The sequence below is a fragment of the Hydra viridissima genome, unplaced genomic scaffold (genome assembly GCF_058129835.1).
Source record: "Hydra viridissima isolate aposymbiotic clone 2 unplaced genomic scaffold, HvirCarnegie_v1 scaffold_6, whole genome shotgun sequence".
Classification (NCBI taxonomy): domain Eukaryota; kingdom Metazoa; phylum Cnidaria; class Hydrozoa; order Anthoathecata; family Hydridae; genus Hydra; species Hydra viridissima.
The window spans coordinates 8859252-9003430 of NW_028324305.1; the positions used below are offsets into that span (position 1 = coordinate 8859252).

Consider the following 144179-nt stretch of genomic DNA (forward strand, 5'->3'; position numbering starts at 1 on the left):
AATAGATTGTCAAAAGATTAATTTTTATACTGCACCCTCCTACTCTTCCTAAATTGTGATTTTATATTTTTGCAGACTTTTGGTAAGGTTACTGTATTTTTCAAATTATTTAGAGTTTAACCTTGTCAAAGTTCACATTTCTCTCAGATAACTAACTTGCTTTGCTTAATTAAAATATAATAGTCAATATGTATATTTCGTTCACATGTTGTTTCATGTAATTTTAGGTGACACCTCTCATGAAAGCCAGTCAAGCTACAGTTGCACACTTCGCCAGTTTTACAAATATTTTATTCAGCACTATCATCATCTTGTCAGATGGTATGATAGTCCAGAGGAGATGGCTGAAACAAAGAGAAAGTACTTTCAATCATTCGGAGTTAAAGGTCTCCTTGGAGTAATAGATGGTACAATGATACAAATCAAAGGATTTACTATGGCTGATGAGCCAGCATATATTTGCAGGTAAACTCATCATTTTAATTTAATACCTGATCATTTTGATTTGATACCTGATCATTTTGATTATATTACTTTAGGTCATTAGTCAAAAAGTTTAAAGTATACACTGCTTGGCCTACTTACACAGGCATAGTTAACATGAGAAACTTAAAAAGCTTTTGTTTCACAGATTTATTCTGTCTCTGTATGTTTGCATGTAATGCATGCAAGGTTCAAAAAAAATATTTCTGCTCTATTATTCTTTATAAAAAAACAAACTATATTTCCTTTTTTTTTAGGTGCTAATGCTTTTTATGCTGTATTTTATTTCACATTATTATGTTATTATAAAGGGCTTCATATTGTTAATAATATGTAAAAAATATATTTGATTTATGAAGAGACATTTCTTCAATTTCACAAAGTGCAACATGTTTATTACAAAAGTTGAAGTTTTTTTTAATATTTTAAATACCACATCATAGTTCTTTAAAGTTTGAAAACATCAAGTTAGTTAACATAAGTGCTAAACTTAAAACAATATTATAATATAAGGTCATATAGTTTAAGGTGAACAGCTGTTCTAACATGGTGTCAATGTTTCCCAAAAAGGTTTTAGCTGCTCTCAGGATTTTTAAAAATTTTAACATTTTGAAGATTTTTAGCTTCTTTTTTTTAAAAAAGAAATCCTGTTTTAACTTGTCAGGTTGTCATTGATGCTGATGGAAAGTTTAGAGATGTTGTTGCAAAGTATCCTGGATTGTGCCATGATGCCTTTATTTTTTCTAATTCTGCATTAAAACAGACATTAGAATATGATCCAAATGCAGGTTTCTCAAACCAACCAAATTCGACTTGGTATTTTAAGAAGAGCACAAACCAAAAACTAAATATTTGCAATTATAAAGAAGTGATTGGAGTCTGAGAACAAGAATACATCATAAAGTTTGCCCAGGGCAATGAGTCAATAAAATAGTATTAACATCAAGAATGACATGTTATTCTTTGTTTGTAAATGAATAACTATGTAATGATAATGTTATGTATATATATATATATATATATATATATATATATATATATATATATATATATATATATATATATATATATATATATATATATATATATATATGTATATATGTATATATGTATATATATGTATATATATATATATATGAGCTTTTTCACTGCAAGAGGTGTTATTTTGTGTTACATATATTTTTAAATTGTATACAGTTCAGCCAGTTGTGTCCATTATCCTTGACATGTAATAAATAAATCATAGTCTTTCAAATAAGCTTGATATGTAATTCAGCTGATAAAAATAATAAATTTGTACTTGTCAAGTAAATCTCTGAAAGGTCAAAAAAGCATTACATGTATATGGTTGGTTAAGTTGTATGTTAAGCAGTAGCTTTATAAGAGTAAAGATTGCGTTTAAATTTTTAGTAAACTCCATTTGAAAATATTCTTCTAAAATTAAACGTTCAACTGAATAAATTTATATATTATTAGCTTTTTATATAGTATTAGCTTTTTTAACTTTGTTATTGTTTTTACTTTTACTATTTAGTATTGTCTTTACTTTATGCTGCTTTCCATCTTAACAAAGCAGTAAAATCAACCGATGCGGATATTGAAGAGGTGATAAAACAATGGTTAAGATATGCATGCGATCGTGATAGCGGAAGGAGGGCGGGAAACAGGAAAAAACTAAAGAAAAAAATCCATAATGAACAAGAAAGCGATGAATTTTATAAGAGTAGTGATATATAATTTGTTTTCTTTTGAATAATATAATTTTTACCATGTTAAACGGTGTTCTTTCTGTATACGTATTGCCTTTAAGCGAAAGGGTTTATCTAAAGAATCTATTTAGAATGCGGCGCCAAGTATTTGGCATTTCTATATAGAGACGCAACGTCGAATCAAAATAAAATACGACGTTGATTCAACATAAAATACAAATTTGAATCAACATAAATACAACATTGAATCAACATAAATACAACGTTGAATAAACATAAAATACAACTTGAATAAACATACAAAACAACGTTGGATCAACATAAAATACAACGTTGAATCAACATAAAGTTCAACGTTGAACAAACATAAAATACAACGTGGAATCAACATAAAATACAACGTTGAACAAACATAAAATACAACGTTGAATCAACATAAAATACAACGGTGAATCAACATAAATACAACGTTTAATAAACATAAAATACAACGTTGAAACAACATAAAATATAACGTTGGATCAGCATAAAATACAACGTTGAATAGGCATTATATACAGCACTGCGCCAACGTAAAATCCTACACTGTACCGACTTAAAATAAATGTTGTTCCAACGTTGGATTTTTGTTGTTGGCGACGTCGCATTTGTAACCATAATGATATAAAAACAACGTTGGCAACCGACGTTGGGCCAACGCTCCGCGCGACATTGTTCTAATGTTTTAACAACGTATAAGTGCTAGCTGGGGAAGTACTAGTTTTTGGAATTCTAAAAAAAATCACCTCTTCAACTTTAATAAAATATTGAATATAAATTTAAAATATATTAAAATATATAAACTTTTTGGGCAAAAAAATAAAATATTACAGTATAATTTTCTTTTTTAATTTTAAAACTTATTTTGAAGTTTGTCATTTTAATTACTTTAAAAGGTTTAATTGTAAAAGATTGAAATTGTATTTTATAAGTTTTATTTAAATTTTTCAGTTGAATTGTCAATAAATGTTTTATATATAAAAGATTTAAACAATTATCAACTAAAGTATAAGTAAACCAAAATGTATTATGGTATCTATTTATTCATGTTAGATTTTAGATTCGTTGTTTGTTTATTTAAGTATTTTTTTATAAATAGAAAAAGTTTGATGATTGTCAAACATTTAATTTTTCACCTATTACTTCAATTTCAAGTTTAATTTTAAGTTGAAGACGCTATTAGTTTAATGCAACAGTTACTATTGTTACTATACTAATAGTTTCGATTCTATAATTCTGTAAAATAGACGTTAGCTCAACTTAGCACAGGATATATTTTGCTAAAATAGGTAGTTTCAAACTAAACAGGTCATATTGAGTATAGATTGCCATGGAACGGGTCGTTGAATTTTATTATAACTTTTAGCCTTATCATGTACATCTTGACATTATCAGCAATCAATAATTCCCCATTTTAGGGCACGCTTAGTTCTAGTATGTTTGAAGAAGACTTTGTTATCATTACCATTATATACAAAAAACAGTAATATTAATATCATACCTCCAGTATCCATTGGAAATTTCTGCTTCAAAAGCTTGCCTGAATCTTTTCTTACTAATTTTGTTTTGGAAGAAGGTAGAGGATTATCTGAAGATGAAGCATTAATTGAACAATTAGTGGTGCTGTGTTGAAATGAACTAGTATGACAAGGAGCATCTATATGAACAGGGGATTCAGATTGATATGAAGTTCTAGATGAATGACGAGTTGTATCCTCTGGATCCCTTGATAAACTATGAAATGCACTTCCATGGGAGCGATAATAAAGACCTCCAGATAAATCTTGAGATGGGCCGCACGGTGATCTGGCCAAATAACTAGATGTACATTTCAATGGATGATGAGATGCACTAGATAAATAAGACAGAGTTTCATAAGAACCTGGAGATTCTGAATGATGATGATGAACAGGTGAATACTGTATTGGTAAAGGAGTTTGCGGAGGTGGATGTGAAATAATACTTGAACTTTCCTTTTTAGCTTTCTCTATCACTTCCATTATTGAAAATGTTGGTTTGCTTGGAACACTTTTACCTAAAAACAGAATAATGAAAAAAATTAAAATAATAAGCAAAGTTATTTACGATTTAAATTATGGTCAAGCATATGTATATGAAATTGTAATGTAAATTATGGTATGGTTATTTTATAAAAGAAAACAACAATATGACAATATGAAAACAGACAATAATGAATTTTTTGACAAAAATGATAAAAAAAAGTCGCCACAACTGAAATATACCTTTAGAAAAGTCAAATTCTTCAAATTTCTTTTTTTTTACTTCGCTTTCTGAAGAACTTGTATGCATAAGAAATTCATGGCAAACACTCTCCTCACCTATAACAAACCACAAAAATAGAAAATGATATATTTGTGAACTTACACATTTAATCCAATGTTCAGATTGAAAAATATTATTTCATTACTGACCTTCAATAACAACTTCTTTTAAATCATACTTTTTCCAGGTATCTTTATTTGGGTTAATTGATTTTTTATTTGTAACATTAACCCCGTTTGGCCACCATAACAACATTAGTTCTTCATCAATCCATCTCTTTGGCACAACTGTCTTTTGTTCTGCAAAAGCACCATTTACATTTTCCAAAAATACACACATCACATATTTGTCAATTGCCTTTTTTAAATTGCGTTTTTGAGTCATTTTTACTAAAATGAATAAAACAAAATATCATTATAGCTGATTCCCTTAATGACATTACACATCACGTATTCCAATAAATGACAAGTACACAAAAAAAGTTTTTACAAATTAAGTTTAAATAAAAATTATTCATTTATGAAAGATGTTCATGACTTTAATATTATTAAAAATTTAAATGTTATGCTTTTCATAAAATATTCATCTTTAAAGATACATACAAAAAGCAAAAAAAAAAGTTATACACAAATATAAAAATATTATTAATACTTATACATTTATATACTTATGAAGTATACAATGTATATGTATAAATGTTAAACAGAATATTTAGATATATAAATATAAAAAAAAATGTATTTAATTTAACAAACAATAAAAAATGAAAATGATGAAGCACATTTTTAAAGCAATAACAAGACACATTTTTATTTTAATGAATTGGATCTATAGCTTCCAAAAGTTACCTAAATCAATTACTTTCAAAATGTCAAAAATTAAAAACTAAAACATAGATTTAAAACTTATGTCAAAACAACATTATGTAATAAAGGCATTATGACAAAACCTTCTTTGTGTGGGAGACAAAGTGCTTTTCTTAAAAAAGAACACTTTTCAACATTTTTTCTTCTAGAAATATTGTCAAAGCTTTTAATATAGACAATTTGAAAAAGCTTGGAGTCACATGGATCGACAAAAAGGCTTTGAAAATGTTGTTTCTTTATAATGTCGCACTCATACATATCATCTACATTGACCTCCTTTATTTTTGCAAAATTACCAGACTGCAGTAGATACCAAGAATCTTTATCACTGTTTGAAATTTTTGTTATAATATGCTTTTGGGTTGTCCCACTCATCGCTAAACTTTCTAACTCTCGTGTACGCTTAAAAATCTGCGATAAAGGACTTTGAGCCTTTTTTACAAATTTTTTCACAACTTGTAAGTAGTTTTCAAACGGAAAGCTGGAAATATTATCCAAAGACGTAGAGAATTTTTTGCTATCTTCCCAAAGCTGTGTTAGACAGTGAACATTATAAACGGTAAATGTAGGACCAAACATATCAACGCAAGTGGAAACAAAATGCTGTAAAAGATCTTTTGCATAACCAGAAAAGTTGTTGCGGATTTCAAAACTATCATCAAGAAATATTCGCATTGCAAGAGAAAAAGAGAGAAAATGCTTATAGCTTTCAGAGGGCAGTATATCTTTCAACGCTAAACAACCAGTGTACAACAGAAATTGTCGATACTCTGTTGCTTTCCATTTTCTTAAATCTCCTAAGCCACGAGGTTGTCTTACAAAATCAGAAGGCATTTTCCCACTGTATTCTTCGAGCTTTGTGGATATTTGCCTCAGCTGTGCTGGACATAATTTCTGGTTTCGCGGACCTTCCTTGTATGCTAACAAAATTTGTTTAGTAACACCTAGACAGGCAAGATGCATGTAGTCTAAGGGAAACTCTGTAACACAGTTAATTCCTTTGTCAGCTAGTATTGATCTTTCAATTTGATGAGTGCCAATATACATACCATTTTTGAATGAATCATCATCTCTTGAAATACAATCAACATCATAAAAGAGCATTCTAAAATGTTCGTAAGTCCCTTTAACTTCACAGCGCTCGCAACCATGGTAACTGCTATGAGATTTAATACCCTTTAAGAACTGCCTTGCAGGGGCATCACACACAAACACTGAAATTTTTATATCCAGCACTTTTCCATTGTACTGAAAACCATTTGCCAATAATAACTCATACTCATGCAAAAAATCATATAAAAAATCATCACGATTATTTGGCTTGTGATCACCAACAAATAATGCTACAATAAAAGGTGTCACTTTATCAAACATACATAATATAGGCCAAACCTGTGTATTTGATGACTTGAATATGGGAAGTCCATCTACATTGACAACTAGAGTTTAGTGCTGTATCCAAAGAAGTGTTGTGTGGTGATCTAGCACTGCCCATTGCCAGATATACAATTTTGCTCTTGAGAAGGCTGCATTGCAATTTAATAGTGTTTTACATAACAAGTTCCTTATCTAAAATGCTAGGGATTATTGTCAAACTAGATTATAATTATAAATGTTGAGTAAATATACTTTTTAGACAAATAATTATCGTTACCCTCTGTTCACTTTATTGGTTGAAGACTGTGATGGTGTTGGGCAGCCAATAGCATTTGCCATAATGGCAAGTGAAGATCAAATTCATATTGAACAGTTTCTTGATTATTTTTCAGAATGCAATGATCTATCAAAAACACAATGTGTTGTAGTAGATAAAGATCTTGCAGAAATTAATGCCATAAGAAAATGTTGGAATACTGTTAAAATTCTTATATGCTACTTCCATGTCCTACGTGCCATAGACCGTCATTTAAACCTATTGTGCCTAGATCAGAAACAAAATGATTTTTGTTGTCTTGTAAGTACATAATTTAGATTTTGTTATTTATTTCTAACATTTATAATATGCCTGTTTTGTGTACTTTACAAAATATACTTTTTTATTACTAATTTAGTATACACAACAGATGCTGAATGCCACTACTGAATTAGAGTTTGATTTAGCCATTGATAATTTAAAACAAATACCATGTTTTTACAAATATATTGAGGAAAATTGGATTCCATATAAAGAATCAATAACAGCTTTTGGTCGCAAATCTGTCCGTCACCTTAGCAATCGTACAAATAATCGAATAGAGAGGTTTGGTTTTCTTAAACTTGTATTTTTTAGAAATGTTATTTTTCTTCGAGTGTGCAATGTTTTTTATAATTGTCATGAGCATCATAAAATACATATTATTGACATCTGCCTTTGTGATATTTTAGCTTCCATGCTACTTTGAAGAAATTTATTCCTTCGTCACGAATTGATATTGATTTATTAGTGAAAAATTTACTAGGCATGTCATCTGTCCGATCCATGGAATCTGCTCATCGTGATTTTGAAAATACATTCAAGAATGTAACACTCAACAAATCTTCTCCTTTAGTAGAAAAGTATTTTAAGATCTGCACTCGTTATTCTGCTAATTTATTGCAGAATGAGATCGAGATGGCCTGTTGTCATGGGTATACTGTTAACAAAGTAATTACACTGTTTTACTCGTCATTTATTCGCATAAGTAATGCGTACATTATAATGATATTTTTTATAGCTTGTTTTTTAATTAATTGCATTTCTTTTAATGTTATAGAATGAAAGTACATCGGGGTTCGTGGTAACCAGCCCTTCTACGCATAATGCATATTTTATAGATGTTGATTTCAACTGTTCATGCAGTTTTCAAAAAGGAATGGGTCTTCCTTGTCGTCATTTGTTTGTTGTATGGGTTGCATGTGAAATAGACTTGTTCAGACCAAAAGCAATTGCATCAAGGTAGGCTTTGTATGTTTTGACCATCTTAGTAACTTTGATTTTCAGTGAAGATATTCCATTTAATATTATCAACAGTTATTATTTAAGTATTAACAATGCAGGTGGCTATTGTCTACTAATGCACCAAACTTGGCCAATGTTTCTCAAAACACTACCATCTCTATTCCAAGCATTTCTTCATGTTTGTCACGTTCCTCAAGGTTCAATTCTGTAATGGTGATAATGAGAGAAATTGCTTCATACATAGCTGATCAGCCACAGAAAACATTTCCATCATATTACAAAAGTATTGAGCGTCTGCAAAATTTAATTTTTAATAATTCTCCAGAAGAAGCTTTTAATGCTTTAACAAACATTGAGTCTATTAATTTTGAATTAAGCAACAATTCAGTGGTTAAAGATTTTTCCAAATATGATAATGTTTCTGCTGAGCAACCAACTCTTAATTGCACCGCATCTGTTGACACTACCATTATTGAGTCAAGTAATGTTGCATCAAATGGTGTTGCATCATCTGTTTCAATAACTGATGTTGCAACAACTGATGTTGCAACAACTGATGTTGCAACAACTGATGTTGCAACAACTGATGTTGCAACAACTGATGTTGCATCAACTGTTAAAACAACTGAGCCTGCAACAAATGGTGTTTCATTAACTCAATCTGAGGAGCATGAATTATTTTTTGCCCCAATACCAAAGGTTCGTGGAAGACCAGCAGCAACCAGACAGCGTGCATTTAAAATATTTGGTACTAGAACAACTAAGCCATCATCTTTATTGCTTAAAACCAAAGAATGCCTAAAAAATAGTACGGTGGAAAGTGCAGCCCAAGTACAACAAAATGAGAGTTGCAAGGAATGTGGTTTTGTTGATCCCCCCAAAAAAAGAACCAAAACAATACCTTGGATTCAATGTGATCATTGTAATAGTTGGTACCATTCTTCCTGTTCTGGTCTTCACAAGAAATTTAAGTTAAGTGAACAATTTATGTGCAAACAATGTGCTTAATAGATTGAATACTTCTCAGCATATTGTTGTTACATAAACTGTTGTTATAAAAATGAAATTTTTCTGTTTATATATTAATATATATTTATATATTTAGCATATATCTATAGAGAGAGACTTAGTACATATATTTATATAGTATTTGTAAAATATTTTATATAAAGTATAGGATTAATATAGATATCAGTGGTTAAAATACTAACTTGTTTCCTTTGTTTTGCTTTACATAGCACATAATACTAATATTTTAAAGCAATAGAGTTGCTAGTCTTTGACCAGCTATTAATCTGATGCTAACAACTCGCTGTCATTGCCACATCAGTAATACAAGTTTTTGTAATTTTATGTTTTAAATTATTTATCAGCTGTGATGCATTTAACTGTAAAAGAACAAGTTCTAAAGAGATAATTTGTACATTGTTTTTAAAGTTTCTTTAAGCTGAACCAGTATTTTAATCTAAATGTAATGTATATAATTTTGTCACTGCAAAAATTAATAAAAAGTTATTTTAATATTTAAAAAGTTTTTTATTTAATATTTTAATGTATGTTTTATAAATTTAGATATTGGTGGAAAGATCATGTGGTGCTAATAGAGCATTGTTTAATGAGTTATCATACAGTATACATGTCAGGGAGCTAAAAGCTAATCGACATTAATTGTCTATTAATTTTTTGTTCCTTGACATGTCATTTTGGAATTCGGAATGGAAGTTGTGATCATTAACTACTCCAAAACGATTACAGTTGTGTTTAAATCTGATTCGGTTTGACTATTCAAGGCAACAAAATCATGCTAAATTTTGGTGATTATTGGGTAACTATGAACTCTTTACAAATTTGCTAATTTTTCTTATTTGATTACTTCTCCATAATAAATTTAATGTACTATTGTTACTTAATTTTAATTACTTCTTTCAATTGATAAATACATTTGAGGAGCCCATCTGCATAACGCGAAACTATGAATAAAAATATTTTAAAGTTCCATTTCCACATTATTTCAATTGGAGTTAATTCTATTTCCACATTATATATATTGAAATCTATTGGACCTATTAAAAGACTCTTAGTCCTAAAAAAAAGATAGAGAAAATATCAATTTCAGTTGGTGCGCAACTATATGAAAGTCAGTTTTACTTTAGTTTCTCAAAGTCAATTTACTCGGATTTGAGGCGTTTTGCAAATGGGCTCCATATCTAGCATTACCATATTTTTTTTACCTAATCTATTATTACCATATGCGTTAGCATATTAACAAGTTCATTTTACAATACTTGAGCCGATTGGAAGCCTCCGTATTTGCTAGTTCGAGATTAAACCTGAAGTGAGCTAAATCTACCTTTCTTACTCACCAAGAATAAAAACCAAAAAGGTTGATTTTTCTCACTCAACTGGTAGTTCAAAGTCAAGCCTATTTTTTGCGGGTAACACTCGGTTAGTATTCATGTAAACCAACCCTTTTTTTTTTTTTTTTTATTGCCGACTCATTTTATAGATGCAATGCAGATAGAGCAAGTTTGATTCTTTTACTTGCCTAAGTCAATAACTTGTTGAAAAGTGAGACTACTGACAAAGATTTAAATATTGTTTTTAGTTAAAACCATATTAATTTTAGTTATGATTAAAATATTGTTTTTAGTTGAATTTAAATTTCCAGGACAGGATTAAGAGCTTGTAAATTACAGAAGCTATAAAAGTTATATAATTATTCATTACATATATATATATATATATATATATATATATATATATATATATATATATATATATATATATATATATATATATATATATATATATATATATATATACACATTTTTTGTAGAACTGAATTGTGCGTCTTTATTGTGTATTTTCTTTAATTTAAACTGCTGTGCACCTCAACAAAGCCATAAAATCGACTAATACTGACATTTAAGACGTTATAAAACAATGGTTAAGGTATCCATGCGATCGTGATGGCGGTAGGAAGGGGGGAAGCATAAATAAACAAAGGAAAATAATCCATGATGAACATCAAAGCGATGAATTTTATGAGAGGAGTGATATTTAATTTGTATTCTTCTTTTGAATAATGTAATCTATACCATATTAAATTCTGGGTTCTTTTTGTATTCTTGTTAGAAAAGTTGCCATTGTTCGAAGGTCTTTAAGTTCGACAAATGTTTTATAAGTATCTATTTAAGAATTAAGAATCTATTTAAAAGACAAAATTTGGCCCTTTTTATTTTATGTTGATAAAACGTTGTGTTAATATAAAATATAACGTTGAATCAACGTAAAATATAACATTGCACCAACGTGAAATATTACACTTCGCCAACAAAAATACAATGTTGCACCAACGTTGGTTTGTTGTTGTTGGCGACGTCGCTTTTGTAACCAAAATGATATAAAAACAACGTTGGCAACCGACGTTTTGCCAACGTAAACTCGCAACATTGTTTTAACGTTTTATTTACGTATATGTGCTAGCTGGGGACATCATCTACAATATGTTCTTATTATCACATATCCCAGGTCTACATGACTGGACGGCTCACGTTGGTCACCTATATGCAAGCTAGATATCGCATATATTTATTAAATATATTTTTAAAATTTCAAAGTTTAATTTAACAAAGAATTAAAATCAACTTTTGTTATCTTACATTTCATGAAGTCAAAAAATTTTATAAATAGATTAAATTTAATTATAATTTTTATTTCCGTCATTTTTATACTTGGATTTTACTGACACTCAATATTTTAAGTTCAGTATAACGGTGCTGTTAGCAAAATAAATAATTTACTGGTGGTATTTACCGCTAGTAAAATATCAACTTTATTTGGCGGTAATTTTTTACTTAGATTTTACCGCCACTTTAGCAAAACATCAACTTTAGGTGGCGGTATTTTACGTCATAAATTTTACCGCCACTGTAGCAAATTTTGAAGTTTAGTGCGGCGGTATTTACCGCCACTTTAGCAACACGCTTTAATGATATCGAGCTAAGTATTTATAATTTATCTGAGAACTAGTAGATTCAGAAATAGTTGTAACATAATAATTTAAGAATAAAAAATTGTTCAATATCATAATAAAACATTCTATAACATAAAAAAAACCTGTTCTATAATTTATAGAACAGGTTTTGACAACGATAAAAAATCAAATCCAACCTTTATAATCGATATTTTACTACCTTTTATTTAATCTTTTATCAGTAATTCAAAGTTTTTACTACTTGTACGCTGTTTAGTTAAAAACATTTTTTCAAAATTCTTCGATTGTCTTTTCAAAGACAATTCAAACCTTTAAACTTGGGTAATTACCTTCGAACTAAACTTATAAGTTTAGTAATTATATTTTAACAAATATACTTCCTATCTTCTCTTAGGCCATCTTTAAGAAGAAAAAAAAGCAAAATGTTACGGTAGTTTTTTTTATAGTTAGCAGAACTACGTTAATATTTCTTTGTTTTTTTAACGTTGCGTCAACGTTAGCTCAACGTTAGAATATTACGTTAAAAAGATTATGTTTACACAACGTTAGATTAACGTAAAGTAACGTAAAACGTAATTTTAACATAAATACAACGTAAATACTACGTTGTGTGCCGGCTGGTTTATAAGTTTAGTTCAAAGGTAACCTTTATAATTATATTTAAACAAATATATTTCCTATCTTCTCTTACGCCATCTTTAAGAATTAGAAAAAGCAAAAAGTTACGGTAGATTTTTTTATAGTTAGCAGAATGGCAATTCCATTTTTAACTTACGTTACACGCTCAACAACTTTATCAAATATTTGCATATTTAAACTTTAAATTAAATTTTTAGCTGATTTTTATGAAAGCTGTCAGTCTAAAGAATAAAACAAGCTAAAAAGTTTTGAGTCTGGCTAAAAGAGGGCGAATTTATTACCGAAAATGCCACTTAACTTACGTTACGCAGAAAACAAGGTAAAAAAAGTGTTGCAACTTTTAGGTCGAATATTTGCGAACCATTAATCCGGATCGTGTTAGAAATTTTTACAAGATGTTGAGAATTCAATACTAATTACAATGATAAAAAAAAAAATTATCAGAGGTGACCGGCAAAGAAAGATATACTTGTTTTCTTGATACTAGGTTTTTAACTTACGTTACCTTGCAATTATTTTCGTGGAATTTTTATATCTATTATTTCGTGATAGATTTTTTAGAGTTACGTAACAAAAGAATGGCAGTTGTATCAAAACTCATTCATTCAAAGTAATTAACAAAAGTAATTTTTTAAATTTTTTGTTTTTTTCAAACCCCTTGGGAGTTGCGATGAAAAACGTTTTTTTTGTGTTAAAAAACTTTACGAAAAAAGCGCTAAAACTTTTGTAAATAGTAGTTTTAACTTACGTTACACAAATTCAAAATGAAAATTTGCCTTAACTAAGCATCGTTATTCAAAAATCTTAATGTATAAATATAAGATTTAATATTCTTTCACATATAATATTACAAAATTTAAGTTTTCAAATTAAATTTTAGAAAAAACAAAACTTGATCATGTTTTTGTTAACTTACGTTACATGAAAATTGCAAAAGTTATTTTATTATTTTTTTGAAATATATTTATTTTTTAAAGAAAAAAATCTGACCAACAAGAAATTGAACATCTTAGCTCCAATATCACTTTAAAATATTTCGGAATATACAAAAAAAATCATGGGTAAAATAACATTTTACAGTGGTACTTTTTTAACATGCATCAATGAGAAAAACCGTAAAATGAGTTAAATACATTTATTTCAGAACTAAAGTTATATTCTAAATAAACTTTCATATGTCTACATCAATATTCATTTGTTAAAAACTGACAAAAAAGAGTTTAAAATTTGACTACTTTTTCAGTTTCCGCCGTGGAATTGCCCAGAACTACGTTAACATTTCTTTTTTTTTTTTTACGTTGTCTTTTCTTTAGCTCAACGTTAGAATGTTTACGTTAATATTTCTTTGTTTTTTTTAACGTTGTGTCAACGTTAGCTCAACGTTAGAATATTACGTTAAAAAGATTACGTTTACACTCCCAGTGGGCATCGACGTCATTCTCACGTCGGTTCGATGTTAGTTTTAGGTTAGCGACGTCGCCAACGTAAAGTCAACATCGCACCAACGTGAGAATGACGTCGAAAATTAACATCGAGTTGCAATGTTAAATCAACGTCAAAACGACGTAAAACATCGCGATTACATCACGATTACATCGCGATGACATCGCAATGACATCGCGATAACATCGCATATTAACCTCGATCCAACTTTCCATTTCCAACGTTAATGCGATGTCGCACTCGACGTCGCCTAAATGTTAAACCAACATCGCCGTGCCCACTGGGCTAGAGTTGTTAACCGGAATATTTCGTACAATTCCGGAAAAATAAAATTCATGCGGAAGGATATTGAGAATCAGGAATTTTTTTTTTTCGTACCGAATTTTACGAAACAAAAAAAACCGTCGATGTTCATTTCGCAAATGGCACTAACGAAATGTCGCTTTTCGCAAGTTGAATTGCGAAATAAAACTATTTTGCTACATACGACAGTAGCGCTTGCGGAAGTCGCACTTGCGGAACGAGCTCTTTCGTTAAACGACGTTTTGAAGTCTCTAATAAATTTGTGTTGGCTAAACGAATATAATTGTAAAAAATAAAATTTTTATATACTAAAATGTTTATAATAAAATTTTATTTTCAGTATTGCAACATATGAACATTTTAAGATTTTATTTTTTTAAATAATGATAAAAAACCAAATTTCTTTCGAAACGAAACTCTTTCGCACCGCAACTTACGAAACGGTTCTTAACAGAAAAACACTTACGAAACGCGGCTAATTATAAATATTTTATTACCTTTTATAAATCAAATACGTATAATTAACTAGGTAACTAAAACACTAATTGTTATAATATATTTAATATATTTAATTATAGAATATAACGGGGCCTAACGCTACTAAAATTTAAAAATTTTAGCTGCGTTAGGCCCCCTTATATTCTGTTTCAGCACCCCCACCCCGTCCTAACTTTCTTAATCTTTCTAGGTCACTGTATGTTTATATATGTGTGTGTATATATATATATATATATATATATATATATATATATATATATATATATATATATATATATATATATATATATATACTTAAATAATAAATAATAATATTTTTGTGTATGAATTATGAAATAATAATAAAAATAATATGAAAACAGTTTAATGAATTCTTTCGAGTCTATTCCGTAAGCGCACATTCCGAAACGCTCCTTCCGTAAGGAACTGTTTCGCAAGTATTCTTTCGAAATGATTTGTTTCGCAAGTTTCTTTTCGTAAAGAGTTATTACGGAATAATTTTTATCTATTTTTTTCGTATAACGAATTACGGAAGGTGAATTTGCGCAAGAACAAATTCCGCAATAGCAACTTGAAATATGGAAGATAAAAATGCGAAATTTTCGTAAGTTTTTGTTTACGGCGAACAACGCTAGTTTACACAACGTTAGATTAACGTTAAGTAACGTAAAACGTCATTTTAACATAAATGCAACGTAAATACAACGTTGTGTGCCGGCTGGGATAGGGTTTAAATCAAGCGACCAAGCACACTGAGAAACAACTTCGTAGCCTTTCTCATTGAACCAGTTTTGAATTGAATGCGCAGTATAAGGTATGGCGTCATCGTGCTGAAATATCCAAGTTTTGCTTCTTTCATAAAACAATCTTGTCGACTGTTTTAAATCACTTCTCTATCTGCAGCTATATTGATTGATTCATCCGGTATATATTGATAAGACATGGATCTTTGTGAGAAATACATCCCTACATTCTAGTCGAACCTTCGCCTCCTTGTAACCTTGGTATAACATAGTGAGATGAATACTTCTCATGTTTGTATCTCTTAACATAACCTTTGCTTTGCAATTTAGTACCTCAAAATGAACGTCATCTTTAAAAATTACTGAAGACTATTCTTCAGCAGACCAGTTGATTCTTTCTCGGCACCATTCCAATTGTTTAAGGCGGTCTTTTACATTCAAGTGGTTTTTTAATGGCGAAATATGATCTTATGCCTTTGTTAACCTTGGAGGATCTTTAACAGCCTCAATTTCTTTAAATTTTTTTTTATGAATTTCGCAGCTCTCTGAAAAACCGACTTATTTTGCTATTCCATATTTAGATTGGTTTTTGTTTATTTAAACCAACAATTTGCCATTTAACGCTTTCAGGGATACCTTTTTTTTCATTTGGTCAAAATTTTACCAGATCAGATTTGGCATTAATTATTTCAAAAACTAATTCTTCATAAAAGTTTTTTTTGGCAACCCCATCATTTCTAGGCATGTAATACGCGTGTAAGGTATTATAGAATTGATAAATACAAATATTATCATTTTCAGAGGAAACAGAAATCAGATAGATTAAATAAGTCGAAAATAACACAATTCGTATAAAACCCAATGGCCATTTATTCCCAGGAAAAAAATCGGTAATTAATTGATTAATTATCAATATAAAAGAGGGAAATGTCGTACATGCACAAAAAAGGTGCCAATAAATAAAGGAATTCTTACTCTAGTTTATTAAAAAAGACTTTTAAAAAATTTTTTGCTTAAAAAATTTTATCATCAAAAAACTAGACCAAAATCATAAAAAATTTGCCCTCGTATAAACTTTCTGGACACACTGTATTATTTGTCTAATTTTAAAAATAATCTAGATAATCTCTTTAGATAATCATTTTGCTTTTAAAATAATGGTGGCAATTAAAATGTTCAATAAAATATTATTTTAAGGTCAGTGATAAAAACCATATGTAAACGAAAATTTTTTATTCCCATCATTTCTAGGCAGGTAATACGCGTGTACTTGTACGTGTACTAATAGTAAAGCAAATATAACATAAATTTCAAAAGTTAATACGAAATTATTTCAAGAATAACAACAAGTATAAAAATTTAGCAATAAAGAAATTAAAGATTTTACAACGAAAAGATAAATAAACGAAATCAGAAATTATTATGAAACCGCAGTAGACATCAAAAGTATAAAATAACAATTAGGGGTCTGCTGCAACTAGGAACTAACTCCAAAATTGGCCATCTTGAGATATTGAAATCCATGTTACAGTAATATTAAAGCAGCTCTTTTATTTGGTGCAACAATGAAAAGAAAAAAAAAAACGAACAAAAAAAAACAAAAAAACACTAAACATGGATAACTGTTAGATAAATGGATAATTATTAAATAAATGGATAGTTACTAAATAAATAGATAATTTTTAAAAAAGTTTTATTTAAAACCCAATTTCGAAAAAGTTTTTTTCTAATTTACCGAAATTCAAGCAAACGGAGTTAGTTCCTTGTTGGTGCAAACGCTTCAATTATAGAAAATAAAGTGTAGAATACCTTAGTAACAAAGTCAACAAAAAAACTACAAACAACAATTATAGCTAAAGAAAACAAGTTATTGAATACAGTGTAGTGTAATACTATTTTTACTATTCCATTGGAATTCAGGTACACCATCGAGCTTCTTTTTTACCGTCAAGGTCTTAACTTTACCACCAAGTTCAATGTGCAGAGTGTCTTGAACATCTACACGAATATTCGAGCCAACAACCCTTAAAAAAAAAAAAGTAAGATTAAAATGAGACACTTTAATCAGAAACAAGGATGTCCTTGATATACTTACTGTCGGTATTGTTCAAATATTATTCCTACAAGTTCACCAGACCGACACTCTTTTTTATTATTGTATAAGCAGATCACTAAATCGTTTCCTGTAACGCGCATTATGACTAAATTATCAGCTGTTGTGGTTACACCAATTCCGCTTATCTAAATATAAAAGACTTTAGCTTTGCATGTTCTGAAAAAAAATAATAATAATAATCCACAATTACATCAAATAGATATGGTAAATCTTTCTGTTCATCACAAGTATTTCAAAAAAGAACCACTTTTGACTAGAATAATCAAGGTCAGCATAACCAGATATTAATACGAAAAAAACTTTAAGATGTACATTACTTTTGCATAGGGAATAAGTTTCATTTCCTTGTATTTGTTAGTCACTTTCATCACACCTACATCAGTAACTACGATTACTCTGTCCTCCATTTTGTTATGCTTATTTATCTAAAAGTAAATACCTATTTATATACTTTTTGGTTAAAATGAGAACCACTGTTCACTATGCAAATGGAGGGTATAATTAAGTTTGAAAAAATGACCATTTGTTAACGGTCATTTTTTTCAAACCTGTTCCATGTTTTAGCTCATGCATAGTAGGTATCAAAAATATTTTTAAAATGTTTGAAGCCTTCCGAGAAAAACTCAACTTTAACTTTGCTATTTTCTACTAACATTACATGTTCTAAGATAGTTTGATAAACAATAATGTGTACAACTGAAATTAATTTTACTATGTTGAGTTGGTTTTTAAATAAATAATCAAAATTTTGCCACGCCAACATAGGAGGGGGCAAAATTATTTAGAAAGGGGGAGGATTATTTAGAGAGGGGGAGGGGGCAAAAATATTTAGAAAAAACAATATAATAGAAATGAAGCATAAATTTTGCTAAAAATAATATAATTCAACAGCAGATAACACAGGCACAGTTCTATAATTTTCTAAAAAAGCAGACTGTAATATCTTATAATAACTTGCAAGAGATCTCCAAAGTTCTAATAAAAGATTGAATCTGCATATTTTGCCAAGTACTTTTGAAATCTGCATATACAAGCTTTGTGGGTTGGTTGGAAAACTTGCCTAGACCCTTTTCTCTAGACTGCAAAACTTTGGCACATTGTCAAATATTGCATACATTTTTGTACAATTGCAATGCAAAGAGCAAGATAAACCAGCCTTTAATTTTGTGAACAGTGGTCATGTAGTTGGAGGAAAGAGCTTTGGGATATTCCATGAGAAAGTGGGACAGGCATGTAACCCACCATCTCAGATTTTCTTCATACTTTGTCAAAATGATCACCAACATCACATAGATAACCTTGTAAAATTTCAACACTGTAATCAAATTGGTCTTTGAGATATCGTTATTTCAAAATCACCTATATCGGAGGATTTTTTCATTTGGCGGCCATCTTGGTTTTCGTGTTGTTTTTGTTTTGCATGTTATTGTAAAGCCATACATGTGATCGAACTGAAATTTTGCACCTTAATAGTTATGAAGATGAGGAATCAGAATATAATGTTTATTTTATACAAAAGCAATGGGAACAAAGTCAAATTGATGATTTTTTTTCTTTAATAATTTATTTCTAAAGTTGTAATAGACCAAGAAAAGAGGTTTTTTAACCAACGAACCAACCAGCCCGTTTCTTTTTGTCATTTTTTTTTTTCTGTTATCAAAATGCATGTTCTAAAGAATGCTTGTTTAAAAAACTGAGATGTGGTTTTTTGTGGATTTGTTATAAAAATATAGGAAAATTATGTGAAAAAATTATTGAAAGTACTGTGGGTATGTGTTGGTTATTCCTTTTTCTTAATTAATCAAATCAGAAGACTTTTACAAAAGAAAAGTTGGTAAAACTTATTTCACTTATTCCTATTAAAATATATATTTACCTATTTTTATTTAAATCATCAAATGTTTGCTTCCTTTTAGATACTACTGACATACTTAGTCAGTTAGTTTTTTACTAAATCAAATTAAATAATGAACATTTAAACTGAAAGGCTTAGGATTAGTCAGATCATTAGTCATCTGTCTAGCTTTTTTTTTTTCCCTAGTTAATTGCTGAATTAAAAAATAAGCTTTTCAATAAAAATTACAAAACATTTTCAATATATAAAAATGTTAATGATAACGACACTGTGTATCAGTCAGTGTTATTTTGTGTTTATTTATAGTTTACTCAAAAAAAATGGTATCTAAAATGAGCAAGCACTTTTGTACAGTTGGTATTTTATCAAATGATCAATGCCATAAAATGGTATACACTAAATCAACTGGATTGACAGATATTTCAAGTTATTCAGAGAGAGAGATAGATATTATTATGACGATCTGGGTTATCAATATTAAATGTTAATGTTAAAGTCTGTTTTCATCATGAACAACTTTTACTTAACAGATTTGCTAATTCCCAAAAGAAATGTTTTGACCCGTTTAACCGTCTGGTCAATAACCGGGTACCCGGGTATCCATTCCAGTTTCCAAAGTAGAATTTGTTAACGTCTCTTTAAAACATTTTTATGACTGCTCGGATCCCCAAAGTTGAAGTAGTTTGACACCACTTTTTCGTCAAAACTTTTTGGAATCAATCATTCAATAGCAGTTATTAACTATAAAACTTGATACCTCCTCCGTTCAATAACCGGGTACCCCGGTACTCACTTAAGTTATTATAAATGAAAGCCGGGTTTATGCACAATAATAAGACTGTTTATTAAAGTATTTTTTTTATTTAAACACATTGCCATAAAAAATAACAAAGAAGTTAATACTTTCACACACTCCTCACATGTCGTGGTTGAAACACAATGCTCATCACAAATAGGGAACTCACATATCGAACATGACTTTCGAGTTTTGCGACGTTTTTTAAATTCGCTGGTGAGACAAACATGGCATACCCCAGTAATCTTTTTCCTTCTGGTTGAATCGAGTTGTGCCTGGGGTTTAGAAGATTTAGATGCTGTTGGTTGCACATACGGATTTATTGCTCGACCAAAAAAACTTTCAACTGCCACTTTCGTAGTAAACTGCCTCATGATTTGTGGATTATGCGAACGTTTTTTAACAAACGGAGTACACAGCTCTCTGCCCAGTTGCCGATAAAACAATCGTCGCTCATATGATTTTTTTGGAAGCACTTTATTATTCTTATAATAAAGGATATATGCTGCAAGGCAGGTAACATCGAGAATATTGTAGAAAAATGCTAGAGGCCATTTTTGAGTTAATCTTTTAGTAGTGTATCTACCAAGCATTTTATCCATTGTGCCAACACCAGCTTTTGACCAGTTGTAAAATTCAATAATTTCTGGTTTTTTCTTTGCATCATCACCGATCTTTGCTACCTGATGCATTGTTGATAACATAATCACTGCTTTGTTTTGGGCACATAACTACACATGGTTACTTTTTCATGAAAGCCAAACACGGTGGATAGATCTTCTCGTGTTTTCAATGCAGCCATTGCTGGTGGAATACATGTCTTATTTTTCTTTAAAGTGCCAACAATTGTTAGATCCCAGGATAGTAAAGATTTTGCCAATGACAGAGTAGTGAAGTAATTATCCATTGTAATGTTTCTACCGGATCCTTTGTATTGTACTACCAAGTCTTTTACAACTCTCTCATCAACATTTTTCTCACTTGATTACGAGTTTTCTGCATCACATATCCACCATTTTTTAGTTCCATACTTGGCTGGCTTTGATGGAATATATTGAGTGAACTTAGTTCGACCCCGATATGGGTAAAGGTGCTCTGTTGGGTTATAATGTTTTGCTAAATTACTATTAAGCATTGTCCAAATGTCTCGTATTGGAGCAGCTTTATCAACCTCCATGCGTTGAGTACGAGTATTGGCATCATCAAATCTAATAAAACGAATGATGTTCTAAAAGCGATTGATGCCCATTGCTGCACAATACAATGAATATGAGTACGACTGCCTCATATCCTTTGTATTGTCAGTATTTGAGTTGTTGGCGCCAGAGGTTATCAAAATAGCCAGGAATGCATAAAATTCCTGAAGTTCATGATTTTGCCACACTAGTTGTTTTTTCATTGGATTTTCTTCATTATATGTTGTATATGTTGAGTTTGCTTTTTTATTCGTATGACGTATAATGATATCAGCCATTTCTGGAGTGAGAAATATTTTGAATGTGTCTAGTATTGACAGCATGTTCATATTTCTTTTAGGCCCACACCCCTGTCGCACAATATTATGCCTTGCAACTTGATGTTCACTTTTTGGTATCTCACTTAGTACCATCTTTTGCTGTCCACTTAGTACCATCTTTTGCTGTCATAGTTGGCCCACTAACTGGCGTTTCTAATTCACTTTCTTCATCTTCGTCATCATCATCTTCTATTTCACTTTCTTCATCTTCGCCGAGTGCATTCTCATCAACTTCTTATAAAAATATACACAATATATAAAACATTATATTTCAAAATCATTGTTGCATAATAGAAAATAGAATTGTAAATTACCAGTATCATCAAATTCCGAAGCTGCCACTTCACTCTCTGGTAAAAAATCATCATCGTCACTATCCAACACGTGGCCATTGCCAGATTCTTCACCATCAAATATTTCAAAAACATTTTCATTGAAAAAAGTTTTCAGTTTATTATTTTATTTTTTGATTAAAAGTACAAAACAATTTATTCAAAAAAAAAAACAAAGAAATTACTCATTACCGTTGAAAACCTAATTTATCCATCGTATTTCCATAACTCCATCCATCATCCATTGCATTATCCATTACTCAATACAATTATTTACTTAAAGTATTATTACTTTCTAATAAAGAAAAAAAAACCTCTCTTTTTCACAATAATAAATTTTAAACATAGTTTTGTTCTTTTCACTACACAGCAGGTGGGTACTCGGGTATCCGGTTATTGAACGAATGGTGAAAGTTTGGTTATTGACCATATGGTTAAAAGGCATAAAACAAATATAAAAGGTAAAATCATTTGTGTTTAACTAATTATGAAACTACTTTTTACAAAGAGTACATACACTATGCTTTTAAATAGTTTAACAATTTTTTAATTTCCTTTTCTCAGTTCCTAAATCATACTTTTTACTTTTGCAGATCATTTTTACTCTTAATAATTATAGGTGATTTGAGAGAAATCAATATTCATCAATATTCAACTGGCAAAAGATATGTGTTCAATTGGTGTGGTAACAACACCTGGTTTTAAAATGTGTCCCTCCTGTCAAAAAGAAGTGGTACAAAAAATAGATGATTGGTCTGCATTACAGAACCACAATGGTGAAGATGATTCTCTGGAACAAACTTTTTTTAACGAAGAGATTGAAATTTCACAAAAAAAAGAACTTATAAACAGCAGTTTTGATATTTTAGAAGTATCACTAGTAAAACTACATGGGATCCCACAACATGCAAAGATTTCCCTAGGCAAAAGAAAATCAATGCAAGCTAATGAAGTCATGTCAAAAAAGCTATCAGTTATTCTTAATGTTAATACAGCAGACTTGAGAAGTGAAGTTACTGAAGTACCCAATGTTGAATATCAGAAGAAAGCCAATGATCTAGATAAGTTAATATTTTCAATGCAAGAAAAACTGCAAAGAGAAGAGAAAAGATTCAGGTTTTGACTTTGATCCCTGATTCATGGCCTTTAAATAAAGCAGCTGAAGTATTTAATACATCAAAGTCAACCATAACTAAAGCAAGAAAACTTAAAGATGAAAAGGGGAAATTAGCACTTCCAGAAAAAACTAATACTGTTAGAATTAACCCAGATGTCATAGGTGAAGTGGAAAACCTTTACTGCAATGATCAGTTCAGTTGGCAATTGCCAGGTAAAAAGGATTTTATAAGTATATCCAAAAATAAAACACACATCAAAACGATTTCTTCTTTGCAATATTAAAGAATTATATGCAGAATTTAAACTACAAAACCCCTTAGTCCAAAATAGGATTTTCCAAATTTGCTCAGTTGAAGCCAAAATGGTGTATCTATGCTGGGCAAAAAGGTACCCATGCTGTATGCGTCTGTACGATACACCAGAACCTAAAGCTTATGCTTAGTGCAGTTAAACTGGAGAAAAGTTACCATGAGTTTATTGAGAAAATTGTTTGTAGTAGAGAGTCAAGGGAATGCATGGTTCATTGATGCAATAGTTGCCCTGGAATTCAGAGTGTTATCAATTATGTAACCTCAAAGTTATTACAAAATGAAAGACAACTTGAAGAGAATGATGAAGTTTATGAAGATAAAAAAATTGAGTTTAAACAGTGGACTACAACAGATAGAGCAGAGCTTTTAAGTTACACATCTACAGTAGGTGAATTCATAGAAGGTCTTTGTGAGAAGCTTGATATTATAACATCCCACTCTTATATTGCACAAGGTAAATATTTTAGTAAATTAAAGTCATCGATACCCCCAAATGAAATTATTGTTTTGGTTGACTTTGCAGAAAATTTTAAATTTGTCATACAAGACGAAATCCAGAGTTGCCACTGGAACCAACAACAATGCACACTACACCCTGTAGTTATTTATACAAAACATGATAAGGGTGCTACTGAAAGTCAACCAACATCTTTATGTATTATATCTGATGACTTAGCACATGATGTTAGATTTGTTTATTGTGTTATAAAAAGAACTGTCACATTTGTACAAGAAATGTTCACCAATACAAAAAAAACCCACTATTTTTCTGATGGTTATGTTGGCCAGTACAAAAATGGCAAGCATTTCTTAAATTTATGTTATCATGCTAAAGATTTTGGGATGCAATATGAATGGAATTTCTTTGCGACATTACATGGAAAGTCACCATGTGATGGCATTGGTGGGAAAGTTAAAAGACTTGTTTCCAATGCAAGTTTTCAACTTCCAACTGGGTTACAAATTCAGAATGCTGAAAAAATGTTCAATTTTTCTAAAGACAACATATCTGGCATCCACTTTACTTTTTTAAAGGCTGAAGATATTTGCTCAGTTCGTAAATCTTTAACTCCCCAAATCAGTATCCAAAGACTTTACCTGGTACAAGAAGTTTCCATCAATTTATTCCACAGGATACAACAAATATAAGTGTCAAAAGAGTCTCTGAGCAGGAGGAATTCAATTTAACATTCAATCTTACAGGCTCAATACAATATCTTCAAGAAATTAGAGCAGGAAAATATTATATCTGCAAATACGATATGCTTCAGTGGGTCTGCTTGGTATAAGAAGTTGATAAAAACAATGAACATGCCCTTGTAAAATTCATGCATCCACGTTTACCCAACCTTTCTTCAATTGGCCCAGCAGAGATGATTTTTGTTGGGTTCCTAAACCTCATATCCTAATTATGCTAAAAACACTGTCATTTTCAACAACAGGTTACAAATAACAGATAGACACAGACGATTTGCCTAAGGTCCATTCTTTAAAATAACTCAGCCAGAGTAGTAGTACACTTTTGATAATGGATAAGATTCAAGAATTTCTAAAGAAGTATTTATCTAACATCCAAACGTATTTTATCACTCAAATCTGTTTGATTTTTTATAAAAAAAAAAAAAAGAAAAAGAAATAACCCACCCCTTTTTTTTTTTCAACAAAAGACTCATTAAAGTATGTATTTAAAATAAAAGTAAAAAAAATTGATAAAATTATAATGCTACCTTGGTTCCCAGGCTACCCTTCTTGGTCAGTCAAATTTTCCCAGATAGACTATAGGTGAAATACAATTCTTACTTTTACTTTGTTCCCATTGCTTTTGTATAAAATAAGCATTATATTCTGATTCCTCATCTTCAAAACCATTAAGGTGCAAAATTTCAGTTTGATCACATGTATGGGTTTACAATACATGTGATTTTATACATATGGTTTTACAATACATGTTGAAAACAAAAACAACACGAAAACCAAGATGGCTGCCAAATGAAAAAAATCCTCCGATATAGGTGATTTTGAAATAACGATATCTCAAAAACCAATTTGATTACAGTGCTGAAATTTTACAAGGTAATCTATGTGATGTTGGTGATCATTTTGACAAAGTATGAAGAAAATCTGAGATGGTAGGTTACATGACTAGAATAATTGTCCCACTTTCTCATGGAATACCCCCTTTACAAAAACAAATGTTGCTAACATGATTGAATGCATTCAAAGCGTTTGTAAGCTTTTACAATTCACGAGACAACAAAGGTAGTTTATTTAGCAACATCTTGCATTAATTACCTTTCATACTTCCTTCTCTGAAGCCAACTCTAATGATGTTATTTTTACCAGCAATCTTGTAACATTCGGTTAAACTTGTCAAATAGTCTGTTTACAGATCTAAGCACCAAGTGTAACTCTGAAGGAGGTATTAATTGTAGGATGGGAAAGCTGATATCTCCAGACAAGATAAGATCTTAGACACAGATCATAAAATTGGAAGTTTTTGAATGTTGAGGACCAGAGTTTTTGTAAACAGTAGCTAACTCCCTGATTTTTTTTACAAAGTAACTTTAAAAGTGACTTTAGATCCCAATAAGAATATACTAGTTTTAGGTCTGTTGCTATGGCAACCTGAGTAGAATTAATACCAAAGTCAGCAAAGTGCGAATATTTTCATGAAGTTTTGTGTGCTGGAGACTGTTTAAAACTTCTGGAATCTTGTTCTGCTTCAATAATATTCAAACGCACTTTTATAGATCTTCCCCTTTCATCCACTCAACTCATGCAGTTTGGGGTGGTTCCTTTACACTTACATCCACACTGGACCAAATGTACAACTAGGCAAGGTTTCCAGAGTTCATTCTCTTAGTGACAGGGCTATTTTCAGATTTGATTTTATTTTTGAGCAGACATGTGGGAAGTTTTTACCACTTATCAATAGTCAATAAATGCATACCATTTTATTTATGACTGCTGTCTGCTGATTAGGAAGGTTTTGTAGTGATCTACCCAATGGTTTGTCTGTAGACAGGAAATGTTGTAGTCTGAGCTGAGATAGCTAAGCAATTCCAATTTTGCATATCTCATAGGTACAGACAGGGTTAGGTCTAGTCAGGGTTAGGTCTAGTAAGTGTTACAGGTCTTGAATAAGGGCTTTATAACTGTATTTTAGGAAGCAGAGATGTAGGCTAATGGTCTGTAAATTGTTGAACACATTATCTGTGATAAAATGTATTTGACTGTCAGTCAGTTGTCTTGCACCTTTCTTAAAATACAATAGAAAAACTTTTTGCCAATTTTTTTCATGACTTTTGGCAATGAAAGGCGTTTTCAGAGTAACAAACCTGACAGATTATCAAAACTGGCAGCTGTCTTGTTATTATTATGTGTGAGTGTGTAATGCACTTAATTGCTGTTGCTAGACTAAGTGGTAGAGCCAAGGCTCACTGACCAAGAAAAGCAAAGTATGCCAGAAATTATGATGACTAATAAAAATTTAGTTTTATTTATAAGCCATTTTTTATGTTCCTTCTCTTCCAAATTATTTATTACCAAATTTAACTATTTATATAAAATCTGCCTACCTTCTAACAGTTTAAGGGTGATAACCCTCCAAGTGACCACTAAATTTTTTGGATGGCTAATTAATGTGTCCTGAGATTGATTTGTGAAAGCAAAGAGTAAAAATGAGTACATTTCATTCTCTTTTTTCTCTGCCTGTAAAATCTTATCCCCCTTATCATACAAATCTATGATATAATTTACAAAGATAAATTATAATAATTTCTGTAGGGGATACCAATACCACAACTGAAATCTTTTAATAATCATGCTAAATCTAATGATTTGCTAATGATTTCTTAATTTCCAAGGAAAGTATTATTATTAATGGCACAATTAACTGCTGATTAAAAAAGTTGATTAATTACTTTAAAAGTGACTTATTGCATTTCAGTGGTTAAAATCTCTAAGTTTGGTTTCAAGACAGGTATCAACCTATCTTGAAACCAAATTTCTGATTTGATATTTTAAAATTTATCATAACAATCCCTTGTTTGTAATTTTTCATTGGAAATAAAAAAGTTTGCAATAACATTTTTGCTATTTTTCTTGGGCAGGTGTTAATTTCTGTGTGTAGAAATTAATTGTACTAAATTGTTTTGATGATAGTATGGCTTAAAATCTAAAATTCAATTCTTGCACTCAGCCAAAAACATAAGACATTACATTTTAATGCAAGCATGATAACTGTGCTTTGAATACTTTGATGCAGGTTTATTAGCCAAGCACAAAAAGAATAATGATATTTTGCCAGTTTTAAAATAATTTTACTTCTATATTTTATATTTGTTTTTACTCATTTACATTGATCATGAAAACTGGTGAAAAATGGCAAATGTGCTATGACTAGAAGAAGATAAAAGACTAGGAGATTATTTTTTATTTACAAATTATAGTGATTTTTAATCAATTTTTTAGTTAGCTGTATTTACATATACAGTCCATCCTATAGAGGCTGTCTTGCATCTTCCTACAACAACACTAACTCCATGGTCATCCTTGGTTACATCTGCTTTTTTCTTCATCAAAGAATTTTCAAATCTCCCATTTGTTTCTTGGCAAGGCGGTGGCTACCGCTCCAAAATGTCTTTTAGCCAAAATATCCTTGCTGTCAAGAAATGCCAAGTCAGCCGAGCTAAACACCAGCTATTGGGTACACTATTAAATAACTTTTTAAAAAAGTACACAAATAGTTATCACACATGCGCAGTCAGCGTGGCATGGCTAAGCGCTGAAGTAATGTTGTGTATTTAAAATTATTATAGAAAAACTGAGAATAAGATGTTTACATAATTATCTTTCTTTCTTCTAAAACTGGCATGCATGCAAATAATTATTTTTTGTCCAGTTAATTAAGCAGGACTACATTTAGACACCTCTTTAGTTTAAATAACAAAAGCAACAAGAAACAAAATTTTTTGAAAAAATCTGACCTTTCGCATAAAAGATGAGAAAATCACTTTTCCATGATGCCACCCAGCAGCCATCTTTTTGTAATATTCAAAGTTTCTATTTTCAACATCCTAACACAAAAATAACTTTTCAATAAATGCAAAGAGTTTTCATATATTGGGTTGTCCGATAAGTTCTTACCCTTTTTTTAAATCAAAAAATTTGCGATCGAAATGAAATTTTTTAGTATAATGTTTTGTGTTATTCGAAAGAGAATTTTTCGCTCTACAAGAAAGTCTATTTGGTTTTTTTGTTTTGATTCATTTTTGTTAATTTTCAGAGTATTTAAATAGAGTGTCAAGTCGACAAAAACGAGCATTTTCGACACCACCTTCTTTTTGCGTTTAACCGAGGTACCAAAGCCACGGAAGTTGCTAGAGAGATTTGTGCCGTATACGGAAAGGGTGCCATAGCTGAAAGAACTGCTCGATATTGGTTTGCGAAGTTCAAAAGTGGCAATTTCGACCTCAAGGATGCATCTCGTTCCGGGCGACCAAGTGGGTTTCATGAAGAGCATTTGAATCAACTTCTGCACGAAGACGCGCGTCAAACAACCAGAGAATTGGCAGAGCGTATAGGATCCAATAAATCAACAGTAGCAGAACATCTCCACTCAATGGGAAAGATTCAAATACTCGGAGCTTGAGTGCCGCACGTATTGAGCGAAAACAATAAAAATCAACGATCCACCATTGCTGCCATGGACTCATGGACATAAGCAAAGATTTCTTTATCGCATTGTCACTGATGACGAAAAATGGTGTCTCTACATCAACATGAAGCAGCGCAAAGAATGGTTAAGGCCGAAACAACAAGCAACCCCGCGAGCGAAGCAAGCTCTTCATCCATGGAAGACAATGTTGTGTGTATGGTGGGACTTGGAAGGCATTATTTACTGGGAATTGCTTGATCGCAACCAAACAGTCAATGCGGAACTTTATGTTCTACAGATGCAACGATTAAACAACGCCATCCAGCAAAAACGACTTGATAGGCAATATGGCGTTCTTCTGCAACACGACAATGCCCGTCCCCACAATGCCATCATGAGCAAGGAGGCGATTCAAACGCTTGGTTGGGAAGTGCTGCCACTTCCTCCATACTCTCCAGACTTAGCGCCATCAGATTTCCACCTCTTCCAATCTCTTTCAAACGCTTTGCGAGGCATTTCGTTCAATAATGACGTCGATTTACGGGCGTGGTTAGAAGATTTTTTCGAATCGAGGCCGGGCGATTTCTACCGAAGGGGAATCGAAAAACTCGTTGAACGTTGGAAGCAAGTCGTAACAAACAACGGAGAATACATTACTGATTAAATTGTTGTTATTTTATGTTAAAAAATAAAGTTATATCAAATTTAGATAAACGGCAAGAACTTATCGGACAACCCAATACATTCATTAATTACAAAGGTCAACAACAAAATTGACCCATGACCTTTTATAGTTGTTTTGAAAAGATTTTCTGTTGCTAATTTCAAAAATCAAATCCATTTTTAACCATCACATTCTTTTTTTGTACTAAAATCTCCTACATTGCATATAATAAGTTATTTAGTGGAATTGTGTCTTAAAAATATCAGAAATTTAAACACACAAATTAGTTTTTGAAATAATTTTTTTATACTTTATAGTTGAAGTTAAAAAAGTGGTATACAGAAAAAAAAATTTCAGCAAAAAGTTATGATATGGTTAGGTGTGTGTTTGAAAGGAATAATGCCATTGGTAATTCTGGAGATAAGAATGGTCAAGCACAAAGTTAATAGCAAAAAGGTTTTCCCAGTAGCTTGAAAATACAGCAATCAAGTATTTGGTACAATTGAACTTTTTAGCAACATGGTCCAATGACTCACACCCATCACATTTCCCAAAAGTAGTGTAGTTTTCCAATTGTAATCGACAAAAACCTTAGACAGCCAAACTCTCCAGACTTTGTCCTGTTTGACTATTTGAAAGGAATTTATTCACCAAATAAACTGATAAAAAGTATAATAAAAGAAAATGTTGATTTACTAAGTGAAGCTTGCAGTGAAACAAGTTAGATTTTTTTAAAGTGTTTAAAATTTGTGTGTAATAAAAAAAAATAGATTGTTTTGTATGTCTAAAAACAATGGAAACTATTTGGATAAATGTGAATGAAGTTTCTTTTAGAAAAAAAAAAAAAATTTTTTTTAAAAAAAGACAGACGTCATTAGAATTGAGTGATATACATAAAAAATATAAAGTCCCATTCTTTTTGTGACATCCATTAAGTGATAAATAAGGAGTAAGATTTCACCAGAACATCAAAGTAATGGAGGACTTTAGCTGATTTTTCTTGGTGCTTGAAAAAAGACTAACAAATTTCATCATCAAAAAATTTAAAAAAAAAAAAAGAAATTTTTTTCCTATAGAAATTAAGTTAGATTTATTTGAAATATCCAGAAAAAAATCTGGAGATAGTGGACAAAAGTTATAGTGATTTTTAGATTCAGCATGTCAGAAGTGATATATTAAAGTTACATCATGACATCGGGGAAAACATTTTTTTTTTGGCTTATATAATTTGCCTTAAACAAAAAAATTAAAAAGGAAGTAATGAGTGCTTAAATTTCTCAATCAAATGTGATCTCTGTGAATATTTTTTATTTACTATTATTAGAAATTTTTTTCAGCTGTATTAACAATCAGTTAAATGGATATATTTTTACTAGTTTATTGAACTGAAATGTGGTGCAAGTTTTGTAAAAGATTAGGGATACCTCTTTTAAGTAATCCCCATTCCATTTCCGAAGTAGGCCAAATTCACGTTTACGTTTTGCAAGGGCCTCAATTGCAGAACTTTTTATACGAACCTCACCCCACTGTTCATGTGGTACAGATCTTAGCATCATACCACCTCTCCACCTGTAAAATTTTAATTATTATTACAGCTTACTTTACTCATATTTGATGTTAAAATAAACAACTAAAAATTTCTACTAAAAAACATATATTTCATAATATTAATCATAATCATGAAATGGTGACTTGCGCTATTCAATGTAAACTTAATCAATATAAAATAAACATACCTTTTAAAAAAGGAAAACAATAAAGGATCCAGCTTCGCAAGAACTAAAGGATATTTTCCAACATGAGGCCATTGAATGTCTCTTCCAAAATGTACTTCATACTTTACATTGCTACCAAACCAATAAAATAAAAAAAATATCATTACTATTTCTGAAAATAGTAAAAGCAAAAAGATCCAAGGAATGCAATACTAAAGTAAAACTAACGCGAATTTTGTTTTCAGTTCACCAACATATGCAGCAAGCCTGTGTCGTCTCCAGTTTCTCATAATCATTAGGGCAGCACGTAGCCTCTTAACATGTAAACGTGCTTTATAACCTCTCCAAGACTAGATGAAATGTAAAAAAAGTCTGTTTTAAGCTTTGAAAATAATTTTTAAATTCATAGAAAAAAAAAAAAAAAAAAAAAGAATAAATATTTGAAACCATTTTTGAAATGTAAAGAAAGCAAACCTTTTGCATTACAAGAACAACTTTTGGCAACTGTTTGAATCGCTCTTCCTCTAATGAAAACAAAGTTTGTGGACTCCTGATAAAAATTTTTGTTTTTCCATATTTTACATCATTTTCGTAATGATACCTTTCCACTATTTTTACACAACCATCCTTAGGATCTTTTGTCCACCTTGGCCATGTTTCCTCACAAACAACTTTGTACCTGATTTAGAAAACAAGTACTCTAGAAACCAATATAAATTGAAATAATATATCCTTTAAATAATAGTCTGACTTTAAATAAGTACCTTTGAAAAAAACGATCATATTGTTGACGATTTGCAAATCCAGCACGCCTAACACGAATATTTTCCAATAAACCAAGATAACGAACCTGTAAAAATTCATTAAAAGTCTAATTCAAATATTTGAGCAGATATATAAAATATAAAAAAAAATTTATAAAAAAACAATAGAAAAAAGAAAATCTTGACTGTTTCGTCAACAATCTTCAAACTAAATGATATCTATCATTTATCTATACACTTATCAATCTGTTATTTTGTCTTAAGAATACTCCTTCAAACTTAGTACATTTAGCAAATGACAATTCATAACTAATGTTAGTAGCAAATGACTTTAAAGTAATCAGTCATATTACAGAAAGTTTTCATCCTATGTAAAAACTCTTATTGTTGTAAATAATCATGCTGAACAATCTGCAGGTAAAATGCAATAGTTTGTTAATTGTTATACTGAGAAAAATGACTTTTGACAGTTGACAATGATCAATTTGTAATAAAGAAACCTACATAAAAATACAGCTTTTATATTTCCAAATTAAATGATGGTTATGAGAAAGCAATGCAGGAAGTATTACTTAGAAAAATAAACAATACAAACAATTTTTCTGTTTTATGTAATTAAGCAGTTGACTGCAGATTAATTTTTATCAAATGAATATTTATAATATCTGAAAATGTAACCAATATCATCTTTATTCATTCCTTTATTGAGGAAAATATAAATGTATTAGGATCAAGCATTTTTTCTTAACTGCAATATACTGCTTCTTGCAGCATTTTTTGTAAAAATAATGCAAGAAACACTGTATTAAATATACATAAAAAAGTAACTGATTTGTGTCCAGTAGAGTTTCTTTAAATTATCAAATCAGAGATTTTTATTAACTTAATGCCACTAAGTAACTTTAGGTAAAACTGTTGTTGAAAGAGTAATATTATGGTTGATAGGGAGTGATCACAAATGACATCAACAAGATAATTTTTTTTGCTTTCTTTTCCCATGTTATCTGCAACTGTAAGTTTATATAAACCTCATTCTTACAAAAACGTATAATTATTGTTTCTACAATTTTTATTTGTTTTAAGAAAATTGAGGATTAATAAAAATTATGGGGATTCTTTTATGCAAATACAGTACATCAAGAATATGGTACATGTCAGATCGATTCTCTTTAAAAAAAACTGTTTTTTTACAAAAAAAACTCAAGAGTTAGGATTTTCAGTAAAATATTAAAGACTGAACTGTACATAGGTGAGAGCTCCTTTGAAATCTAACCTATTACATATAAAAATATTTCAAATAGTTTTTGTAGAATAGAAGTATTTCAAATGGTTATTGCAAGATATTTTATATAAATAGTACTCATTATGAAAAGTGATTATTTTTTTTGAAATTTTATTTTCAAAATCTTTCTCTAAATTAAGCTTTTTTTTTTTTTAAGAATAAAACTAAAGATAAAATGGTTATACACTGTTTAATAAATTTAGTCACAACCAGCTGCAATCACAGCTTCAATCCTGGGCCAGTACTCTGAGTATACTGCATTGACATATGAATCTGAAAGCCTGTTGCTTTGTATGCTTCCTATGCTCTAACCACAAAACTCATTGTGCTGAAAATGTGTTCTTTGTGCAAACCTGTCTCGTTGTGCCAGGTTTGTACAAAGAACACTTTTTGAGGCTCAGGGAAGGTAACAATAATCCAAAGAAGGACATGAGCTTTCAAAACTTAGTTCAGATACTCTTTAGCATTCATCCTTAACCCTCTCTTTAGAAAGACTTAAAGAGTCCAAAAACTATACCCTGTGCAGGATGCTTAGACATTTGGATTGATATAATAACTTGAGGGACTTCCTTGGCACTTATGGTGATAAAACAGTCAGTTTGGCTGTTGCTGCCTGGATCAACTTCTTTAATTATCTGTGGAAATGGCAACATATGAGGCAATTAAATTATTTTTTCCTAATTTTTTGCAAGTTTTTCATGGTAAATAAAAAAAAAAAAATTCTGAACAATTGGTTTTTTTAGTATGAAATTTATTTTAAAATAACTGTCATTTTTTGAGACTCAATCTGCATTTATATTAATTATATAAAACATTTCTATCCTGCAATAACCATTTGAACTATTTCTATTATTTCTAATACTTTTATCCTAAAATAAAAGATTTAAAATAATTTTGGTTTTAATTAATAATTTAACATAGTTTTGTTGGATTATTAAAATATTCTACAGCTTCTTAAACTTTAGTTAAAAACTATTTTAGTCAAAAGAATACCTGATGTGATATGAGTTCATCATCGAATTTTAAAGGAGACTTCATAGAGTTTGGTTTTATGCAACGTACATAATAAGGCTCCTTAAAAAAAAAATTAATATGAGATATTTACCCTCATTTCTTTTACAAGACAACTGTATTGTAAAATATGATTTTATTGAATATGATCCTCAAATGATATAAACATGAAGAATCTTATTAGCCACAACATGTTTAGGTAACTAACCTTTTTAAGAAGATTATCAACCAATGCTATCATTGAGTTTTTAAATAAGGTTCCTGTAGTTTGTGGACGTTTGGTTACCTAAAAAAAGAAAGATAATAAAGTGGAATGAAACAGATTTTTTCTTTTTTTTCATTTAAAAAGTCACTGTCTCATAATTGTCAAAAACTATTTGTATAGGTTGAGAAAAAGAGTTTTTTTACCCTCAAAAATGTTTCTGCAATTCTTGTTATATTTTAATGTACTATAGAGCAATTCCACAACCGTCACAGCGTGACAACCGTCTTTTTTTTTTGTCTTTAGCCTTCAATATTTTATTATTAAATAGATACAAAAAGAACTTTTTTTGCTATTTTGTTAGCTCATAATAGGTGCTACAAAAAACAAGAAAAAAAATTAGGGTGGATATATTAGCCTCTTATTCATGCGAGAAAATATAAAACAACACAGCGTGACTAAAATTTTCTCATTGTTTTTTAGTTTTTAGATCAACATCATGATTCAGCTAATATAGATGAACTGAATTATTAACTTGGCATTAAACAAAAAGTTTAGACATTACTCTTACAAGTTTTATAGCTAAATAACATTTATTTAATTAAATTTCAAACAGGTGCACCTTTAACTAACTAGTGGTAAACGTTACAGCGTGATCAGACACATTTGGGTAATTATAAACCAGGTAATTGGGCTGTTTTTAATCAACTTAAAACTAAGTAGAGAAGTATTAGACAAATATATAATTACATCTTCATAAAAATACTATATCAGTGTCAAGTCGCGTCCATATTATATTGCTGTCATATATGCAATGTTTTATAGTTTTTTGATGATTTCGTCTGAAGACGTAAGTTGTTTCACTAAATACTTGGCACTTGAATAGGGCCGCATTTCTATTTTACCATTATTGTTTTGAATTAGGTGCGCTGCAAATATTCCTGGTTTTGCTGGTGCTTTTGTAAATAACTCATCAATTTTAAATTTTTTTATTTTATTTATAATATCTTCCATAGAAACAAAATAGACATTGAAATTAGTCTCGTTTTTAACAGCTTCATGAAAAGTTATGGCATCAGTTATCATACATTTTCTCTGGATTAATTTTTGCATTGCTATTCTTTTAACAGTCCTACCAATAGCATCTACTGGTCCTTTCCCATGAGAAGCAGCAAAAAAGTTCCAGAATAATTCTAAACCATGCTGTTCTTCCAACCAGGGTATTGTTGATGCAATAAAACGATTTTTAAATTGATTACTTGGCCCAACTGTCCAAACCTGTAGTATTTTAACACTTGATTCAATATGCTTAGATAATAAACTATGAACAAATACAAGAATAGATTCTTTTGAATGGCTTAAATCATCTGAAACTATGACAGCTGATGAGCATGAATTTTGGTACCAAAATACAGCAGTAAAAACAGCAACTTGCTTCTTGTGCCAATGTGCTGACTGCACTTCATCTTGCCACAAAGTTAAAAAATTTTCAGCAAAATCCAATTGAAGAACGGCTGTGTCTGGATTACTTTGAAGTTGGATCTTATGATCACGATATGTCTTTGATTAATTCTGTTTAACAAAATAATGCCAAAGAAATGAAGGTAAAGATTTTGAAAAGGTGCTGTAAAGATCATCAACTCTTCCCTTTTTTTCAATTTTTTTAATATATTCCTTTCCATTACCTTCTGCAACTTTTTCCATTGGTACCATGTAATACTATTATTCTTGTCAATTTCATTCAAAACAAATAGATTATGAAACCTTGCAGCATCTTTACATGTTGTACACATATTATTATAACAAATGTCTTTTTCACTATCACATACAATGCCTAAAGGAAATTTATGTGAATACAATGGAAAATTTGAATCAAACTTGTGGAAGGCTTCAAGGATAAGAATTATATTTTGATACTGTTGACAACAACAGACGTTTCTTGACATTGAACTAGACAAAAGCACATGTGGTGGGCGTAAACTAGCAAACTTTGATTTTCCGACTGATTCTTCAGGATAATCACTTTTAAAAACAGCATAAGCTTCATTAACATTCAACATACAAATGACGTTTTTGCACAGTTTCTTTCTTGTTCTTTAATCTCACCACAATAGTGTCTCTTTTACCAGGTGCTTGATGGGATATATCATCACGCTGGTAAAAATCAAGAACCAATTTTACAGTTAAAGCATCTAATGCATTTTTACTAAGTATTTTTTCTGGTTTTGGGATTTCATTCATTTTTGTTAAAAGTTTTTGTACAAATTTAGCCCTCTTTCTGGATGATTTTGGTAGTGCTGACTCGGCTCTCTTAACAGCTTTTCCATGAGTGTTTGCAGATACGTAAGGGGGTGATGTAACAGCTACAGATTTTGATTCTGCTATTTTTTGTCTGCCTTTCTTTTTCTTTTGCTGCCTTTCTTTTTCTCGTTCAGCCTCCAAATTAGCAAGTCTTCTTTCTTTTCTTTTTTTTGATTCTTTTTCTTTAACTACTTTTTTGCCAAACTTTTCTAACTGCCTTTCATGATATTTCTTTTGACGCTCAGCATGAGTAAGAGGCATGTTAAACCCTTGAAAGATTAAAAAAAAGGCAACACATTAGTTATGGAGATGCATGTATTACATCTAAGGCTCAATGGAGTTACAGTTATCCCTTAGAGAGGCTCTATGTATCTCAAAAGAGAGCCTCAAGGATAGCTGAGCATTCATCCTCCAAATGTTGCCTATGCAAAATATACCTACAATATGTAGTGTTTGTAGATAATGTAAAAGAAAGTAGGCTGCTCAATAATCTGGGTCCTTAAAGTTGATAAAAACTTAATTGTGGTTTCAGTTTAGCAGTTTTAAATTTTGTTTTAAATGTTGTTAAAAAATTGTCATGCTGTGACGTCATGGCGTGACGTAAAAAGATTTTAAAAATAACTTGAGCTAATTATTTTTTTAAACATGTTAGTATTTTTTTAGATGTACTAGATTGAGTTCTCATTGTGCTGGATTTTTGAAACCCTAAGTTTTACTGGTAGTGTTAGAAATAAAACGATTGGTACCCTAATTGTCACAGCGTGACAATAGTGGGAATAGCATTTGATTAAAACAAATGGTATTCTGAATTCGTCTGGCAATAAGTATGTTTTTATCATAAGCAGGAATGATTAGTGCAGCTAAAAACCTGATTGTAATGAGCAAGACAGTTTTTGAAGTTTTTATAGGTTCAATTGAACTTTGGTGATTAAAAATGAATTAAATTATTGCAAAAACACCTACTTTTACCTTCTGTTTCAGCCCATGTTATTTTTTATAATAGCGGCATACTATAATAAGCTATATATTTTCTGAAAGAGGAGAAGTAGAGCTTTCTACTGATATATAGTATTATCTATATTGGGTTGGTTTAATTTTATCAATTTTTTGTGAGACGGTCGTGGAATTGCTCTATAGTGCCTTACTGTATTGTGCATGGATTAAAACCAAAGATTTAGTGCTGCATCATACTCTTAATTTAGCTATTTTTAAAATTTGACTTAAATGCTAAAATATACTCAAATCTTTTGTGTTTTATTGATGCAATACCAAAAATCAAGTAACTTTAAATTAACAGCTACATCCTAAAAAAACTTGTGCATAATGTTAGATTACTTATGATTTACAGAGTGAAACATCCTTACATTATAGCAAAGCTTCCAGAGGTACTTATTATTTTTTGTTTTAGGGGTTTTTAAAAGGGATTTGAACACTCATAAAAAATTCCTTCCTTTATGGAAAAACTCAAACAAACATGCATAAATTGAACATTAACAACAGCTAACATTCCATAAATTGCCATTTTACTGATAGCCTTTTAACTTTTACAATTTTTCAAAGTAGATAAATAAATGAGAGAAAAAATAGACAGGAGGATAAATAAATAAAAGGAGACTTAAAAACTAATGCTTGTGACTGATGAGTTTTTAAATAATTTTAAACCAATATTTAAACTATAAACTGTCGATTTAAAAAATCTGGAGAAACAGTAACTAATCATTTAAGATCTTTTTAAAGGTTCATCTTAGCATCAGGTTGCAGCTCCATTAGGACTTTCAAAATAGGATCTATAATGTGATTAGACATTATGAGGAGATAGGTAGCATATTAATCATGGTTTGTTATAATAGTTTCCCTCCCTAGATCATCATTAACATTGGTATTATCAGAATTTCAGAGGATTCTCAGATGATATATTACTCAGCTCCTTTGATAACTAATAAAGTACTCCTCAATCACAATTGGTTCTACTTCTGCTTTTTTATGTTTAATGAAAAATCTTACAGTGAGATCTTTGTATCTTTTCAGAAAAGATCAATGCACCTCAAGTCAAAAGCACCCACAGAAAGCCAAATTCAAGAGATTTTAAAGCATGACTTAAATATATCTTCTGTAGCTATAAATATTGGCTGACCACCTTACATACTAGAATTTACAATTTTGAGTTTATTTCTTAATATTGATCTGGGTATATTTTAAAAAACACCAGCTTATCTTTGGTTCAATGCCCCACTATTTAGGGTTTGTAAAGCCTTTTGTAACTTTTCTAATGAATATGTAGCACATTTTCTGCTTCCATGCGTTGGTTTGTCATTTCTAGGAATATTGAACAAAAACCAGAAGAAACATAAAAAAATTCATTAGTAAAATAAGTGTTCATACTGATTTTTACTATTTTACCAAAACAACATTTTTTACATTGTATTATTTTTCATTTAAGTATAGTTATTAAATTAACAGCCTGTAATTATTTCATTCAACCAAACCTACAATAACTTCATAAAAACTTATAGTACCTTTTCATGTAACTTTACTAATTTTGATATGCATATATCAAAATTACTAAAACAAGATCATCTGGAACAGAATAATCTCCCAGGGATATACCAAACCTGTGGCAGGACAAATAATATTTACCTCAAACTCACATTATGAAGACCAGATTAGCGGAGTGTGCAAAAGCAATCATGGAAAGAAAAATTGACATATAATTTCCCTCTATATACAACTAATGGCTTTTAACCAGAAATGTTTCTAAATATAACTTGAGCGGTTTTATCATATGAGTGTATTTGAGGGTTTTTTTAAAGATGATTGGGTGAAATTGCACACAAAAAAATGAGAAGACAGTAAACAATGTATCAAAGACTAGAAAGTTTGATTTACAGTTTGATTACAAAACCTGACTTACAGTTTGGAACACAGCAATAGTATGATATCCTCAAATAACAACTTAACAAATAACAATAAAGTCTTTTATAAACTTAACAAATAGATGCATTCTACATTCCTATGACGTGATGATTAGAAACGATGTAATGTTTTTGAGCAATTGTAAAACCTAAAACTAGAATATAGTAGTTTTTATTATTTTTTATAACATGAGTGATCTTGCCTGTTCTGCATCAAAAAAAGTTTAAAAAGTAGATTTTGTAGGCATTGGAGCTTATTGTTGCACGCAATCGTGCAATCATTCAAGCCTCCCACACTTCATTTTTGATATATAAAAAAAGGGCATTTTTTGTTTCTCTCTCTCTTTTACAAAGAATAAAGACAGTTCTTAGCACGCATTCTTACAAGGAAAATATAAACTTCATTATATCATATTTAAATAATACGACATGAAGCCTACAGAGAAATCTTAAAAAAAGTACGGATGGCAAAGAGTAAAAAGGATAAAAGTGTAAGACTAATAGATTGACAAGGATAAGTTACGTTTATTTTTATGCTTTTTTTTCTAAGTGCAATTTGGGATTTTGAAATAGTTTGTGAGCAGCATTCTACTTGATTAATTTTTTAATTATATCTAACTTCACTTTAATTAAAAGCTGGTTTTGAGTTATTTTACAGTAATTTATTTTATTGCAACAAAAAAAAAAAAGTTTACTTTACATTTCTTTCCGTAAAACCAATAAGGCAACATTCTTTCGTAATTAAGTAACCATTATAAGTCATTTGATTTTCCATCACATGATTTGCCATAAAACAGTTTTTTTTTTAAACGGCCATTTCAACCTGCATTTGCTACAAACTGCATCAACTCAAGTCTTGGACAATGATGGCAATTTACATGATTGCAGAATACTTTTTGACAATTGCTCTCAGTTAAGTTATATATTACCTGAGTTACATTCAAAGTTAAAAGTCAAAACACTAGGTACAAAGAAAATAAGTATAAAAACATTTGGTAACAATAATACAACAGAAATTTTAGAAAAAGTCAAGTTACAAATTAAATGTCTACTCAGCTGAGCAATACAAATAGTTTGCTATGTAAAAGACATGTTCTCCTCTTAACGGACAATATATAAATCTTGCTAGTGAAAAGTATACACACTTACATAGTCTTAAATTAGCAGACAGTAATTTGAGAAATGGTAGTATGAAAGTAGATTTTCTGATTGGAGCTGGCTTTTATTGGTCATTTGTCAAAAATACAATCATTAGAGGCTACCACAATGATCGAATTGCTTTAAAATCTAAACTAGGTTTTTTACTAAGTGGTCCCATTTTTGTTAAAAAGGTATTTGAAAATAGTGAGTCAGGTAGCTGTGTTAACACTGCACATGTCACGTTAGCAGAATCATCCCTTTCTCCAGAGTCTTGAAAGAATCCATGGTGTCAGTTTGAGGGATTGGGGATTTGATGATTCCAACTTTTAGGTTATTGATAGGTTTTGCTTCACAATTAAATACAATGATACCCAAAAGCAGTAGTGTTAGGCTACCATTAAAGTAGTCACCATCCAATTTTTGACAATAATGACTTATGTATAAAAAGATTTAATAACTTACAGAAGAAACTAAGTAAAGATGAGGCACTCCTCCAATCATACAATTACATTTTAAAAGATCAATTTTTACAAGGTGTTGTTGAGTCAGTAATCGAAAACGTTAAAGATCTAGGCCAAGTATACTACTTACCCCACCGACCTGTTTTGATAGAGGATAAAATTAAAAGCAAGATAAGAATTGTTTTTGATGCAAGTAGTTCAGCCAAGAGCCCATAATTAAATGAATGTCTGTACGCAGGACCATCATTGACATCATCCCTTTATGGCATTTTATTACATTTTCAGGCCCAAAAGATTGTCTGCAGAGCAGATATAGATAGCATTATCTCCTCTAGATCGTGATTATGTCTGGTTTTTATGGTTCAAAGATCTCAACAACCTTAATAGGGACAACATTTGTATGAAGGAAACTAGTTCATACAGACTTTGTAGGGTACTATTCGGAGTTACATTATCTTCATATCTCCTATCAGTAACACTAATCACACATGCTGAATGATACATAGACAATGATCCAAATTTTGTTCACAAACTAATGAACTCATTACATGTAGATGATCTCATTACAGGAACTGATTGTTTAAACACAGCACTTGAATTTTATCAAAAAGCCAAATGTTATCAAATGTCGCCAAATGTCATACTGAAGTTAGATATGTTATAAAATTCTCAAATTAAGAAATAATTTTTAATTACTAATTGCATTGAGCAGTGTCTTTGGGATTATAGAAATAATCCCAATAATCCAATGTCTAACTTATTTCATTGAAAATCTTAAAATTCACATTAGGATTGTAGAATACAGCAATAAGCTCTTCTGATTACAAAGTCAAATTTTTAAAATTTTTTGATGTAGTTCAGGCAAAATTACTCATGTTAATAGAAATATTGAAAACTACTAACATTTTAATGTTTACGTTTTATGATTGCTTGAAAACATCAAATGATTTTTAAATAGTACATTATAGGAATGTGGGATGCATCAATTAATTCGAACAGAAAAGTTTAAAAATGATTTAAATATAAGAGATCTTATAAATTTATTGTGTATAACTTTATAAAGTAGTATGCCATATTAAATAAACCATGACTTTTAAGAATAGCCTTAAAAACAACACTAAACTTGGAATCAAAAGAAAATTCAGAAGTTTACTTTGTAGTATTTTAGAGTTTTATGAAGTCAGTTCACTGTGGAAATACTTTTGCGCCTCATGTCAAGGCCTGCAATTTTAAAAATTATGCTCCAATTTTTCTAACAGGATTATTGTGTATACTACTTCTAATCTAAAGCTTAAAAAAAGTCAACATAATCAAAACTTTACTGAATCAGAATTTGAAGTTGATAACTTCAAATTCTAAAATAGAACTTATCTAATTGCATTGCAAATTTTAATGAAAAACTTAAATGTCAAAAAAAATTTTTCACCAAACAATTCAAACCATTATTAACAAAAAAAACTTAAAAAACATCGGTAAAATGTATTTTAGGTTCAATCACTACAAAATGCAGGTACCATGGTAATTTATATAATGCACTTACCTGTGTAACATTCTGTTTACCTTCAGGCCACATCTCTTTGAGAATGTTATGCTTACTATAGAAAATATTAGGGTTAATAAAAATTGAGTATTACAAAAATGTAAATTTAACACTTTATGTTTGAAAATTCATACCTGATTGTCTTATTTCAAACTATCTATCAACTTGTTCTATCAAAAATTGAATTTTGGAAATCAAACTTTTTAAGCATTGTTTGCTTAATGTATAATGTAGATAATATACCCATAGATAATATAGATGTAAATAATAACATGGATATAGATAATATGCATGTAGATAACATGCTTATAGATAATATGAATATATATAATATACTTTCACCTATTATACAGCAATCTTTTAAAATCTTGATACAAATCATCTTTGTTTTTATCCAAAAAATTTTCGACTGAATATCTAAATAAAAAATATAACAAGGCATCAGGTTTATCAATGTGCTTTATCTTACCACAATTTTGATAAAGTAGATACCAATTACATATTTTTTAGCAACTAAATAATCTATGGAATAAGAAATCAAAAATGATTCAATGTAGAATTGAATACTTTCATCTTTAGTTTTTGTTCAGTTAAACATTTTGTTTGATCAACCGAAAGAAAACTTTTGTTAACATCTGAAAGATTTTAGTATACTTCATTTAGACAAATTTTCACATTTTACACAGTTTTATCTATTTACTATCATATATAGAATCTATCAATATTATATATTTTGTTATAAGTGAAGCAAATGTATATTATATAGAAGGAGAAACTCAAATTAATTTCAAAATCAATGCTAAAACCATGCAGGAGACTGTTAAATAAAGTAAAATTAAAAAGTTTAAAGCACGAAAAACCAATACTATCAAGAAACTTTATCTAATTAAAAAAAAAAAAAAAAGGATTACTTTGATAGAAAAAAAATAAAAATTTTGGTGTTGAAGATTTGTGCAAGACAACAATTAGTACTTCCTATTATTACAAAAAGTACCCCAAAATTATCCAGAAAACATTAGTAAAAAAATAACTAAATTCAAACCTTTTAGTATAAAAAAAAGTCATCAAGATAATTACAATCTGGTAAACATCAAAAACAGTACAAATTTTTTAATTTACAGCAGTCTTACCTTGCACAAATAGAAGTATAAAACTAAACACATTTATTGTGTGCAGAATTTATAAACATTACATTTCTTGTATGCAATGATGGATGAGGGAAGTAAATACCAAGCTATAGATTAGATAATTTAGGAACTGTTACTAGACTTTCTTTCCAAAAAAAAAAGTCTGTAATTTGTAAGTATGAAATATTTTTAGTACTTGTTTGACTGATTTTGAAAAAAACAATGCTAAAAGATTGCAACATTTTTAATAGCATTATTAAGCTATTAGAAGCATGATTTTTAACAATAACTTTTCATTGGTTAGAAGCTGTCATAAACATTTATTAAACCACGCGATGACGTCAAGTATTTTTACAGTAATTAATATATGGTATGAAGTTGGTAATTATTATCTTATTTTTAGTTACGAATAATTGTCAAATGTCAAATTAAGTATAAATAACACTGTTTTCTTAATAAGAATATATATAAACAAGTTACAAAAAAGGCGTTGAGTCGATCTTCCTTAGTCAGTTAAAAACAAAGAAATATTCACAACACAAAGTGGCAACTCTGCCAGGACACTGGAATCTACGGAACACTCTTCAAGCTATCAACTGACGTAAGGAATCAAAGATTACAATAGAATTTAAAATGCTTCCGAAGCAGCGCGAAGATCCAATCACTACACTATCAAGGAAATTGGAACTAACATTAACGAAAGTTGAGCGACTTGGTCTGGAAGTACCCATATCATTGAACAATAACGATATACACACACTAGATAGATTAGAACCAACCATCAAAGCAAAACTGTCGGAGACTTTTAACTTAATCCAAAACATAGAAGAATTAAAAAGAGATGAAGAAAACGCCAACAATCAAGAAATCGACAACTGGTACGAACAACAGAACAACTTAATTAAACAGCAAAGCGAACTTTTGACCTCGCTGGAGGAATACCGCATAGAAAGAGAAATTACGAAAAAGAAGAAAATGCACGAAGAAATTGCTCGTGTAAAAGAAGAACTAAATGAACAAAAACAAGAAACAACTCAAAGCATGCACAGTGCACACACAAATGATTGTAAAGCTAAACTTCCCAGACTACAAATTTCAAAATTTGATGGGACTATTCTGGATTGGGTGCGGTTCTGGGAAAAATTTAGCACAAAAACTGACAACAGAAGCTATCCTCCAGTAACTAAATTATCGTACTTACGTGAACTACTATCAAACACGCCAAAAGAGGAAATTGCTGGACTCCCTTTTAATGTAAATGGTTATGAAAAAGCAAAAATGATTCTAAATCAAAAATATGGAATCACTTTTGAAATTATACGCCAGCATGGTCGTGATATCATGGATCTTCCCTACATAAAAAATACCGATGTAGATCAAATACATCATTTTTACAGAAAATTAAATGTAAGCATAAACTCGTTGAAAACTTTAAACAAATTGGAAACAGCAGAAATACTGGTAGGTGAAACTCTCGACAAACTGGGTCCTGTTAAAGCTGATATTACTCGAACAGATCCAAAATGGCAGGAATGGGGCTTTGAACAGCTAATTGAAGCTCTTTGTGAATATACCTTATGAAACCCAGAATCATCTATTGGACGAACAAGAAATAATATCAGAAAAGAAAATTCAAAATCCCACAATAATTGGGAGCACAAAAATCAAATGGAAAAACACTTCCAACATAAGGAAACTAAAAACATTGGCTGTGTCTACTGCAGTTCGCAAAATCATCGTAGTCACGAATGTACAAAACTTCATTTAACACAGCAAAGGAAGCAATATCTTAAAGAAAACCATCGCTGCTTCAACTGCACGTCAACAAACCACATAGTATCCAACTGTCGTAGAAAACGTTCTTGCTACCATTGTCAAGGAAGGCATCATTCATCTATATGCACTGGGGTTAATAAAGACGAATCAAAAAAGGGTATCCTTATGGCTGGATACGAAGGGCAAACTATTCATCCCACAGTCGTTGTGAACGTTGGCAAATATAAAGTGAGAGCACTCTTGGATACGGGAGCTGGTAGTTCTTATGCTTCATCTACGCTAATCAAGTACCTAAAGTTAGAGCCAAATAATTGGGAATCGAAAAATATTGAAACAATGACTGGATCAGTACATCAAAACCTTCCGCTGTTCTACACAACTCTATATTCAATAAACGGACGCAACAGCCTTGATATTAAACTCTACAAGCTAGAAAGGAAAGTGCTTACAGTGCTACAAAATCCAAGGATATCCGTCCTAAAAAAGAAATTCAAACACTTAGAGGGATTGCATTTTCATAATGAAGATGACTACGATGATCATAAAATTCATCTTATAATTGGTGCTGGTGATATTGCAAGAATAAAGTTGAAAGGTTTCAGGACTGGAAATGATGGAGAAGCTATTGCAGAAGAAACCATATTTGGATGGACGGTTATGGGACCAGGACAAAGCACCTTGGACTGTTTATATTTTACAAAGTCAACCAACGACTGTTATAAAGAACTATATAGCTTGGATGTTCTTGGTCTAGAAGATCAAAGCGAAGGAAATCAAAATGAAGTATATGAAGAATTTGAAGAACAGCTACAACAAGACTCGATTGGTTCTTATCACACTGGATTACATTGGAAAGTAGAACATTCAAAACTAGCATCTTATTCAGATGGTAGTATTTCAAGGTTGCATAGTGTACTTAGAAAACTGGAAAAGAAACCAAATGATCTCATAAAATATAACGCTATTATTCAAGAACAACTCAAGGATGGGATAATTGAGTATGCACCAAACAAACCAACTGGCAAGAGAATATTCTACATGCCTCATCAAGCATTGATAAAAGAGGACTCCAAAACAACCAAGCTAAGGATTGTTTTTGACGCATCAGCTAAAGAGTACGGATCACCCTCACTTAACGACTGTTTACATATTGGTCCTCCATTACAACCCTTACTACTAAATGTTATTTTACAAAACAGATTGCAACCTGTTTGTCTTACTGGAGACATTAAACAAGCGTTCCTACAAATAAGAGTTGATACTAAAGATCGTGATGCTTTCTGTTTCTATTGGATATCGGGCTTGAAAAGTAAAGAAGTAATAACTCTAAGATTTACTCGAATCCTGTTTGGCTGTGCATCTAGTCCCTTTATTCTTGGGGGAGTAATCAAGCAACATTTAATGACGTATGAAAAACATTATCCGCATAAAAAGAATGAAACTCAGATAATCAACAGGGGCATATATGTTGATGATATAATCACTGGGGGAGTTGAACTAGAATGTGTCGAAAAATTGAAACAAACAGCAATTCATCTGTTCGAAATGGGAGGATTCCAGCTTCACAAATGGCACTCGAATTTTCCTGCATTAGAAACCAATGATTCAAAAGAGAACAATCATGAAGTTACCATTAATGAACAAAATAAACGTTATTCAAAAATTCTTGGTTTGTTGTGGGACAAAAATGATGACACTTTATTAGTGGATTGCAGACCAACTCGCCAAACAAACATCACAACCAAAAGAGGAATTTTAGAAAGTTTGGCTAGAGTTTTTGATCCACTTGGTGTGATTTCCCCAATAACACTAGCAGCAAAACTTATATATCAACAAATTTGTGAATTAAAATTTGCTTGGGATAAAAAACTTTCACCTGAATTATCAAAGGAATGGATGCTTTGGAAATATACGTTACCAGACCTTACACCAATACCAAGAAGTATAACTGTTTTGAATCATATAATAACAAAGATTGAAATCCATGGATTTGGTGATGCAAGCAAAGATGGCTGCTGCAGTGCAATATACGTAGTAGTACATCAAGGAAACAAAGTAACTTAAGGATTGTTTATAGCCAAATCACGCATATCAAAACGAGGTCTATTCCCAGACTTGAATTGATTTCTGGACACATGGTAGCTAATGCTCTTACAAACGTTAAATTGGCACTTTAAGGATACCCAGTTATGGAAATATACGGCTGGCTTGATAGTTCAGTAGCACTGCATTGGATCCTTAATGACAATCGTAAACGGAAGCAGGTTTGGATTTCGCTGGCCCAATCGAATATAAAGTAAGCAAAGAGTGTTACAAAAAGTCATACATTGTACTTTATACTTGTGCAACTTCAAGAGCAATCCATTTGGATCTACTAAAAACAATGGAAAATGAAGAATTCCGTCGAAGTATAAAAGAAATGATTGCAAGAAGAGGCACACCTGCACTCATAATAAGCAAAAATGCCAAAACATTTGTAAGTACTGCAAGGTGGATCCGACGATTGCAGAAAGACCCGCTGATAAACGATTACTTAGGTGAAATGAACATAAAATGGAAGTTTAATTTAGCAAGAAGCCCATGGTGGGGAGGTTTCTTCGAAAGAAAGGTGGGTTTGGTAAAAAGATCATTACACAAAGCAACTGGAAGGATTCGTCTGACTTTCGAACGACTTAAAGAAGTTTTGATTGATATTGAAAATACTTTGAATAACCGACCATTAGGATATATCGAGAACGATATTCAACTTCCGATATTAACACCAAACATGATTTTACATGGGAAAGGTATTACGATCCCTTGCGAAAATGCAGAAGATGACGATGATGAAGATTTTAACAACAAATTGACTACACGAGCAATGCGGTATATCACGAAATGCAAGAACTTAGCGTGGAAAAGGTGGACAAACGAGTACTTAAGATCATTAGGAGAAAATTATCAGCGCAAAGGGTATAATCAAAAGGACATAGCAGTGGGAGAGATTTTCTTGCTTAAAGGAGAAGAAAAGAATAGCGGTGAGTGGAAAATTGGTATGGTAACGAAACTTGTACGCGGCGAAGATAATATAATCCGCGGTGCTAAATTAAGAACGGGAAATAATCAAGTAGTGGAAAGACCGATTCAGATGCTTTATCCGATGGAAATTTGCCAAGATCCTACTGATATCGAGGAATTCCTAAACGATTCTAAACCTTGCGAAAACATATCAGCAGGGCAAACAAAAACTTTCACGAATGAGGAAATCAAAGGCTAAGGAACTTATTAAAATAACAGCCCTTGATGAACATTTTGATGAGAATTTGTAGATATTCTCTACAAATTGGGGGAGTGTGTCTTAAACATTTATTAAACCACGCGATGACGTCAAGTATTTTTACAGTAATTAATATATGGTTTGAAGTTGGTAATTATTATCTTATTTTTAGTTACGAATAATTGTCAACTATGTCAGATTTAGTATAAATAACACTGTTTTCTTAATAAGAATATATATAAACAAGTTACAAAAAAGGCGTTGAGTCGATCTTCCTTAGTGAGTTAAAAACAAAGAAATATTCACAACAGAAGCATGAGATGAAACATTTGAAGAAATATAAAATGGTTTTAAAAAGTATTTAATCCTCAATGCACTTCATGCCATGAAGTATGATACCATTTTGAAAGATGAAAAAACTTCTGTTTCCAATGATAGCATTTAAACTTTTTCATTTGACAACCAACTATCTCATGGAAGTAGACTTTTTTGTAAAAGAAAGTAGTGCAGAGGAAGATTATTTTTATGGTATAAAACTAATATATCATTAAAGTAGTTAATTAAATTTTTCTTTTTTCCTTTTTTTAGTTTTCTTCTTTAAAATATTTTTTAAAAACTTCAGCAAACCAAGACATTTCTTAAAGAGTCTTAAAGAGCAGACAAAAAATAGTACTTTTTACACTGGAATTTTTTTTTTTTAATAAAAGACTGACACATACATTGGAAGATAATTTTATTTTTTTTTATTTTAGCTTTATGGTACTAAATATGCAATTAAATTAGTCTATCATGGTAGTAAATGTTGCAATTCTGACACTAATTCCTCAGTACAAAAACAAAAAATTTAAGTTATCAAAATTCTTTATATAAACCAAAATAATCAAAGACTAAAGTTAAAAACCTTTTTGATAAAAATAAAACTTACTTAACATCTCCAGCATAATGTTGAATCTGAAAATCTCTATTGTGCACCAAGGTTTTATCAGCTGTATCAGTCTACAAACAACAAAACTGCACAACTGCTAAATATATATATTTCAAAAAATTCACATAGAAAAATATACATAGAGAAAAAAAAAGATAATCCTATCTGCATTGGACTCTAAAAATTACAATTTAGACCAGAAAGTAAGCAGATGGAGCAGATCTATTTCCACAACTCATTTCTTTTTTCAAAAGAAGTTTCAGTTTAAAATACTGTGGATTTTGAGGTCTAAAAACACAGGTAGGTATTTTATTGTCTTTAAAAATTATTCTGCTTGCTAGCTTTTTATCAATAGTAATTTTTTACACCAAAATGTTTTTTTTGGGGATATAAAACCATACAGATACACCTAAATTAATTTGAATAAATTTAAAAAAGTGTAATTTAAAAAGAACAAACCGAAAATGGCCATTTTTTCTGATAATTATTTTGTTAATTTTCTATTCTTTTATAAGATTTACTCTTTCACTTTTGAATTACTTCACATTTTTTATTGTTGAAGTAATTTTCATTTAACCATCCAAATAATAAGCATGGGATGAACAGTTAAGATTATCAATCTAACTCTATTTTCTCTCTAAATAAACAAATATACCTGTCTGCTTTTGTAATGATTATGAACACCCAATTTTTGATCCATGGCATGCAAAAACATCTAAAAGAAATAATAAATGTTTAACACATAATTCATGAACTTTTCAAAAATTAAATAAAAAAATCTATAGCAAGGATCCAAGTTTCTTTTTATATATAGGAGAAGTTCATGTACCTAGCGCCACCCCACTTTATTTGAAAACTATTAAGGTCTAAGTTATGCTTCTCAGTCAAGTGATTGGTTATACAAATTGGTTATACTCAGTCAAATGATTGGTTATCTATTTTTTCAATACTATTTTGAGTCTCAGAGAGAATTGCCACTGGAAGTTATAACCGGATTACATTTTTTGATGGTCTGTAGTTAAGTTTTGCTGTTGCTATCTTACATTGTTTTACAATCCTAAAGGAAATGCTTTTCTATAGGTTCTTGTATATAATATTGTTTGTCATTTAAGTACTAAATGTGATATTTAAAAATTTTCCTCTCAATGGGGTTTTTTTAATAGATGAAGTTTTGTATGAGGCTATCAACTCTTGTATCTAGGGCCATATAGCTTGCTTGTATAGCACTCTATATAACAGATAAATTTCTAGAAAACAATCTACGAATAAATAAATAATTAATAAAATTTATGTGTCTATTTTTGCTGTCTATTGATTACAGAGTTAAACTTAATTTTCAGAGAGCGGCCCTAGGTACAATAGCTGGTGGCATTAGGTACAATAAAAAAAAAGCTCATTGCACCTAAGGCCACAAATTTTCAAACCTTTCTACATGACAGATTTTTATATTTTTAGTCATTATACTTACATCAATAGAAAGTAATTAGTATGGAGATGTGATCATATCAGTTTTACCATTTTAAGATAAGTCTTAGGCTTTAAATCTGGGCATTGAAAAAACCCGACCCTAGATACACTAACCTCCCCTATTTTGCTGAAATAATTCAACTTTTAATTTCCAAATTAAGTCAAAACACCAACTCAAGCCAATAAAAAAACATGAGTAAACAAAAATGCTGTTTTGAAGATCAGTTGGCATTATTTTTACAGCAATTAAAAAGTAAAAAAAAAAATTAATTCATCTAAAAAAACATAATTGTATATTGTAAAGAAGCATAATTTTAGAATTAAAGAAAAAATAAAGAGAAAAATACAGTCAATTTTTTGCTTTTAACCTGATCTGTTACTTTTCCCACATTTAAACATGCTTCATCAAGAATGGCAAAAATCCCCCTATGAGGTTGATCTATCAAATCACATATGGTTTTGTTGTTGAAGTACTCTACCTAAAAGAGCATAAATATATTATTAAGAAACTCTAAAATAGTTTTTTTTAGATACAAATTAAAATGTTACTTTCCTTTTTGAGCAGGTCTATGTAAAGAACTTAAAACAAAAATGCAAATCTCATAAAGGTAAAAAGATGCTTGGTTTCCTTTTACCTATTAAAAACAAATAATTGTATAGACACTAAGAATCTGATCTGTTACACTATGAAAAATTTTAGTAGATTAATTGAACAACTCATAGTTTTTTATGCCCCAAAGACTGTCCAGAATGATAATGACCCATGGGTTTTTTTTTAATATTTCAAGAACCAATTAATTAAATTTGTTTTAAAGCAAACTTATCTCCCTTTTAAATAATATATAGGTATTTTTAAAAAAGTTCACTGTAAACAAAGAAAATGTATTAGTAGAAAATGAAAAGTAGAAGTGAGAAAATTCATTTCAGACAAGTGGTTTAAAAACCATGTTCCAATTAGTTTACTAGCAAAAAAAAGTGTAAATTTCAAAGGAAGACTTATATCATAAAAATGTAGAGTGAAGGTAAACTAAAAAACAGGTCCATCACGTTTATAACTTGATCAAGCTTATAATCAATATTTTATACATCAAGTTTATAACTTGATCAATATCGAATTAGAGGGATTGATGCAAATCCAGAGTACTCTAATTGGGATATTGAAAAAAAAACTGGTGTTCTAAAGTCAACAATTCAAGAAGCCAAAAAGAGATATGACTGCAAGTCATACAAGAAGCAAAAATTCCTTGGAAGATTTCAACAGCAACTCAGCAAAGGCAAAAAATGTGGTTAAAAACTGCTTTAAGAAAAGCTCAAGGAAATCAAAAGCGCATTATAGCAGATAATGAAACCTAATACAACTTAACTTAAATATTGTGAAAACTGTTATCCAAAAGCTTATGTAAGATGTCATTACTAAATTGAGAAAATAACGGGTGGTTACTAAAAATCCGGACTAACTGAAAACCATATTTGATCACAGTGACCGAGTTTCGATGAGGCAAGCTGGTCGAAAATATGGATGCAGTCATTCACATATCATTAAAACTCTTGCCAAGTACACTAACATCAAAAGTTATAAAAACAGGGTATACCTCATCGACAAGAGAACCAGAATGAGCAAATCAAAACCGGCATTGATCATCTTTATCGTGATTTTAAAGGAAAATCAGTCATCTTTGACGACGAGTCTTACTTTATGCTGTCACACTCAACAATTATTGGAAACAGCACCTACTACTCTAGCAACAGAGACAAGACTTCACCAAGTGTTAAATATTGCAAAAAGCGCAAGTTCAAACCCAAGGTGCTTGTCTGGCTGGCCACTTCTGACAAAGGTATTTCAAAGTCATTTTTTTGTCCCCAGCGGCCTTGCAGTCAATAAAGCCATCTATGAAATTAATTGTATAAAGAGAAGATTAGTGCTGTTCATCAACGCTCATCATGCCGAAACCGTGACCAACTGCTATGAGACTCATAACATCAATTTTATCAAAAAAGTTGAAAATTCGCCAGCCGTACCGGAGTGTCGTCCAATAGAAGACTTTTGGGCTGTTTTGAAAGGCAAAGTGTATGAGTAACTGGCAAGCAAAAGACGTGAAGCAACTACAAACCAGAATAAAGATTTGCCTGAAAAAAAATGACCTTAACCTTGCATTTTCACTTTTTGGGTCAACTCGTGTTAGAGTTGGCCGAATCCGAAGAAACAGACTGGTTGAAGACAAACTTAATTAAAATAAATAACTAAAAACTCTTTTTAATGATAGTTTCATTTAATCTCTACCATAAAAACTATGGGAGTAATTGCCCATGAAAGTTTGTCCGGATTTTTAGTAACCACCCGTTATTGCGATCAACTCAAAGACAATCTTTTCTAAAAGTTTTACTGTATTTAAAGATAAATTTGCTTTAAAGCAATAAAAAAAAATGATCAAAATCAATTGAGCATTTTTTGAAATATTCGAAAAATTCCATGGGTCATTATTATTTCAAACAGCCTTTACATAAATATGAGAGCATAATATCATGTTAATTTTTTGATGAAAGCGTATTATAACTTTAACTTGTTTTAATTTAATGTGGGCTAAAATACACATTTTCTTTAGAACTATTATTAGGGCTGTCCAGAAATTATTACACAACCCAGAACATAGCCTAGTGAAGTTTTTCCCATTATACTATCAATGCTTTATTGAAAAACATTTTTTACAGATTTATTTAAAATCTTCTAGGGGTTGCTCAAAGCTCTTGAACATTTTAAGTAAATTTTAACAGAAAATGTACAAAAACGCTATGTTATTTTTAGTATAACTGTCGAAAAATGTTGAAATTGATCAATTTAAGTTATTGATTAATTAAGTTATGGATGCCAATTGATAAGTTGATGATTATTTAAGTTATTGTGAGTATTTTTTTTTAAATTTTACACAATTTTGACCCAATTTTGACCCAAATTTGACCCAAATCAAACAAATTGTATGTCATTTTCTAAAACACATAGGAAATAATGTTTTTGTTATAATAGTTATTTATTTTACCTGCATGCTATGATTGGGTACATACAATTTTGCATTTTTGTTTAGAAAAAATAGAAAATGTTGACTAGGAGTGGAAAAGAATTAAAAGTGACAAACCCAATTATACCGTCTTCGCCATTACCTTCGAGTGTTCCTGCAACTCCGTCATCTTCAAAACCTACCACTAGAACTAGTACAAATTTTTGGTTGATTGGTCAGCCATGTTCATCAATTACAGGAGCAAAGTTACCTACACGCAGACAGGTGATGAAGTATGTTTTATATCTGAGACATGATCCTGATAGCGTTGGTAACAGTGTTAAGAATGAAGAAATTTCTTACATCGTTGCAGACAGTGTTGCAGATTTTTGGCACATGGCTCGCATCAAAACCAAAGTAAGACAAAACTGTATGTTTGATGTTCTAGGATTATGGAATGAATGGACCAGTTTAAAAAAAAATAGAAGTCATGCCACCGACCCTGGTAACAAACGAGAAAACTTCATCTCAGAGCTTGATATGCTTTTCGACATTGGTGTTCCAGATGCAATTGATGACATAAGAAAATCTAGACTTCTATCTCAGAAACACAAAGATGATGACATTGCGTTTTATCTTGATCAGAAACATGAAAGAAATTCTAATAGAATGGCCAGGATAAAATTTTTGAAGCAAAGGCTTTACAGTTTCTGACCAGAATTGAACAGCAGCAACAACGACAAGAAAAAGAAACAGAAAGACTAGAGAAAAGAGCAGCTGCAGAGCTAGAAGGAAATGAATTTTTTGAAGAGTCCGAGGATGATGCACAAGTTGGTTGTATGGAAATTGATCCGGATTTTGAGCCAGATCACATTATTGAAAAAATAGAGTTTCAAGAATTTGTTACACTTCAAGTTCCCAGAAAAATTATGGAATTTGACAAGTTAACGACAGCAGCCGATCAGTTAAAGTTGTCCAACAATCAAACTACAATGATAGTTTCAGCTATAATAAAAGCAGCGGGTGGCAATCTAGACAACTTCAATGTATCCCGTTCAACTACGCGTCGAAAGCAAATGTCAAACAGACAGCACATTGCAGAAAACATAATGGAGAAAACAAAGGAAAAACCACCTCAATTTGGTGCCATGCACTGGGATGGAAAGTTACTGCAGGACTCTCTTGGTGATAAGTTTGAACGTCTAGCAATTCTTCTGTCAGGTTCACCAGAATTTTCATCGGGAAAATTGCTTGTGTGCCACAACTAGGAGATTCTAAAGGACAAACTCAAGCTGATGCCTCATATGATCTCTTAGAAGCATGGGGATTAAAAGAATCAGTTGTCGCTTTGGTATTTGATACTACAGCAAGCAACAGTGGGGTCCATAAGGGTGCAGCTAAACTTATCGAAGAACTTGTTGATAAAAAGCTATTTTATCTTGCTTGTCGTCACCATATCCTTGAACTTGTAGCTAGTGCTGTTTGGAAATCACTGTTTGGTGAAATCAGAGGACCAGAAAACAAAATGTTTGCTACCTTCAAAGAGGCATGGTCAGGTCTCGATAAGCAATCACCTATCCAGTTGATGAAAATTGAAAATCCATGGTTGTTGGAAGTTAAAGAACGAGTCATTGAAAATTTAAAAATGCTGCTCAATAGCAAGGAATCATCTGTGTTTCCTCGGGATGACTACCAAGAGTGCGCAGAAAATAATCTTATTGTTCTGGGTGAAACACCACCTCGTGGTACCCATTTCCTCAAACCTGGAGCCATACATCAGGCTCGTTGGATGGCTTGCAACATATATGCTGGGAAGATGTTCATGTTTTCAAAAGCAATTAAATACGACAAGGAAACTGTGATTAAACTGGAACGTATAAACAGATTCTTGGCTCTTTTTTACACCTCAGCATGGATGCAAGCCAGTATTGGAGCCGATGTTCCCGTAAACGATCTAGAACTCATTCATGACATGATGGATTTCCGCAATGCAGACAGAGAAATTGCAGATGTTGTGGCAGCCAAACTAAACAACCATCGATGGTACCTCACTGAAGAAGTTGTTCCTTTTGCTTTATTTAGTCATCATCCTAAAATGAGTGACCATGTTAAGCAAGAAATAGCAAACAAATTGTGGACAATAGCAGTGCCTGAAAACTTCCGAATGGGTAAACCAATCTTCAGACAAATCAAACGCAACACAACATTGAAGAGTCTGTTAGGACCGGAGTCACATCTGTTGTTCCAGAATCTCAACATCAGAAGAGATTGGCTTGCTAAACCAGTGAATCAATGGGCAGCAGATGAAGACTTCCAAGTTGCTGAAAAGTTTGTTCGAACAGTAAAAGTTGTCAACGATGCTGCCGAACGAGGCGTCAAACTAATCTCAGATTTTGCAACAATAATAACAACAGATAAACAACAGAGAGCATGGCTATTGCAAGGTGTGGAACAACATCGGAAGCTGTTTCCAAGTTTTGACAAAAAAACACTAAACATTTGAAACTAATAACTTGAACTTACTAACTTGAAGTGACAATTTCGACATTTTTCCTCATTTTGGACCTTAAAAACTATGAAAATATTGAATTATTTTCCAGAAATATATGTAGAACGTAAACAAACATGCACAAGTTGTGCATCATATTACTATTATATAAAAAATAACAATTTCCATAATTACTTTAATAAATTTAATTGAGTAAGACAAAGTAAGAACAAAAGTAAGATAGCGTTTTAATACATTTTCTGTTATATTTTAGTTAAAATGTTCAAGAGCTTTGAGCAACCCCTAGAAGACTTAAAATAAATCTGTAAAAAATGTTTTTCAATAAAGAATTGATAGTATAATGGGAAAAACTTCACTAGGCTATGTTCTGGGTTGTGTAATAATTTCTGGACAGCCCTAAACTATTATGCTAAAAAAGAAAGCTATTTATGAGTTTCTATTTTTTTAATTAAATTATTTTTGTTTAATTAGTTAGGCAGATAATATAGCAATATAATCATTCTTTGACACTGAGAAGAATGCTTTTTAATTGAAAATAATGGCAAATAATAGTGAGTGCTTAAAGTTTTTTCCTTTTTTAATCTTTTTATTATAAGTTTAATATTTCTTAATGTTTTAGCAACTAATTTTATCAAACTTTATTTTTTCATATGTTCAACTGAGAAGGACACTTTTGTAAAATTCATATAAGAAAGAGTTGCCTAAACTTAAGGAATTTTTAAATATTTAAAAATCAAACATTCTTTTACTGATATAAACTCTTACTGTTTGCTTGTTTCTGAAGACTTATGTATTACATAACTTTTACTGTTTGCTTGTTTCTGAAGACTTATGCATTATATATTTCTCGTGTGCATGTTTAAGATTTTCTTTTTTTTAAAATGTGCTTCAAACAACTGTTTAAAATCCTGCAACTGTTATGATTTTAGAAACCTCATACATCATACCTAAAGAATTAAATCACTTTACCTTTTTATATATATTTAATATTATAATAACAGAACCTACAGCTATGCTTTTAAATTAAGCATCAGAGAATATTTTTTTATAAATGAAAATTTCAAATGCAATATCTCAAGTTAGAAAAAATATTTTGTTTTTCTAAAAAAATATTAAGCAAATTAGACATCTTAATTAAAACAGTATTTTTAATTCAATACATAACTTAATTAAAGAATGCAAACAAAAGTACTCATTTTTAACCAAAAATAAAACACCATTTAAGTTAAGCATCAAATAAAATTGTTAATAACAAAAAAACAACTAATTGCAAGTCATAAAATGTTCACTTTAGAGTAAGGAATCAAAGCAGCAACTGTTTGAGTTGGGTCTAACTACTAGAGACATAGGTGAAGCTATTGGTGTTAACCTGAAAGATACATCAAAATTCTTGGTGATCATCTTTTGTCATCTTTAAATATTCTTGGTAATACAATTAAAGAACTGGTTTTTTATAGAGCAATAATTGTCCAAGATTAGTTAAAAAAAGAGAAAACAAACACAATGACTTGGTTTGCAAAAAGTCCAGATCTAAACTGCATTGATAAATTTGTGGTCAGCATTAATTCAACAGAGATGACTTAATTAAAACTGTAGCTCGTCATCTCATCAATCTACTTTATATTATTGTTCATAACTTTGTTGATGGCATGCCAAACTGTATGGGCATGTATTAGAAGAAAAAGAACTTTTACAAGTTACTAAATTATTATTATTATTTTTTTTTGCTTTATTTCAATACTTATGTTTGCAAGCATTTCTCTTCTATTTTCTGAATTATTTTTAAGTTTTAAAAGCTATATTTATCTTCTCTGAATTATTTGAATTTAAAATGAAAAATGAAAAAAAAGTTTTTCTGAAGTTTGACTTAATAGTATAGCTGTATAGATACAAAGATTTAGAGATAAAGGATATAAGATTAAGGATGTTTCATTCAGACTTAATAGATGTAATGCCCTCCAAGCACCTAAAAATAATGTCTGACCATTATCATACAGTTTTGATTGACAAGATGCTCAAAAATTGAATCATATCTTGTCAAAACACTAACAAAGAAGAATAGTAATTGACTCTGCAAAAACAGAAAGATTCCAATACAAATAGATAACAAGCAGAAACAAATATAATTTTTTTGTATATTTTCAATGATTTTGCCCTACATTCACATAAAATTTTACAAAATACTTTTTTTTTTCTTCATGTTATGAAAGTTAAATTATATTGTTAAAAAAGATTGAGATTTTAATATAACAAATGAAAAAAATTCTATTTTGGTAAAAAATTAAGAAATCATACATATCATCAAATTTTTTTTTTTTTTTTTTTTTTTACACTCTACATAAAATTTTAGTGATCATATTTTATTTTGATTGTTCAAATTTTAAAAAAATTATTTAATTGAAAAAAATCATTTTCTACATAAGTTATCTAAATTACAAATTTTACAAATTTTTAACTGACTAATGTTAAACTTTAATTTATAAAAAATGCTGTTATATCAACACATACCTGTACCCATTCAATTTGTTCACGCTTGTATTCTTCTTGCTCTTGCTTGAGAACTAGTTCAATAAACAATTGTTGTAATTTTTCATTGCAATAATTTATACACAATTGCTCAAAACTATTTTCATCAAATATTTCAAAGCCATAAATGTCAAGCACGCCAATAACTTTATTTCCCTCTCTATTGCTTTTTTTTTTGCCATGTTGAGGATCTATAACACTGTTAATTTTCGTCACAATCCATGAGAATAGCCTTTCATATACAGCCTAAAAGAGAATATATGAAAATTTTAATATTCTTATCTATACAATACTTTTCAATATGTTTTAATTTTTATAATTCTACTAAATATAATACAGAGCACCAAACCAAATATCAATTTTACTAAATTGATAAACTTTTAGAAACATTTCATAACATTTTTCTGAAAATTCAAAAATAACTTTGTAATTTCTGATAATTTATAATTAAGATTTACTTAAACCAATATAAAAAAATTTAAAACTTAGACTTAAAAATGAAAAAAAAAGTTTTAATTAGGTTCTAATTAGAAACAGCAATAATTAGAAGTTAGTGACATAATGTTAAATGTAATGTAATGTAAAAAAACAACAAGAAAAAAAAAGTATAATCATGTTATGAAGAATTCATTTTTAAAGCCAAAAAATCAAACTGAAGAATTGGTAAACCAAGACATGATAGCTTTAGTTTTAGGAAATTAAACTCAGTATTCAGTTTATTCACGATCTATTTTTTAACCTCTATATTGAAAAAAAAAAAAAAAAAAAAAAAAAAAAGACTCAAGATAATTTATGAAGATTTTAGCGATTTTCATTATTTAATTGATGGAGAATAAATCAATGGATGTTTACAGGTTTTAGAAGCAGATTTAAAAGTATCATTTAAATCAAGACATTAGCAAAAGCAACATCATCATGCTCTTTTGATAGCAAGCAATTAAATTGAAATCTCAAATGATTATCAGGTTGTAAATGTCATTTTTTTTTTAAGCTACCTCATAGTTTACACAAACAATTAATTATTGTGTGGTAAAAATATAAAGCAGAAGGCTGGGGAAGGATAGTAACCCTAATGGTTATCCAGGTATATATCAATTACCTAATAAATGCTTAATTAAAAATTTCAATCACCTAATAAACTTGCAGTTTAGATTAATAGACAATTCACAGCCAGACTTTTTTCTTGGATTTTCTTTAAAAAAGAAAAAAAAGATTTTCATTCAAAATACTTAAACAAGATATTGAATCCTAACTGGCAATACCTTGTAAACTACAATAAAAAATGACTTAAGTGTGCTGCTAAAAGTTATCCATTGATATTCCTCTTTAGAAAGTACTAAAAATAACTCATATCCTTTGTGAATCACATATGTGTAGAATGCCAGGTTATTTACATTTTTCCAGTTTGGAGAAATATAATTCATAAACTCTACATTTGATTACACAATTTAGTTAATGTAAGTTTTAAAATATATTTTTCAGAAACTTGTCAATAAGTTACTTGGTAATTCCTCCAAAAACATAACTTGGTTATAAGCTCCAAACTTTAACCAATCTGTAACATGATTATCATAAGTTTTCTTCAAAAACAGTATTTTTTGAAAGCATCAGTAATAACATGTTAATGCATTTTATTCATATTAGAATTCATAAGTTTTCTCTATAGTTTACATTCAATGTTTAAATTTTTACTCCTATTTGCATACTAACTACTACTTAATAGTATTACACTTTCATTTTCTTGCACAATATATAAATTTTCTTAATGCTTTAATCTGCATGTAAAGTTACTTACATACACATTATTTACATTTACAATTTGAAATGCATTAACTATTCCATTTTTATAGTTTGAAAAACAACAAACCTTAGCTAGAGCATCTTTAGCATAACATGCTTGAGATTTACTATGTCCTTTTTCAATCACTTCATTGCGAGCAGAAACCACACGATAACAGAGTGCTTTATTGCAATCATCACTGTCTACCATAAGCAATTTTGAGAAAATAGACAAAGTATCTTTGTCAGTAATATATGCTTGATCATTCTCTTCTCCAAATACAATGTTTCCCTATAATCAATTTTTTTTTTAATCATGGTTTTTTACCAGTGCAGTAACAAATTATAAATTTATAACAGCACAAAGAATCAGTTAATAACTTAACACAAGACAGATTTGTTAACAATTGTCATCTTGAGTTAATTGATTGCTAAGTACATTTATAAATATCTTAAATATACTAAATATAAAAACCTGGCACCATAATAATCATTGAATGATCAATGATGCTATTTACTATTAAATTTCCTGTTGATAATAAATTGCTTTAAGAAGATTGTATATTATAGGCTACAGAAATCTACAGATATTTACTAGGGAAATAATGGCACCAATTAGACTCCATATTGCATCTACATCATGTTGATCAAACTTTGAGGCCTTAAAAGCAGCATTAACAGCATCAAAACTTTTCTTGTCATCAATTGATGCAACCTAAACAAAAACAAAACAGAAAATTAAACATCAAAACCAGTTTTAAATAACTACAGCTGCTGTCTGAAAAAGTTTTCAAACTTTAAAATTGCCTTTTGCTTAATTTAAGTTGTTTTTTGGTTATATTTAAAAATTCTTCATTTTTTAAATAAAAACACAAAACTGCTCAAATTTTAAAAACTTCCCACATTAATTTGCTCCTAGAACTGCTTACTAGCAGCTCTAGGACAAAATTTATGGAGGATCAAACTAGCTATAAGGATCTTAATAAATTTAAAACTTGATTTTTTTTTGGCACTTAGGTATCATTATTTTAAATTATAGAAACAATTTTTTAGTGAAAGTATTCTTAAAAAACATATCACCTATAACCAAGACCACAACAAATACATTCACTAAAGTTAAAAATGATTTTTCAACTATACTAAACTCACACAATGTAGAATTACCAGTGGCTTATTGCATAAATGCATTAAACTATTAATTTAAAAAAAACTAACTAGAAGTATACTATAAGCTGTTGTTACATGATGATTTGCAAAGCCCCTAATTACTTGTAGATTAAAAAATGTTTCCCTTTTTTTTTTAATAAAAATCATTAAAAAGCTAACAAAATAATACTTTATAATCTAAATACTTATAATAGTATGTATAGTTTAAAGTGTTAAGTATAAAGTATTATAGTATAAAGTACTATTATAATCTACATACTTAAAAAAGGCTTATGGCATAAGGGAAAGGTGCCTATGATGGCAAACTTAACTTTAGCACTTCACTGAGTCATTACGTGAGAATTTAGGAATTTTTGTCATGGGTGTATTCCCTCTATCATAGAGAACCACAGATTAACTTTTTACAGCAAATCTATGGTTCTTTAGGACGAGATAGTGAATAAAGTTTATCACAAACAAATATGCTGTATCAGATTCAAAATCATTTTAATTGTTACTATTATTATACTGCTTTATTCTCCTAGCTGCAGTATTTCTCTTCAACTATCATCTTTCTTTTTGCTTTTCTAACAAACTTTTTCTTATCCTTACTATTTTTTTCTTTTGCCTTGTCTTTTATTTAATGGATATCTCTTGTGGTATTTAGAAGTCCAGCTTTTCTATGTTTTTTCAGTTTTAGGAGTAACTAAAGGCACGGAAGATAACTTTTTCATATTAGAACTTAGTCCTTGTAAAACAAAAGATCTAATGTTTCCTTAGCTTGCTCACTTTTTTTGTTGCTAATAACGGTGCAGATAACCAATCTTCAAAAATATTTGGATTAAATGGTTGCATTCCAATTTTTGCAAAAGCATACATAGGATTTTCTGATGTAGTACTTTTTTAAATATACATTGTTTAAAAGACGTGTTAATTGAATATTTGTTACAACTCTACCTGGATTCTATTCTATCAAGCCCAAATCTCTTAATCATAATTTTTAATGAATCAAAAAATCCAATTTCAAGTAGTTGGACATGGTGTGTACAGTGTGGAAGAAAAACAAAATAGTCATTTTCTTTTGTATATTTTGAAACTGCCAAGCTTTTATGACTGTTGGCCATCTAACAGAAGAGATTTTTGTTATTTTTTGATACACTAAAGTAGTGCACAAAATGCTTAAGCTGTTTTAAGAAAACCTCACTATTCATCCACCTTTTTTCTTGCTGAATTGCTTTACTGCCTATTGGAACATAATTCATCATTTTTTAATCTTTTTCAAGGAAAAATAAAGATTCGTTGCACAAATGTTCTGAATGCATTCTTAGAACATACTACAGAAGTGCCAATCACATTTAGCACTACTTAGAGTCCTTATTTGTTTTTGTCTTTTAATAGCCAATATATCTCGTGGTCTTTTTACACAGCACTTAAGTCTGAATCATCAACATTTCTTATGTTTCCAGGAGAAAACTTATACAGTTTCATTATTGCATTTTTTTAAAATAACAGCTGATGTTGTTTTTATCAAAAGCTTGTGCACAAGCAAGTGATGCATTTTTTAGTGTTCTCGATGAGATTCTAGGATTGCATTCTAAATATCTGGTCAATCATTATTTGCCAGACATTTTAAAATCTCAAATAAAACTATATTTGATATTATTTATGTTATTTCAAACACTTAGATCTTTAGTTATTAAATCAAAAAAACCTTGTCTCCATATCCATTAAGTACATACTTAATTGATCTTCTAAGGCATGACTTACAATTATTCTATGACTTCACAAATATCTATTTGAAGCAACATTATCTTTTTAAAATATTTGTTTTGGCAGCTAATAGCCTTTTTTTTTTCCCTAATGTTTGTTAAGGCATTTTCATTTACTGTTTCTTCTCATTGGAGTCTTTTTATTTTATTTACAGCCATAATAATTTAATAAATAGAATTCCCTATAAAAAAACTTTAAGCACATATATAGCTAAATACAGTTAATATTCACAGGGCTGTGTAATAGCACTACTTTTCCAGCCTCTTTGAAACTAAGATGTAATAATACATACGACTGTGTAATCTTGTACACTAATTAAGTCCTATGATGGCATACCTATGCCAACAAGGACAACTAATTAATATACCATGATAGGAAAAAGTCACCATATTGGTTAAAACAACCTGTACCTACCTTGTTCTAAAAATAACATTAAAATAAGTATTCTAACAAATGTACAAAACTTTCAAATGAAATGCATGAAAATTTCATTTCTGTATATAGGAAAAAGTCAGATATGAAAATTTCATTCATTTCATTTGAAAGTTTTGTACATTTGTTAGAATACTTATTTTAATGTTATTTTTAGAATAAGGTTGGTACAGGTTGTTTTAACCAATATGGTGACTTTTTCCTATGTACAAATAAAATGAAATTTATAATAAAACTGTAATTCTAAATTTATATAAGGGCATTAAAACTACAACACCACATGCCAAAATTTACATTTGTTTACAAAATCATTATTTGTGTAAAAGGGAAGGTTTTAACCAGAAGTAATGAAATACCAATATACAAATGCAGATCAAACCACTTGTGCACCAAAACCAATATATTTGGAAATATGACCAGTATGCCATCATAAGTGCCATGCCATCATAGGGGTTTTCCCCCTATTCATTTATAAAAGTAATCCATTTTTTTAATTTTTGGTTAAATGCAATTTTCTTCGGTAAAATTTTCAAAAAGCAAAAAAAAAGTCAAAAGATAAACAGAAAATAAGTAAACAAAAAACAGGAAATGGAAAAAACTTTCTCTTTAAAGTTCCTAGAGACGATTCAAAATGAAATTTTATTTGTTACAGCTATTTATGCTTATAAATATTAGCATTTACATGCAACAAACCACAAGTACTTGTATAGTAAAAAGAGACAACACTTTTTTTTTAAAAAATATTTTGGGTTTTTAATAGTAGCAAGTAGTAGTGAGTTTTTAGTAGAAGCAGATTATGCAAGCTTATAAAAAAACTCAAATACTACACACACCATTTCTCAGATAGCAGTTATTGACTCTCACAGGTGTTACTTCATAACTCAGATTTAAAAACAGACTTCAATGTGATCTGTGTTGTTAATGGTAACACTACAAATGTGGAAACAATAAACAATTATTTCTAAAAAGTAATAAATAGATATGCATAACCTGTTTATAACCTTAACAGAAAAAATAAAAAATATAGACTTAAGATAAGGAACAAATTAAACTAGGATAACCCTTTTTATAAGTAATAATAATTCAGTTGGATCTATTTAAATGATTGCCAACAAATTTCACTTGTTTTCATTGTGTACAACAAAGCAATTCCCAATTTTCATCATTTGTTTGATTGATAATTATTTTAATATAGGAAATATTACAAGGCATTTTAGGAAGAAAAAAAAAATATATATATATTTCAAAGCTCTTTTGAGAAATAATAAAAAAAGGTTTTAACAATCTAGCAAATAAAATGACATTAAAAATAAAAACTAGTTTGATTTAAAAACTTTTTATGTTTACAATTAAGAAATTGTTATTACCCAATAAAAAGCAGGATTTTTTGGTTATATGTATTAAGTGTTAATATATAATACTAATAAGAACTTAGTTAGGCTGCCACTCAATTACGTAGTTAGTTGTTCAAATAAAAATTAGAAAAACAAAAAATATCACTTACATCTGAGCATCTTCCTTGTCTTAGATAAAAGTAATCTTCAGCTTTGTTTACCAATTTAGCCTCTTTTAAAACAGCTTCTGATGATCCGCTTAAGAACTAAGTATAAAAAACTATTACTTAAAAAAATAATTTTAAATAAAATGACTTTTTTCTTAAATACAGTTAATACAAACAAATTTTTACATTAAGTAAGAATAAATAAAAAAAACACCTGATAAAAAGAATGAAAGTTTCTTTCTCCAACTTGCTGATGAACAACTCTAGCCTAAATTTAAAAAAAAAAGAATAGCTTTTTTGCCATATATATATATATATATATATATATATATATATATATATATATATATATATATATATATATATATATATATATATATATATATATATATATATATATATATATATATATTATATGGCAATTCCATTTTTTCCATTAAAAAATTGTTATAGATGAGGAAAATTCTGTGACTAAAACTAAGAATAATTGTATAATTAATTTTTAATTAAAAATAAAAATTGATTTGGGCAAGTAATTTTTAGTGCTTTTTTCTATCAAAAAAAGAAAATTACAAGTTGAATCAATTTATGTTTACAGCTTGTTGTACTGAATTTTTAAACAATAAACTTCCACTTAAATAAAGCAAACAAACCAACATAATGGTAGTACCTTTATATATATATATATATATATATATATATATATATATATATATATATATATATATATATATATATATATATATATATATATATATATATATATATATATATACAACATTCAATTTATAATACATTACCAACAAAAGAAACTCAAAATTGTTGTAATAAACTATTTTTCAACAGATAACAATAAATCAATACTTACTTAGTAAGTGTTTTTTTATTGAGTTACTTATTGATTTTGTTAATAATTGCCATATTTATTGATAATTATGTTAAAGTTATTTTTTGCCTATAAATATTTTTAAAGGCATAAAATGCATAAATTTAACAGAAATAGAAAAAAATATATAATTTTATTCAGTTGATATTTTCTACTACGCAACTAAATATATTTTTCAAATAGATAATGTTTAAAATAGGAAAAGTTGCAAGATTACTTAAAAGTAGAACTCGTCACACAAGTTCTTGGTTTGCAGGATAATTTTCCTGATGACCAGATAATCTTCCTGTTAGTGACCTTCCCACATTTAAATAAGATGTACAGTTCAGCTACAAGCTCAATAGACAACTCATTGCCAAAAATATAACTGATCAATTTGTTTCACAAAAAAGCATCAAACTTGTTGAGTGAACCTTAAACTCCCCTTGATCCATGAGAGAAGTATAAGGAAAAAACTTGAGACACTCTCAAAAAGAGTTTTGTGTGCTGGAAACAAAAAATCAAAAGGGAACAAATCCAGTATTGCTTATTTGTAAAAGAATTTTGATTCATTGTTTGATTTATTTGCATGTAAATGTCAACTGCCTGTGGCTAAATGTAATGACAGGTATCATAAAAACTTATTCCTCAAGTTTTGAATACTTAAAAAATTATTTGTCATCTTAACATTCTTATATGTAAATATTATTTAAAAATCTAAATATAATATTTTTGTAGATTGGTTAGATGTTAAGTTAAAGAGTGCAAGAAAAAACATACTTTATGCATTTGTGATGAAGAAAGAAAGGTATTTAACAACATGAGTTTTAGATTATATTAAAATTTATTTGATGATTACCAAAAATGGAACTTTTTTAAAAAAGTTCAGGTACCAGTGAATGAAAGGGAGTACTTAAAAGACCAAAGAACTAAAAAAGGTGGAAAAGGGTCATTTCAGATTGGTAAAATGGATCGAAAAGAAAAATTAAACATAAAGAGAAACCAAATGGAACAGTTAAAAAACAAAAATTTTGTGGTGAAAGACAAATTAAATTTAGTGTCAGTATGAATATAAGTATTTAGTTTCATTATTGTTTTTTTATTTTGTGTTTCTTTTTAGTAATTTCAAATATTTAAAAAAATTATCTTCTTACTTTCAGGTTTTATAGTATTTTGTACTAGTACTTAATGTAGGTATACAATCCATATTAGGTTAGCAGAATTAATGGTGTAACTTTTTTAATTTAATTATTTTTAAATCTATTTCATTTTTGTTTAGTCTGATATCTGTCATCCAATGACAATGTTTGTGATGATGTTGATAGTGAATATCTTGAAACCAGCTATGATCCAGAGTTTTATGGAGAAATGCCTATTTCATACAATTATAAACCTTTGCCTAACTTTGCAAAATCAGCAAAATCATTATGAAATTTGTAACAATTCTGCTGCTCATTTAGCTACAGGATTACCCATTGACTATGGCATAGTAACAGTTACTGATAGAGTTAATATTATTACAGAAAAAAAAAATTCTTAATGAGAAATTTCGAATGGGAGTACAACTTGACATCGAACATAAGGAAGAGATTTTTTGATTTAAAAGTTATTGGAGTTATATAATAAAAAAGATAAAAAAGATAAAGAAACGCTTGTTCACAAAATTGTTTGCAATTTGAAAGGTGAACCAATGATAATACCAGGAATTGAAAAAAAAGAACATTTTACATTTACTATAGAAAATGGAAAGAAGGCATTTGACACATAAAATTATTATGAATGGAACTGGAGTTACTAAAGCAAATTTAACTAAGAAAGTTCTAGAAGAATTTAACAGCATGGAAACTTGTGAAGCTTTGGTTCTTGACAATAAAAGTTCAAATACTGGTGTAGACAATAGCCTAATTGTTCAGCTAGAAAAAGCTTAAATAGAAAATTATATTTAGTAAGATGCCAACTCCACCAAAATGAATTACCATTTAGACAAAAAATTACTTTATTTGATAGAAAAACAAATGATCTGAAAAAATTTAAGGTGTAATTTGTTCATCTGTTTCAGAAGATTCCATACATGAACTCTATAATAAGTTTTTCTACAATAAAATCAGAAATTCAATCATTTGTAGATGAAACTGTTATTTCTGATTTAAGTAATGATCAAAGAAAACAATATGAATATACTGTTGGTATAAATACAGGCCTAGTCTCCAAAAAATATGCAATGACAAAACCTGGACCTGTGAAACATGCAAGATGGCTGACACTTGCTTTACATATTACGTATAAATATACTTGCGTGGAAAATCCATCTTCAGAGTTGATTATGATAACAAAGTATATAGTTCAAGTATATTCTCTAATTTGGTTTGCTTTAAAAAGGTCAGGTCATTATATTATATATCAAATAAGAATTTTTGTTGAAACTTATATATCATTATAAAAGATTCAGCAAAAATTTTTTTCAAATTGATTGAGTTGACTAAACTAAAAGATGAAAAGATACAAGAAGTTGTTTTTAGAAATTTAGCTGGTAATTCATTTTGCTGTTTACAGAAAAACTTTCTCTGTTGCATGATTATGGATGATGAGAAAAAAGCTATAGATCAAATACTCAAAATTAGGAAGCTAAATGGGGAAAGTAAAAAAATTATTCCTAAGATTAAACCCAAAACAACAATGAAAATTAATTTTGGTTGTAAAAGTTGGACTGATCAAGTATCTCAAATTGAAGTGGAATCTCCTACAACAATTTATTTTTCATCTGTTGACTTGATGAAGGCAAAAGAATCTGGAGAGGTTTTGCAGCTTACATATCTTCCTAACAACTCTCAATTAGTTGAACATGCTGTAATGTCTGTTACTAAAGTCTCAAAACTAGTTTATGGTCTCAAAAAAAGGCACCACTTTATTCTTACTAAAGATCAGAGTGGAAAAGAAAATCACAGAAACATTAACAAAACCAACTTATTCCAAAAAAAAGAGAAAAAAATATTTTATTCCTAAAAAAAGAGAAAAAAAAGTTATAGTTATTTATGTAAAATGTTTTTGGGTTGCCAAAAAGATATTGAAGAAGGGGCTGATTTGTAAAGAGCATTGTTTTCTTGCGGAGAATTTTTTATTTTTTGTTTTTCTTAATAAAATAAAGAAAGTGAAATTTTTTAGTATACCATCTTTCTTTGTTTGGGGTGCTTTAAACAATATTTGGGAATGGTGCCACGAATCTTAACGCAGCCCTTCCTTCTAAAAAATACCTCAAAATAACAATTATTTTGTATAATGATGATTATTAATTTTGTAAAATTGACATTTTGATTTCATTAGATCAATATCTTATGTACCCTAATATTGATGAATTAAACATACTAATGAGAGGTGGCATATTCAGCGCCCCAACCCTATTGTTTTAAGGGTGACAGCTTAGAGCATATTAAATCCTATAAATTACATTTATGAGCCAGTTTTTAAAATAAGCTATATTTAACTAAAACTTCTGTATCTGGACAATAATCCTCAATTTTGACAGTTTTTTGCTGTTTTTAAATATTGACACCCAAATCAGTTTAAAGTTTTTTTGAATTAATTTCTTTGAAATTGTGATTGGTTTTGTATATAGCATATTCCACACCCATATAAATTTTTGTTTTCAAAAAATTTTACTCCATGGAATTGCCCTAATACACACACACACACACACACACACACACACACACACACACACACACACACACACACACACACACACACACACACACACACACACACACACACACACACACACACACACACACACACACACACACACACACACACACACACACACACACACACACACACACACACACACACACACACACACACACACACACACACACACACACACACACACACATATATATATATATAAAAGGTTCACTCAAGAGTGCTCAATAGCTGGTGAGAGCAAATATATTGAAATTACAGTGAAGGCTGACAATTATATCAAAAATATAACAAAGGATTGGTACTTAAAGTTTCATAATGGCAATCTTACATACCAGCAATCTTCATCTTTTTTCACACTTTCAATCCACTGTTTAGTAGTTTTATAACAAAAGTCAGTAAATCATTTCTTAATTTAACAGATACAGTAGTGTGCAAAAGTTTAGAAACACCTACTTTTTTTCAGTTTTTAACGCATAACTTTTCACAAACTTTCTCAAATAACCTGAAATTCTTACCGAATGAGATCTTTTAACAAGATAATTTGGGTCATTATCTTGTTGAAAGATCCAATTGCAATTCACTTTGTCCTTTGCATGGTAGAGCATAATGTTCTTCATTATGTCTAAATAAACTCTCTGGTCCATAATACCTTCTATGCGATGAATGGGACCCAGGTTGTCACAACTATAACACCACTCAAACCATAACATTTCCTCCTCCATGTTTAACAGTAGGTAACTGATATTTTGGATTGAATCTGTCTCCTATTGGACGCCTGACATATTTAATTCCGCCACTACTGAATAGCATGACATATCAATTCCGTCACAACTTTGATTCATTGGAGAAAAGGACTTTTCACCAATCATTAGCTGTCCAACTGAGATGATCTCTTGCAAACTTTTTTCTGGTTCTTAAATTTCTCGCAGATATAAGAGGTTTCTTAACTGGACGGCGAACATACAGATTATTTTGTTGTAATCAATGTTTAGTTGTATCAACGCTACAGTTTGTGCCATGGAACTGATGCATAATTGAATTAAGTTCAACAGCAGTCATGTGAGGATTATTCTTGCAAAACCTTACTAATAATCTATCAGCCTTTTCAGTTGTAACTTTAGGTCTTCTATAGCGAGGTTTGCTTTCAATAGTTTTGCTTTAAATATTCCTGGTTTAGAAATATTGTAAAGTTCAGAAATCCTTTTTTAAGTCATTTTTTTCCCCACAGCTTTTATAATTAATTTCTTTATTTCATCTGAAACTTTCTTAGCCTTTCCCGTGCTTTTAAAATATCACTACTTAATTGAATTATAAAACTTCACAAATAATTTCTCAATTAGTTATACTTCATTACTTTTGAAATATTTCAAGTTAATTCAAATAATAAATTTCAGAAAAAATTTTACCTTTTTACAATGCTTTTGTTTACAAAAACCTGATATAATTGCGGGTTATTATACTGTTTCTAAACTTTTGCACGGAAGCCTTTTCAAAAAAACAATAAAAATTAATGGACCAGTGAGTTTTAAAAATTTTGTGAAATGAATTTTGAATTGTTATAATATAGAGCACATTCTGTAAAAATTTAAGGTTATTTGAGAAAGTTTGTGAAAAGTTATGCGTTAAAAACTGAAAAAAAGTTATGCGTTAAAAACTGAAAAAAAGTAGGTGTCTAAACTTTTGCACGCTACTGTAAATATTTTTTAGCAAAGCATATGTTTACAGACCCAAATAAGAAATCCTACAATTGCATCAATATCAGCAGTCCCCTTATCTAACTTTAAAAACACTCTTTATAAAGCCATTATTTTTTCTGAGCTATATAGATGAAGTATATGTAGGTATAAGTGAACTACCATTTAAGTTACATTATGCAAACCTAATCAAGTAATTTAACATAGTGAAATACCAAAATGACACTGAGTTATCTAAGGAAACATGGCATGTAAAAGAAAAAATAGAAATCATCAATTAAAAAGAGTATCATCAAGAGATGTTAGCCTTACCAACCAACTAAAACAAAATGTGTCTAATTTTAAAAAAAAAAAAAAAAAAAAAAAACAGAAACTGCCACCTACAAGGACATTAATTGTTTAAATAAAAAGCAAGAACTGGTATGCAAGTGTAGACATTTGAACAAGTAGATGCTTGCATCATTTGACAGTATGGGCTGAGTTATTGATAAACCAGTATTGAGAGTTTCTTTAACATTCCATGTATCCTATATATTTAATATTCTATATTTTGTTTAACATTTCAAAAGTATAAAACTTTAAGCACCAACAAAGTTGTCATCCTTCAGTTAAAAACAGATGTGTGTGTGTAAAAATAGAAAAACATAAATCATATTTGTAACATTTAGTGATATTATGCTATTACAACAGATATAATATAAACTTATCTTTTAATGGTTTATTTGCTTTAAATCTAATGATTTAAATTGATTAAAATTATAATTTAGGCTAAACAATAAAAACCATAATTCAAATTGATAAAATGCATAAAACTTCTGCTGGTTTTTTTGCCTCTGTAGTCAACAAAAAAAAATCAGTGACCTATGATTGATAACACAATCAAAAAACTTTATCTTTGCTACTAGCAAGATATTGGTTGAGTTGTTCTATGTTCAACTATATTGCTATCTCCAAAAGACTAATTAAACTTAATAAAAGCATCTGTCTTATTGGTCTATTATGTATTTTAATAAGTTTTCAGTAGTTGAAACTCTCTGCTGTTGCAATAGTAACTGGTATTGTTAGTTTAACCTGCAGTTGAATTTTATAAAACATGATAAAAGTGATTTATGTAGAGATAATACAACATGCTATTCTCTAATTATTTTTGAAATTTAAGAACATCAACAAACCACACACTTCATACTTCCTTCCATTTTTGACTGATATATGCCAAAATGTATCAGTCAATAATTATAATTAGTGATAAAATATACATGACACTCATTTTTATCAGAGGTATAAATAAGTGTTAAAAATTGATAGTTTAAACTTCTTTTATCTACATCGTGTACTTTTTCAATTTCAATGAAGCCTTCAAAATCTGCACTAATATTGAAGTATTAAAGCAAATGAGGCTTTTGTTTGGATTATATAAAGAAGAATCTAGCAAGAAGAAAGTAAATACAATGAAAATTATGGTTCAATTACATCAATAATTAGATTATTATTAACATTTAGATTAACATCTCAAAGTCTGATTTAAATAGTGATAAAAATTACTGTTTTACTGATTTTTATCAGTTACAAAAATAATTTTATCAAACATGAATCTACTACAGTGATTATTACTGTGGTAGATTCATGTTTGATAAAATGAATTTTATAAATACTATGACAATTAGAAATCTTACTCAATAGAAGGATTTAAGCTATCTAGCAAGATTTTAAATGCTTCATTACATGCACACAGAGTAATAAAAAAATTAAGCTTATACATTGGAAATATTACACTTTAATGATTAAAAAATGGATATGAAAAATTTATTTTGGAGTGCAACAGGCTCTATTATTATTATAATTATTACTAGTATTAATCTAATATTATGATAAGATCAACTACACTGATCACCTTCTCAAGTAGATAGTTGCTAATATGCCCCCCAATAGGATCACCTTTAAAATCAAAATCAATGTCCATATATTTCCCAAACCTACTGGAATTGTCATTTCTATTGGTTTTTGAGTTTCCAAAGGATTCTAGGATGATTGTTGATTGGATGAGGACAGTTTTGGTACTAAAAATAACAATAACATGTAAAAATAAAATATAAAATTTATGAATAAAAAATAATAATAATAAAGTAACAAACTACATTAAGATGTTTAGTAATAAATTAGATTGGAGATTATGATTAAATGAGATTTTTTTAAGTTAACTGTGTTATTTGATTCTGTAGACTCTCAAATAGTTAACCAGCCACATATATAAATCTTTATTTCAAATTAAATCAATAATAACTTTCAGTCAGTTTTAATGCTATAGCCTTAAATAAAACGTATTTGATATTTTAAATGAGCTGACTTACATGATAGCATTAGATCATTGTTTATTGCTGAATTCTTAAAAACTAATCTGGCAAATATTTTTAAGAAATAAAACATTTCTCATTTTGTTAATTATTGGACAGAAAGGTATGCCATCATCTACTGTAAATACAGAGCCAATTTGTCATTCTACAGACAAAAAAACAATATTTTGCATAATATTTTCTAAAGTGGAGTTTTCAAGTGTCTGATAAATATTTCTTTCCCAGAATTTAACATCCTTTTTTAACAGACTTCTCACTGCTAAAATCTTTTCATAGATTCCATGTTGGCCAAATTTCAATCTAACTTGTTGTTAAATCTATTGAATTACTGGTCTGAAAAAAAAAAGCATGACAAATAATTTTACAGAAAATTGATAGAAATTGTACTGCATCATTTTTTTCAGGAAAATCATTAAACATTTTTATTTTAAATAAAAAATTCACTTACAGTTATCTCCACTTTACAAAGATTGTGTAAACAATGCATTTTATTTATGTAAAGTAATTATACAATTACCTAATTGTTCTTTAAGTTTGTCTATTTAATTAATCTACTAGCTAGTGGAATGAAATGAAGCAGGCTATCAATCAGAATATAATAAAGAATATCTTTAACATGACTATAAAAACATACAACAAACCTAATCTGTACTTCAGATTCACTTCGGACCAAATCAGGGTTGGAAAAAACCCAACCCAAATGGGTTTTTTTGGGTTTTATGGGTTTTTTTGGGTTTTATGGGTTTTTTTGGGTTTTTTCAAAACTGACCGTTTATACGAAATAAAAATTTCCAGAAAGGAAAGTTAAATTTCTAAATTTATAGTTCATTTACCCTATATGTTCTTATTTTTATTGCCAAAGTACCTTAAGTCTCTAACATATTTTGGAGCTCCTGGACTAGTCTAGGAGAATATGTTGTTATGTTATGACTTTTGTTATGTTATCACTTTTAAAACTGCAAAGTGTTCAGAATTTCCTGATTTATTAATTAGTTGACATTATTTATTTATATTTTAATCATAATAGAATTTATTTTCAGAAAAAAAACATTTTTTAATAAGAACATATATTATGGCTCCTGGATCTGGAAGAAAGCTTGCAGATGAATGGAATGACGTGACTAAGTTATCAAAAACTGTTTCTGGAAAAGTAATACTGCAGTGCCAGCGCAATTATTGCAATGAAATTATTAATAGCCAAAAAATAGAAAGAATCAGAATTCATTTAAAAAAATGTAAAAAAAAAAAAACCCATCTGCTGATGTTGCAGAACGAAATAAGAATTTTATTTTAAATGATGGCCAAGTATCATCTCAGACATCTGTAAACTTGTTGTGTAATTTTGTTAGCCCAGTTACTTCAGAATCTTTTGAAGCATCAAGCACTTCTGGTGTCTTTGGGAGTAGCTACTCTGGTTCAACATCAACCCCATATAAAAAACAAAAGTTAATAGAAAACTACATTTCAAGAACAAGCTCAGACCAGAAGGATGTTTTTGACTTGCAAGTTGCCAAATTTTTTTTTGCATGCAATATTCCATTTAATGCTGTAGAAAATAGAGAATTTAAAAATTGTGTTATTTTTTTGAGACTTGGTTATGATCCTCCAAACTGGAAGAAAATTTCAGGAGAGTTACTGGATAAAGTGAACGATGAGGTAGTTGTATCTATGAAAAGTGAATTTGCAAGTAATAGGAGTACTATTACATTGATACAAGATGGTTGGAACAGTGTCAGAAATGATCCAATTATTGCTCACAGTGTACATAATGGAAAGACCCCATATTTAGTCTCCGCTATAGATGCAGGAAGTGAAAAAAAACCTTCAGAATATTATGCTCAATTAGCCATTCAAGCAATAAAACACATCAAGAAGGTTTATGAGCAAGATGTAAGTATAATAATACTGAATATAGTATTTATGTACATTGTATTTATTTTAATTTAAATTAACTAAAAATATAAGAATATTTCTCTACTTCTAACAGGTATTTGCCATTTGTACAGATAATGAAAACAAAATGAAAAAGATGAAAGAAGTTCTTAAAGAGGAATATCCGTTGCTACTTACATATGGATGCTCAGCTCATTACTTAAATTTAGTTGAGAAGCATGTGACACCAAATTTTCTGGCCTATTTAATTGAAGTGAACAAATACTTCCAAGACCATCACCAACCACGTGTGAGTAAATATTGTTTATAATATATTATTTTAATTTTACAGTTTAATTTTTTTGTACTTTTTTATTCAGTGAATTATGTTAATTATGTTAATATATCAACTAATTAAACTAGTTCTTAATTTCAGGGATGGCTTTTGGATGATAGGAATGGAGTTATGCCGCAACTTCCTAATGATACACGATGGAACTCTCAAGTAGACTGTTTAAAAACTTACATTAAAAATTATAACTACTACCTTGATATTATAGAGAAGCATGAAGGTGATATTAAACATAATATCAAGAAAATTATAGATAATGCTGGAATTTTCAGAGAAGCTAAAAATCTTCTAATTCAACTGGAGAAATGTGAGATAGCTTTAGATAAGGTAGATATGTAAAGCAAAATTGTTATTCATTAAAATATTTTAAACTATGGCTTCAATATACTGTTAAAATATTTGCAAATATATTTAAAAAAAGAAGTTATATTTATAGCTACAAAGTGACTCAACATCATTGTCAGATGCATGTGAAGTTTGGTTATCTCTCCTGAAGGATGAAGACCTGAAGCCATATTATATGGAAATTAAGTTAAAATTTGATGAAGCAATAGAACTTTTTCATTTTTTGGCAAATTTGACTGATATTAAATACCAAGGCATGGCAACCAAATCTAACCCAAAAATTGAAAGAACAAACTTAAAACTACATTATTTTAACTTATATAACTTACATAAGTCATTAGTTGATTCTAGACTACAGACACAATTTATGACATAATATCAATATATTTACATTTCTCATTTTTAATATATAAAGCAGGAATACAATATTCTTTAATTTTAGGAAAATCTTTAAGCATTGAACAAGAAGCTGCTGCAGAAGCTTGGCTAAGTGATAGGCACAATGAATACGTGGCTGGATACTATGATTTCAGGCTAAAAGTCACAACTACCTTTCCACCGCACATGTTCAACGATAAGTTTATTTCTACAATTTCAAGTGAAAGATGGTGGGGTATAATAGATTTGAAGCAAAGGCTGCATCAAAAATCTTTACCACTGCCAGAAGGGTTTGCAAGATTTTATCAATCTCTTCATAGTTGTCCTGCAAGCACTGGCTCCATAGAAAGAGTGTTTGTGGAGTGGAGCAAGTTAAGAAATAGGTTAGGGAGCGATAGAGCTGAAAAGCTTGTTCGGATATACAGACATTTGAGAGGCAAAGAATTTGATTGGTAAACAACAACTGCCAATCATTTTGTTGAGCTTTTGAAACTTAATGAAATATAGTTTGTAATCTTCATTGATTTTTATTTTAATTTTTAGGCGTTAAACTAATTTCCCTAATAATTTTTTCTGTATAACCCCAACCAGCTATACAAAAGATTAATCATATTATGGATTATTCTGTAAGGAGCTTAAACTAAAAAGTATAATATACATATATATTTCATAATAATAATTCCAATATTATTTACAATATAGGGTTTATAAAAGCTAAGAATCTGTTGTAAGAAAAGATATTTTTAAAAAAACCCAAATATCTTTGGGTTTTTTTGTTTTTTTTTAAGGTGGGTTTTTTTGGGTTGGGTTTTTTTGCCAACCCTGGACCAAATTTAAAATTACAAATTTGATTTTTTTCTATTTATAAATATTTCTTCTATCAATATATATTTGATTTTATTTATGTTTAAACTTTGTCATTGATTAAAAAGTAAAATTTTAAACACTTGTTTTTATTCCACTAGAAACATTCTAGTATCTTGTGAAATGTTAGATACCACCTTGTAGTACCTTAATTTAGAATGTCTATTTCAGTTTTCCATGTGTTCTTGGAATAAACTGAAGCAGACAATCAATCAGCAATAAAAGCATAATATAGTATAAAATAACCAAGAACTGACAAAGTTTGTCACATTTTTTTTATTCAATAATTTTAACAAAAAATGAACAATGCAAGCAAGATTTTTTCGTAACAAACATCCATTTTGATAAAGCTTGAAATAAACCATTTACAATGCAATCAAGAAATTGTAAGCAAGAGGCTTTTAAAAATCAACCAAAAGCCTTAAATTTTTCCAGAAAATGCAACAAATTATGCGCTGTATTTACAGTAATGCCATGGTGAATGTAAGCAAAAGCAAAGAAAAACTTTTATCTTGTTAAATGACTCTAAACCAATTTTAAGATAAACCTAAGGACTAACTGGTTGAATTATATAATAGATAAAACTGAAGTTTATAGGGTGTAAATAATAACTAATATGTTAAATAGTTTGAATACTCTTTCAAAGAATATAAAAACTAAGCTATATAAAAAAGATTAAACATGTAATTATAAAATTGTTGGAAACTATCAATATCTAAATCTTAAAACAAATATTTGCAAACCTTTCAACATCTGATTGTTTACTGGGATTAGTTACAGCAGCTATATACTTCATGATAATCTTTGATGCCTCTGTTTTACCTGATCCACTTTCACCTAAATTGTAGCAAAAGATAAATATTTAGCTTATTCATTAATAAAGCATCCTTTTTTTATGCAATCAATAAAAACAGTTTTCCTTCATTTTTACACCACTTTTACTTGGCATTAAAACTTGAAAGTTTTAAAATAATAAACAGACTGAATTAATTGAGAAAATAAAGCAATCAAAAATATATTTGAGAAATGATTTTGAAAAAAATTTTGAATAGAAATACCATATATAACAGTGTATAAGTCAAGATTTTAAGCTATTTAGAATGAATAAAAAAAATTGTATAAGAAAGTAAGATAACAAAAATATTAATTTTTAGTGAGGAAAAAAAAAAAAGCTTCAATTATAGATTGGTTACAAAAAATTAAAATACTCTTTTCAATAGAAATTAGAGGATTGACATACAGTAAATCAGTGGTTCCCAACCTTTTCTTACCCGTTCCCCAAATTATATATCATAAAATCTCCATGGACCCCTTTGCTTTTAAAAACTATTACAAGGCGAACATTTTAATATTGTAATTTTTATTCATCAGGACAATATTTTATTCAAGGTATTTTTTAATTGAGTAGACTATCTATGACCCAAAAATATTTTATCTTAGTTAATATATGATACAAAAACTGGTCAATGTGAATTCTGGCACTGCTTACCAGCAATTAATATCTGAAAACTCGGTTTAGTTTTTGATAGAGCACATCTAATAACTGCATCAATTTCAAGTCTATTTCTTTTTTTGGTTTTTACAGATAACATGGCTGAAAACCCTGCTTCGCACAAATATGATGTTGAAAAAGGAATAAGGGCTTTAAGTGCAATTGTTGAACACGATGGATATGAATTCCTCATTTTCAACCAGAAGTTATTTAATGGTGTTATTTTGAAGTGATCCTTAGCAGTGGTATCATTCTTTAACTCTATAAATTCTTCTTGTGCTTCCTCATTCACATTTTACACATCACAGGAAAACGGTGATATAATTACTTCACTACTCAAAAGCTTCACATCTGGCAAATAGTTACCAAATTCATTAATCAAATTATCTAGCTGACAAAGTATTTCTATCTTTATAACGTCGGGAAGCATGTTATTTCCAATTACGCTATTTAAATTTTGAAACATCAAATTTCCATTATTAATTCTAGTCTTATACAGTTTGAGCTTTTCAATGAATGCCTTCAGTTTATCCAAGTATGTAATTACATTAGCATTTTTGCCTTGAAGTTGCAAATTTAACTTGTTAAAATGACCCAAAATGTCCACAAGATAAGCAGTTGTTATTTGAAAATTGTCAAATTCAAAATATTCTACCAGTCCACTTTTCATTTGATATAAAAACTTTCACTTCGTTTCTAATCCACATTCCAAATGTTGTGTGGTTCGAAATGGAAACGAGTGTACAGGCTCTCTAAATTGTTGTAAAAAAAATCAACTTGAATAAAACAGTGTACACCAACTACATTTGGAGCAATCTCTTTTACCCTAGTCTGCAATCCAGACTTACAACCCATCATGGCAGGAGCTCCATCAGTAGTAATTCCTAACAAATATTTCCATTGTAATTGATTGTCATTGAAAAACTGTTTCATAATTTCCATAATATCAGCTGTTTTTGTTGTTTCAAGGAAAGAAGAGAACAAAAATTCTTCTTTGAATTTATTATTGTGAATATACCTACAAAATACAATTAATTGTGCCATTGAACTTACATCTGTGGACTCATCCAACTGAATAGAAAAATATGGTGATTATTTAATTTCATTAATAACATTTTCTTTAATATTTGATGAAATGTCAGTTAGCCTTAATTTGACTGTATTATTTAATAAAGATATATTATCTATCTTCTTTACAGCTTCTTCTCCAAATAATAATCTAACAACTTCTTTTGTACATGGAAGTATAACTTCTTCAGTCAATGTGTGAGCTTTTTTCTTCTGTGCTATTATATATTAAACCTTATAAGATGCTTCTACTATATTCTGTTGAGTTTTGTGAATAATCCCAGTTTTATCCAACTTACATCTCTTCAGTGATTCAAATTTTCTTTTGAAAAATTCAGAATCTTTTGTTCGAAGATCAGGATGGCACTTATTCAAGTGAATAGCAAGCTTTGAGGGTTTCATAGAGTCATTTCCTAGTACTTTATAACAAGTAATACACTGTGGGTAGCAAATGGTTTCTTTTAGCATGTAGGTAAAACCATATTTCATATATTCATCTGAAATGACTTTTTTTTACTCTTAGACATCTAAAGAATTTTAAAAATAATATAAAATAATGTAATATATTAACTCAAGATTTGTATAATTCAGTTGAGAGTAGTATATTCTCGACTATTCAAAGAAAATAATTCAAATTACTTTCTTTCAAACCAATAAGTTAGGAAAAATATTTTTACCATAAGATAAGATAATTTTACATAGCATTTAAAATTTACAGATGTAAGAATAATATAAAGTATTTATTGTTTCATTGTGGTTCGCAAGTCATAGACGGTTAACGTTGAATTGGCTTACACAGATTTTGTGCAACATATGTTGTCTAGCATGAATTACATTTTGAATTTAAGATTTATTTGTTTCTTTAAAACAGAGAAAAATTTCAAAATTAAAATTCAATAACTCAAATTTATTTTGAATTTACGTTTACCCTGTGGTCCTTTTCAAAAGTTTATATGGACCCCCAGGGGTCCATGGACCACCGGTTGGGAACCACTGCAGTAAATGTTATTTATAAACATATAATTACAGTTTGTACAAAATGCCAACATGTTTAACTTATATAATTGATTATCAACTTGATTAAATGCATAGAAAATATATTCTTATTTCTCTGTTTTGTTTTTATTTTGCTTTTGCTTTTTTTTTTCTTTTTTCGTGCCTGAAAGTTGAAGTTTTATGTTTGATATCTGAAAAATGTAAATTTTTACTTTTTGTAATAATAATGCTGTTAAAAAGATTGGATATGTTAAATAGATAGGATAATTGTTAGAGAAAGGCAATCTAATGTAATTTATTTTCATGAAGTCTTAATATAAAATCAAAAAGATTTAATAATCAGAAGACTTACTCTATTAGTAAATGTTTCAATCATTAACTTTCAACTAAAATCCACACAAATAAAAATTTCTATTTCTCTTCATCTTCAATTTTTTTTAAATTTTTGACATTTACAAGATAATCAAGCCTCTACAGACATCATTGTGGAATGGATCATGGAATGCTTGGACACTTTTTGGTTGGATTAAATTTTTTTAAATTTCATAACAAAGGCTTGAAAGGATGTTAAGCTGATGTATGAATAAGCTAGTATAGTATAACAAACCTTTAAATAGGTTGATAATACTTTCTGTTAACAAATGAACTTCAACTGAATAGAGTGTTAGTGCAAATTTAACTTTAACTAATCATTCAGTGCAGATGAATTTCATTTGAAAAACAAAAAATACACCATTATTCACAAAAAATACACCAGTGTTCAAAAAAAAACACACCAGTGTTTACAAAAAATGTGTAGCTTTTGAAAACAAAAAGTCTAGGATCAAAACTTGATTAAAACTTGGATGATAAAAGCTTTTAGTTGGATATCATGAGACCAATTAAAAAACTAGCATAAAGTATTGGATGAAGACAATTTAAGGAGATTAATCCCATTCACCAATTTTGAAAAAACATTTCCTTACTATTCTTTAAATCTAAACAATGAAAAAATAACAAATGTCAATCATAGTTTTTTTATAGTTTTAGATGGTTTTCATAGAGATTACTTTAATGGGTTGCTCAGTTATTTGAGGAGGATATTGAGTACATATCATTCAAGAAATTGTGCTAATAATTAGTTATACAATAAATAGATAAGAAATAACATTTTGTAACAGATTTTGAAATAAAGATGCTATTTTAAAATTAAGACAGGGAACAGAAGAAAAGGTAGCCCAGTCAACATTTACATAGAGCCATAGAGGAGTAGAACCTGACAGAACAAATTGCAAGGATATTATTTGACAGGAATGTACCAAAGCTTGTATAAATAGTCCTTGTGATTTGCTAGAGGAATATCAATTAGAAAAAATTCAGTTAAAGAAATATAGTTTAGCTTGTTTGTCACACTGATTTATGCCTTAATTAGACTACTTCTTACTTCTTGCTTGAAAGTCTTAATTAGACTACTTCTTGCTTCTTCTTTACATCTGATAAACAAGAACTGCTTTCATCTATCAATGGCAAGATACGTGCAGACTCTCTATATTAACGAGGGTAATTTAGTCAATAGTTTAATATGCTATTGATTAAACACAATGTGTGCAGACTCTCTGTTAGTGAGGGTGTTTTAGCACTAGTTTAATATGCTATTGATTAAACACAAAAATTAGAAAAAGTTACAGTGGCTAGTGTTGTTTTAGATTTTTTCTTTTATTTAAATCATCTATCCACAATTATATTACCAAAATTTTCCAATATTGTAAAAATAAAAGAAATGTTTACATTTATACACATTTATAAACATGTTATATCACTTATAAACATGTTATATCACAAATGTATGTGTATTAGTTATGCAGCTTTCAACAAATGAATTATATATTTACATATATCAATTAGCAATACCTGAAATGACAATGCATGTATCTTGAAACTTCCTTTGCATCCGTTTATATGCTGCATCAGCTATTGCAAAAATATGTGGAGGTCTCTCAAAAATTTCTCTTCCTTTATACTCAGAAATAATATCCTTGTTGTAAAGATCAAGCGTTTTGTAAGGATTTAAAGAAATTACGACTTCTCCAATATACGAATATATTTTCTCTTTTTCAAACCTAATCTTTAGGTTAGCCATAAAATCCTCCATAGTCACTTGATTCAGAAGAACGAAGTCTCCTTTTCCAAATTCTGCTGCCTCTAACACCATTTTTTACGTAAAGAGTATCTTCGGCTAGTATCTAAAACCTCAAAAAAAAAAAAGCTAAATAAAGATAACTTTACAGCTACTTTATTGTATTTATTTAAGTTTACTGTAGTAATTTAGATTAACCCATCCTGCTGATTTCTTATCGTTTGTTCCCACTGATAATTTCCAATTACCAGAAAGCGTCAGTAAATCTGACGTATTTACTTAATTGAATGAAATACGCTAAGATAATATCATAAAACTATGACGTCATAAAAGTATAATACCGACGCCTGTATACGAGTTAGCGGAATCACCTTGCACGGCGATCTTTGTTTATAGATTTTCCTAATATCCGTGAATCTGGAAATTACCAAATAGTGAAACAACTCCATGTAACCTATTTAAAATGTTTTATACAATGCGAATTCACCTAACCTTGTAAACAAAAACTTGTGCGTTATACAGTCAGAACGTTGTTCTTTTGTTTTAAAAAAAAAAATGTTGTTTTGACGAAACCATGCAAATAAAATTCACTTTTTAGATTATCGACGTTCGGGGGCAGATTACCGACGTTTGGGGGCATTTAAAAATACACACTATGGAACAAAGGAATTTTGATTTTTTTTTTTTTTTGACAATTAGGAAAAATAAGACCTGGGGCCAATGCTATAAACAATTCGAAGTTTTTTTCGAGAAAAAAAATCTTTCGTAAAAACGAAATTTTTCACGTACGAAAAAAAGTTCGTAATCTCGAAGAATTTATCGCTGTTTGTATTTTTTTCGGCCATTGCTATAAAGCATAAAACGCATACGTCACTAAAATTCACGGACTTTTTTTATCCGTAATACAACATTGATAGCAATTTTTATTTTAATTTTTATTTAGTAGGCCTACTTAATAAACTTTATTAGTTATTAAGTAGGCTGTGCTGTCTATTCTATTTTTATAAATATTTTTACATTCTAGTATTTGGTGTTTGAAAAAACTGTGTAAAGTTAAAATAGGAACATGGATTTAATTTTTTCGGATGAAGACTTATATTTCGAACTTGCAGAAAATGAGCTTCGCCACCGATTGTCTCGAGAGGTTGGTGTTTAAAACATTACTTAAAATTACTAAATTTTGATGTTTTTTTAATGATTTTTTATCGAACAAAATCAGAAATCGTACTAAATAGGCGAAGAAATTATATTTTTGTTTTGTTTTTCAATTACATGTTAGTTTAATGGCCGCTTTTTTAACGAAGATGTTTCTGACAACATTTTTCGAGAGCAGTATCGAGTCCCAAGAGCTTTATTAGATTTTTAGAAACTAGGCTTAAAGATTATTTGCAACATTATACTAAGCGAAATAAAAGCATTTCAGTACGTTTCCAGATAATGGTATTTCTTCATTTTATTGGCACAAATGTTTTTTTTCATGTTCTCAGAGACTGTCATGGAATCTCTACCAACACAATTTATCGTATTCTATCTCTGCTGTTGCTACTGTTTTTGAATATAATGATTAAATTGCCATTATTGTTACCCTTGTTATATATCATTAGCACTATTAGTAGTTTACTTCACATTAGTTTATAACTATTTGTGTGTAAACTTGAATGTAAAATCTTTATTTAGAAAAATATGATTGATTACATACTTATATTATGTTAATATATACTATATATTACATACTTATACTATAACATTTGTAAATATATATATATATATATATATATATACATACATGTAATTATACATACTTTTTTTTAAATAGTTTGCTAATTAAAACATACTAAGCTTCCCAAGAAGAACCTCTTTGTTTTCTCTGATCTTTATTGCTAGTAACATTTTAAGTTCTTTAGACAGCATTTTATTTTGTTGTGTATTTGTGTATTTGTGTATTATGGCATATTTTATTTTGTTGTGTATTTGTGTATTACATGACATATTTTTCGACTATTTATACTTTTCTTTAGTCAAACACTATGAAAAATTGGTTTAACCAAAATAACTATCGAAAACCTACATAAATAAGCATGGAATGTTAAATTCATGCATGCATTGTTAACGAAACACAACAAGGAACTGAATAATCGATTAAATGCAGATTTTAAGTAATTGCTTTATTATGGAGTTACCAAAATCCTTTTCAGTTTCGTCTATAAAATATCAACATAAAAACACAAACAAAGAATGTTCAATGACTTTAAAGCGCTAACGTTGTTCCAACAATGGCCGCCAGAAATCACGAAGAAAATATCTAAAATTGAGATCAAAAATCTATCTGAAGTTTTTTTTCGAAAAAACGCATTTTTTATCTGAAAAGGCGATTCCCTGGTTCGTTTATAGCATTGGATTTAAAAGCGAAGTTTTTATCTTAAAAACGGAATTTTTTGAATGTTTATAGCAATGGACTTTTTTTTTCTTCGCTTTTTACGGTAAAAACTTCGTGTTTTACGGAAAAAACTTCGTTTTTTATGTTTATAGCATTGGCCCCTGTTTTATTAAGAAAAGTAGAAAGAAAAAGGTTTGTTATTTTTCTTATGTAGAATTTACTATTTAAAAAATCAGTTTTTTTTTAGAACTTTTAACCGAATGCGTCACGAGATTTCAGGTCTGCAAAATTATTTAACTTTAAAGAAATAATTGCGTGTCTGAATTTCGTTCAAATGAATAACAAAATAATTTCTTTCTGTAGTTTGTTTCGTTTTATAAAACTTGGTGTTTTTACTGTTTCTTTCTTTAATCTGAATTAAATTTCTGATATCGCCAGAAAAAGATCAGACTCAAATCGCAAACGAAGTTTACAAAAATGAAATTATTTTCTATAATTTCAAAGTAAGTGAAGAGAAAATAAGGTTATCGTTCTTCAAGCTGTAATAGTATAACTGGAATTAATTAACTAATAGTAATTAATAGTTCTTCTTGTTTAGATGAAAAAGTTATGGTAAAGCCAGTGCCGTGGCAAAGGCCCCCCAAACCCCCCATTTGGGGGGGGCCACGAGATATAAGGGGCCCGTTTTTTAAAAAATGATAAAATTTTTTATGGCATTTTATTATTTTAACAGATAATTATCAATTATATTCAAACTATAAAATAAAATAAATGCTACTAAGACAATTTTAATGTGAAAAAAAACAACTGATGAGAATGGACATCCTTGTTTAGTTTCTGTATCTATATAGTAGCTTAACTCTAAAATTTTTACTCATACTTTTATTCAAATCTGTAAAGAAAATTCTTTGTCTTTATATTGCAAAAATTTGCAAGCAAAGCTTGGCGATATAGATTCGGATGATCTGGAAATGGAATTAAAACGATTTGTCATAGTGGTACAGGAGAAAGAAAGTACTCACATGAAATCTGCACATGATTTTCTTAATTACATTTATAAAGAAGAGCTGCAAGAAACTTATCCAAATCTTGCCATTGTGTTACGCATAATCCTTACCTCACCAGTAACTGTCGCAAGTGCTGAACGTAGCTTCAGCAAGCTAAAATTGATTAAGACTTTTCATAGGTCAGTATATTTAATCTTGCTACTTTATACATAATAGATGTAGCTCTATGCATTTCTTTTCACTTTTTATAGGTCAACAATGGTTGATGACCGCTTGTCTTCTCTGGCGATGCTGTCAATTGAGAACGATGTGGCAAGAAAATTAAATTATGAGGAGATAATCAACAAATTTGCAAGTATGAAAGTTCGCCACAAGTCATTTCTGTGACAATTGTGAATATGTGATTTATTACAGGTTTTGAAGTATTACCAATATAATATAACAAACATTATTCTGATAATTATCCGTACATATACGTTTGTCTATACTTATATGTCTTATTTTTGATGTTTTTAGCCTTTAGAAAAAATGTGACGCATATATATCCTGTAATGTGATGCCACAAAAATAGGGCCCAAAAAAATGATTTGGGGGGGGGCCCAAATGTACCACGCCACGGCACTGGGTAAAGCTACAGTTAAGCGGCCTAAAACAAATTTACATTTTCGCTTTTTACGCTCTCGTTCGCGAAGACTAAAAGCATCATAGAATAGTAGATAAAACCAAATTAGATAAATTTCAAAGTAGTTTTTTTAGTTTTTTTTTTTTTTTTGAATTTGGTACTGTGTAATTTTTATGTAACATTTTCTATTGTTATTATGTTATTTTTATGATATTGTTTTTACTTTGTTACTTTAATATGTTATGTGTAGATTTATTTTTGACTATTTATTTACTAAAGTTATTTGTTATAGTTAAAGAATATAAGTTTATATGATAATTGTTCATGCTGGTGTTTTTAAGAGATATATGGCTATGAAAATAGCCGTATTATAATAGCAAGTGTTTACCTGACAATTTTTTAAGTTTTATAGAAATATAAGATATAGTAATTTAAAATCAAGCGCTCTGTACTATTTTTATTCCACTTCTTCTAAATTTTTAAAAGCGAAAATGTAAATTTATTTTAGGCCGCTTAACTGTAGCTTTACCAAAGTTATTATGGGATAGTGTAGTGAATATTGGAGTATCTGTTGAAGAATTTTATTCAGGGTCTTATAAATGCAATAAAGGCTACAGTGCACTCCAGAAAATTATAACTGAAAGTGATCAGTTTGATTGTTTTTGCAATGTTTTAGAGTCAGGAAATGGTCAGCCAATGTTTGAATGCGTTTTAAAAAATGGTGAAGATAAAATTGGTATGTCTTTGTCTGTGAATCCGAGGATCGCACAGTGGGCCAGAATGCACTTTTACTGGACAAAATTCATAACTAATTTAATATTAGAGCTATATTCACTAAAATTAGTATGAGTACTAATATGATGTCTGCGCTTTTTATGAAGGTAATATTTTTTTATTTCGTTGCTATGGATACCTTTATTTTGCTTAGCAACAACCTACTTTTGTTATCTGCAGATATTTTATAAGTGCTATATTCACTAAATTTGGCATTAGTACCAATATGAGATCACACTTCTTACAAAAGTGATAATTTTTTAAATTTAGTTGTTATGGATACTTATATTGCTTAGTTACCGGATACTTTCCTTAGTTACAAAGTGGTAAATTGATATTTGAATATCTTATCGGATTTTTGACCCACCTATATTGAATAAAAATTGAGTATTTAGGTAAATAATGTTTTAGGAATAATAAAAGCAAAAAATAGTGCAAGAAAACGTTATCAATTTTAAATTACATCAAAAAATTATAAAGCAATAATATCGTTTGAAGATTGTTTAAGTAATTGTAAAACATCTGAAGGAAATGCTTTATGATTTGTTTGGTGTGATGTTGATTTACGCAATGATGAAATAACAGGATCACTGGAAACTAGGAGTCTATTGATAAGATCAGTATTTGTTATAAGATCAGTATTTGTTGCTTATCTGGATGTTTTTCGGCTGAAATTTTCGCGATAAGATTTAAAGTCTTTATTTCTAGCCTCTTGAGCTTCCTCTGACATAAGTCCGATGGGTAATGTAAGGCTTTTAATTATGTCATGTCCATGTATCAATACTTTGTGAACTGATTGAGCCATGTAATACCATGGATAAAGGGACACATATAGTCTAAAAGTGTCAAAACAATAATCCTTGAACTTTAAGCAGTCTATTTCATATCCTGAAGAGAGCGTTACCAAGAAAATGTAAAATCTGAATATAAGGTTTTGGTCAATACCCAGAATTTCAGCTGTTTGTTCATATGCTGCAAAAGCACGCCTTGAGGTATTGCCATCATTACTTGTTCCAGAACCACCACTTTTAGGGAAATCAACAACAAGTCCCATTTTGTTCATAAAATCAGTCTGAATCTTTTGTTTAGCTACAGATGCCTTTTCTTTGTGTTCTTTAGATCTTGCTTGCCACTTTCTTGTTTCTTTTTTATATGCAATGTGCAATAACATCTCAAAAAATCGAATCCATGCATGAAGACTGGAAAGACCATATTTGAACTCTCTGTTAGTATAATCTATATTAAGGATATCAAGACTATTCATATTTTTTGGAGAGACACCACACACTGAACAGCATTGGTATGAGTTATTTTTTTCAGATAATATTGTTTGAACCTTCCCATCAATCATTGTAAGTTCAATAATACAATTCACTTCAATAGAAGATCCGCAAACCTCTAATAAAATCATACCCAAGCTTTCTATCTCACTTTTAATGTACTGATCTTCTTCAATCACAGATTCCTTGGATTCCATTTTGTATGCAAATCTTATGGGTCTACAATAGGCTGTGGAGGACGACTTTTGATTTCTCCAAATAGGCACCTTTTCGTTGCTGTTGTTAAATCCAGTCAAATCCAATGGGACAAGACAAGTAATAAATAATGATTCTTCACGCTTTAAATCTCCGTTAATGTCGGGTTCTGATAAAACTTGTTTATAAATGCTTTGGCCAGTAGCACCATCAAAACCAGCCTTACACGTTAGTGTCATTGCTTTTATTGCTTTGTCGTTCAATATCAAGTGCCTTAGCACAGGTTCCTGAACTACACAGATTCTTTGCAAAGTATGAGTCATTCAATCTTTTAAAGGAACTGAAGCTGAATAGTCCTCCACTGTTATGTTTGCAGAATAACATATCAATTTTGCATCTCTGACATCATTGTAAGCGGGGTAGATGTTATATTCTTTCTCCAAGGCTCCGCTTCTAATCAATTGATAGGAAGCTTTTGTCAGACTTGCATCAATTATTAAAGCCAGTGCTTCGTCTGCTGAATATTTAGTTGCTTTATCTGTATTTGATATATTTAAAACATTCTTGGCAGCAATAACAACAGATTCATCTCTAAATTTTTTATTAGCAGCAAAAAATAATTCATTGGATGAATGAGATTCAATTAAACAAGATACACGCCGTTTTTTAGTTTTATTAGAACTATTATCAAATGCAACTGGTTTTCGACCACGTCTACTTGCAGTTGGTTCATTGTCTTTTTTTCTGACAATTAAATATTCATTAAGCCAGTTCACAAACTTCTTTTCAAAATTTTTCACAGTATAGTTTGCAGATTTCCACTTTTTTTTATACAAGTAAACAAATCGTTGAACAGCATGTCTAAAATTAAGCATGGGAATTTCGGCCTTCGAAATCGACGAAATTAAACGAAACGAAATTCGTGTTTCAATTTCGGATCGAAATTGAGAACGAAATTTCGATTTTTTGGATTGTTTAATTTCGCGAAAAAATTTCGTATAATTTCGGGTCATTGAAAGTAACGAAATTGACACGAAATTAAACATAAGTTTTAATTTCGTGATTTCGAAATTCGTGAATTTGTAATGTTTAAAAATTTCGGTTTTTCGAAATTCGCGAAATTGTACTTTACCCACATTTTCGGATTGACGGTATTCGAAATCGAAATCACCGAAATTAGAAAGAACTCAGCATATTGAAGTAAAATTCGACAATTTTGATCTAATTTCGTTGATTTCGATATAATTTTGGAAGGTCGAAATTATTTCGTTAGTTCAGTTAATTTTGTTAATTTCGCGAAATCCCCTTAAAACCCAAAATTTTCCCCTACAAGATACAAAATTATTAAAAGAAGTAATAGTTTCGTTTATTTTGTTTTAATTTCGTTCTAATTTCGTATATTTCGATTTAATTTTGTTATTTTCCCCATTTTCACCTTAATTTATTATAAAATGAAATAAAATGAAATGAAATGAAATTAAATAAATTGTAATTTATTATTTCTTTTGCAGTAGAAACATTTAAATCAAATCAAATTTAAATCAAATCATCATCAATAAAATCATCATCATCTAAAGCATCAAGGATGCTCCTTTTCCCTTCATCTTTACTTGTGTCAAATGTTTTAGATCTGTTCATTTTTTTTTTATCCATTGTCTTTCTTTTTGATGAAGTGGATTTCTGCAAAATAGATTGAGATTGAGAACATTCAGGTTGAGATTGAGACTCAGCAGATTGAGTTGGAGTGTCTGGGTCATCCACTAATTCTGCTGATGCACTGTAGTCTGGATTGTGTCTCTTTTTTTTCTTCATGACTTCAGACAAAGCCCTTTTTTTAGGAGGAAATTAATACTCATGAAGCGAAATTAATACTCCCACTGGTTGAAATTTAATGAAAAATTTAATCTACCAAAAGTAATAAAATTAATTTCGACGTTTTATTAATTATTGCACGAAATCAACAAAATTATTTCGAAAGTATCAAAATAAAATCAAAATTGACGAGATAAGACGAAATAGGCGAATTAGTTCCAAATTTGACGAAATTTAGGCGAAAATTCGGTATGTTTCAAATTTCGATTTTTGTTTTTTTCTAAATTCACGAAATTGCGAAATTCGATTTACCTGCCAGTCTCGTTCTTTCGAAATTCGCGAAATTTATTTTTCTGATAAATTCGAAATTTCGTCTTTCGAAATTCAATATAAATTTCGATACGAAATTTATTTCGACCTAAAACTTGTGGAAAAATTTCGACTCGAAATTAGTTTCGATCCAATTTTGAATACATTTCGGACCGAAATTTAGATCGAAACATCCGAAATTACGAAATCATCGAATTTCGAACTTCGAAATTCCCATGCTTATCTAAAATCAACGTCTTTAAAATCAGCAAATTTTGGCTGAATAGATTTTAATATATCTTCAGTAATATTTTGTTTTGAAATACTAAGATTGTTTTTTTGGAGAAAATTATGAATGTCTAAGTTTAACAAAACCATATCTAAATAATTATTGTAACAAGTATTTTGTATTTAAAAGTTTAATGTTATAATATATATGCCGCCTGGACTACTAATACTTGTTAGTAATTAAGTTACTACAAGTGTTAGTAATTAAAATTAAAAGTAATTAAATTACTGTCAGTGTTAGTAATTAAATTACTAACAACTACCGAAAATATGTTGTTGCTATGTTATGCAAAGTAAGGTATCCATAGTAACCAAAAAAAGTTAACCTCATAAGAATTCTGAATCTCATTTTAATACATACCCCCAATATTGTGTATTTAGCGCAAGTAAAATACTGTTAAAACAACGTTAATGTAAAAATGAGTTGTTGCTATGCAAAATTTAGTACCATAGCAACCAAGTTAAAACATACATAAACTCTGAACGGGGATTTAAGGGGACGAGCAATCAATTAAAACTCGATTGAAGCATCATATAGCTCAAATAAATATAAGACAACACATGGCAAATTGTGGTAATTATTAGTTATTGTGCGGCAAAAAATAAGTTTCTTAAGAAATTTTTTTTTTTAATCTGTGATTTTCAAAGTATAACTGAGATAACATGCTATGACAAATTTATTTCACACATTGGTTTTTCTTATCTCTAAATACTCTAGAATAACATGTACTAATTTTTTGTTTCAAAAACGTAGATGTAATTGAAATATAACACAACGTTGATGTCACCGTTAATTACTTATTTATAATTTTTATTTTTTTTTATTTTATCTCAATATTCAAATGCTTAGAGTCCTGGTAACTAAGGGATTTAATATAAATAAATTATCAATAGATTTCTCCTAATATATGTAGATACTAAAATTAAATAGGTTTTCAAGATTAGACAACTAAAATTTTTCCCATTTTGTCCACCTACTGGCCCACTGTGGATCGCAAGTTATGGATTAAAAAACTTCCAAATGCAAACTTGGTGTTAACAGATTATAAGCGAATTTGTGCTTAGCACTAGCCTAAAGATGCAGAATTAAAAAAAGTCAAAGGTAGTAGTTTTGTTCCAGTGCATCCTCCATCAGTCTTTAAAGGTATACCAGTGTCTTGTATTCCAATAGCGTCTAGAAAACGAGATGTCACTGGGTTAATGTGCTCTGAAAGAAATAGTTTACCTGATGAGTTCGAAAACTTTAAAAAAATGGAAGCTATTCAATTTAATTCAATTGTAAAAAATTTGAAGTCAATGATAAATAACTGTGAAGAAAAATTTTATTTGGTTGAAAAAGAAAAATATATATTTTTAATATCATATGAACATTGTGGACCAGTACCTAAGTTTTCAATATATATCATTTTAGAAGATTCTGGAGATATTTATTTTCTTTTTTAAACAAAGGAATTATTAAATATTATTCTTAACTGGAGAATGGTGTTAGTTATGTTATTAATAATGAAACAGATTCTAAGCGAGCAAGTTATATTAGGCATCAAGTCACCAAAACCAATTGAATGACAAAATTATGGATTAGTTCTCAAAGTCTTTTGTGATGAAACAGTTGCAGCATTACGTGTAAAAATTCCTGAAGCTAAAGATACTGCACTTTTTATTGAAACAGTTGTCAAGTGATAGCTTATTGTCAACAGTAAAGCAAAAGGTCTATATATTAGATTAAATGATATTCAAAGAAAGCCTATTACTTCAGTCAATGATTAGCAAATAGATTTCTTAGAGAACTATATTTCTTATTTTGCTGAAAATTTGAAATGCGTAAATTCAAAATTAAGAGAGAAAAAGTTAACAATGGATACTGTGAGTGCTTTGCAAAAAACTTCAAAAAGATTTACTGCAATTCAACAAATACTTGGCAAGTTGTGCCAAGTATTTGTTGAATTGCAGTGCATCTTATGTATTGCTATAAAATGCAATCAGATGCACTAGAAAAACAGTTTAGGAAATATCAACAAGGGTCAGGTGGCACATATCTGATAACTGTGCAAAATGTTATTCAAAAATTTAGAATCGACAAAACTTGTAATTTGATAGATGAGCAAGCAGATTTTTCAATATTTCTTCCTGCTCACCACCATTGTGATAACTGTGAACTTGATGTGTAGTTTGATATGTCAATATGTGAAAATTGTGAGGTTCAGTTGCCAAATGAATGCAAACAAGGGCTTTTATATATTGCAGGTTTTATTGCTTACAAACTTCCGGAATTAAATTCAATTTTAGAAGAAATAGACACCTTTGATATGTTTCAAGAATATGGAACTTTGATTAGTTCTTTGAACAGGGAAAGACTAAGAGAACCGTCTGATAAATTAGTCTCCTTTGTTATTTATTGTTTTTTTATATTTGAAGTGACACTTGTGAATAAAGTTTCACCATTGCTGTGCAAGAGAGGATTAATTGACATTTTTATTAACTGCAATAGTAAATTTCAATTGCTTGTTCGAAGTGTTAAAAAAGTTTGCTGCATTTTAGCAAACATTTTTTTAAACAATTATTGTAAAAAACACACTGAAGATTTTGGGAAAGAATGTTTAATAAAACAAGCAAAATTTTCAACTTCAAAATAAAATACTTTGAGTTAAAAAAAGTCAAAATAGTTTTAATAAAGTTAACATATTTGTTTGTTTTTATTAAAAAATTTATTATTTGTATTACAAGTGTTAAACAGCTAAAATAAGCATATAGTTATAAAAATGATTTAGTCATTTTTAGCTAAACTCTTTAAATTTTTATTGTAATTAACTTATTTATAAACGTAAAAAAAAATTTCTACAATATTTGCTTCCGAAATTTAATCAAAATGTTTTGTCCTAATAAAGCTCTTTATTTGTTTCTGAAGTTTGTTTACAAAAGCAAGGATAAAAAGTAATTTTAACCGTAAAAAAGTTGGCCTTCGCTAATTTTAATATAAAATAAACGGAAAATGAGCTGTTGTGGCCTGTTCTATTCATTTAATTGCATATCATTTCGGGTATCAACTCTACTATCAACCAATTAAATTAAATGTTATTTAACAAATAATTCAGAGGATTCGTTAAAGTTTTCAGTTAAAATGAAAATTTGATAGAAATAGATGTAAATTAAAAGCAAACGAAGTAGATTGAAATTTGAAAATGTCATTGTAGGTAGATTTAATAGTATTCGAATTTTTAACAGTTTGCAAAATAATTGATTAAAGTTGTCGGTTAAAAAAATTTTGGATTAGTTATTTGACAAAGTCTTTAATTCTGCATCAATTAACACAAAAATTTTTTTGTCTTTGTACTTTACAAGACTGAGGGTTTAGGGGAAAGCACAATCTTAAGTATGATTGAACTAATCCCAAATACATAAAAAATAAATTTGAAAATGTTTCAGATTTCAACAACAGTCAAAAATTCTTTTCATTTCAAGTTTTCTTGCTTGCCAATTATTCTTATACACTAGACCTTTCAATATTGACCAAAAATTTTCAATGGGCTTGCATTCGGGTAAATTTGGTGGATTATCTTTTTTTGGTACAATTTCAATATTTTTAGCCTTTAAATATTCCAATACGCTTCTGGCATAATGAGCAGATGCAAGTTCTGGCCAGAACACAAAATTATTATTTAAATGATGCTCTTCTATAAACGGGATAAGTCTCTTTTGAACATAATGCTCTAAGTAAATAAACTGGTTGATAGCGTTGCTAAGTTCTCGAAAATATGGTTTTGAGGTACCTTTGGCCGAAATAGCGATCCAGACCATAATTTTTTCTGGAAACTTCTCTTTTTGGCTGTATTTTGCATTCTGTGGAGTCAATAAAGTATTACTGGAGTAGTAATTAGCATTTCTATTTATCGAACTGTGATTTAAAGTAAAATACCATTCATCGTCAATAATCCATTCAAAGCCTCGGTAATTTTGGTAAAGCCGACTGCAGCATGTTCGAATTTTTAGCATAATTTGCTCATCTCGCTTCGGAATCTTTTGCGTTTTATAACATTTGATAGCTGATTGATATCTGTGTATTTTATTCACGTACGGTTGCGAAATACTGAATTTACGAGCTATTTGCCTCTGTGAAATACTATGGCCTTTTTTTTTTTTGGCTAAACGACCACTTCCAGGCTTTCTTTCATGTCCAAATTTGTTTTCAGCGCGTTTTATTATGTCATAAATGGTAGTTCTTGGAATATTTTTAGCAAGAAAATGCTTTACTGTGTACAGTATCGGACAAAACATGGTGGACAAACTCAAATTTAGAACAAAAGTTGATCAAAAGCTAAAAAGAACTAGTAAAACAATTGTATATATTAATTTTTAAATAGTTTATTATGTTCTTAACAAAATTTAAAACGTTTGAATCATACTAAGAATCACAAAAAAAATTTATAACACATTTTTCTCAACAAACTACATTTTTCCTTGGACAAAACAAGGTGGACAAATCAAAACGAAGCTTTTTTTTATAAGATTTCATTGTCTTTATTCAATTTACCGCATTCTTTTGTTTTCACTTTTATCATAACATTACTCTAAAATAATAAAATAGATTTTGGGACGTCTGGCCAATTATTTTTTCAATTAAACTAAAAATAGATTTAACTCGTGATATATGGGGTAAATTGCAACTTAAAATGGCTTACGACAAATTAGGAAGTGTTTTACGTGAAAATATTATTAAAGATTTTAAAAGCGGAAAACGTCAAGCTGAAATTTGTAGAAAATATAATATAGCTAAATCGACTGTAAGCAAAACTGTCAAATCATATGGATCTCGTGACTGCTATAAAACAAACCATCGGGGCGGACGTCCAAGAAAAACATCACAAAGACTAGATGGAATAATTGTTAAAGAGCTTAAAAAAGATTCATCTTTGTCATCCACAAAATTAACCGAAAAACTTGAACTACAAATCTCTAATCGCACTGTGCGACGAAGAGCTAACGAAGCAAAATTGTTTTCTCGAATGCCTGCCAAGAAACCGCTAACTTCCTTTAAAAAAAGAAAGCTAAGACTTGCGTTTGCCAAAGCACACCAAAATTGGACTGCAGACCAGTGGAAAAACATTTTTAGTGATGAATCAAAATATAACCATTTTGGAAGCGACGGCAAGAAGCGAGTCTGGAGACCAAAGAACACCAGATTCAATACTAAATATACCAAGAAGAGTGTTAAGCATGGAACGTCTGCTATGGTTTGGGGATGTTTATCAGCACTAGGAACTGGTCCTATTCACAAAATTGATGGAATTATGGACCGCTTTGTTTACAAAGATATAATGGAAGATGTTATGTTACCACATGCTGAATGGGAGATGCCCCTAAAATGGATTTTTCAACAGGACAATGATCCCAAACATATGTCAAAAATTGTAAAACAATGGTTCAAGGACAAGAATATCACCATTATGGAGTGGCCTGCACAAAGCTCTGACTTGAATCCCATCGAAAATTTGTGGGAAATAATTGACAATAAGATTGAGCGTGCAAATGTGAAGACCAGTGAGGAATTATTTGAACAAATCGAGAAGGCCTGGCGAGAGATTGATATGAGAATTGTTGACTCATTAATTGTGTCTATGCCCCGAAGAATGAAAAAAGTAATTAAAAGTAAAGGAGGTCCTACCAAATATTAAGTTAACTTTTGAAGTTTTTTGAAAAATGATAAGTTAATTTTTGAATTTTTTTGAATTTTCAGTCGATTTTTTGAATGTCCACCTTGTTTTGTCCAAAGAAAAATGTAGTTTGTTAGGGAAAATGTGTTTTAAAACTTTTTTAGTGATTTTTAGTATGATTTAAAAGTTTTAAGTTTTGTTAACAACATAATAAACTACATAAAAAATAATATGTTCAATTGTTTTACTAGTTTTTTTTAGTTTTTGATCAATTTTTGTTCTAAATTTGAGTTTGTCCACCATGTTTTGTCCGATACTGTATGTTTTGCCGAGATTTATATTTTTCAAATAAAACTCATACACACTGCTCATCCGCTCATGTTTTAACTGTTTCCGTTGCTCATCTTCGTTTTTTTGGTTCACCTTTATTTTTAAATGATTGATTCAAATACTTTTTATGTTTTTCTAAAAAAAGAATATGTGAGCTAAATAAATATATTTTAATTATTATGTATACTTATTTTAACACGAAGCAAAATTAACTTTAACTTTGTCCGGATTTTTAGTTTTCACCCGTTAAACAAGAATACAATTTTAGTGAAGGATGTCAAACGGGAACCGTATGGGACCCAAACGGGATGTCAAACGGAAACCGTATGGGACAGTTTTCCAATATTAATTTGATTGACAGATACTTAGTTATCAATAAGCAGTTCATTAGTGTTTAACTGCACAACATGCACATAAAAGCTACTTTTAAGCTTAAGACTGGGCAAAAATTAGAATTAGCAAAAAACTTTTAAAGTGAATTCACTTTTATCACTTTAAGAACTAATAATTAAATTAATATTGGAAAACTGATTTGAAACTTAATTGAATATTTCAAAGCTGAAAAAGTCTAACTGCTTTTTTTCCCCTAAACTCTTCAATTTCAAAAACGAGTTGAAAGTTGATTTAGGGACATTGTAGGTTACGGAAATAGAGAAAAAATCCACTTTGAATTTTAACATCGTGTCGCTCGATGATAGCCAAAAATAATTCTAATATTGAATAGTTTACTTTTAATAACTAGCAGCTCAAAAGGGTATACTTTTATACTTAAAACTCTATTGTACACATTTATTTTCAAATGTAGTAACCATAAAACTTTAGTTTAACTTGTATTATAATACTTGTATTCTTTTGCGCCTTATGCCAAGTATCCACTTTTAATGGTGTTCTTATTTTCACGTTTTCCTTTTTCCATACCCATTTCTTTATTAAATGAAAAATTAAGAATTTAATGTCAAACTCAAGGAGCAAAGTGTCAGTATTTACCAAGTAAACTTACGCCAACTTTCACTTACAAGTCTCACTATACAAGTCGATCGTATTCTTCCAGAGGTCAAAATCACGCTTTTTATCAAAACTCACGTTAATCAAACTTGATTTAGAAATGAGAAACATTGAAAAAATGATAACTTATATATAGAAAAATGATAACTTATATATAGAAAAAATATATATACTTTTGTGAAAAAAGGAAAAACATGTAAGAGATCAATACATAATAAACAGTGTAAATATGAAAACAATTACCGATTGATTCGATAAACTAAAGTACAACTTAAATAACAACAAAACAAAAGTAGTTGATATGGAAAAATAAAATAAAACATAAAAGAAACAAAAGCAGTTTAAATTTCTAAGAGAGATGCATCGTAGGAATGATAACAGACTTAAATACCAAATGGAAAAACTTCTAGTAAAAAAAATTGATGTATTTAAAAGCATAACTAAGAAAATGATTAGTCTTTGGTTAGATTAAATCTAAAATAAGTGTTGAAATCTGGAATGACTATAAAAAAAAAGTGATAAGTATCTTGCTCGGTTCTCGAACTTATTGCAGTGTTTAACGTTTCTAAGAGTTCTTTATTCGAAGCCTTATTTTTTTTTGAACTACGAAGTTTTTATAGAACACATTTAATGAAAATTTAGAGGTCGTAGAAGTCTTTTAAAATTTTCTAATATGATGCGAGTTAAGTGTTTTCAGGTTAACATGCCATTTTTATAGTCTGGAAATCGTCGTAGATTGCCCTATACCAATTAATATAGATATTGCTTTTGGGTTTCATCATTTTAATAATGTTATTGAATTGTTCCATAAGAGAGACTCTTGAATTGTTTTCAATGATAAGCAGCTGTTCAGCAGTTCTGCACTGTAGTCATCTCGAGAGTCCCACTGAGAGGGATTCTCTTTAAAAATCCCTGCAGAAATGTCTTTTGTGTCTTTAAAACCTTATAAGTGCTACTTTCGAAAGCGACGAATTTTCCATTTCATATTCAACCTAAAGTTTTATCAGAATAAGGTTATTCATCTGACAGCCTACAGGAAGTTTAACAGATCTTAAGAATTGAGTAGTTGCATCTCTTTAAATCAGTGTGAGCTAGAACTTTATTCTGATAAAACACCACATATTCTTCTGTCGCGCATATTTTACTATCAGCTTCAAACAACTAAACGCTAAATGTGTTGTCTGTAAATATGTAAGAGACGTAGCATATAAGAGACATTCGAGAGAGATATTGACTAAAGTTTTATGAAAACGAAAGCCTTCTTGTGTAAGCAAGAAACTTAAGGAATAAACTATTAAGTAAGAACCTTTCTGCTTTTTAACTATATACAAATTTTAACTGTTAAAGATTTTATTTCTACAACAAAATAAAAAATAGCATAAAAGTAGATGCTTCTCGTTATCCTGGTTCTACTTTCCTTATGGCGCACCTCGAAGAATGAAGACTGGATCGAGTGACATGCTTCCATTTTGAAGTTGATTAACTTCCTCGTAAATTTATAAATTCAGAAAATTATTTATCTTTATCCAGCAAGCTGTACTACCTCATAAACTTTACACTTTCATTCTAAATTTGTTTTTTAATCGTATGCTACACAAGAGCAGCGATATTAGAACTTATTCGGTATTAAATGATAAAGAAGTCTTCTATTTCCAAAGCTATGGTTAGTTTTGAGTTAGCATTAACATTAAGCTATCAAGCTGGTGAATGTATATAATTTGTTTGATCACTATAAGTATTAGGTACTTTATGTATGGTACTTTAGGTAAAAATCAAAAATAGATTTCTTTTAACATGCTAAAATATGGTTGGTAATTAATTACTTTCCAATTGCTGTGGCAGTGATTTTATCTTTTTTTTTTTTTGTTTGTTTGTTTTTTGTTATTGCCTTAAAGATGACTATGAATTTTTAATATGGTATTAGTGTTTAACTTAAGCAAAAAGTAACACTAAAATAGTTACTGTAATCAATAACATGAGAGTTCTTAACTTAAGTAATCTTTAATTCTTAAAGTGATAAAAGTGAATTTACTTTAACAGTTTTTTGCTAATTCTAAGTTTTGCCCAGTTCTAAGCTTGAAAGTAGTTTTTATGTGCATGTTGTGCAGTTAAACACTAATGAACTGCTAATTGATAACTATCTGTCAATCAGATAATTTGTAAAATAGATATTTTTTAATACTATTATAATAAGAAAAAAAATCAAGCTATATCACTGGTAAAAGCAATAAAGGCTTTATTTATACATTACAAAAGTCAAATTATCAACATGTGAATAGTTTGTTCATCACCACAGTCCAAGAAATATACTCAAGCAATCTCAATCCTTTAAAATGCTGAAATTCCTACAAAACTCAAAAAAAAATTAATTAAAAAATTACTTTGTAAAACCCATTTGTAAAAGATTTTAAAAAGTAATTTTTTTAAAAACAAAAAAACATTTCAGTACTTTAGAAAGATACTGTATTTGCACATGAATAATAGATTTAAAATTTTTGATATATTTTATTGATTTTAATAATAAGTTTTAATGACTTAATGATTCAAACCATGTAGTTAGAAAATTAAGGCAATAAAACAATCTTTTGGCTTAATACATATTTTTTTATTGACTGATAATCACAAAATTACAAAAATATAAGTTGAAAGTTCTATTTTCTTTTTTCAGGTTTTATTTTTTGTTTTTTAGGTCCTCAGTTTCTGCTTGGGAAACTAATTTTTTTTACTTGAAAAATGCCTCCGCCACCACCTCCACCACCACCAAATGCACCACCTCCTCCTAAAGTCAATACAGATGGAGGTGTTAAAAGAACTGGAGGTGGAGGAGATGCTGGTGCTGGACGTGGTATGCTTCTTTCATCAATTCACCAAGGTGCAAAACTGAAGAAAGTTGTCACTAATGATCGCTCATCACCCCAAATTGGAAGTGTGTTTAATCTTATTAAATAATATGTTTTCCTTTTGAAATTTAAAAATAAATCACTTTATAGTCTAAACTAGTTTAAAATATTATTCAACTTTCTTTTTTTTTTTAAAAAAAAAATGCAATTATTAAAATCTCAAATTTATATGCTACCTGTTTTTTTACTAAATCAAGCTGGCTAAAACTATAGTATTAAAACTAGCTCTTCTATTTTAATTTGAAGAAGCTTGACCTTTTTTATGAAGTATGCTTTTAAAAAAGACAATATATATACACAGACAAACACACACATTAGTGAATTGTGAAACAGACCTTTTTTTTTTTTTTATCAAAATCTATCTAATATCGGAGATGCCAAAATGAATTCTTTTAAAAAAGTTTAGCATATCAGTCAGCATTTTACTGTAATACACTTTTTATAGCCCTCTGAAAAAACCTAGGTCTGCAAAAAGTCTGTAGGAAGTATGTTGGCTGTAGGTGAGCAAGTTTTATATTTCTATACTTAGATGATTATTTGTTGCTCATGTTTTTAAGTAAAGTTAGCATCAAGATTTGGTTCCTAAGTGGTTATAACACTCATCAAATTTCATTATACACATGGTTTGTTAAAGTCAGAACTACATTCAAAAAATATGATTAAACTTTTTTTGATGATAGTTTTGCTTTCATCTCATTAATAGAGTATAAATATTAAAAAATATAGATATATAACATAATAATTGGATATTAATATACTGAGTATTGATTCCAAAGTATGAAATCATAAATCCAAGTGGTTTTTAGGTTTTTTACTATCTATAAACCAAAAATATCTCAACAGTGACATTTTATAATTCATTTTTAACACATTTATATTAAGGGTCTGCATATCGTTATTATTTTGAAACGATAACAATATCAAACGATATGAGTTTGTCTATGAAATGATAATATTGGTTTAGTTATCGTTTGAAACAATAAATGAATGGAAAAGTATCGGTTGAAACAATAATATCGGCTTTTTTATCGGTTTATCGGAAAACATAAAAACAACAAGAATACCGATATTTATCTGTATAATAATATTTTTTACAATATTCCAGTTTTTTTTTTTTTTTTAATGCCAAATTTCAGTTCAAATATATTATAAATCTTCAAGTTGAGTAAAGATGTTGTTTTGCCTATCTTTACCGGTTTTACAAGTTAATTCTTCCCAATTGTATATATTATCTAGATGTCTAACTTCACAAAAATTCTGTAAAGAAAAAGTGAAGCAACACTGTTCTCTAAATTGACCCCCAGGTTGAAACTCTCCCCACTCCTGATTTTTTTACATTTAATCAATCATATGCATTAGTAAACACAATATATGTTGGTCAGAAAAATCTAAATAAAGTGCTAAATATTTGTATTTTTCAAATTTAAAACGCATAATTTTTGGCTTTTTTTCTTCCAAAGTTTATATAAAGTCAGTCATTATGGTAATCAAAATAACCCATTGATATTAATTTATTTCATTTACAAAAAAAAAACCATAATATAAATACATTTGTATCACAAATGATATAAATGTTAATTTTTGTTTAAATTAAAATTTACTACAGCGGGTTATAGCTTTTCTCCATAACTTTTGTGTCCTATGTTTCTTTTATAGTTTATCCAAGTTTTTTTAAATTTGTGATGAACACATTCACCACATTGTTTTGTTACCTAAGCTAATATTATTGTGTTATACAAAGGGGAGAATGTGACACTAAAATATGTATTTTCCATGAAACTGTCAAGTCATAACCAAATACATTATTTGCACATAGTTGAAGACTAGAAAATGAACTTTTGAAATCTTCAATTTTAACAAAAAATATCTGTACCCATTCCAAACCAAACACAGCTGACTTCACTAATGAAAACTTATGCAAACAATTAATTATTGGTAAAATATTGATTGTTAAGGTAACATCCCTCTTCAAAATATCTAACAGGGGCATAAATCATTTATCATTGTTTCCATCTAAACCTACACCATGATACCCTCTCATTAATATGTAATGTGTTTTCAACCAGCTTTGAAAAGCTGGCCAAACATATTAAAGCAAAGCACAAAGTTTATCCACAACTCCCATCATAATGTGAAGCTCAGGTGGAGGAACAATGTGTTCAAGAAAAGTTTCTTGATCTTCTTTTAAGTAAATTGAATAAGGATTTATTACATTTTTGTATTCGTGCATTTTCAATCTTTTTTTTCGACCATATACATATTGATCATAACATAAGTCTATGGAGCCCAACCTTCTTAGTTTCCCTGCTTCAAGGGAACATTCTCCTTCACAATACAGATAGGCATATTTGCGAGAGTGACTTGAAAGTCCGAAAACACTGTTTGCATACTTTAGATCAAATGCCATACTGAAATTCACTTCTTCAAGTTGAAGTGGTGTCAATAATTTTCAAAAACATTAACAATAACTTTTAAGAAGCTTTGAACACCATCTAAAGATATTCAGAGTTTCCAGAAATTCAGTCATTTTAACATTAATGCTCGATTCTACAGCACTTGTTAGATTCCTGCGTAAAGTAGAACATAATTTTTTGGTTTTATTTTCAGAAAGTTCTAATACATTTGATAGCTCCATAATAGCTTGGAATGAGATATGATTTTCTTTCTTTTCGACTTAATTTCATTCACTCCAACTGTAACATAGAGAAGATGTAGATATCTTGAACTACTCTCCACTTACAATGCTTTCATGTTCCATTTTATGCTTTAACAAACCAGATGCTACTTGTACTGCATGTTTATCTCCAAGTGATTCACTAATATCTATGATATTGCTTACAGCTTTACTTTTGCAACAATCATGAGAAACTAAAACTAATAGTAAATTAACAATCATGAGAAACTAAAATTAATAGTAAGAATTTTATAACAATTTTTGAAATAAGTAAAAACAATAAAAAAATCTATTGAATCAAACTGTAAAATAACATAAAGAGAAAAAATGCTTTTACTAATCTTAATTTAAACTTATTTCTAGATTATAAATATAAACAATCCAAACTAAGATTTAAATAGCTGAACCCACAGATTTTTTCAGTCACATTTAAAGTTTTTGACTCTGGCTCAACATTTGTCTGGATACATAGCAGTGAAGAGGTTTGCCTAATACTCCTATTTACCTTAAATACATTATTTTCTATCAAATACATTATTCTACCTGAAGTATATTGTATAATAACAATATGTATGTATGTGTGTGTTTATATATTCTTGAATTTTCTCACATACTGAGGGTGATATGGGCGTTAGAGATTTTGATCTGATACCTTTATTTATCAGGCAAACTGCACAAGTTGATAATTTAAAGTTTGCTGCCATGTTGGAAAATGATATTTTTTATCTGAAAAGCAGTCGTAAATGGGTTTATTTTGATTTATTTTGATTATAGTTCAGATTTTTCTGACAACATATATTATGTTTATTAATGCATATAATTGATTAAATGTAAAAAAATCAGGAGTGGGGAGAGTTTCAATCTGGGGGTCAATTTGGAGAACAGTGTTGCTTTACTTTTTCTTTACAGAATTTTGGTGAAGTTAGACATCTAGATAATATATACAATTGGGAAGGATTAACTTGTAAAAACCAGTAAAGATAGGCAAAACAACATCTTTACTCGACTTGAAGATTTATAATATATTTAAACTAAAATTTGGCATTCAAAAAAAAAACAAACTGGAATATTGTAAAAAGTATCATTATTATACCGATATTCTTGTTATTTTTATGTATTCTGATAAACCGATAAAAAAAGCCGATATTATTGTTTCAACCGATACTTTTTCATTCATTTATCGTTTCAAACGATAAGTTATTGTTTCATAGACAAACTCATATCATTTGATATCGTTATCATTTCATATCGTTATCGTTTCAAAATATCGGTTCATACCGATATACTGATAACAATACGCAGACCCTTAATTTATATATTAAAAATGAATGTGAAATAATAGTTTGTTAGTTGTAAATAATAGTTTTCTTAGGCAGAAAGTGAGAAGTCTTTATATTTCATTAACAAACCTCCTACCATGATTTCAGTTATCAAACATATAGGAAAATGAAGCACCTAAAACTTCTCATTGCCTAGACTTTTAATGCATGACATAAGAGTGTGTAAAGTGTACTTTTTAACACATTTTTTATATCACTTAAAGAAAATTGCAATTTTGATTTTTTCATAATTCATACAAAAACAGAATAAAAATCCACTAGACGCCTTTATAAGTTTTTCCTAAACAAAAAAAGTTAACCAAAAGTACTTGCAATTTATTGCAGCGAGCTAAGTACATAGAACAAAACTTTTAAGTAATTTTTGTAAAAAATGACTTAAATATTATCAAAATTTATATACTTATTAAATTTACATCACATTTTGTAATAAATTATTACATTAAAGATGGGGGGGGGGTTGGTTTAAAAGGTGTATTGATTAAATACATTTTTAAATTCCCCATCCTTTTTTTTATGTGGTATAATATTACAGTACATCGTATTGCCTTATTACATCAAATTGTAGAAAACACTTGAGTTTGTGATGTTTTGAGTCTCATAAGATATTGTTAAAGTAATAAATAATGTAATGCTCATAAATTTTCAGTTTAATGGTGTTAGACATATGAAGTTAATTTTAAGTTTAACCTGGTGGTTTTTGTACTATCATTTTTGTATTTTTTTTAGTTACTTGTAATCTGTTTTAACTGTACCATCATCTTCAGTAAAAATAAGGAAATTAAAAAGAATTAGAATCAGATTAATTCATTTTTGTTGTGGTAGTATGTTAAAAAATTTACTGTCTGAGAGAATGCTTAAAAACAGTAAAGGTTAAGTCAATAAGGTTCACCTTAACTAATCAGAAGATTTGAGTCCATTTTAGTTAGTCCACAGAACTTTGTAAGGATTTTATGAAAGATCTATAAAAACTGATGTATAAATTCTCAATTTTTTTTCTTTTCAATTAAAGATGATTTATATGTAAAGATAAAGTAAAGGAAATAAAAGGAAAAAAAAAAATTCAACCTAAAAAATCTACACTGCATACAAAAAAAGTAATATTAAATAGTAAAAATATACTAGAAAATTTTTGTTTGTTCTAAAGGCTATATCATTGATCTAACTATCAATTTAATTGTAGAAATCAATAATGGTCCCTCTGGAGGAATAGAGTCATCGCCATCTGCATTTAAGGAAGGTAGTTCCACTGGTCCTCCCATTTCTGGAATGTTTGCAGGTGGAATGCCAAAACTTCGTCCTGCTGCAGAGAAAGGAAAGCCTGGAGGAGCAGGTAAAAAGAAAAAGAAAGGTTTTATCTATCATATAAAAATGAATGTACTATGATGACTTTTTGGATAGTTATTTAAATTAAATTACAGCAGTATATAAGTAAAACATATATATTTTAATTTAAAAATACAGCATTAGTTACTTGCATTTATTTGTATAAAAAAATTATATTTTGTATGTATAAATTGTAATTGACCACAATGCAGAAAGACTTAAGTTTAATCAATATGTCAATATGTGCTGGTAACTCAATGTTGTAAGAATAGATTTAATGGAGATATAAGCTAAATTATTTACAAGTGTCTGACATTAGTCTTTTTCTTCTTCCACATAAAGAAACAAAAAGTTTAGAAATTACCATAAGCATCATTCACATAATATAAATGAAGATGTAATAAAGTAAGATTAAGGCACCGATCTTGTCAATTAAGCTTACAGATATTATTTTTTTTAAAAAGAGTGTCCACTGCATGGTTATTTCTAATTTTAAATATAAAATAGTTAAATAATATTTCATATCAATTAAAAATTTCAGAAAAAATATGCAAAAAAAAGTGTCTACAAATTTTTATGCTGTACCTATTTCCCATAACAATTTTAATAAAAGCAAATAAAATAAAGCAATTGTGGAAGAAAAAATTTTGATTTTGATAAATTAGTTTACCTTGTTAGAACGTTTTGTATAATAATAGTTTTGTTTTCATTTTATTTTGATAAGTAAACTATAGAAACTAGAGGTAACTTAAAGCTAAATTAGGCATTTTGTAGTAATAGTATATAGTATTTGTTGTATGCTATTTTAAAAGAATTTCTATTTAATAAATTGTTAAGTTTAATGTAATATGGAGTTTATTTCTTTGATAGTTTATTTCTTTGACTGAATATATTTTTATTAATTTTGAAGTTTTTTTATGAAATATGCAAACTCATTTGGCCTTCATATATGAAAGAATACATTGTTAATTTAAAGATGATACAAAGAGCTTTTTTACCAAAAAAATGAAGTTACCAAAAGAACTAATGTTACCAACATCTAAAATGCTTAAAGTAATGTTCAGGTCATGAATAATATTCTAAACTTTTAAGAAGCCTTCTTTAACCCTCATCAGACATCATAATTTTACAATGTTATCATATGGCATAGGTACAATTGTATCTACATTTCTTTTTATTAATTTTTCACTGCTGTTATATTTCACTATGAATGTTTTGTTAAAATATGTAATCTAAGTCTTTGATATATAACATTAATTTCAAACCACCCTATGTAATTTGTCAATAAACTAATTGCATTTAAAATCAGAAAAGTTACATTTGTACCTGTAGCCAGATGACAGTTAATTCCTGAATGTTTATTTCTGTAAAAAATCTTAAATATTTTACTAAAAATAACACAAAAGAAATAGTTGTTTAACTAAATTTCAATTTATAACAGATGTTAGTTAAAAAAAGTAATAAAATAATAAGTTCCAAGTGGATATCACAGCAATAAAAAAGTATAAATTATAGCTAACTCTGAACCTGTTCGTAATGTTCAATTTTTTTGTAAATTTATTTCATATACCTAGCAGAACAAAGTTATGCTTGTTGGGGAAGTAACCCTTTTTTTTTCCATATACCTTATTGTTCAGTGTTATATAGAGGCTATGTATCTCCTGTATACATTTTGAATGAAAGTTCTTGGAATTTTTTTCAGTTTAAAATCTTATATTAGTTATGGCTTTAAGAGCCAGAGTCGTCTAAACCTCCAATTTTCTCAATTACAGTTTATGTGCCTTATCCCCTCTACTACTCAAAAATTGTACTATTTACATGATTCTAGTTTTTAATAATATAAAAGTATTTATTGACATTTAATTGTCTAACTTTTAGTCTGATTAAAAACTTGTTTTGCCATTTTCTCAGAATTATTTCTAACTGAAATAGGCCAGTCCAGCTCTTAATCTAAATTAACACTGACATTTAACACAAAGTAATGAATCAGAACTGGTTAGTAACAAAAAAAAAATTATGAATAAAAAAGTAAGTTAATTAACCACTTAGAAACCAACTTTTGCTTAGGTATTTAGTTTTGTTTCAAAAAACTTTTTTTCGTAAGTTTCTTAGAACATTTTAAAATAACATTAGAAATAAGTACTTTACTGTGTTGAAAGTGATTAATTTACAATAATGTTTTGTTTAGAAAATGATTGTAGTCTTTTTTTTTTTTTAATCAATTTTGACTTTTTTTATCAAGACATTTCATAATCTTTATATTTTTGCAGTAGGAACAGCAATACTGCCACCTGGAAGAAGAAGTCTTCCTCAAACTAATGAACCAAATCAATCTACAACATTGTCTTCTAATGCAAGTTTGAATGTTCCTCCAATGACTTCTTCCATGGCTTTAGGAAGTTCTGCTTTTTCAGGCCAAAGATTGCCTGCACCATCATCAGTTAACTCAAAGCCTCCTCCTCCTCCTCCATCTAGAGATATATCATATGATCAGCAAAAAATGGGACCTGCATCAGTACAAAATGAATCTAATAGTACCATGAATCTACCTAACTCTAGTAAAGGACCCCTGCCTCCTTCAACTCCCAGTCGAAGTATTGCTCCCACACCACAGTTAAATGTTAGAGGACAGCCACCAAGCTTAGGCAACCAACCTCCTCCTGCACCTAATCGATCTGCTGGACCTTCAAGTTCTTCACGAGTGGCTCCACCTCCGCCTCCTTCAAGAGATTCATCAAGTAATCGCAATTTACCTCCTCCTCCACCTGTTCGAGGGAATGTATCATTATCTCAAAGTGAACCCCTTAGAAGAATATCAAGCTCTTCAAGTATTAGTGGTAGTGAAATAAGTATTAGTCTGCCTCCACCACCACCTGTACATCGATCTTCTGTAATAAACCCACCTACTTATCAGAGAAGTCCAACAGGAGATGATCAACAGCCTCCACCTCCTCCTCCTCCTAGAGTGAATGGTAATCGTGCATCATTTCCCCCTCCACCTGTATTATCAGATTCAAGTAATATTTTTATGGCTATTTTTTTTATTTATTACATTAAAAGGTAAGATAATTTTGAGTTATTTTACTCAGAAGCTTTTTGAAAAAGAATTTGATTATTTTTCAACAAGTAAATTTGAGTAGAAACATGTCTTCTCAGCGTTATTAGATGTATTTTAATATAAGAAGAATATTGTATTTTTAGTATAAAGAAGTTGAAAATTAGTTTCTTTATTTTTCCCATACATAACTCTTAAAACTGAGTGTCAGTTTATTTAAAACATTTTATTTTTAGCTTATTCAGATTCATTGTGTGAAATATTAAATTAAAAACGATTTTTAACATCTATTTAATAAAAAAAAGGCTGTAAAAAAAAAGGCGGTTTGTGTTATCAGATTTGAATTTAGTAGAAGAGAATTTTCATAATCAACTGCAGAACCCTAAAATTAATTTTTAAATTATTGCACCTTATATTTAGGTTTCCTAGTCGTCCCTCTTTTATGGGTGAGAGTAACAAATACTAATTTTTAATGGAGGTTTGAATTGCATTCTCTCTAAAATCAGGTTTATTTTATTATTATAGATATTGAGGCACGCTTCCAATTTTCATCTGATATCCCAGATCCTGATCCCTTTCGAAATATTCAAAAAACTTATCCTAGTAAAGCTCCTAGAAATACGGAGAAACGTAAGTTTCTTGTACCAATTGTAATTAATGATAAATTTATGGGTAAAAATTGTTAGCCTTTATATTTAGCTATTATATTGTTTTGTTAATTCTATTTATTTTTGGACATGCTTGTTTAGGTAGTCAAGGTCAAGTTAACTTACCTAATCGTTCTGCACCACCGCCTCCACCTTCAGGTCGTGGGGCACCCACACCACCTCCTCCACCTCCAAATCGCAGATAGATCGTATTTTAAAGTTGTTCCTTTTGCAAAACATGCTTCAAATAGCGAAGTATATTTTTGAAAACATTGTTCATAGTTACAGGATCATAATTACTTAGTCATTGTTGCAAGATTCTATTTAACTGTAATTTGTATTTTTTAAAAATATCGTTGGAATTTACGATTCTGATTTATATACACTATTTTTTTACATAAAAAGTTGTGACTAAACAATTGTAATGTAGAGAAAAGCACGCCAAAAATTTTTTATCTGTCGATTTTCTATCTTACAATTCCTTGAATTTTTTAAGTTGCATCTTTTAATTCAGATAAATACACAAAGTGTATGATGTTTGCAATCAATCAACTCGTTTGTGCGTGTGTATGTAGGTATATGTAGGTATATGTGTATATATTTACATGTGTACATTATATGTGTGTGTGTGTATGTATGTATGTATGTATGTATGTATGTATGTATGTATGTATGTATGTATGTATGTATGTATGTATGTATGTATGTATGTATGTATATATATGTGTGTGTGTCTGTGTGTGTATATTTGTATGTATATATATATATATATATATATATATATATATATATATATATATATATATATATATATATATATATATATATATATATATATGTATGTATATATATGTATATGTATGTGTATGTGTATATATATATATATATACACACACACATTAAATTTCTATATTTTATAATTAGCATTTGTAAAAGGATTGACTTTGCCACATCCCTAAAATTTACTGTTATTTTTATCTTTTCTTTTTTATGGACTTTCTAATTTGTTATTGTTTTCTTAAAAGAATCTTGTACGCCTTGTAACACGATTTAGCTATTGACATTTCAAATGAAATTATTTTACATAAATCCTTAAACTATTAGATCATTTTTATAGTAGCTTAAATCTCATGCTTTGTTTTTTTTACGCGCTCCCTTGTAGTTCAAGCATTCCAATGTCTTCTAGGAGGAAAGGTTTATAATTCCACCGTTACCTATTTAATTGTAAGTGATAAATGAAACGACTGTTAAAGAAAACGACTGTTTTTTTGTTTTTACTAATCAAGTTTTTCAGACATTTTACTAGGTTTCCTAAAGAAATATCTTCCTTAAAAAAGACGACTTCTTTGATTTGTTAAGTGACAAAATTAATTCGCTTTTTACTTTAAAAGTGAAACTAAGTTAAAGCCCACCTTAGAATTCAGGCTTTCACTATCTAACTTTTGAAAATTTAAATTTACTTTGAAACTGACATTGTTATCAATGATGAACAACTATATAATTATCTCTAATAGCTTATCTGAGTATACTATTTAGCATTTGATAAAGCGTATTAGAACGATAATTGGCTTGGTATATGCAAAGGATTTACTAAGATACTAATATGCCATATTTGTTAGGTGTATGTCTTTGAAATTGTACTTTTAAAAACTCTAAAGTTTAAGGGAGTTTTTTTTATGTTTAGACCACTAATGCAAATATTGTTTTGGAACGATTTTAGAATAGACGTTGGGTCATACCAACGACGTAGTAAAGAATGATGGTTATACCAACGATGCACTAATAAAAATAAAGTAATCAAAGCTATTAAACATTTTAGCATTACAACGTAAATTGAAGATTATAAGAAATCATCTTGGATCGATTCGCGTCCTCCGTTTCAATATTAATATAAAATTCACGGTGTACTGGAAAAAACAGATTCATTTTTTCCAAGAGATGTTAAAAAGATACCGATAGATTGTTGATATACTGAGAGTTATATCTGTTTTGTTTAGTTATCAAAACAATTTAGTTGATTAGAGTAAATGAAAAGTGTTATACTATTGCTGAATTGCTTTTTTTGTTTCTCGATAAAACCGAGATCTAAAATTAAATAATATTAGTACTCGGCAATGTCACGCGTAACATTCGTCTCAAAGAAAATTTAAAATTTCCTAGCATATAGGTCACAATTTTTTTTTCAAAAAAGTTATAGAGAACAAAACAGCTATAAACAACAATAGAAAACTTTTATATTTTTACTTTTATCATTTTTAAGAAACTCCATTTTTTTAAAACCTCCCTAAAGTACACTCTATTTGATTTTTGCAGAGCATAACATGCTATTATATAATAATTCCTGATTTTATATAATTTTATAAGAATTTTGATGAACTTTATGCAAAAATTAGTTAAAGAGTAGGCTAGCTCTCCAAATAAATAGTTCAGAATTGAGTCATAACTTTTAACAAACTGCATCTTTAAGGTAAAGTGCCTTCAATTATTTTCTATGAAGAGTAGAATTAGCTAACATAGTTGCATTATACCCTGGCCATTTGCACTCAAGATCTATGAAATAGTATTTGCTATCGCAGACAACTTGTGCATTTAGAGAAAAACAATACCAAAAGTAATCTTGAGATCTTTTAATGTTTTAATTTTAATCCTAAGTCTTGCACCATGCCAAAACTTAACTCAAACCCAGAGACTTATTTTCTAATTACACAGGCCTGCAATGGTTCAATTAGTTTATAAAATCTGAGTAACGTTTTTTATAGTTTCTGATGTGCTGATTACGAGAAAAATAATTAAAAAAATCCATCACGTCAGGATTTTTGATATGGAATATTTAAGATTTTGCTTTAAAATGTTTGAGCGCCTACCTTTTGAAATGTCTAAAACGTTATTAATTTACTTCAGCTCAATTTTTATTTCATATAATTAGTGTAAGGGAACATAGAAATTAACGCCAATTAGTAATTTGTTAATGACTACATAATAAGTATTAGTAATTCGCATTAAACATGTCAAAAACGGGTCATTTTGGCTTAATTTAGTAATGAGCTCATTATTACATAATGATTTGGTAATATTAACTAATTGTTGTGAATATTATTAGAAAAGGGTGTAATTAAGATAAACCAAAGGATTTTTGTATAAGTACCCGCACTGATTTAGAAATTTAACAGTTGAAGTGCGCATCTTGCAACATAAACTTTAAAATGGCATCGCGAAGTTGTGTAAACTCTCCTAATTGTTTCTGTTATATTTGCGGGAAATTTATGGTGATAAAACAACGAAACAGTATTACAGACTTTGTAAAAAATATTTATAAAAGTTATTTTGGACTCGTTTTAAGTAACCAAGACAAAACTTGGGCACCTCATAAAATTTGTACGACTTGTTTATTAGAACTTCGCAAGTGGTCAAAAGGACAGAAAAATAGCTTCAAAATCGTTTCGCCTGTGCTATGGAGAGAGCCTAACGACCATGTTAAAGATTGCTACTTTTGTTGTTGTGACATAACTGGATACAATTCAAAAAATAAAAGGGACATAAACTATCCAAACGTGTCATCAGTTACGCCTGCAATATTTGGCGATTCAAAAATGGTGCAGCCCCCGGTTCCAGCTCTACAAATTGAAAATTCTGACTGTGATATAGAGGAAGAGGATGTACACCAATCTGATCCTGAATTTCATGGAGATTCTGACGCTTGTCAGCTCTTTTCACAGTCACATTTAAACGACTTAACAAGAGATTTGAATCTTCCCAAAGATGCAGCGGAACTCCTCGGATCACAATTAAAAGAAAGAAATATGCTGGCACCTGGTACTTCATTTTCATGGTACCGTCACAGAGAAAAAGATTTTCTTCCATTCTTCGCTGAAGATGAAGATTTAGTGTTCTGTAAAGATATTCCAGGCTTGACGAAAATGTACGACATTGAATACGATCCTAACGAGTGGAGATTGTTTATTGACTCCTCAAAAAGAAGTTTGAAAGCAGTTCTTCTGCATAATGGGAATACATATGCCTCGTTACCTGTTGCACATTCTGTCCATTTAAAGGAATGTTATGAAAATTTGGAAAAGCTTTTGACTAATATAGCTAATGAGCAACACGGTTGGATGTTGTGTGGAGATTTGAAAATCATAAGCATGCTACTAGGCCAACAAGGTGGTTATACAAAATACCCGTGCTTTCTTTGCGAGTGGGATAGCCGGGATAAACAACATCATTGAACCAAAAAGGAATGGACTCCAAGAACTGAACTAACCCCAGGATTCAAAAACGTACTTAAACAGAGTTTGGTTCCCAGAGAAAAAGTTTTACTGCCACCATTGCACATCAAATTGGGTATAATGAAGTAATTTGTGAAGGCTTTAAATAAAGAGGGGAAAGGCTTCAAATATCTGCATTCAGTTTTTCAATCTTTATCAGAAGCTAAGATAAAAGAAGGAATTTTCGTCGGCCCTGATATTAGGAAATTAATGTCGGATGAAAAGTTTGATGAAAAACTTAATGATATCAAGTTGCAAGCATGGCAGTCATTTAAGGAAGTGGTGACAAAATTTTTGGGGAACAATAAAAGCTCCGACTATAAAGAAATAGTGCCCAAAATGATTTCCAATTTGGGTGTAATGGGTTGTAATATGAGCATTAAACTTCATTTCTTAAATTCTCATATTGATTACTTCCCAGAAAATCTAGGAGCCGTTAGCGAAGAACAAGGCGAAAGATTTCACCAAGATTTGAAAGAGCTTGAAGTCCGGTATCAAGGAAGATGGAATACCAACATGATGGCGGACTATTGTTGGTTATTGAAGCGCGACGATCCAAACCGGAAATTTAAGCGAAAATCGCACAACCGAAGCTTCCAGGAGAAAAGGACCAGGTTCCACAAATGAAATTTAAATGTTATTTAGACTAGTGTTAAGTTGTTATTATATTTTAGTAGTTTTTTAAGTTAAAAATAATGTTCTGTTTTAAATATATATTTTTTTATGTGAAATCTTCTGCTTTTTTGCTATTTTCTATCTGTGCCTTTTTTGAAAAATCTGGAGGTGATAGAGAAAAACTAAGTACATATTCATAATCAGCGCACCAAAATACCCTAGAATCAGCTATCAAATTCCAGAGAGGAAGTTATGACTCTCATTTTGCAGGCCTGTGTTATGCATTTGGCAGGTACAAATTTTTTAGACTAAAAAAGACGTGTACGGTTTTAGATGATTGCTAATACCTTTGAGATTCATCAGTGCGTTTATGAGAATTCAAAAGAGGAGTCAACTACTGGAGATTTCCCAGGTCTGGATTATAGCTGAAGTATACTGGAATTTCTACCGGAATGTTTTTTTCAAAATGTGCGTAGGGCTGGGAATCTGTGATTTTTTACAACCCTAAAATCCTGGGATTGATCACTTAAACACAGGATTAGACTTTTTTTTAATGGTTTCAAGGAAAAAAAACTCACAGATTCCTTAACTTCTTATCTTACAATCACATTTATTTGCACATTTTACATTCAAGTTTCTTCAGTTGAGATTTGAGTATTTTGAATAAAAAGAATGTAAATAGTCAAAAAAAGTTTTCAAATGAAAAATTCTTGGAATTTTTTTACTACGTAACTGCGCCTTCCTAATCAAGATTTCACTAATTTTGTTCTCTTTCAAATTCCTTGCTGGTTGTCTATAAACAGCATTAACAATTATATTTATGTTGTTTATTATGTCTTATATACATTTATGTATTTAATTATAACTATGAAAAATTACTTTGGGTGACAAATATTTTTTCATAAAAAGTTCATCTACTGTATTGATGGTTTTTACTGTAATACAGTAAAAACCATAAATACAGTAGTATATAAAAGTAGTACAGTAAAAACCATCTCATATAGTAGTGTGCATAAGTTTCCGGCTAGCGACATTTAGTGCTTTAGATTATTTTAAAAAAGACTAATTGTTTGCAATCATTATGATATGTTGGTATGAGATATTAGTATGTTCATGTCACAGTACTACGACTAACATTAGCTAGGTGTGGGACTTTTTGGTCGCATTGGTATTAAAAAACCATTATCTGTAAAAAGAATAAAAGATCCGATTATAATTTACCAAAGATCAACTTAATTGGCGAACTAAAGATTTGAAAAAAGCAGCTTCCTCAGATGAATCTAAGTTTAATCTTTTTGGAAGTAATGGTAGAAATTTGTAGAGCCCTATTGGCTCCCGAAATAACGTTCGGTACTAAATTCAAAATTACAACATGATAGAGGAAGTATGATAATTTGGGGCATTTTTTCTACACAAGGAGTAAGCCCATTGCCCAGTGGACACGCGGACGACTTTAAGACGTCTTTATTTTGTTTGGTTTGGATATACAGAAAGACGTCCTGCGTGGAACGTCCTAAAGACATCTATGTGGAACGTCTTAAAGACATTCCATAAGAAACGTATGAAAGACGTCGATGGGACGTTTAAAATTTGTTCAGTTTGAAAATACAGAAAAACGTTTAGATGGTTTTTTTTCATTTAATCAATTTTTGGATTAAATATTTAATCTAAATTAATTTTTCTTAAAACATTTTTTCTTAATTATATTGGGTTGTCCGAAAAGTTCTTGCCGTTTTTTTAAATTAAAAAATTTGCAATTGAAATGAAATTTTTGCAATGGATGATGGATGGAGTTATGGAAATACGATGGATAAATTAGGTTTTCAACGGTAATGAGTAATTTCTTTGTTTTTTTTTTTGAATAAATTGTTTTGTACTTTTAATCAAAAAATAAAATAATAAACTGAAAACTTTTTTCAATGAAAATGTTTTTGAAATATTTGATGGTGAAGAATCTGGCAATGGCCACGTGTTGGATAGTGACGATGATGATTTTTTACCAGAGAGTGAAGTGGCAGCTTCGGAATTTGATGATACTGGTAATTTACAATTCTATTTTCTATTATGCAACAATGATTTTGAAATATAATGTTTTATATATTGTGTATATTTTTATAAGAAGTTGATGAGAATGCACTCGGCGAAGATGAAGAAAGTGAAATAGAAGATGATGATGACGAAGATGAAGAAAGTGAATTAGAAACGCCAGTTAGTGGGCCAACTATGACAGCAAAAGATGGTACTAAGTGGACAGCAAAAGATGGTACTAAGTGAGATACCAAAAAGTGAACATCAAGTTGCAAGGCATAATATTGTGCGACAGGGGTGTGGGCCTAAAAGAAATATGAACATGCTGTCAATACTAGACACATTCAAAATATTTCTCACTCCAGAAATGGCTGATATCATTATACGTCATACGAATAAAAAAGCAAACTCAACATATACAACATATAATGAAGAAAATCCAATGAAAAAACAACTAGTGTGGCAAAATCTTGAACTTCAGGAATTTTATGCATTCCTGGCTATTTTGATAACCTCTGGCGCCAACAACTCAAATACTGACAATACAAAGGATATGAGGCAGTCGTACTCATATTCATTGTATTGTGCAGCAATGGGCATCAATCGCTTTTAGAACATCATTCGTTTTATTAGATTTGATGATGCCAATACTCGTACTCAACGCATGGAGGTTGATAAAGCTGCTCCAATACGAGACATTTGGACAATGCTTAATAGTAATTTAGCAAAACATTATAACCCAACAGAGCACCTTTACCCATATCGGGGTCGAACTAAGTTCACTCAATATATTCCATCAAAGCCAGCCAAGTATGGAACTAAAAAATGGTGGATATGTGATGCAGAAAACTCGTAATCAAGTGAGAAAAATGTTGATGAGAGAGTTGTAAAAGACTTGGTAGTACAATACAAAGGATCCGGTAGAAACATTACAATGGATAATTACTTCACTACTCTGTCATTGGCAAAATCTTTACTATCCTGGGATCTAACAATTGTTGGCACTTTAAAGAAAAATAAGACATGTATTCCACCAGCAATGGCTGCATTGAAAACACGAGAAGATCTATCCACCGTGTTTGGCTTTCATGAAAAAGTAACCATGTGTAGTTATGTGCCCAAAACAAAGCAGTGATTATGTTATCAACAATGCATCAGGTAGCAAAGATCGGTGATGATGCAAAGAAAAAACCAGAAATTATTGAATTTTACAACTGGTCAAAAGCTGGTGTTGGCACAATGGATAAAATGCTTGGTAGATACACTACTAAAAGATTAACTCAAAAATGGCCTCTAGCATTTTTCTACAATATTCTCGATGTTACCTGCCTTGCAGCATATATCCTTTATTATAAGAATAATAAAGTGCTTCCAAAAAAATCATATGAGCGACGATTGTTTTATCGGCAACTGGGCAGAGAGCTGTGTACTCCGTTTGTTAAAAAACGTTCGCATAATCCACAAATCATGAGGCAGTTTACTACGAAAGTGGCAGTTGAAAGTTTTTTTGGTCGAGCAATAAATCCGTATGTGCAACCAACAGCATCTAAATCTTCTAAACCCCAGGCACAACTCGATTCAACCAGAAGGAAAAAGATTACTGGGGTATGCCATGTTTGTCTCACCAGCGAATTTAAAAAACGTCGCAAAACTCGAAAGTCATGTTCGATATGTGAGTTCCCTATTTGTGATGAGCATTGTGTTTCAACCACGACATGTGAGGAGTGTGTGAAAGTATTAACTTCTTTGTTATTTTTTATGGCAATGTGTTTAAATAAAAAAAATACTTTAATAAACAGTCTTATTATTGTGCATAAACCCGGCTTTCATTTATAATAACTTAAGTGAGTACCGGGGTACCCGGTTATTGAACGGAGGAGGTATCAAGTTTTATAGTTAATAACTGCTATTGAATGATTGATTCCAAAAAGTTTTGACGAAAAAGTGGTGTCAAACTACTTCAACTTTGGGGATCCGAGCAGTCATAAAAATGTTTTAAAGAGACGTTAACAAATTCTACTTTGGAAACTGGAATGGATACCCGGGTACCCGGTTATTGACCAGACGGTTAAACGGGTCAAAACATTTCTTTTGGGAATTAGCAAATCTGTTAAGTAAAAGTTGTTCATGATGAAAACAGACTTTAACATTAACATTTAATATTGATAACCCAGATCGTCATAATAATATCTATCTCTCTCTCTGAATAACTTGAAATATCTGTCAATCCAGTTGATTTAGTGTATACCATTTTATGGCATTGATCATTTGATAAAATACCAACTGTACAAAAGTGCTATTACAACTTTAGAAATAAATTATTAAAGAAAAAAAATCATCAATTTGACTTTGTTCCCATAGCTTTTGTATAAAATAAAACATTATATTCTGATTCCTCATCTTCAAAACTATTAAGGTGCAAAATTTCAGTTTGATCACATGTATGGTTTTACAACAACATGCAAAACAAAAACAACACGAAAACCAAGATGGCCGCCAAATGAAAAAATCCTCCGATATAGGTGATTTTGAAATAACGATATCTCAAAAACCAATTTGATTACAGTGCTGAAATTTTACAAGGTTTTCTATGTGATGTTGGTGATCATTTTGACAAAATATGAAGAAAATCTGAGATGGTGGGTTACATGCTTGTCCCACTTTCTCATGGAATATCCCATATCCTAAAAAATACAAAGTACTTTTTTTTATATAATAAATCTAGTTTGAGTGTGTCATTTTGTTAATTTCCTAATAGAATTTAACTTAATATGTTTAATATTCAAGAATCGGTAATTATGAATCCTGGTAAATGTATTCTCAAAATCTCGAGATCGAAAATACCGCAAGATATTTCAAACCCTATTCGTGCGCGTAAGTGTTGATTAAATAAGGGAGAAAACTGATAAAATTTTAAAAGGTCTTGATTTTTCTTTCAATTGTTCAGTTTAAACATAAAGGTAATCAGGAGAGTTCATGAATGTTTAAAAGTATATACTTCAAGAAACTCAAAGTATCAACAAGTAAATTCTGTTCCTGAAACTTTTGCATTTCCTGATGCTTCTAAATTTGACAAGAATCGATTTAACTTTATATATTTTCTTTCAATCACGAAGGTTGTTTGTTTAAAAATCATTCGAAATTTAATTTTCCGTAAAAACACACGCTTTAAAATTTACACTTAGATTTTAAAAGGAATTATCTTGTAAGCTGTTTTATGATTTTATTCTGTTAGCTGCTTTAAAATTTTATTCAGAAAAATAACAAAAGACAAAACTTAAAGAAACGACATTTTTTTATATTCTTATATACATCATCGGCGATCTGTTTTTCCTGAACCACGTTTTCCAGCAAACAAGTGTTTCGGCATCTTAGAATGTATATGACGATCCGATTCTCCTGAAAAACACAAAAATTAAAATCATCGGCTCTATTCTAACCTCAACAATGAGAAATTATGATCAATACAACATCCCAACGATGGAAACTGCTTGGTAAGAAAACTTAACTCACCATGGCATAGAATTAAGAGATTTGAACAAGATTTTTTAAGCGATTTCAAGAAAAGATTTTACCCTTTGTTTCAAACCAAAAGTTTGGTATTTTAATACAATAGTGTTGTTTTTTTGTATAAACAATATATATTTTTATAAGACAACCTGTCTTTTAAAATGGCCCTTAAGTTTTTAAAACCATTGACACAAAAAAGTTTCATGACTTACCTGCTTTACCGTGCATATTAAACTTTCTTTGGAACGTTCGTGTCACCTTTCTTGCTTTAGCTCGTTTCACTGGATCACGTATACCAGAAACATCGCGCGGTAGAGAAAGACTTGGGTGATTCAACGAAGGCTTTCTTACGAGAGAGGAATCTGACTTTGGTTTTTTTGCTACCTTTCTTGAAGATGAGTTTAGCTCCGTAAAGTTTTCATTGGGTTCCTAAGAATTGAAAAATGATCGAGCAGTTTACAAATTTACAATATACAAAAAAAAAAAAAAAAAAAAAAAAAAAAAAAAAACTTTAAATTGAACAAACCATATCTATATCCTCGTCATCCATGTTAGCAGCACTAGCTTTTCTTTTAGATGGGCGCCCAAACCTCTCTAACTGAAAAAGTTTTAAAATTACAGTTAAGTCAATTATAATTGTTATACAAAATTTTCTACCTTTCCCGTTTAAAAAACTTACTCTAAGAGAAGCTTTTCGTGGTAGAACAGACGCATTTCCTCCTTTAGTTTTCTTTTCACGATGTTCTTGGACTCGAATTTTTTTTTGTTTACGAATGCTAAATATATTGTTGAATAATGATAACATGAAATTGGAAAAGCATTTTTAAAAGGTGTGCGTGTTTGTGTGTGTATCATGGCTTACTATATAACAGGCCTTGCCAACGCGCGGCTTGCGTAAAAAACTGGAGGCAAGATTAAAAATATTACTTCGCAATAATTTACATTCTCAGTTAGGTGATTTTCGCATGAATAAAATATTTGTATGATATATCTACTAAAAGTAACTTATAAAAAGTGAAAAGATGAATTTATTATTATTATTTTTTTAATTTTGTTTATAACTAACATTGTAATATAACTAACAAATAACATTTATAACAATTTTAAATTAACTTAAATGTATCTAAAGCTAATTATGTTTAAACAATTTAGTTAGTATATATAGATTTATATTTTGCTGTAATTTAATATTAGCATTTACCACAAAATTTATTAATGGGTTTTTTAAGTATCAAAAATAAATTTTTGAGAAAAAAAAGAGATAAAATCTTTAGAGAATAAAAAGTAAATACAAGCTTTTTAGATATTTTACTAAACACTATTTTACAGTTTTTGTTAAAAACATTTTACTTTGTGCTGAGTTTTATCAGCTTCTGCTTTGGCTCCTTGTGTGAACGAGGTGAATAGAGTCGACAATAATTATTAAATAAAATATTTGTCATTGTTAATCCATGATGTCTTTGCATACCTAATGAATAAAATTCTGATAGCATCATAAGGAGGTTACACAGTGATGACCGACAAGTGTCATTATATACTTCATAAAAAAGAATGTAACAGTAAGTTGCCCATTGACAAACTTTGTCACCAGGAATTGTTAAACCTCCTCGATTTAAGTCCTTTACAAAGTTTCCATACGCTTCATAGAAATAAAAGGTGTCATCTGGATTTTCATCTTCACGAATAATGTACCCTGCAATATAAACTAATGACATTTTAATATCGACGGTCAATGAATCACACAGAGCAGGTAATTTGTCAATAACGTTGCAAATACCCTCGCTTGGTAAAAATTTACATTTTGGACAAGAGTGATCTGAACCTAGATTGGCTAACACATCTGAACTTTTCTCAAACTTTAATAGCAACTTTGTACGGTATATAGTTACTTTTTCAAGAACTTGTTGAACGGAAATAAAATAAGTTCCTCCTGAGCCTTGTCTTAATTTTCCAAAAAGCTTTTCTAATGGATCTGTTGTAAAGTTGCCTAATAATACATACTGATGAGTTGTATCTAAAAGATATTTTGACAACTGAACCAAACCATAACAGGTCTGAGCTAAACAACTAGCAGTGTCTCTTGTTAGTAATTTGACTCTTTTTCCTTTTTCTGTATTTTTTATTTGTATAGCAAAATCACCCATTGCAGAAAGTTTGCTTAAATTGTCATCATTAGCAGAAGCAATAGCAGCTCGATTAGAATCTTTTAAACAAATGTCTGCATACGGACTGTGAACATTACAAATTTTCCAAAATTCAATGACTTTAGAGATGAAAATAATCGTCCCTTCATTATCATGCAGGTCTGGATGACTTTTTAATGCTGACAATGTTTCATCACAAAACACTTGCAGACAAGTGATAACTTTTTGTCTTTCAATCGGCTTTGGATAAACAGAAACTTCCGTTAATTTAGACATTTTAACAATGTTTTTCGTTTCAAGCTTGTACAAATTAATAATATCAACCCACCGTGCTATTTTTTTTTCACCATCAATATAAAATTCAAGTTCTTGAGTTTTTTCTGTAATCCAGTTATTACGTATACTTTTTAATAAATGAACATAATCAAATAAAAGAAAAATATTGTCTTTAGTGCACCATGCTTCTTTTTTTTCAAAAAAGTTATAAAATTTCTGATTGACACTGTTACCATCACAGACAATAGCAACAACATTGCCCCCATTATTTTTAATTGCATCAAGAATCAAGGTTGTCTGTTCAAAAAGAAACTCAGCATCAAGTTCTCTGACTGGTAACATTTTGTAAAGAAATTTTGGTCCATTAAACAATGTTACAACCAAAAAGCTCAGTACTGTGTTTGCTAATAGATGAGGTTTGTTAACTGATTTACCAAATACTATGCCACCATGATACTGCAACATTGGTTTAACATAAACCTCATCAAGAAGTAAAATGCATGTTTTTTGTCTATCATCTCTGAGATTAGAGAAAATATTTCTGATATAAGTGGTATCATCTAAAGATTTACATTTAGATGTAATTCTTCCTAAAGTGCGTAAACTTGGAAGTTCAAAATCTTCTCTGATACGATTGTAGGCTGATCGTGAAAGAGAAAAATACTCAAATGCTCGCACAATTGTTTCAACTGGATACTTTTTTTCCCCAATACATGTTTTATTCATTGACAAAATTTGTTGATATACAACTTCTTTTTTGGGTGTTCTTTCACAACAATTTAAAAATCTTAATGCTTCTTGGATATGAGAAAATTTGTTCATAATATAAACTCGGTTAGATGATAAAGTCATAACACTAATTTTAACTCCACAATGAAATGCTTCAAAAGTGAGATCTTTATTTATGCAAAGAAGAAATCTAGGAATAGCACTTTCCTTTAAAAAGTCTGAAGACTGAATATGTAATATATCATTGCATAAATAATTAATAATAGCAAAATTAAATTCATTAGTTTTTAACTTTTCACATAAAACATTAATACTTTCTATTTTTTCTTGTGAATTAAATATTGCTAACTCATCCTCTTCTTGCCAGCGAGCACTATTAAGACTTTTTGATGTTTTTCTAAGTGGCATGGGTACAGTAGGAACTAAGCTTGGCTTTATGCAATCAAATACTGACGGAGCATCACGAGGTCTTAGCTTCCCATAAACAGTAACAGTTGAATAATTTTTTGGCCAATGTCTTTCACATACTACGGTGTTATCAGTATCAGGAACATTATCTCTTGGTATTATAGCAATCCAACGTTTTCGTTCTTCAATGTTTCTTGGAAGTCTAAATGTTTTAACTCTATTCTGAGGATTATAATTGCCATTGCAATTTGTTACACAACATCGACGAACCATTTTCTAAATACTAAATTAAATCCTTTGCTTAATCCTTCACCTCTCAACTAACTTTTTTTTTTAATTTGGAAGTTAGTTAAAATAATGACGGGTGTTTGGTTATTGTTAATTTTATGCAAATATTAAATTTATGCATATATATATATATATATATTCAACTTTAATTAACTTTATCAAATAAATTTTAAATGAAAATTATTTTGTTAATTTTATAATAATTATTTAATGCTATATAATTATTATTGTTACAAAAAAAATACCCCCGTATTTATTTTGTAAAACGGCTTTCTAGTTTTTCAAACATAAAACTATCTTGCCTCCAGTTTTTTACGCAAGCCGCTTGTTGGCAAGGCCTGTTATATAGTAAGCCATGGTGTGTATATATATATATATATTTAATATATGAACTTCAATAAATACGAATTCTCTCAATACTAATTTTTTATTTTATCTAAGAAATTTTCGCTAGATTATTGATACTAGCATCTTCAGCTTAATAGAATGCGAGTGTAAGCAAAATACTTTAGTGTAAACCTAATAGAATGCGAGTGTAAACAAAAATACATCGGCGAAACAAAAATGAAAATAGCAACAAGAACAAAACAACACCAAAAAAATGTTTTTGAAGAAAAATTAGAACTATCTGCAATTGGCCATCATAAAATTAAATGTTCATGTAATATAAAATGGGATCAAGTAAAGACGCTAAAAGTAGAACCCAAAAAATTTGAAAGAAAAGTTCGAGAGGCAATCGAAATTCAGTTCAACAAATGCGGACCTAAAAATGGAGGTATGAATTTAGATGACGGTCAATATGTAAAAACGCAATTCTGGACGCCATACTTTTTATACCTACGAAATATTAAAGAAGCCCAACTAAAGCGAAGTTTAAAGAAGCCATTAAAAAGTGACATTACCGTTAATGTTTGTTTGTAATTTAATTTAATAAATATTTGTAATTAAGCTGAAGATGATAGTATCAATAATCTATCGAAAATTTCTTAGATAAAATAAAAAATTAGTATTGAGAGAATTCGTATTTATTGAAGTTCATATATTAAATTTATTCAACTCTCATACAAGATGTCGTCATTTAAAATATATATATATATATATAAACTTAATTTTTAGGGTTTTTTATTATCATAAAAAATATATTTTTTATTATATATCTAAATAATAAAAAATGTATTTAATCAAAATAATTTCCACCGCTTGCAACAACCTTCTCCCATCTTTTCAACATGTGAATTCCATTGTAAAATAATTTTTCTGGTTTTTGAGCTATCCAACATTCAAGTCAATTTTTGACTTCTTCAAAGCAATTAAAATGCTGCTCTCCAAATGAATACTGAATTGACCGAAACAAATGATAATCTGATGGAGCAATGTCAGGTGAATATGGCGTTTGGGGTAAAACACCCCATCTTACCTCTTCAAGCGTTTCTTTTACGCATTTTGCAACAGGTGGACGAGCGTTATCGTGCTGAAAAATAATTTTGTGTCTTTTGGTCGTTTTTCTTTAAGAGACTGATTCAAAGCAATCATTTGTTGTTGGTAGCATATGCCTGCTATAGTTTCTCCAGGTTTTACCAGTTTATAATACGCTACCAGATGCAAAGCATAACTTTTTTACCATGGATATTTCGCTTTGGCGTAGATGACGCTTGACCAGGGTCACACAACGATTTTATTCGCATTGGATTGTCAAAATAGATTCATTTTTCATCACCTGTAATAATTCGATGCAAAAAGGATTTTCTTTTATACCTTTGGAGAAGGTTTTCAAACATTACCAATTTTCCTTCCAAATCTCTTTCTTAAAATGCATTACACCAAGGCCTACTTAAATACACGGCCTTCTTTCCTGCTTTAATCGAAGAAAAAAAAGAAGGCCAGTTTAAAAAACGTATATTCTGTTGGATGGACAAACTTTTTTAACATATTTTAACTATTGCGCTATAAATTTTAAATGAGTCTATCCGGCATAGGATAAAAACTTCAGCGTTTTCTAAATCTTAACATCAACTAACCTCATATGCTTGATTGCAGCTTCTTTTTATTAATAGATAGTAATTATGGTTGATAAATGCTGTGTTCTTGGTTGTACCTCCAATTATCTAGATGGTGAAGTAGTTCCAGTTTTCAGTTTTCCAAAAGATGATGATTTAAGAAAGCTATGGATTAGATTTGCAAATAGAAATTTCTAGATTATTACAAAATCATCTGTGATCTGTTTAAAACACTTTGAGAAAAACTTAGTACATAAAGGAGCATTAGAGAAACGATTTCGTTTGCTGTATAACCTAAAGCCTGTCCCTAAAATATACTCTGCTAGCATAGCAACTGCTTCTCTTCCAATTATATCTGGACCAAGAAAATAACCAACTAAAAGAATATTTCAAGAAGATGAATATCAGAAATTTTTATCAAAGGATATTATTAAAGATGTTAATTCCCTTTCAGCTGCTGATTCATCAGCAGGACATTTATTTTCAAAATTTGATGAACAAAATCAGTTTTCTAATAATTCTTTTGGCAATGCTGCTAATATAAATAAAAAAACAGAGTTTTCTCGAGCTTTTGCTGACTGGTTAAACAAATGGAAAAACACAAAAATTCTAAATTTTGAGAAATATACACTGCAGGCCAAAAGTTTCCGGACACTTGGATTTTGTTTAATTTTTTAATTAAAACTCCCATAATTATTTCAAAAAAATTTAAATATCATATTTATTTTATAAAAGATACATATAGTTACTATTTAAGAAAAAAAAAAAGACAAAAAAAAAAAAAAAAAAAAAAAAAAATACTAACAACATTATTATTATTAATAATGTTGTTAGTCTTTTCATCGAAAAATAACCCACGAGTTTTTATCACTTTTTTTGCGATCTGTGGCATCCTATTTATTAATTTATTTATTATTTCGGGTGTAATTGATAACCAGGATTCTCTAATATCTGCCACAGGTGCTCTTTGGATGTTAGGCATTTTTGTCTGACCTTTCTGGCCAATTTTTCCCACAGTAACTCTATTGGTTTCAAATCTGGTGATTGGGCCGGCCAGGTCATGTTTTTGAGGACACCATTATCCTCTTGTTCCTTTATATAGTTCTTACATAATTTTGAGGTGTGTTTAGGGTCATTGTCCTACATAAAAACAAAACCATGACCAATAGTTCTAAGCCAGAAGGTATAGCATTGTTTTCTATAATTGTTTTATATTGTTCTTTTTTCATAATACCCTCAATTTTAGCTAGGTCACCTATACCAGCTGAAGAAAAACATCCCCATACCATAACTGACCCACCACCATGCTTGATTGTCGGCACTAAACACTCTGGGGTCATTTTTTCTTTTGTTGTTCTTTTGATGTAAATTCTACGTCTTTGCCCAAACAGTTCAAATTTGAACTCATCGGTCCATAGCAATTGCTCAGTCTTCTTTTGTCCAATATTGGTGGTCTATAGCCCATTGTAACCTTTTCTTTTTATTTCCAATCCGTAGCAACGGTTTCCTGACCGCTATACGGCCAGAAAGTCCTGCTTGTCTAAGACGTCATTTCGTAGTGGTAAATGAAATAGATTTTGAATGACTCCTATTAAAGCCTGAAGTTTTTTCCGGGGCCATAAGTCTTCGATTTCTTTTACTCGTCAATATTATACTATTATCTTCTGCTTTTGTTGTCTTCCGTGGTCTACCAGATCTTTTTTTTGTCTTCAAAAATACCTGTTTCTTTCCATCGTTTGATGGTATCTTGTACAGTACTTCTGGCAACTTTTAATTTTTTGCAAATTTTATGAACTGAATAACTTTCTTTATGTAATGTAATTATTTCAAAACGTTTTGCAACCGTTAAAGAAGGTTTTTTACCCATATTTTTAATTAAATAGTCGAATTATAAACTTTTAAAATTTTTTTCAAGATTTTTTAATGCAACCGTCATTAATACCAAATGAAAACTAAACAAATCAAAATATTCTTAATCATTTTAGTCGGATATCATTATATTATAAATATTTACTTCATATTTTAACAAATAAATAACTTTAAGTAGACCAAACTCTTAAGAGTAATGTAACGCTATATATCAAGTAAAAATAAACAATTAAAAAAAACAAACAGTATTGTCTTATTTATGTAAGTTTGAGGTCAGTACTGACCTCAAACTTACATAAACACTTAAAATTAGTAAGTTTAAGTATTATAAATTAACATTATTGATTAATTTAATGGTACAGGATAGATTTTAGCTTTTTATATAAAAATATCAAGTGTCCAGAAACTTTTGGCCTGCAGTGTACATTATCTCCTCAAACATCATAAGCACTGCAAAGAACTTTATTATGTCATGCTTCATTAATTGAAGATCTGCTGAAAGATAAGTACAAATTTATATTGACTGCTTGTTTTTAAAGTGATACCTTAGAAAGAAGATACAGACAATACTGTGAAATGAGCAGTGGCAGGTTCCTTGTCAGTTTGAAAGATGTTATTTATAGTGAGAGTATAATCCAAATAAAAAGTTTGATAAAAGAAGGAATTGACATTTTTGAAAATGATATCAATGCTGATGAAGATATACAACATGTTAGATCCTTGATGGAGCAGATCAAAGAAAGAGATTTTGATTGTGTGATTTTATCGGATGATTCTTGTGAGGTTGCCAGTTATATTGCTGGTTTTATTGCCAAAAAATTGATTAAGAAGTTAGGAGTATGTTGCAAATGGCTTTGTACTCAACATTGTCAACAGGAGTCAACTGATTATAATTATTTAAATAAACTTGTCCAGAGGTGGGCTAACAACTCCATCAGTACTGCTTTTAGAATATGTCTGTGACAGTTTTACTATGCTAGATCACATTTTTGATGTTATTTATCAGTCTCAAAAGCAACACCGTAAAGTAGCAAAGTTGATTCTTGGCAGTAGAGAAGGGCATCAACCATTTTTATTTTTAAACCATCAAAGTCATGGAAAAGATATCATACACACTGTTATTTTAAATATTTATCTTAATAACACCAGAAAGAGAGTCAGGGATCCGATTGTTGCAGATAACCTTGTTGCATTTAAGAAAAACATTTTGTTTCATTTTTAATCAGTTTGTGTTAGAGTTCTTTTATACTTTTGAAGCTTATTTTTGAGAATTTTTATACTTTTTTAGTTTGGAAAGCAAAAAACTGAGACAACTCTATAACAAATATAATTAGAGGTGCAACCAATATTAAAGCATTTATTAACCATAATTATTATCTTATATTAAAAAGAAGCCACAATAGAGTATTCAAAGTTTAGTGAAGTTTAGCAGAGCTTAGATTTAGCTAGCCAACATAAACTTTTTTATCCTGTGCCAGATATACTTACTTAAAATTTATAGTGCAATAATTAAAATTATTTTGAGAAAGTTTGTCCATCCAGCCAAATATACAATTTTCAAACAGGCCTTCTATTTTTTTTTTTTTGCAGGAAAGAAGGCCATGCATTTAAGTAGGCCTTGATTACACTCATTTACCTTTTTTGATCTTTTTCATCAATTTTAAACGCTTACTAACTGCAACTTCAATCCTAACGTGTTGGACAGTTGTTTTAGAGTTTGAGCTGAATCTTCGTCTAATAATTCTTGCAACTCCAGATATTCAAACTTTTTTTGGCTGACCAGGATACTCCTTGTCATTTAGATCAAAATCACCACTTTTAAATCGTCTAAACCAGTATTCGTATGTTTTAGCGATGACTTTCAGTAGCAGAATAAAAGCAGTGCATGCCGCAAATGATCTTTTGAAGGCTCAAAACTGGTCATTTTTGGTTAAAAAAAAAATTAATTTTTTGTTCAAATTTACTTAAAACATTATTCTGAATTTTCGAGATTAATTGCTAAATTATAATTTAAAATGCTAAAATCATATTTAAACTTAAAATTTATGCTTATTTTAAAATTTTAAAAAACCCTCAGAATTAAGTTAACCTCCTAATATATATGTAATAAACATCTTACGCAACGGCCGTTTTTCGAATTTCCTCATCTTCTGAGTTTAAATCATCCTAAAATTAAAAACAATCTCAAAATAAAATCATTTTACATAGTTACAAATGCTTTAGCACTGAATACACGTATTTAAAGAAAATTGATTTGCGTACTTTTTTTTTAATAAATAAATTACCATATCTGACTCGTACAATCCTGCAGCTTCTCGAAGTTCTTCTTCTTTCTCTAACTGCTCTAATTTTTCATAGAGGTCTTCATCAATATAGTCAGCTATATTTTTGCCGTTTAAAATTTCAGGAATGATATCATACTTTTCATTATCTTTAACGAAGTAAAGTGCTTTGTCATCAAAACTATAATCCTCCAACAATGATTGCTCATAATGCTTCTGTAATTTCTTAGAAGCTGGATCCATTAGCTTTACTAAAAATATTTAAAAATAGTAATTTTTTTAAAAAAAGAAACTGACTGCAAATTATTAAATCTATAACGGAAAATTACTTTGCTCTTTTGCAGCTTCTGGTATGAAAGGTGGTCTTTCTTTATTGTCTCTTGGTTTGGGTACTGTTACATGCAATCTATTTACAATGTCATTGACATTTTTTGCCTTTAGTTTTATTTCTACTCTTTGTGCAAGCAATCTATCGCATGCTTCTACTTTTACATTCATAACACCTTCTTCTGAAACTGTACTCATAGGAATAATTGGTACACCTGTAATAAGATAATTTTACACATTTACTGCTTGCTATAACAAATTAATACAATGTATATTATTTTAAATATCTACAGATAAAATATTTCAGTCAATAAAGACATTTCAACTGAAAGATTTGAAGAACTCATGAAATAAATCAATGAACTTTGTGTAAATCTATAAATTGTGAGAAGATTTGTAGATGCAAGCATAACAATTATTATGTCATGTAGAAATAAAGGGTGAGATGCACCTACTGAGTTTGTCTACTCCCAACTTATTTGCAAACATCAGCTAATAGATTGTTAAAAATATTAAAATATAAAAAATTTTGAAAAAATTTTACTAAACCTTGCTAACATTTTAATTAGAAATTTGTTTTTAAGTGTTGTTAAGTGTTGAAAGTTAAGTTAACTAAAAAATTTACTAAAAAATTGCTAAAAAATTTAGACATTTTAAGATTTTATGAACAAACAAATCAAAGGCACAGCCTTTAGATTACAACCAAAGGCACAGCCTTTTGATTGGAGTTTTTTGAATTTTTTACACTGCTAAGAGGATGTTATAATAAAAACAATCCTAAAGTTTACGCTCATAGTTTGTTAGAGCTCAATCTAACAGCTACTAATTGTGATATTTGAAAATATCTTAAAACAAAAATAAAAACAGCACCTTCTTGCTGAAATTGCTTAAATAAATCTTTCTTCTGTTCTGGTAAATCATCAAGAGTGAGAATATCAACTTTATTTAATGCAACTACAATTGGCTTGTTTGAGAATAATGGCTTAATGCTATTAAACAACTCTACTTGCTCCTCCAGAGATTTGCTGCACTGTTCACTGATATCCATTACATAAATTATAGCAGCACGCAGATGAGCTAATGCTGTTATAGCCTGTAAAGAGTATACAAAAAAATCTTTTTAAATTTTTAGTTAGATTACTTCAAAAGATGGCTGAGATATGTCTTTAGGACTGAGGAGCTTACAGAAAATAATTTAGATACTGCTCTAAATCTATGTAATGTAAGTATGTATGTATGTATGTATGTTGTATGTATGTATGTATGTATGTATGTATGTATGTATGTATGTATGTATGTATGTATGTATGTATGTATGTATGTATGTATGTATGTATGTATGTATGTATGTATGTATGTATGTATGTATGTATGTATGTATATTAATATATTTGTATATAATAATATTTATAATATTTTTGTTAAAAACTTTTCATTTTGAATTGCTAAATTATTCTTAAGATAGCTGAAAGCTATAACAAAATCACATAAAGATAATTTCTGATCATATAAAACAAGTTTCAAAATTGGTTTTCAAAAACTTTTTTCTCTTAAATCAAACCTACTTTCAAAAGTAATATTTTACAGGTATTGTTTTTTTGCAGATTTGCATAGATTTATGCTTTTTAAATTCTTAAAAGTTAAAAGTTTTACCAAATATGTCTACAACTCCCTTTTCATGAAATGCAGAGAAAAAACTTTGCATTTAAAAATGTTGCTTAAATTCCCTTGAAGAAAAACTTAGTATTTTTTTTTTTACTTTTATTGTAGTTAACTATGCAAAAATATGTAAAACCCAAACTGAAAATCAACTTAAAAATTATAAATTACTTAAAATTTTGAAAAATTTTGCTGAACACATTTTATACTTTGAAAATTTATGATATTTTTTGGAAAGAAATATTCATGGAGATGTTAAGTTTATGATAAAAAATGATCTTTAATATGATAATGCTTAGAAAATTGAAAATATGAGCAATATACATACTCTTGAAGTGATTAATTGTTATTAGTTTGATGTTTTTGAGCCTGGTTTTCTTACACTTCCATATGTAAAATTCAAGATAAATAAAAAAAAAAAAACTATTACAACTTAACAAGTATGAAAAAAGTCTCCAAGATCAGCAACAGAAAACAAGAAGCTTATTAATTTTAGAGAATTGCATCAGAAATATTCTGAAAACATTTAAAATGACAAATAGCATCCAAAATCATCCAGGATTTATAGGATAACAAAAAACTATGGAAAGTGAGAACAGTATTATATTTTTTCAAGTTAGTACCAATTCAAGTATAAGTTATCATGAACTTAAAAAAATATCTTCTAAAATTATGAAAAAGTTTTTTTCAAATACAGTACATGTTTACACCTCTTTTTAAAAGTTATAGCTTTCTTAACAATTTACAGTCCTAAATAATGTTCTAAAAATATGTAATTTCTTATTAAAAACACTAGATTTATCTATAAAAAATTACCTGCATTTCAATTGTATTTCTTTCTTCAAGAGCATGATCCAGAATACCTGGAGTGTCTACAACCTACAATAAAAATGATATTTTACAACTTTTTAGTCTAATAGTAGTAAGGAATAAACAATAATTAAGTCATAAAAGAAAGAAAAAAAAAAAAAAGATAAACTTGAATTATTAAATTAGTAACATTTTCTCACCCAGGCAACTAATACAACACTACAGTAATAACAAAAAATGTCTAGAGTATCACTATACCAGTTGCTTAGCATTAGTAGTCAAAATAAATAATAAAAACTTATAATATATGACAATTAAATAAAAGTTTTACTCTTTTTAGATTTTTATGTCAAACAAAACTTGTTAATCAAAGTTTTTTGTTAACAATCTTTTCAGTGTTTCATACTAACCTGGAGACATTGGTATTAAAAATCTAGTTGTGCTTTTCTCTATTATCAATCATTAAAGTTACACTTATACCTCTAATCTTAAGTATCTATATATTAATCTGAAAACCCTTTTAAGCTGCATATCTTAAATCATACATTTACATATTGACTTCTATTATTGTGTATTACAACTTTTTAAAATATAGCAAAAAGACAATGCAAAAATTCTTCAGGTATATTCTGCTTTATTTGGACTAAAGCAGTGGTTCCCAACCTTTTCTTACCCGTTCCCCAAATTATATATCATAAAATCTCCATGGACCCCTTTGCTTTTAAAAACTATTACAAGGCGAACATTTTAATATTGTAATTTTTATTCATCAGGACAATATTTTATTCAAGGTATTTTTTAATTGAGTAGACTATCTATGACCCAAAAATATTTTATCTTAGTTAATATACAGTATTGTGAAAAAGTTAAGAACCACTAAATAAAAAAAAATATTTTTTTCAAATAAATCTAATTAATTCTTATTCTATAGATAATAAAATAGTCTTTTTTTTTCAAACATATTAAATATAGCATGAGAAAAAAGAAAAAATTTTTTTTTTTGAAAATAAGTTAATAGAACCTATAAAAAATAAGGAGTAAATATTATGTGTTAATTTTTTTTTTATATTTTTTTTGTGAAAAAGTTAAGAACCACAAAGAATTTTTGGTGCGAAATGCGGCGGAAACGTCTTTTTAAATTTATTTTTCCCTTTTTTTTTAAATATTCTATTAATGACCTGAGTTATTACCAAAGAACCAATAAAAACATTTGAAAAAAATTAATTTTTTTAAATACTTTTAAAAAAAGTATTTAATTTCAAACAAAAAAATATTCTTTCCTTTTGAAAAAATGAGCAGAAAAGCTATTACCTATGAAGATCGTGTAAAAGTGGTGCATTTTCACCAGGAAGGTAAATCCGCTCGCGAAATTGGAAGAATAGTAAAGCGATCACATAGTTCGGTGCTAAAAATCATCAAAAGATTCAAAGAGACGAAATCTTACGTTGATCGCCATCGTTCTGGAAGACCGCGTTTGACGACACCCAATGATGATCGCCTTTTAATCAGGTTGGCAAAGAAAAATCGAACCATGCCGTCGCATGAATTAAGAAGGGAATGGAAGCTTTCAAATGGACGTCAAGCATCGGCATCACTTGTGCGTAGGAAACTATTAGCTAACAATATGTTATGGAAAAAAGCTGTTCTAAAACCGCGACTTACCAAACTACATATAAAAAAGCGAAAAAAATTTTGCCAAAGCGTCAAAGAATGGACTAAACAAAAATGGAGGACAGTAATGTTCAGTGATGAGATGAATATCGAGGTTGATAGCCGAAAAAACCGAATTATGATTTGCAGGCAGCCTTCAGAAAAATATAATCACGATTGTATCGTTCAAAGAACAAAACAAGGTAGCGGGTCGGTTGGAATATGGTGCTGCATGACATATTATGGTCTCGGTATGTTTAAATTATTTGATGGTCGACTCAACTCTAGTTATTATGTCGATATTTTAAATAACAACTTGTTACCGTCAATTGATGCACTTGAGCAAAGCGTTCCGTTCATTTTTCAGCAAGACAATGCACCATGTCACAGGGCTAAAATTGTCTTTGAATGGTTCGAAAGTAAAAATATTGAGCGTCTAACTTGGCCACCAAATAGCCCAGATCTAAATTGCATTGAAAATCTTTGGAGTTGGCTTGATAAAGAGATTGCCAAGAAAGCACCAAGGAGCCTTGAGGAGTTGCACAATATTTTACCAGCAATACTTGGAAATGTTCCCAAACATATTTTAGAGAATTTAATAGACTCAATGCCAAATCGTATAAATGAGTGCTTAAAAATTCATGGTAGAATTACGCGGTATTAGGTAAAAATTATCGTTTCTTGTTCTGTGGTTCTTAACTTTTTCACAATTTTTTTAAAATAAAAGTTACCTATAAAACTTTAAATACATTTTTTATATTTGTTCAAAAGTTTTTATCACTATTATTATTTTTTATTTTGTTTGTCTATTTTCTAAAATTTATTATTATTTTTTTTTTTACCAGAAAAATATATTCGGTTAAAAAGAAATTTAAAAATAAAAATAAATTACGATTTGTTTTTTTTGTGGTTCTTAACTTTTTCACAATACTGTATGATACAAAAACTGGTCAATGTGAATTCTGGCACTGCTTACCAGCAATTAATATCTGAAAACTCGGTTTAGTTTTTGATAGAGCACATCTAATAACTGCATCAATTTCAAGTCTATTTCTTTTTTTGGTTTTTACAGATAACATGGCTGAAAACCCTGCTTCGCACAAATATGATGTTGAAAAAGGAATAAGGGCTTTAAGTGCAATTGTTGAACACGATGGATATGAATTCCTCATTTTCAACCAGAAGTTATTTAATGGTGTTATTTTGAAGTGATCCTTAGCAGTGGTATCATTCTTTAACTCTATAAATTCTTCTTGTGCTTCCTCATTCACATTTTACACATCACAGGAAAACGGTGATATAATTACTTCACTACTCAAAAGCTTCACATCTGGCAAATAGTTACCAAATTCATTAATCAAATTATCTAGCTGACAAAGTATTTCTATCTTTATAACGTCGGGAAGCATGTTATTTCCAATTACGCTATTTAAATTTTGAAACATCAAATTTCCATTATTAATTCTAGTCTTATACAGTTTGAGCTTTTCAATGAATGCCTTCAGTTTATCCAAGTATGTAATTACATTAGCATTTTTGCCTTGAAGTTGCAAATTTAACTTGTTAAAATGACCCAAAATGTCCACAAGATAAGCAGTTGTTATTTGAAAATTGTCAAATTCAAAATATTCTACCAGTCCACTTTTCATTTGATATAAAAACTTTCACTTCGTTTCTAATCCACATTCCAAATGTTGTGTGGTTCGAAATGGAAACGAGTGTACAGGCTCTCTAAATTGTTGTAAAAAAAATCAACTTGAATAAAACAGTGTACACCAACTACATTTGGAGCAATCTCTTTTACCCTAGTCTGCAATCCAGACTTACAACCCATCATGGCAGGAGCTCCATCAGTAGTAATTCCTAACAAATATTTCCATTGTAATTGATTGTCATTGAAAAACTGTTTCATAATTTCCATAATATCAGCTGTTTTTGTTGTTTCAAGGAAAGAAGAGAACAAAAATTCTTCTTTGAATTTATTATTGTGAATATACCTACAAAATACAATTAATTGTGCCATTGAACTTACATCTCCACAGATGTAAGTTCAATGGCACAAGAAGCCATTGAACTTACATCTGTGATTGAATTCCTCTTGATGACTGAATTGCAAAAAAAAAAAAAACAACACATTTTTAAACATTTGCTTATCTTAATAAAATGCATAAAAATTTTAAACAGCCAAATCCAGTGAGTTTAACAATCAAAGCTATTTGACAATGACAACCAAGTTCATAGTTTATGTGCTTTAGTAAAGTACTGTCATTTTAAACAAATTAATTATTCAGTCTTTCTCACTTTGAATGGCCAAATTTCCATAATCATTACTACAGTAGGTTGCATAAACATAGTCACTACTTTTTTTATGCGAAAGTGTTGTTTTTTTCAAAAAATTTTTTGAAACCAACTAATTAATACAGTTAAAAGCATATTAAATGTCTTAATTGATTCTCTATTGAATGGTATATAATTTGAACCTCTTAGGTTAGCCAGTCTTGAGCAATTATTGGTTCAATTAGAACATACCTGTATTTCTAATGTAGCAAAAATATAGTCAACTAAAATTTAATGACTTAAGTTGAAATATCTCAACGAAATGTTATTCGAGCGATCTAAAATTTGGTGGTTGATTGCTTTCGAACTGTATAAACATTCTTGTGAAAATAAAATTAAGTTACCATTTTTATATCTTGAGTTATTCACATTGGTAATTATTTGGTAAAGTAAAAAGACAAAAAATAGCAGAAAAGCTGTTTCAGACAATGTACAATGGCAAATTGTAGGTCTGCTAAAAGATAAAACAAAAAACCATCAAGAAATAGCTCAAATGTGAATGTTTCGCTTAAATGTTTACAAACAATGTTGAAAAACTACGAGCTACATAATGATGTCAAAGATTTACCAAGGCCTTTAAAGCTAACTTCAAGAGATCAAAGTTATCTCTATCAAAAGGTTAGACAAGACCCTAAAATTTCTTACTGAGAACTTGCTGAAGGGTTCACAAATAAACCTGGTAACACTAGTGTTAGTAGATGGACTGTACAAAGATGCCTAAATAAAAAAGGCTTAGATTGCTATGTCACTGTTCAAAAACCGCAATTGCTTGTCTCAGATTGCCTAAAAAGATTAAAGTGGTGTAGAGAAAGACTTCACTGGTCTGTAGAAGACTGGGCCAAAGTCATTTTCAGCAACAAATCCAATTTTGAGGTGATAAATCGCAAGTCAAGGTTAATCATCAAGAGGCTGGCTGGTGAAAAGTGCAAAGAGCATTTTTGTGTACCAAGGATAAAAGGTGGAGGAGGATCAGCTGGAATAAAGGGAAGCTTCTTCCATAAAGGAACAGGGTAATACAACATTTATAACAGCAGAATTAACCAGTACAACTACAAAGAGACCCTCGAAAGTAAATTTTTGCCAACGGCCAAAGCTTTTTATGGAAGACAACAACAAAAAATTTTTCAGCACGATGGCGCAATGGCTTACACTGCAATCTCGGTTAAAGAGTGGCTTAATCGGACAAACATTACGGTCATGCCATAATGTGTTCGTGTATGTGTGAAAGTTCATGGTGCGCATACAAAATACTAAAATGCACCCTGACTCTATATTTTTGCTACTTTTTTTTTTTTTTGAAAAAATTTTTTTTCTTATTTTGTTTATAAAACCAATGTTAATAAAATTTAAAACAATTTAAATTAATAACTTTTTTGTTTGCTTTAAATTTAAAAAAAAAATTAAAAAAATCATATTAAAAATCAACTGATTCTTTATTTGTGTAACCCACTGTATCACTATTTTTATTTTCATTTTCTTTAAATTAATAAACAAATTTTCAAATTTAACCATAACTGAAGTTATGGCTAAATTTAAGTAAGTTAAACTTAAACCATATCAGTAGCTGATATGGTTTAAGTTTAATCAAGTTTATTTTCTTGTATAATAGCGTACATCTTACTATTGCTGATATAAACGCACAACCAGGTTTGTGGAGCAGTGATTGTTTTTCACAACTCGGCTCTGGCTTGGATCCTACTTCTTATAAGCATTGCTTCCAACTTTTTAAATTATATTGAAATGGTGTAATGCAAACAATAGTTCTTGAATTACACTGTTAAGCAAACTTTTGACTTGTTAAAAAAGTAAAAATATAATACATTTTTACAAATGATACCCTTATGCTAGTCAGCAGTTGCACTAGTTTGCAATTTGAACTTATTTCTAATTCACCTTTGCATTTACATAAATTTTAGAAAGTTTCCTAAAACATCATCAACCTGGTTTTAGTTTTTATTTTTAAACCAAAAAGGCCAGTTTTTCAGCTCACTTAGAGCCAATTCCAGAATTTAAGTTGTTTTTGTTTGGGAAATGACAAATTTCTCACTTTATTGGTATAAAGTTTGGATGACAATTTTCAGAAAAATCAAGTATGACGAATTGATCTTACTAATGACTGCTTTGTTGATTATGCACTCTAAATTTGCCAAAAGCTAAACAAATTTCTTCCAGAGAGTTTTTTGTAATCTTTTGCAATTGTCATTAAATCATATCAGTAAAATTCTAAATGAAGTCTCTTTATATTTAGCAATGATCATATTCACAGAAACAAGTTCTTTTGTCCTTGATCACATGCATTAAAACCCCTCAAAACCATATAATTATGTTTTGATTGTTTAAGGTAATGAGGCATTTATTTTCCTAACTTCTTTTCAGATTCTGCTAAAACACTTAAAGACTTGTAGTTTTCTAACTTTACTGGGTGTTGATTTTGGGATTAAAAAAGCTACTTAAGCTTATTATATTTTTAAAAGTTAAAATTGGAAAATTTTAGTTGTTATCTACATAGAAGAATGGTATTTTTTAGTGCTTGGTTATTAAGTGATTATGAGATTTTGACTCAATTGACAGGGATTGACACAGCATGAAAACTAAAACTACTATTAATACTATTTTAAATATTTTTTCAATAACTGAATTAAACTTCAAAATTTAATTTTAGTTACTGAAAGAAATAACAAACTAATTACCTGCCAACGTAAATACTGATAATCCATATGTCCCACAAACAATGATTTTGTTGTGAATGCATATGGCTGAACCTCAACATCAGCACGGGTAACTTTGTTCATAAAACTTGATTTACCAACATTTGGAAATCCTGTAAGTAAAAGAGTTCTTGTATTTGGATCAATCGAAGGTAAGCGAGACAAGTGTTGTCGAACTTGTTCTAAGTATTGTAAGCTTTGACTCTGTCTCTTCATTATTGTACACATTCTACCCAATGCAGCCTTTTTTAATTGTTTACACCGATACATTGAGTCACCATACTTCATTAGACGAGCATAATCCTTTGCCACACTAAAGTAAAAAAAATAGTACATAAAATAGGGGTGTATCCACTATGCAAAACTTTTTTCCAACACAATTTAAACATGGATCTTTTAAGAGCTAGGGATATAAATGTTGTGGATTTATTGTTTAATACGCAGCCAGTAACAAGGGTATTCTAAACAGTGCTGCCAAACTGACATATGTTCAGTCAGAAAAGTTCTTTATATTGCCTGTGAAGACTACATTCTGGAGATATTTGCGGAAGGAGTTTAAGTTGTATAAAAAAAATATCAGCCTAGAGAAATGTTTTTTGTGGAGTTAAAAGTAGGACTGAATATATTGCACAGATAATCACATTTTAAATGCATCATTTATTTTTTAGTTTGTTGTTGTTGCTTTTTGTTTGGTTGGGGGAGTGGGGATTTCTCTTAATAGTACATAAAATGTTTAAGTCGATGCTGTTAACTGCTAGTTACATTTTAGTAAAATGGAGAAGATAGACTTAAAAAACCTTACTTAAAATCGTCAACAAACAATTTTTAGTTTGAAAACAACAAAATTTAAAGTTTAACATTTTGTTGCTAACGTTTAACGTTGTTGCATAATGTTTGCCCTCATATAAATACACAACTTAAAATACACTAAACACACAAAATTTTCTGAACTTTCTATTTAAATAGAAACCCAGAAACTGATTTGTAAAGGTTTGAAGTTAGTAAGCAAGATCTGAATAAATTAATGTCAATAAACATTTTACAAATAGTAGACACATTGCTACTGAATAAAGAGCAGAATATTAAAGATTTAAGTTATACCAAACTATATATAGATGGATGCATTGAAAGATGTGCATATTTCTTGCTCATTTCAACACAACAACATGAACTATTGCAATGAACTATTGTCTATACCCCAACAAATTACTTAAAACCTTTTGTATGATTTATAGGACTAAAAGGAAATAGAAAAAGAGGTTACAAATCTTATACCCTTAGTCACCACCAATGATAGGTGGTGACTAAGGTTTATACTGATTGGTTCTAATTCCAAAAGCTGCTTTTGATCACAAAAATTTATAAACTTTTATATTTCAGATGAAGATTTTAGTGAAATATTTTAATTTTAATTAAGCAATTTTTAGTTGATTTTTAGCTTTACAGAATTTTTAAATTGATTTATCCTTAGATCATTGAACAAAACAGAGTCTTGAGATTAAACAGAAAATATTGAAATTTGTATTTTAAATTAGAAGACTTTCATTTTTAAATTTTTGACAAAACTTTTTTTTTTAACAGCAATAAACAAATTGATGAAAATAGTAGGAAATGTTTTAGGGTCAATTAAAATTTATATGGTATAAATTTTCATAACTGATCTCCTTGTAAAATATAAGGGTAACAATAAATCCATACATTGTCTAAATAATCTTTAATTGTTGTTTTTGTAGAGAAAAAATATTTTAAAAGTACTTTTATTTGCCCTGCAGT

The 144179-nt window shown here is 29.5% G+C and overlaps 9 protein-coding genes and 4 pseudogenes across 14 annotated transcripts in view; 8 read left to right on the forward strand and 5 right to left on the reverse strand.

The window, feature by feature from the left end:
* LOC149886900 (uncharacterized) overlaps nt 1-4922 on the reverse strand; it is an 8644-nt gene extending 3722 nt beyond the window's left edge. Inside the window, exons 1-4 of one of the 2 annotated variants that reach the window (XM_090090843.1) lie at nt 4664-4922; nt 4475-4570; nt 3733-4266; nt 2950-2963 (exon numbers count right to left, since the gene is read on the reverse strand). In XM_090090843.1, coding sequence (XP_089946969.1) covers nt 2950-2963; nt 3733-4266; nt 4475-4570; nt 4664-4898 — 879 coding nt within the window. In that variant the 5' untranslated portion in view covers nt 4899-4922. Of the gene's footprint in view, nt 1-2949; nt 2964-3264; nt 4267-4474; nt 4571-4663 lie in introns of those variants that run through there. The other variant, XM_090090842.1, reaches the window with a different exon arrangement.
* A 2099-nt stretch (nt 4923-7021) lies between these two features.
* Nucleotides 7022-9471, forward strand: LOC145193066 (uncharacterized). The gene is made up of 5 exons (XM_090090841.1): nt 7022-7334; nt 7432-7619; nt 7745-8003; nt 8113-8294; nt 8396-9471. Exons 1-5 carry the CDS (start codon nt 7098-7100, stop codon nt 9303-9305), a joined length of 1776 nt encoding a protein of 591 aa, XP_089946967.1. The 5' UTR covers nt 7022-7097; the 3' UTR covers nt 9306-9471.
* Nucleotides 9472-17017: 7546 nt separating this feature from the next.
* LOC145190466 (unconventional myosin-Id-like) lies at nt 17018-85212 on the reverse strand. 3 transcript variants are annotated; one of them, XM_090091108.1, is made up of 25 exons: nt 84693-85212; nt 79990-80083; nt 74976-75141; nt 67038-67091; nt 66827-66922; nt 62570-62689; nt 62063-62266; nt 60178-60441; nt 52536-52646; nt 51356-51415; nt 50701-50771; nt 43959-44033; nt 43617-43671; nt 35269-35346; nt 35043-35123; nt 32768-32853; nt 32478-32682; nt 32232-32353; nt 32025-32135; nt 31713-31857; nt 28954-29043; nt 18354-18461; nt 18016-18161; nt 17814-17944; nt 17018-17201 (listed from the first exon to the last, which is right to left on the reverse strand). In XM_090091108.1, the coding sequence occupies exons 1-25, from the start codon at nt 84991-84993 to the stop codon at nt 17119-17121; spliced, it is 3057 nt and encodes a 1018-aa protein (XP_089947234.1). In that variant the 5' UTR covers nt 84994-85212; the 3' UTR covers nt 17018-17118. The 3 variants fall into 3 exon arrangements, with proteins under 3 accessions (XP_089947234.1, XP_089947236.1, XP_089947235.1); XM_090091109.1 differs by lacking the exon at nt 17018-17201 and having other exon boundaries at nt 17229-17944; XM_090091110.1 differs by lacking the exons at nt 66827-66922; nt 67038-67091; nt 74976-75141; nt 79990-80083; nt 84693-85212 and adding an exon at nt 66156-66252 and having other exon boundaries at nt 17019-17201.
* LOC145191048 (uncharacterized) lies at nt 18387-28947 on the reverse strand. The gene is made up of 2 exons (XM_090091113.1): nt 22518-28947; nt 18387-22437 (listed from the first exon to the last, which is right to left on the reverse strand). The coding sequence occupies exon 2, from the start codon at nt 22318-22320 to the stop codon at nt 21916-21918; it is 405 nt and encodes a 134-aa protein (XP_089947239.1). The 5' UTR covers nt 22321-22437; nt 22518-28947; the 3' UTR covers nt 18387-21915.
* Nucleotides 22966-25463, forward strand: LOC149886901 (uncharacterized; annotated as a pseudogene).
* On the forward strand, nt 69057-70691 carry LOC149886902 (uncharacterized; annotated as a pseudogene).
* Nucleotides 76508-77760, forward strand: LOC149886903 (uncharacterized; annotated as a pseudogene).
* On the forward strand, nt 77608-78838 carry LOC149886904 (uncharacterized). The gene is made up of 4 exons (XM_090091114.1): nt 77608-77617; nt 77744-77986; nt 78096-78258; nt 78447-78838. The coding sequence occupies exons 2-4, from the start codon at nt 77774-77776 to the stop codon at nt 78836-78838; spliced, it is 768 nt and encodes a 255-aa protein (XP_089947240.1). The 5' UTR covers nt 77608-77617; nt 77744-77773.
* A 2889-nt stretch (nt 85213-88101) lies between the features above and the next one.
* On the forward strand, nt 88102-88932 carry LOC145184611 (zinc finger MYM-type protein 1-like). Of its 2 annotated transcripts, XM_090090857.1 has the most exons (3): nt 88102-88481; nt 88554-88657; nt 88819-88932. In XM_090090857.1, the coding sequence occupies exons 1-3, from the start codon at nt 88267-88269 to the stop codon at nt 88857-88859; spliced, it is 360 nt and encodes a 119-aa protein (XP_089946983.1). In that variant the 5' UTR covers nt 88102-88266; the 3' UTR covers nt 88860-88932. The 2 variants fall into 2 exon arrangements, 1 of the variants encoding a protein (XP_089946983.1); XR_016453466.1 differs by having other exon boundaries at nt 88339-88716; nt 88819-88906.
* Nucleotides 88933-94577: 5645 nt separating this feature from the next.
* On the forward strand, nt 94578-96215 carry LOC149886905 (uncharacterized; annotated as a pseudogene).
* A 5803-nt stretch (nt 96216-102018) lies between these two features.
* LOC145189913 (uncharacterized) lies at nt 102019-112959 on the forward strand. 2 transcript variants are annotated; one of them, XM_090090909.1, is made up of 6 exons: nt 102019-102228; nt 103255-103491; nt 108660-108809; nt 111073-111819; nt 112383-112487; nt 112607-112959. In XM_090090909.1, the coding sequence occupies exons 2-6, from the start codon at nt 103299-103301 to the stop codon at nt 112708-112710; spliced, it is 1299 nt and encodes a 432-aa protein (XP_089947035.1). In that variant the 5' UTR covers nt 102019-102228; nt 103255-103298; the 3' UTR covers nt 112711-112959. The 2 variants fall into 2 exon arrangements, with proteins under 2 accessions (XP_089947035.1, XP_089947036.1); XM_090090910.1 differs by lacking the exons at nt 102019-102228; nt 103255-103491 and adding an exon at nt 104466-104769 and having other exon boundaries at nt 106983-108809.
* A 9730-nt stretch (nt 112960-122689) lies between these two features.
* The window catches only part of LOC145189766 (GTP-binding protein 4-like), a 31556-nt gene continuing 10066 nt past the window's right edge, over nt 122690-144179 (reverse strand). The window contains exons 5-14 of the mRNA XM_090090881.1: nt 142389-142719; nt 135718-135780; nt 134113-134335; nt 133245-133457; nt 132919-133166; nt 132753-132799; nt 123602-123698; nt 123449-123520; nt 123135-123351; nt 122690-122811 (exon numbers count right to left, since the gene is read on the reverse strand). Coding sequence (XP_089947007.1) covers nt 122726-122811; nt 123135-123351; nt 123449-123520; nt 123602-123698; nt 132753-132799; nt 132919-133166; nt 133245-133457; nt 134113-134335; nt 135718-135780; nt 142389-142719 — 1597 coding nt within the window. The 3' untranslated portion in view covers nt 122690-122725. The remainder of the gene's footprint in view (nt 122812-123134; nt 123352-123448; nt 123521-123601; nt 123699-132752; nt 132800-132918; nt 133167-133244; nt 133458-134112; nt 134336-135717; nt 135781-142388; nt 142720-144179) is intronic.
* Nucleotides 124165-126874, reverse strand: LOC149886906 (uncharacterized). The gene has a single exon (XM_090090879.1). The coding sequence runs from the start codon at nt 126750-126752 to the stop codon at nt 124269-124271; it is 2484 nt and encodes an 827-aa protein (XP_089947005.1). The 5' UTR covers nt 126753-126874; the 3' UTR covers nt 124165-124268.

Bases quoted from the DNA above. Each gene is read 5' to 3' on its own strand.
- LOC145193066 (XM_090090841.1), top strand. From the start codon at position 7,098: ATGGCAAGTGAAGATCAAATTCATATTGAACAGTTTCTTGATTATTTT. The intron at 7,335-7,431 runs GTAAGTACATAA...TTACTAATTTAG, and splicing joins AAAATGATTTTTGTTGTCTT to TATACACAACAGATGCTGAA. The intron at 8,004-8,112 runs GTAATTACACTG...TTAATGTTATAG, and splicing joins ATGGGTATACTGTTAACAAA to AATGAAAGTACATCGGGGTT.
- LOC145191048 (XM_090091113.1), bottom strand. From the start codon at position 22,320: ATGGTACTAAGTGGACAGCAAAAGATGGTACTAAGTGAGATACCAAAA.
- LOC149886904 (XM_090091114.1), top strand. From the start codon at position 77,774: ATGCCGCAACTTCCTAATGATACACGATGGAACTCTCAAGTAGACTGT. The intron at 77,987-78,095 runs GTAGATATGTAA...TTATATTTATAG, and splicing joins GTGAGATAGCTTTAGATAAG to CTACAAAGTGACTCAACATC. The intron at 78,259-78,446 runs GCATGGCAACCA...CTTTAATTTTAG, and splicing joins GACTGATATTAAATACCAAG to GAAAATCTTTAAGCATTGAA.
- LOC145190466 (XM_090091108.1), bottom strand. From the start codon at position 84,993: ATGGTGTTAGAGGCAGCAGAATTTGGAAAAGGAGACTTCGTTCTTCTG. The intron at 44,034-50,700 runs GTAAGTTTTATT...TTTTTTATTTAG, and splicing joins CATTATGCTGGAGATGTTAA to ATATTCAGTCGAAAATTTTT. The intron at 17,202-17,813 runs GTATTACACTAC...CTTTACTATTAG, and splicing joins CCAATGGAATAGTAAAAATA to TACACGTACAAGTACACGCG.
- LOC145184611 (XM_090090857.1), top strand. From the start codon at position 88,267: ATGGAATTAAAACGATTTGTCATAGTGGTACAGGAGAAAGAAAGTACT. The intron at 88,482-88,553 runs GTCAGTATATTT...CACTTTTTATAG, and splicing joins TTGATTAAGACTTTTCATAG to GTCAACAATGGTTGATGACC. The intron at 88,658-88,818 runs GTATGAAAGTTC...TGATGTTTTTAG, and splicing joins GATAATCAACAAATTTGCAA to CCTTTAGAAAAAATGTGACG.
- LOC145189913 (XM_090090909.1), top strand. From the start codon at position 103,299: ATGCCTCCGCCACCACCTCCACCACCACCAAATGCACCACCTCCTCCT. The intron at 103,492-108,659 runs GTGTGTTTAATC...ATTTAATTGTAG, and splicing joins CTCATCACCCCAAATTGGAA to AAATCAATAATGGTCCCTCT. The intron at 111,820-112,382 runs GTAATATTTTTA...TTATTATTATAG, and splicing joins ACCTGTATTATCAGATTCAA to ATATTGAGGCACGCTTCCAA.
- LOC149886906 (XM_090090879.1), bottom strand. From the start codon at position 126,752: ATGGTTCGTCGATGTTGTGTAACAAATTGCAATGGCAATTATAATCCT.